The following is a 130,889-nucleotide window of genomic DNA, read 5'->3' on the forward strand; positions in this document are numbered from 1 at the left end:
CTTAAAGAGTGCAGTGCAACTCAGCAGAGCTTTAACCATCTTCATGTTGAAGATGGTACACTGTGTGATTTTACTGATGGGCATGCCATTAGATCGAACGCCATGTTTGTGTCAAACCCAGACTCATTCAAGGTGATGCTTTTTCAAGATGCCTTTGAGGTGGCTAATCCTCTGGGATCAAGCAAAAGCACAAAGTTTTAGCTGTGTACTTCACTCTTGGAAATTTCTATCCACACAACCGATCAACTGTTGATCAAATACAGCTGGCACTACTCTGTATAGAGAAAGACTGTAAATATTTTGGAGTGGACAGAATTTTCAGTAAGCTTGTGTCAGACTTGTGTGAGCTGGAGGTAAAGGGCATATCTGTTGAGGGAAAGATATATACTGGCACTGTTGCATGCATAATGGGAGATAACCTGGGCTCCCACATGATTGGTGGTTTCACAGAAAATTTTAGCTCTGCTGAGTATTTCTGTAGATACTGTTTAATGACAAGAAATGAATTTCACTCTAACCCTCTTACAGTTGTCACTCAGAGAGATCCTGGTAATTACAATGAGTCTGTGCAGTTTTTGGAGAGACACCCTGAAGTTACCATGCATCAGGGCATTAAACACAGCAGTGTTTTCAACAAATTGTCTAACTTCCACGTGTGTCACCCTGGATTACCACCCTGCCTAGCACATGATTTGGTTGAGGGAGTTGTAGATTATGACCTAGCGATGTGCTTGAACTACTTAATTAAAACGAAAATGTGGTTCACTAAATGACAGACTCAGATCATTTCCGGGTGAAAGCAGCAACAAGCCAAATGCTCTACCCATCAAAGGAGCAAAGCTTGGAGGCCATGCAGCCCAAAACTGGTGGCTATTGAGGTTCTTGCCTCTTCTGGTGCATGACCGAATTTCAGATGCTGAAAATGCTGTTTGGCAACTGGTTCTACTATTGAGGGAGATTGTTGAATTTGTCTGTGCACCTAGACTTTCAGAGCCTCAGATTGCTTACATGAAAGTGCTGATCGAAGAATATGTAGAAATGAGGCAACAGTTATTTCCACATGTAAATCTCAGACCTAAACACCACTATCTGCTTCACTATGCTGACTTGACTTTACAGTTTGGTCCACTTATACATACTTGGACCATGCGTTTTAAAAGCAAACATAGCTATTTCAAAAGGTGCATCAGGTCAAGTCAAAACTTCAAAAATGTGACTAAGTCCCTTGCACACAGACATCAGTTGTTCCAAGCATATCAGAGTAGCGGCAATTTGTTTAGCCCACAGGTTCAAGTTTCAGACTCCACTTGCTTTTATCCAGAGCTCTATGACAGTAGCATAAGAGAAACAGTTGCAGACTTTGGACTTGCGTCAATTAACACAGTTGTCACAGATAAAGTCCAAGTTAGAGGCACTTTGTACACAAATGGTATGCATGTCTTACTGAAATACACCAAAAGACAGCTACAGTTAGGGCAAATAGCTAGCATTTTCATCAAAGGTGAAACAACTGTCCTACTGTTGCTGCGTGGAAAAACTGCCAGCTGGCTGCCTGAGCTTGGATTGTACGAAAGCGATAAAAACAGTTCCGATAAGCTCATCTGTAAAAATCTTGACAATCTCAGTGATTACGCTTCACTTTCTTTTTACCACAGAGGTGCAAGGCTACTTCTCCCGCTTAAACATATGCCACTATGGAGCTTGTGAAATATATGGTTAAGAAAGCTATACCATCACTCAGCAATGATCTGATGGATTCACTTATGGCTAGACTTGAGTTGGTTGGAGTAAACTGTGTAGATGACCTTAGCTTTGTCAAGATCGAGGACGTTGATGGAATTCTGCCACCGATTCAGTGTAGAAGACTAATTCAAGCTTTCAATTCAGGTAAGTTTTTAGATTTCTAACCCTAATCTAGTATGGTCAACAAATGTTATAGATTTTTTTATTTATTGAAGTTTTATAAGTGTAAAAATAGATATTCAAATTGATTGTATTCGCATGTACCATATACTGTATTGTTATAGCTTAAAGGGATACTTCACTTTGAAATTAATTTTTGGTATGTTTTAGCTTACCTCAAGGATGTTTTACCTTTCACAATGAAGAAATAAATATTGAAATCATCTTCCATTGCGATTTCCTGTATGTCTAAAGATGTTTAGATCTTCTTTTTGTAAACAGTGAGTGACGTACATGCGCGAGAGATCACTTCTGGCGCAGACCGAAGCGCCCGTGCTGTCAGATCAGTTGGACGTGGCTGTGATTACAAGAGTTAAAACTAGTGCTGTAGCGGCGCGTCGATGACGTCGTCATATTTTTGCGTCAACGCTTCTTTATTTATTTATTTTTTGCATGTTCCCGGCGGTACAGCTTGCCACACACACGTGGGTGACCGAAACATTGCAGAATAGAGGACGAAGACAACTAGAAGTGAATGTGCTATCCATTAAATGAATCACACACAGTAAACAAACCCTTAAGAAAAAAAAAACTCGCAAACTGGGTGCCGGTGTGGTGAGACGTACAAGCTCGGGCAGATTCGGCTTTAAGTCGTTCATCCCGGACGCGGCTCCGACGCGCGCGCTGTTACAAAAAAAGGCGTACACACAGCCAGCCACAGTCTTCCTGGTCTTGCGCACCCAACGCGTCATTTTTGCCGCACTCACATTCGCGCTCGTGCGGACGTGTCGAGTATAAACAAGACTTTTACTCCGTGTCAGCACGCGCTCTGATCAGTAGGTGCACAAACCTCTCCCGATTCATCTCCAGCAGTAGCAGCCTCCGATCGCACCACTAACTCCGCCTCCGTTTCCCTCCTCAGCTGACAATAATATTTAAACACTCTCTATGATAAAAAATGTTTTAAAAAAAATATTTTAATAACACGGTTTTGGCGGTTGTAGAGTTATAATGATGGTGTTCAAATACATAACATTAGACTAACGTTAGCCAGCTTATAGTATCTTGATTCAGTATGCTAGTATTTATTTGAGATACATTGTTTTTTTATTAATTAAGCAGCAGAAAAATATCCTTTATGTAGCAAGTGGCTCAATTTTAGTGACTACGCCACCCCAGGTTAACGGGGAAAATAACCTCGATATAGCACACAAATACGTTCCACCTAGAAAAGGCAAGAGGCATGGGCTTCCGTACAAAAATTGTTTTATTGACGTTAAAAGTTGATCAACAGTGCTTTAAAAACAGGAGTTCACAGGTCATGATTGGCTTAAATACGGTCAAAAAAATAATAAGCAAAAAAAACAAAATTCACAATAAACCTCACACGGCTTATAATAAGCTCACCAAATTCTCAATACACTTTTACAAAATTAATAACACACTTGACTTAACGTCGGAGACTGAGGCTTCAGCACAGGAGCAGGCTAGTGTGCCAGCAGCAGGTCCACCATAAGAAACACAGCAACCACTCTTACACCCACCCAATTCACTGCAAATAGCCAACGATAGTGACACGGCAATAATGAAACTGCAATAACATTCTCAGTGAACAAAACCTGCTGTAAAACAGACAACCAGCCCGCTCCAGGAGGGCCTCAGCTCCTAAAGGAAAAGAGAAAAAGAAAATACATAAGAAACTGAAAGTAATAAACAAAAAAAACAATATTCAAAGTCAATTTATTGACTTTAAAATAGCAAGAACAAAAGAAGAACAAAAAAAAACAAAAAAAAAAAAGATGATGGATGTTAGAATGTTGCCCCGCTGTGGCACGTCTCGTTCGTCGCACAGCCTCAGCACTATCCCTAGACTGGTCTGAGGAAAGAAAGATGGATGTGCCAGGAAGACCCAAATCCACGTCATGCACCAAATTGTTTACAGGAGGCAAGGACTCTACAGAGGGCCCCATGCCTTCCACAGAAGGTGGCACTGGTGCTACTGGAATCATGCAAGGTGCCGGCAGGTCTGACACGGCCGGCAAAGCCTCTTCTACAGCCACCCACAGATCTAAACTGTCGGCGTCCCCTAGTGAGGACGACGGGCTAACTGGGGGGCTAGCAGGGCACTCAACAATTGGGGGGTCTTGCTGTATTCGAGGCTTCATCAGGGAACGATGAACACGCTTAACTTTTCCCAAATCACCAGCGGGTGCAACAGTATACACAGACCCTCCATCTTTTGGTGCCCGCAGTACTTGATGCAACACCGAGCTCCACAGGTCCTGGATTTTATGACGACCTCTCACGCTATGATCACGGAGATAAACCAGTGTACCCTCCCTCAGTGGTGCATCACGAACATGTTGATCGTGCCGTTTCTTACGGTACTCAGCAGCCGCCTTTAAGCGTTCCCTAGCACCCTCAAATGCCACTTGCATCCTTGCTCGATGCTCTACGATCCACTCATGGACCCCGCCCTCCCCAGGTTCCTGAACCCTACCCAAAAGAAAATCAACAGGCAGTCTAGGTTCCTGGCCAAACATCAGGAGATACGGAGACTCACCGGTGGACTGATGGGGGGTGGTATTATAGCAGAACAAGATCTGCGGAAGGCAAGACGCCCAATCCCTTTTCCTAGAAGCTGGCAGAGTGCGAAGGAGGTTATGAAGGGTTCGGTTGAACCGTTCGCACTGGCCATTGCCAGCTGGGTGATAAGGCGTAGTACGGGATTTTTCAATCCCATAAAACCCACAGAGTTGTCTCATAAGGGCCGATTCAAAATTCCGACCCTGGTCGGAATGGATGCGACCTGGGACCCCGAACCGGAAAAACCACTCTGTGACCAAAACTTGTACAACGGTCTCGGCCCGCTGATCTCTGGTCGGAACGGCAAGGGTGTATTTACTGAACACGTCTGTTAACACTAAAACATTCTCATGTCCAGAAGAAGAAGGCTCAAGCATGGTAAAATCAATAGCCAAGATCTCATTTGGCTTAGAGGCTAGGACATGGCCCATAAAACCCCGGCCAAGTGGTTGGGTGTCCTTGGCCAGCTGACATCGCTCGCATTCCCGACACCACTGCGCCACTTCCGCCGACATCCCTGGCCAATAACACCGCTGCCGTATTAATTCTGTAGTGCGTTCAACACCCTGGTGTCCATGGTGCTGGTGCAATTGGGTCAATACATCCCGTTTTAACGCTACTGGTAAAACCAACTGTAGCACCTCCTCACCACCATCAGGGCGTGACACACGGCGGTACAATACCCCATTTTTCTTTACGAGACGATCCCCTTGCCGAAGCAAAGTTAACACAGACTTGGAAAGATTTTGGCGCTCTGCAGAGCTGGGAAAAGACCCCTGTTCCCAAAACGCCAAAACTCTCTGAATATCAGGATCCGCCTCCTGTAAGGGGCTCAGGTCTTCGATTGAGAAACTGGGCAAAGCGGTGATCACTGCCTGATTGACCTGTACTACTGGTTCTGCCTCAGCTGCCTGCCTTACCATTGCTGGAATAACGGTCCCTGGTAAGAAATTATCACGTGTCTCCTGCGAAAACTGGTGCTGTCTAGAAAGAGCATCCGCATTCCGGTTACTTCGCCCAGAGCGATACCGGACCTCAAAGTCGAAGGAAGCCAACTGGGCAGCCCAACGTTGTTCGGTGGCTCCCAATTTAGCAGATGTCAGGTGGCTAAGGGGGTTGTTATCCGTGTAAACAATGCACTTCTGTCCCAGTAAGTACTCCCTAAATTTCTCTGTCATGGCCCACTTGAGCGCCACGAACTCCAATTTCATGGAACTATAGTTGGTCATGTTGCGCTCAGTGGGCCTAAGACTGCGGCTGGCATATGCTATAGGGCGCACCTTATCTCCGTGTTCCTGCGAGAGGACCGCGCCAAGCCCGCTTTGGCTAGCATCCACCTCGAGAATAAAGGGCCGGGAGAAGTCTGCATAAGCTAGCACTGGGGCGGTAGTAAGCCTATTCTTCAATTCCTCGAAGCTCCCCTGACACTGCTCCGTCCAATCCCCTTCTGTAAACCCACGAAGAGCCCGCTTCCTAGATCCCGAACTAGAACACGCCGCCACCAGCTTATGCAGGGGGCCAGCCAATTTGGCAAACCCCTCTACAAAGCGGCGATAATAGCTAGCGAAACCAAGAAAAGAACGCAGCTCCCCCACATTAGATGGACGTCGCCAATCGGCTACAACCTCAATCTTTGCAGGATCGGTTGAAACCCCTTCGGCCGATATGACGTGACCCAAATACTTTACTTCTCTCTGGAAAAACGCGCACTTGCTTAACTTGACCTTGAGTCCTTCACGTTCTAACCGACTCAGGACAACCTCTAAACGCTCCAGATGTTGAGCTACCGAGGTAGAAAATACCACCACATCATCCAGATATAAAAGCAAAGATTGACACTGCTGATCCCCGAATAGCCGCTCCATCAACCTCTGAAAGGTGCCTGGGGCATTGCACAGGCCAAAGGGCATACGGTTCCACTCAAAGAGTCCAAAAGGTGTACAGAAAGCCGTCTTAAACCGATCTTTCTCAGTGACTGGAACCTGATTATACCCACTGGCCAAGTCAAGTCTCGAAAACCAACAGGCACCACTCAGGGAATCCAAGGACTCATCAATTCGGGGCAGAGGAAACTCGTCTTTTCTAGTTCTGGAATTAAGCTGACGGTAGTCAACGCACATGCGTAGACTACCGTCTTTCTTCTTAACCAGCACGATCGGTGAAGCAAATGGACTACAGCTCTCTCTAATGATCTCAGCCTCAAGTAACTGGTTTATATGGGCTTTTACTACCTCATACTCTGATGGAGGTATCCGACGGAAGCGCTGACGAATAGGGGTCTCATCTACTAAAGGGATATCATGGCAGATTAAGTTTGTACAACCCAAATCTCCCTCCCCGGTGGAAAACACCGACTGGAACTTGTAGAGCAACGCCCTTACCTGACACCGCTCGACCTCTGATAAACTTGACAGATCCAATTCCTCAACCTGCTCGAGCACAGTAGATGCCACTTCTGCATTCTGAGCGCCCACAACAGCCACAATTGACTGAACTTCAGTAACACCTGCGGGCAAACTCACCACATAAACACCACTCAAGGTGCCAATCATGGAACGAGGATAAAGCATCACATCAGTCACGCCAACATTTACTACAGGTATATAGGCAGTCCCCTGGCTTACCTGAACTACCGCCGGGGAGGCTAGCAACCCAGCAGGCAAACCGGACCCCGGAGGCTCAAAAAGGACAGCTCCATGAGAGTATTCCTCGGAGCAAGTTGCCGGAACAAACTTAACCGTGCCTCCTGGAATACGACAAGGCCTACGGCCTCGAACTCGAACCATACCAATGCGATTCAGGCTATTTGTAGTGTTAACATCACTACAATATTGTAGTGCCTGAAATACGAAATGCGGGGCTTTTGACACGTCTGGCAACTCGAAGAGGGCAGGGCCATGCTGTCCAAAAAGCCCCTGGTAGCATCGCTTCAGAACGTTCATTCCGAGAACGCCCGGAACCTGATCACACAAGCCACCAGGAGGATCTCGGACAACAAGCACCCCGCAATTTGAAACGACTTGGCCACAGAGCTCAATATCTAGCTCAATATAACCAAGATAAGGAATTGACAAACCATTAGCGGCACGAAGCTGTAACCATTGACATGACCGAAGTTGTTCCTGACCCAATGGCTCAAAATGCTGCCGGAAACAGCTCTCTGTAATGGTGGAGACCATGGAGCCGGTATCCACCAAACAGGGCAACAGCACTCCACCTATAGATACAACAAGATGAGGACAGGAGGACATTAAACGAGACGTATGAACTAAACCATTTGTCAACGCGGAGCCATTAGACTCCCCAACCGAGCTGTGGCTCTGCAGCACGGTGGGCACTAGTTTTCCGATTGTGCAGAATTGGAAGGCTGCTTACCCCCAGCGAATGGTAACATGGAATGCGGGGCCCGTTGGGGAGCTCGCTCCCCGTCGCACTCTCGGGCAAAATGGCCTGGCTTTTGACACCTTCTACAAATTACAGGTCCATTACGAGGAACTCGATTACGCACGTCTGGACCTTGCAATCGGGCGAAACTTTGTGTTAGCTGATTTAATTGCTCTTGCTGTACTTTCAGCATTTCTCTTAACTCACCCAATTCGGACATTTGAAACGAATTATGGGTCCCCACCAGTGTATCCCCACGCACACCATACTGAATCCCATGTGCCAACGGGACAGATAAACTTCGGGCCCTTGCACCGCCTGGCATCCCTTCCCGCTCCCATCGAAGGGCCTCGCTCCGCACATCTAACAAAGTGGAATTAGGTTGTCGGCGCACCAGCTGTTTAAGCTCTCGTCTCAAAGTACTATCATTAACGTGTTCAACAAATTGGTCACGTAGCACTGTTTCAGCGTTTACCAGAGCATGCGGAGACTGTCGCTTTACCTTCTCCAGGAGGCTCATCAAGGCGAGTGAAAACTCCAAAAGCGTTTCCCCCTCCTGCTGCCTCCTAGAGAAGAAAGCTTCTTGCAGGGAAATATACGACAACGAACATCCATACAACTCACGCAGTGCTTTAATAATTTTCTCCGGATCCCCACGTTCCTCGTCCGAACGATATCGTATCTCCTCTCGCGCCTCCCCCTCCAAGTGATCGAACAGAAAGAAGGCCTGATCTGCAGGGGATAAATAACGGGTTCTCATGCATGCCTTGGCTTCCTCAACCCATTCATTAATACTCACTCCAGACCTTCCACTAAATTTTGGGCACCACCTATCTCGGGGCACAAATACAAACCTATCAGTTGCTGGAGTATTGGTACCAGTCACTGATGAAGGTATAGAGGAAGAGCCTGTGACAGAAGTGCTGGGTACAGGAATGCTAGCCCCCTGGAGAACAGACACTCCCTCCTGTCGCAATCTCTCGTTATCAGCTCGAAGTTGAGCCACAAGCTCTTTAAGTTCCTGTAATTCTCCCTCCATTATAAAAAAAAATATATATATATATATAGATAGATAGATATATATACACTATACTCAACCTCAAGGAACGTCACTGAAGGTTTCCAGAGCACACGCTGCTGCTTTATTCCTACAAAAAGAAAGAGAGAGAAAAAAGACCAAAAAAACAAAACAAAAACAAAACAAAACATACATACAATACAAACTACTATACGGTCCCACGCCTCTGCCAAAAATCCTGTGGACCCTGCCGACTGCGCCACATGTAGCAAGTGGCTCAATTTTAGTGACTACGCCACCCCAAGTTAACGGGGAAAATAACCTCGATATAGCACACAAATACGTTCCACCTAGAAAAGGCAAGAGGCATGGGCTTCCGTACAAAAATTGTTTTATTGACGTTAAAAGTTGATCAACAGTGCTTTAAAAACAGGAGTTCACAGGTCATGATTGGCTTAAATACGGTCAAAAAAATAATAAGCAAAAAAAACAAAATTCACAATAAACCTCACACGGCTTATAATAAGCTCACCAAATTCTCAATACACTTTTACAAAATTAATAACACACTTGACTTAACGTCGGAGACTGAGGCTTCAGCACAGGAGCAGGCTAGTGTGCCAGCAGCAGGTCCACCATAAGAAACACAGCAACCACTCTTACACCCACCCAATTCACTGCAAATAGCCAACGATAGTGACACGGCAATAATGAAACTGCAATAACATTCTCAGTGAACAAAACCTGCTGTAAAACAGACAACCAGCCCGCTCCAGGAGGGCCTCAGCTCCTAAAGGAAAAGAGAAAAAGAAAATACATAAGAAACTGAAAGTAATAAACAAAAAAAACAATATTCAAAGTCAATTTATTGACTTTAAAATAGCAAGAACAAAAGAAGAACAAAAAAAAAACACTTACACACACCCCAAAAAGACAAACAATATATGGATACTATTAACGAATTAAAGACAGACAATTCAAATAAAATAAAAAAAACAATTGAAACAATTTCAAATGACCGCTGCAGGAACACACCCAGCAGTTATTCCAGACAGACAGTCACTCAAACTTACATAACTTGAAAACTGATCAACAAAAGAAAACAATACTAAAGAAAATGCCAACTAATAGCAAAAAAAGCAAATAATCCTCAGGCCCGCATACACGCTTGACTTAAACGTATCGATGTGGAGAAAGCAGCAGCGTGGCTTCAAAGAGAGAGAGAGCGTGACGGAGAGGGAGAGCGCACCGTTTAATGCGACTGCTCACTTAATTAGCCCACTTTAGAGTCCACGAAAACCTTCAAAACAGTAAACAAGGAGGATTATAACTAATGAAGTGATCGACCAGTTACCCACCCGATAATGCCACAAAATACTAACCCAGTTTACCTACCAGAGAGTACGATCCAGTTACACGTCAACATATACCAGAGAATCATTTAACAGGCTCGTTGACTGAAACAGCTGGTGCTCTGATCAATTACATTGCGATGCCACAACGATGGAAGCGCTGAAGGCACATCATACTGGAACAAATTGCCACAATCCAAATCAGGGAGAGAAAAAAAAACTTCCCCCTACGCCCCGGGATGGTACCAAGCCTACCTGGGAGTAAGCAGCAACCCACACGCACAAACCCTCAGCAACGCAGCAGGACACTCAGTCGGTGTTTACAACGGAAGGGGCGGGCTTTCAACCATGACGCACACCAAGATGCCTGAATGAAAGGTTTATATACCCCAAATGGGCAATTACTAATTGGCCACCTACCAAATTGTACTGACGTCACACGACTTCACTACAATCATATTAGTCGTTCAGTCATTAGATTAGTCGACTAATCGATAAAATAATCGCCCAACTAATCGTTTAGTTAATAATGGTTTACCCCCGCCCTAGGTAAAACGATATAAATACTGTTTGTTTTCTCACACAAACCGCTCGTTTCGTGTCTTAGGCCATCAATGTGTACTTGCCACTGTCGCCTTGCTTTTGACTTGCTTAGTTGGGGTTATTTAATATTTAACAATATTATTGATCTGTGTTGTACTACTTTCATGTTATCACTGTGAAGCTGCTTTGATACAATCTGAATTGTGAAAAGCGCTATATAAATAAATGTGACTTGACTTGTATTTACGAGTCATTAAAGGAACACTCCGACTTTTTGGGACTTTAGCCTATTCACCTTACCCCCCAGAGTTAGATAAGTCCATACATACCTTTTTCATCTCCGTGCGTGCTATAAGTCTGTTTGACGCACCCACCGCTAGCCTAGCTTAGCACAAAGACTGGATGTGAATGGTTGCAGCTTTCATACTAATCCAAATGAGTGACAAAATAACGCAAACGTTTTCCTATTTACATGTTGTGGTTTGTATAGTCACAGAGTGTGCAAATATCAAGGCCATATGAGACACAGACATCTTTTGACCGTATAAATACTATATTTTCTGAAGGGGAAGCACTGCTACTTGGGCAGAGTGATAACCATCACCTGAGACGCACCGTGACGAGGAGCAGAGAGTTCGCTTCGCTCAGCGTTGGAATAAAGAGTCAGCAATTACTAACGTTAGATAGAAAAGCAAAGTTTATCATGGGTGTTTGCTTTATTGTATGAGCTGTGACAATAAACAGGGGAGACCAGGTAATACAGTACCATGTTTCATTGATTTCCAACCAAAAACGCACCCAGATTTATAAATATCACATGAATAAATAATTATTATTACAGGAATCAATATATTTTAAATGCAATTTATTAGCTGAACCAAATGTATTCAACAGTAAATACATTTGCCTATATAATATACAGTATATTGCATTACTATAGGATAGAATAAGGGGAAAGTAATAGCACAAATTGTTTTTGCACAATGAACTCACAGCCTATCGTACCCTTTTGCACGCTCAAGTTCGTTATTTCCATGGTTATTTCAAATTTAGGCTACTAGGCGCGCCGCGCGCAGGGTGCAAGTTCAACGCGGTAAACGCGCTCGTTTTTTTTTTCCAAGCGCGTCCGCACCGCATCAAGATAAAAACATATTCATACCCTAATCATATAATAGTGTCACTGACGTTACATTAGATCTGGCTAAAGGCACTGTTACAGTAGGTCATCTAAAAACATAACGGAACACTTACCTCAGCCGCAGGTGATCCACTTGTCCTGTGTGCTATCGATGGGATGGCCGTATCCTTCAGCACATTATGGTCCGTGTGGCAAATTCCATTTTTTCAAAATAGTCGTCCTCATTGAAATGTACCGAGCAAACATAATGTCCCTTGATAATCTATTTAGGATAAATATCCAGAGTAAGTAAGCCATTTCTTCTTCCAGTCAGCGTTTTTAGTTGGAATTCTGTGAAACATGGTATTACCTCCCCTGTTTACAGTCGCAGCTATTTACAATAGAGCGAAAACCCATGACTCTAAACTACGCTTTTACTATTTATAAATTGCTGACTCTATTACCCAAACACCGAGCGAACTCTCCGCTCCTCACCACGGCGTGTCTCCGGTGATGCGGTTATTACGCCGTCAAAGTAGCAGTGCTTCGCCTTCAGAGAATAGTTCCCAGGTTTTATACGGTTAAAAGATGTCTGTGTCTCATTTGACTTTGTTATTTGTACATTATGTGACTATACAAATCACAACATGTAAATAGGAAAACGTTTGCGTTATTTTGCCACTCATTTGGATCAGTATGAAAGCTGCAACCAGTCACATCGAGTCTTTGTGCTAAGCTAGGCTAGCGGTGGGTGCCTCAAACAGACTTATAGCACGCACGGAGATGAAAAAGGTATGTATGGACTTATCTAACTCTGGGGGGTAAGGTGAATAGGCTAAAGTCCCAAAAAGTCGGAGTGTTCCTTTAAATCATGTTTAATCTGGACTTCTCTGTGCATGCTCTTTGAGGTGGTGACCATAGACTTCCATTATATTATTGACAGACAACAACGGTTTGACCTAAAAATATCACAATTGAAAATACTGTGGAGGTAAGCTAAAACATATCAAAAATTAATTTCAAAGTGAACTATCCCTTTAAATCATGTCCATTGCTCATGTTGTTAATTTTTGGTTATGTTATGCGTAGGGTCACAAGCTGTGCTTGGCTCCAATTCTACAAATCCTCGTCAGGATTTCCATGTGCCCCCAACACCATCTCTGAAACAAAGTTCTATGGAGTGTTCCACAACCCATGAGGTATATGTTGTACCGTGGCACAAAATGCCTTCAAACCTCATGCTTGTCCTAAGTGAAAAGAAAAGGCCAAAGCCTAGTGAGAGAAGAGAGCTAGTTCGCATCGTCATGGATGATGTACTCAGTAAAGTAAATGGAAGGCCTGGAAGAGCAAAGCTGCGGGATATTGCAAAGCAGATTGTAGACAAATATCCCTGCTCTTTCCAAGACAGAGAGCTCAATGGAACAAAAGTAATTGGCACAGGATTTGATGCTCTCTTTATACAGCTTGAAAATAGAGTTGAAAATGTTCGGAGACCCTTAACCATCAGCTCAAAGAGGCCAGCAGAGGATGGAGATGCGGTGAGGAGAAAATCTACACATTCAGATCGTTATGGATGTGTGGAGTGGCAGCCTGCTATTGAAGCTACAGATGAACTCAAATCTAAACAAGATGATTTGAAAAGTGCCTTCATATCCCATGATCTTCAGGAGTCCTGCATTAGAAAAATGATGGGTGAAACGTATTGCATCCAGCGTGCAACCATCAACAAAGGAAGCACTGTAAAAACTTTAATGGAAGAGTGGCCTTTCCTTTTTGAAGCCGTTCACCTGTTTGATCACACATGTACACTTGTTGGCTTTCCGGTGCAAACAAAGCTGCCTGAAGAATTAGCGAAAAAAGGAAATACCATCAAAGACTTCCTTAACTCAAAAGGGATGAAGATTGAACTTTCTGATGATCCAGTACAGCTGATCTCTGGTATTGCCAATTTTTTTAAGGAAACACCTGATCACCTTTACTGCCAAAACGAGGTGGGTTTTCACTTATTTATTTATGATTGTGTGGGAATCTATGTTTATCTCCCCCCTCTAGTCATTTCTTTACAATTTTTGGCTGAACTATTCCTTCATATCTTCCCCACAGGACAGAATTGCTGCTGGACGAAGCATCCCAAGCACCCCCTGTATTATCATTGGTTTGTATTCTTTTTGTAATTTATTTAACACTTTAAAAAAGTTGAGTCTTTCATTCGATTATTAGGAACAACAGAATGTAGGAACAAACTATGTGGCTTTTTAAATTGGTTTTAAAACGCCTATTATGCACATACATGCTCTTATTTAATTGTCTTTTGTTGTTTAAAGCAAGTCACCTCTGAGCAGAAAAATCGGATTTGTGCCAGATTTGCATGCTGTTTACTTTGAACATAGACTGAAACTACAAGACCACTTAAAACCAATATGGTGTTTTGTTTTGTCCTTTTTTTAAAATATTTGTCTGTTTAAGGTGATGGTCGATTGCTGTGGATCAGGAAATCGTTAATGATCACATCACCTCCCCTGTTGTGGCCCTGAGTTACGCTTTCTCTTTGTTTTATGTTTTGAACATCAAATACCCAAAAGAGATGTCACTCTCCCTGGAATTCATCCAAAGGTAAAGCCACACATTAAATGTTGGGAGTATATAGCATGATGTTGTGTTGCTGTTCTTAAAGGGGCTTTTTAAAATTTCAGAAAATTATTGAATCTTGCTTTTTCCAGGATTAAATGCAGTATATGTTAAGAATTGCAATGATCATTTAATCAGTGCCTGACATTACAGGGATAATTCACAAAAACAAAAAAAAATTATTTACTTGCCCTTGTGTTGTCACAAGCCTTTACGAGTTTCTTTCTTCTTTTGATTAAAAACAAATATATTTCTATTACCCAACAGTTGACGGTAACCATTGACTTCCATGTAGGAAAGAGATACTATGGAAGTCAATGGCACATCAACTGTTGGGTAATCAAAATATATCCTTTTGTATTTAGAAATCATACAGGTTTGGAACAACTTGAGGGTGAGTAAATTATTATTTGTGGATGAATGTTCTCTTTAAGTCTTAAAATGTGTCAATTGTTGGTTTACTTGTCAGAGGGAATAAAAAGGAATCTAATTTATTCTGAAGCCATTAACTCATTATAAAAATTTCACTTGCCCCATCAAAAAAATACACTCGTCTTAGACAAGCGTTAGTGTCAAACAAGTACTCAAAGAAAGAGTCTATTAAACCCTGTCTGCATGTTTCTCTATTTCAGTTTTATTAACTTCATTACTTGATTAACAAAAAAATGTGTATTCATTTCTTAAAGAGTTTTCCTGGGAATAAATCCTGAACGAGGGTCAAAGGCTGAGATGAAGGGCACAAAAAAGCAACACATTCCTCCAAGACTGTTGAAATTCCTGTGTGGCTTGAACAACTTTGAAAATCGATGGAACATTTGAGTTTTCTTTTTTCAAAGCTCACAATGAAATTTGGACTGAACAGTAGTTTTGCTCAAATTGGCACATGGAAAAAGGTAATAACTCGAACGCAAACACATGAAGCCCAGCGTCCCACTTCATGCTCTTCTCTTAAGAACAAATGGGACAGACAATAGTCTTGTTATAGACAAATCTAGAAAATGTTATTAATGATATTGAGGGCAACGTTGGTGCTCTGGTAGTTTTTTCTAAATCTCTAAAATTCACTTTTTTATGTTATCTTTGTTGCTACATCATTATTATACAGCTAGATTGTTTTAATTTTTTTTCTCTTAAAAAAATGTTTACATTATAAGCACTTTGTAATATTGCTTTGTACATTGTTATGTGAATTGCAGACATTTAAAAACTGCAGCTGTTTTTGTATTACTGGTTTGGTGTATTTTATATTCATTTGTTTATAAATGGTTTGACTTTCTATTAGTTCTTGATTTCTTCATGAATTTTTTAACTTTTTAACAGTGCAAACACTATTATACACATACATGCTCTTATTTAATTGTCTTTTGTTGTTTAAAGCAAAAAAAAAATCAAGTACTTTATCGCACACTAAATGATTTGTCTTGCAAATAACAAATGAGGTAAGTTATTGTTATGTTTACGTCTTTTGTTATAGACGACATGCAGACATTATAAATTTAACATCACTGCTATTATATTAATGCCTGTTACCTTAGTCATTCTTTACCAGTTCAATTAATTCATTCATTCATTCAATTAGTATCGTGTGTAGGAAGGAAATATGTGACTTAAAATTGTTAAAAATGTTATCAGCCTTACAGATCAAATCCCACAGTCTGTGTGCATAACGAACACATTGGCTTTGCGTTGTCAGACAAATAAGTAATACTCGTTGGTTTGTTTCACAGTGTTTCTTTTGTGGTCTTATCTATTGGTAGGGCTTTGCAGCTGTACTTCTGCATGCCAAGCACCAGCCTGCATGCTGCTTGTGGGTTTGTATTTTTAATTTCTTATTTCTTATTTTCTTATTATTAATCATTATGAGTGTTCAATATTGGCAAACATCTTTCTATCTCGGCTATCTGTCTGTCTATCTATATCTTTTTGTGATGTTTTGAGATGTTTTTTTTGTTTTTTTTTTCACAAATAATTTGTGCCGCTTCATAAATTTGAGGTTAAACCACTGGGGTTGCATGGATTACATTTCTTTTTTGGGTGAACCCTTTTCCCTTTAAGGAATATTGTTCTTTTAAAGTGAAATCTCAACACTAACATTTCACTATACTATTGACTATAAGTCTAAAGCAATTTTTAATGATAAAACAGCTGCCATGTCTTCATATTCCATTTTTTTTTTCTGTATTTGTATTGAATTTCATTTGAAAATGTTTTGAATCTCGACTTTATATTTCTGTGCAATCCTGCTCATGTCTACCAATATTGTGCAAGTACCTGCTCATGTTTTCTTTTAATTCTGTCCCTTGTTTGTTTGTCTAAAAACGTATTCCACAATACAAGCACTTTTTATGGTGTTTTGCACATTGTTTAATTGATGTTAAATATATATATTTCTTTATCCACCCATTGAATGCATTTAAGAATGTTTACATGAAAATGTTTACAAAAATAAAGCATGTTCAATTTATAAATATTGTTCTTGAATTATTTGTTACCAAAAGATATGCCATAAATTTAAATTTATGTGTAAGGATTATCTGAATAATACAGAAAATGTACTGTTAAAATACAGAATTTTCAGTTTTAGAGTTGAAGGAACTTTCCATAGTTTAACAGAAAATGTACTGTTAATATACAGAATTTTCCGTTTAGGATTTGAAGGAACTTTCCATAGTTTAACAGAAAATGTACTGTTAATATACAGAATTTTCAGTTTTAGAATTGAAGAAATTTTCCATAGTTTAACAGAAAATGTACTGTTAATATACAGAATTTTCCGTTTTAGAGTTGAAGGAACTGTCCGTTATTTAACAGAAAATGTACTGGTAATTTTCTGCCAGTACATTATCTGTTTTTTTACAGAATTTTTTGTTTACAGTGTATGGTATATCACATACACAGAAACGTGTTCAAAAACACGTATACATAGTGAAATCAATTCACCAAGTTAATAACATTAAAGATTTGTTTTAAAGGAGTGTCTTTCATTTTACCTACTAAACTTAAAAAAGGTTAACACACAAAAAAGGGTTTTATATAAAGATAAACCTCATATTTCAGCATTTAAATCATCTCTATAAAAAGAATGAGTCAATAAAGATACATTCCTGACATTTATAATGCACAGTAGCTTATCTTTTATTATTAATAGTAAAATTCGTACCGATTTTCCCATGGCTGTCGTTGCTATAGAACCATGCACTCATTACACTGCGCTCTACACAACGACAAAGGAGTTTTAGTAGCTAATGTATTTCCACCACAGAAAAACGCTTGCTGTAGCTCTGCTAAAAGATTTATTTACGGAGAAGAGAAAAAACACCCAAGTGTTTGGGTGCACTCCCATACTGAAAAGTTTATGAGCGCGCTTCCCGTGAGCGCATCAGTGGCGTATCCAGGACATTTTTTGGGGGGTGGCCAAGATGGGACACAAAGCTAGAGTGGGGTGGCCATGGCATAGCGAAGTTAAATGCGTATATGTACGCAGCCGACCATGGATCAAATCCCGGTCCTTTGCTGCATGTCACATCCTCTCTCTCTCCCATGATTTCCTTTCTCATAACTGTCAAATAAAAGTGTCTATCCTGTTAAAAACAGACGTAACCACCAATCACAGACAGTTCTCAAGTATCTCTGGTTATTTTAACATGTCTATTTTTAATCAGTAATTATGGTCAGGATAGGGTAAATATTTTCTAAGAACTATTTTCTTGTAGTGGATTTAAGTCCTTGTCACTTCACAAGTTAGATTAGATTAGCAAAATTAAACTGCTTTTAACTAATCCTATACAATAACATGTATCAGTCGTCAGCTCATCATCTGTGTCACCTGTATTGTTACCTGAGTTTGCTTTACTAATTGAGGCACCATCTTGTGGTTACATGATGTAACCCTTATTACTAGACAGTAGAAATAATGTACATAGGTTTAATAGTCTAAAATAGCACAGAGGTTATTATGGATACGATGTGGACCAGAATCAGCAGACGCTAGATTTTTAAGAGCCTGAGACTTGAACATCAAATAAAAGAATACCACACCAGAATGACAGTTTAGATAACCTGTATTAAACTCACAGGGTAGTACATACATACAAAAAACACATTTATGAAAAATAACAAACTAAAATAATAAAGTGCGCACATAAACAAAACAAAACCCTCTTTTTCAGTACTTTTGAGCTCAGTTTATCCTCGGTTCACCTTGCCTTTGTAGACAAGAATGCAGTTTCAACGTTGGGGCCCTTTATTTTTAGGTTGAGTTAGTGCTTGTCCTACCACAAAGAAGATGAAGAGGATGATCCGGACAGTTCATCTAAAGCGTTTTGATTCGTTGTCAAACACGGTTGGCTCGCCACCCAGCCACCTGGACTGGGAATCAATGAGTCTCTCGAAGAACGTTCGGAACGTCTGGATCTGTATCTCTCCAGGACCTCTGCACGATGTTTCCCACTTTTTACCAAACCCTGACCATTTTAACGGAATCCATTGCCTTTAGCTCCGTGACAACAGTGGATACAGGCACAGCTTTCGTTTACACTCAAGCAGATAACGCAGCCTTCTATGCTCAAGTGCAAGCGCCAAAAGAACGTGCAGTGACGCGAAACTAGAGGTGTAACTGTAACAGAGCCTAGCGGGCAGCTGATTGGTCAGCTCACTATCTCACAGAGCTCACCCATTGGCTCACTTACATGTCCATCAAAGAGAAGAAATAAAAGTTAACCCTTTTGTGACTGGGTCAGACGGCTAAATAGTGTTTCTCATTATTAAACCTGGCTACACTCTCCCCCCTTGAACTCATGTACGTCCCTGTACATGGCAATGGTTGAACTGTTTGTATTTCAGGGTACAGGACAGAAGGATACGCGTCGTCTTCACCATCACTTAAAATGTCAGCCACAGCTGTAGTTAACCCCTGAAAAAATGATTTAACAACTGTGACAAAGGGGTTTCCGAGCTCAGTATAGTCAAGTCTCTTTGACGGCTGACGGTTTCTTTCTGATCTCCTGACTGTTTTATCCTTTGTTTCCTCATCTGGTTCTTTACTTCCACTACGACTCATCTCCTTACCACTCTCTAAGATGTCAGAGGACACTTGAAGCTGCTCGGTTTGGATGTCATCATCAAGTAAGTTTTGTTCCTCCACAGGGTTTTTACTGCCAGGTGAGTTATTTTCGGTCATAACAGTTTCCTCAACTTGTTCATCAAGCATGACTCTTTTGGTAAGCAGGTCCTCAGCGTCGTTGTGGTGACAGTTAGGATCATTAAGTGTGAGGGGACTATCTGAGGCACCATTGGACATATCAGGTGGTTCGTTAATTTCAGCAGTGCAATCCACATTTTGAGCATTTACAGGACTCTCAACAGGACAATTTCTTGCAGGTTCAGTATGCTGTTTATCCTGCACAGTAGACATAGTTGGATCAGGCTGCACTAGACTGTCATGGATTGTGGGAAACTGAGCATTTGGGGGTTCTCTGAAACAGTAAACAGGAATGATTTCATCTTCATCATCTGAGAGTTGATTCTCATCCACAGTAGGATTTGCCCGGGTTGCTGGCCTGCGCCTTGCGGGCTGCTGGTCAGGCGCCTTGTTGACCTCTGTAGGCAAGTAACCACATGGAAGGAGTAAGTCCCTATGCAGTGTTCTCAAAGGACCATCCTGATTTTCAGGTTTGACTGTATAGACGGGCAGGGTACCTGCTCTCCTCACCACCACATGGACAGTTGACTCCCACTTGTCTGAAATCTTATGTTTCCCTCGAATGCGAACGTTTCTGACCAATACTCGGTCTCCAGCTTCCAAGTCCGAAACAGTCACATGCCGGTCATACCTCATTTTGTTCTTGTGTGCTATCTTTGCAGCATTTTCAATTGCTATCTTGTAGCTGTCTTCAAGTCTTGACTTCAGGTTTTGCACATACTCTACGTGTGATGTTTTCTGACCCCCTTGCACTGGCAATCCAAACGCCAAATCAACCGGCAGACGAGGCTGACGTCCAAACATCAGTTCATATGGTGTAAATCCTGTCACCTCATTCCTGGTGCAGTTATAGGCGTGGACCAGGGGTTTTACAAAATCACGCCAACGAGATTTCTCTGGGCTTTCAAGAGTACCTAGCATGCCTAGTAAGGTGCGATTAAATCGCTCAACGGGGTTGCCCCTAGGGTGGTATGGGGTTGTTCTTACTTTGTGTATGCCAGCCACTCGACAGAGTTCCTTTATTGTGCGGGACTCGAAATCACGTCCCTGATCACTGTGTAACTTTTCTGGCATTCCATAGTGAACCATAAAGTTCTCCCACAGACACTTTGCCACTGTGCGGGCCTTTTGGTTAGGTGTTGGTATGGCAACCGCAAACTTAGTAAAGTGATCTGTAATCACTAGTATGTCTTTGGTCCCACTCTTGTCAGGTTCAAGGGAGAGGAAGTCCATACAGAGGAGCTCAAGGGGTCTGGTGGTGTTAATGTTTACCAAAGGTGCAGCTCTCTCAGGCAACGCCTTCCTCCGTACACACCTACCACATGTTTTGACTTTTCTCTCGACATCCAGAGCCATCTTTGGCCAAAAGAATCTGGTCCTTACAAGATCCAGTGTACGGTCAACCCCCATATGACCCATGTGATTGTGTAGGCTGGTCAAAACTGTGTCACGCAGTTCAGCAGGGAGCACGAACTGATAAAAGGTCTGAGAGCCCACTTGGCGCCTCCGGTACAAGATGTTGTTACGGAGTTCAAGGCGATTTAACTCCCTCAACAACAGTGGAAGTTCAGTGAGTTCATGTCGCAAGGTTGGGGGTGGTTTTTCTCCCTGCTCGATCTGGGAAATTACATGCTTTATACTTTGATCAGCTCTTTGTCTACCCGCAAGCTCTGCCACAGTTAGGTGGGGGACAACCGGCAACCCACCAAGGTGATCTTCTTCTCCATAACTGTCAGGCACAGCAGTAGCTGAGATAGCCAGAGATTCAACTAAAGCAACTCCACCTGAAGAATCTTTGCCATCATAACTGACAATGTAAATGAGCTGTCTCTCACAGATTGCTTGCACAACAGCTTGATCTACTGCATCTATATTTTCTGGATCAGAGAGGTGACTCTGAGTAAACTGTCTTATGCGCTCTCTTTCTTTTTGAGATTTACAATCATCAGCCAGTTCCCCATGAGGCCTGCGCGACAGTCCATCTGCATCGCCATTTTGCTTTCCTGGACGATAGAGAAGTTTGAATGAGAACGTGGACAGTGCTGCCAGCCACCTATAGCTTGTCGCATCAAGTTTTGCTGATGTCAGTATGTATGTCAGCGGATTGCTGTCAGTAACAACGGTGAAGTGGTGGCCGTAGAGATAATCACTGAACTTTACTGTCACTGACCACTTGAGTGCTAAGAATTCCAACTTGTGTGCTGGATAGCGACTCTCACTCCTTGACAATCCTCTGCTTGCATATCCTATGGCTCGACACTGACCCTCCTGTTCCTGATACAAAACAGCACCGAGTCCAGTGGTGCTTGCATCGGTGTGGAGTACATAGGGCTTCTGAGGATCAGCAAAACCTAACACAGGGGCGGAGGTAAGGCTCTCAATAACCAGGTCAAATGCCTGCTGGCAAGCGGGTGTCCAGCGACTCCCAAAGACCTCCTTTGGATTTCGGTACTAACCTGCTTTCTCATCTGACTTTAATTTCTTGTGAGAAGGTGGGTAACCAGAGGTTAGATTGTGGAGGGGCTTAACGATGTTAGAGTAGCCCTTAACAAACCTCCTGTAGTACCCAGCAAATCCAAGAAAAGATCTCAGCTCTCGCAGGTTTTTTGGGACTGGCCAAGTCTTAAGAGCAGCAATCTTCTCCGGGTCAGTCTCGACTCCATTCCTGGAAACGACATGACCAAGATAATGGACTGACGTCTGGAAGAAGACACACTTTTCAGGTGATAATTTCAACCCAAACTCTCTAAGGCGTGTGAGCACCTTCATCAGCCTTGCTTCATGCTCCTCTAGAGTCTTTGAGAACACAATCAAATCATCAATAAAGACTAGAACATCCTTTAAATGCATGTCCCCCATGCACTTTTCCATGAGTCGTTGGAATGTACTCGGTGCATTAGTCACTCCCTGAGGCATTCGGTTAAATTCCCAGAACCCAAGTGGACACACGAATGCAGTCTTGGGTTTGTCTGCTTCCTCCACTTCGATCTGGTAATAACCAGACTTTAAATCAAGGACAGAGAACCACTGGGAACCACTGAGCGCTGAGAATGTGTCTTCCAGCTTTGGGAGCGAGTATGCATCTTTTATGGTCTGAAGATTCAGACGCCTGTAGTCTATGCAAAACCGGACTTGGCCATTCTTTTTCCTGACCACCACTATCGGTGACGAAAACGGTGACTCTGACTCTCTGATGACTCCTGCATCAAGAAGCTCCTGAATGTGCTTGCGAACAGCTTCAATGTCTTGTGGGTGTATCGGTCTTGCACGCTGTTTAAAAGGAGTTTCATCTGAAAGTTTTATGTTGTGTGCCACTTTATCTGTTCTGCCAAAATCAAAGTCATGTTGTGCAAACACGTCGGGCATGTTGTTGAGCTGCTGAGTGATGCGTTCTCTCCACTTAGATGGAATTGGGGACTCACCGAAATTGAAGTTTAGGTCCTGCCTGTTGTTTGACTGTGCCTCTGGTGACTTTGAGAGGGGTTCTGATTGTTTTACTACACTGTGCTCCTGTAACAAGATGCTCTGGTAAGCACTTATCTCTGCAATCGCACATTTAACAGGAATGACTATATCATGGTCAGACTCATTGCTGATGACCACTGGTAGCTTATAGGGCCGCTGCTGAGGAATGTCGACTAAGCTAGTCGTTACCAGCAAGCCACCCGGCAAGGAGGGTAAAGATGGCTGCTCAATGACTACAAACTTCTCATTCTGCAAGCAATAGGCTACAGCAACTCCCTCAACTACTACAGTTTCACCAGCTGGAATGATTTTAGAACTTCTGCCTTGCAATGTTACTACACTGGGTTGATTGTTGTTGATCTGTTTTTGTCTGAGCTCAAGACATTTAAGAACTGCTTTATAGCCATGTGGAATTGGTTGATGGCGGGTCAATCCGGCTTCAAAGTACATGTCATACAGTACATCCAGTGTATTGGTGCCTATAAGAACAAGAGACTGTGAAGTAGCTTGAATGTCAGGAACAACCAAAGCGAGGGTGTTTACATCCATTGACGCTCCAATGAACTCTTTTGGAAAGGTTATAGTCATTTCTATGTAACCCAAGTAGGGTACGGACTGTCCATTCGCTCCTTCCACCTCCAAGAGATTATATAGTGGCTTAATCTCCTGCTCTGGAAAGTGCTGTTCATAAAATGACCGGGGAACTGTTGTTACTTGGGAACCTGTATCTAGTAAGCAGCTAACTTCTTCACCTTCTATGTTGACTTTAGCAGTACTCTTTGTACCGACCAACCCCTTAGGGAGTCTAAAAGGGTGATTCTTACTTGAATGCTTTAGATTAGCACAAACTTCAGCCTCGTCTTTACTGTTTACGTATGAGGGACGTTGTTGACTCTCTTCAGTCCCTGTTTGTCCCGCAACAGGAACTGCTAGTCGTTTAAAGGTAAGTTGAGACTGTTTTGTGCGTCCCACATGCGCTGCTTCTCCTCTAACTGTTTCTTCTTTTCAGCTACTAAAGCAGGGTTTGCCCTGTCTGTGCAAACTGGGGCAATGTGCCCATCCTCCCCACAGTTAAAGCAGTACCAAGGCCTAGGTCTGTAAGTCTGCTTTTTCTTGGCTTGTTTTAGCATGTCTGTGTTAGCACTGTCTGGTTTTTGTACTTTGCTTTGACTTTTCCCCGTTGCTCCCCTGTTATCAGCGCCCTTTGTCTTTTTCTGTGCCATCAAATAGGTTAATTGGCTTTGTAAGCTGGCTACTTGCCTCCCCAGATCCTTGATAACACTGAGACTGACCTCTGACTTCTCTTTTGGCTCTGCACAGGCCCATGCACTTTGGAGTTGAAGCTGGCCACGTTGCCTGGTGGTGCCCATGTGTTTCTTCATGCGACTAGCTTTTGCTAACTGCCTGTCTTCTTCTGTTCTCAGTAACAGCAAGAGGTCAGCAAATGAAGGGGGGTTGCTTTTCTTCTGCTCAAGTTGCAGGCAGGAAAGTAAAGAATTGTCCCAGCATCCTCTACAAAATTGTTTGAGTAGGTGTTTATCTACATCGGCTGGTGCAGCCCCACCCCTTCTCACAGCTAGGTTCAATGCTAACTGCAATCGCTGGAGATATGTGGATGGTTTCTCACCCGGGTCTTGAAGGGTGTTCATAAACTGGGCAAAACGTTCTTCCCCATCCTCAACAGTACCAAAGGCTGAGTCCAAAAGCTGCAGATAAGCGATGGGGGGTGAACTAGGCCGCAACCCTTTGACCACATCTGCGGCAGGTGAAAGTAGACATTCAAGAATTTTTCGTGAAATCTGAAGATGGGACATGGTGGGATCGTTCAAAAGCAGTTCGATGTGTGAGCGCCAAGTGTCGTAATCAGCTTCATTACTCGGTCTGGGAATCTTTCCAGAAAAGGAACGAAGCCTCATTGGAGATTGCAAGTGTGGGCTAACATCTTCCCTCCGTACAATATGCTCAACCACCACCTTCTGTATTTCTGCTGGGTTTATGTCACTCACTGAAAGGGACGAAGCTTTGCCTCCATTAGTGAACAGGACTGAATCAGTGGTACTTGGGCAATTGCCTCCCCGTGGGGCATCCATAAGTGAGACGAGGGGTGGTCGACCTTCAGGGGTAGGAGGTTGGAGTGTTGCAACAGGGGTTTCAACATGTGAAGGGGAGACTTCTCTACCTATGGGTTTCATAGCTGCAATATCTTCACCAATCTGGGACATCATCTCATTTAACACCTCCCCATAGTCTTTGCCACTTAGCCTGGCTAAGCCCTTTAACTCAGCTAGATATGTTTTTGTAACATTACCGCCAATCTGCGTAGTGTACACACTGCTTAATGCTCTTACAACATATCTAGCACATGGATCACCTTCGACTGTGTGCGTATATGGGAAAAGTGGCTCTAAGTGTACTAAAGCTGAACCACTCGAAAACTCAATGATCAGGTTTTGGTAAAATTCGGAATTAGAATCATCAACGAGAAGGGCTTTTTCAACGGAACCGTACTTCTTAAGGAAGTCAACAACTTGCTCATCCTGATCTGCTACCTGGGTTACCCCACTAACGATCACTGCATTAGGAATTTTTACACCTGACTTCTGTATGAAATCCATTTTGCATATTCTTTCAATATTGATATTCAATGTCTCTGGCTCCTGGCTGGCTCGCCAATAATGTAACCCTTATTACTAGACAGTAGAAATAATGTACATAGGTTTAATAGTCTAAAATAGCACAGAGGTTATTATGGATACGATGTGGACCAGAATCAGCAGACGCTAGATTTTTAAGAGCCTGAGACTTGAACATCAAATAAAAGAATACCACACCAGAATGACAGTTTAGATAACCTGTATTAAACTCACAGGGTAGTACATACATACAAAAAACACATTTATGAAAAATAACAAACTAAAATAATAAAGTGCGCACATAAACAAAACAAAACCCTCTTTTTCAGTACTTTTGAGCTCAGTTTATCCTCGGTTCACCTTGCCTTTGTAGACAAGAATGCAGTTTCAACGTTGGGGCCCTTTATTTTTAGGTTGAGTTAGTGCTTGTCCTACCACAAAGAAGATGAAGAGGATGATCCGGACAGTTCATCTAAAGCGATTTGATTCGTTGTCAAACACGGTTGGCTCGCCACCCAGCCACCTGGACTGGGAATCAATGAGTCTCTCGAAGAACGTTCGGAACGTCTGGATCTGTATCTCTCCAGGACCTCTGCACGATGTTTCCCACTTTTTACCAAACCCTGACCATTTTAACGGAATCCATTGCCTTTAGCTCCGTGACAACAGTGGATACAGGCACAGCTTTCGTTTACACTCAAGCAGATAACGCAGCCTTCTATGCTCAAGTGCAAGCGCCAAAAGAACGTGCAGTGATGCGAAACTAGAGGTGTAACTGTAACAGAGCCTAGCGGGCAGCTGATTGGTCAGCTCACTATCTCACAGAGCTCACCCATTGGCTCACTTACATGTCCATCAAAGAGAAGAAATAAAAGTTAACCCTTTTGTGACTGGGTCAGACGGCTAAATAGTGTTTCTCATTATTAAACCTGGCTACAATTAAAACACAGAAATCCAACAGGACAAACCAACATGCTTAAAGATAGGACCTTATTCAAAAGTGTATCTGTAAAAGCAAAATAAAAAACTAAGTTTGTGAGGAAAAAAACTAAATATTTGTTGTTCTTTACATGTTTAGTTTATGTTATTATTTAGCTTAGATATAATTTGTTAGAGATACTGGAATTTGAATTTCTTAGTTTGTTCTTTGCCAGGAGTGTTTTTATTTTACCACAAGAGGGGACTTAAATAAGTAAAGCAAACACAGGTAACACAGAGAATGGCCTGACTGAATAATTTCATTAGGATGCCTTTTGATGTATGAAAATGTACAAAAAGTGTTTTTCAACCCAGACAGTATTCATGTCCAAGGCCTTGATGAAAGTATAAATTGAAACGTTGGCTTCGATTCAGCATACATTAATACGTTTTTAAAATCAAACAGTTAAGACTCAAAATCATAAATAGTCAAGATGCTTCTTCATAATTTAACTTATCACATTTGTGCCATTTTAATGCAATTTACTCTACCTATTTAAACTTCTAAAAATATATGTGGACTGTGAAGATGAGCTAATTGATACAAACAAAAAGTCCTTTTTAAACTCCCCTTAAACCACAGAGCAAATAAATAAGTCACAGCTTGTTTTTTGTGTTTTAACTTAAATCTACTGTCACACTATATTTAACACACTGGTTGGCGAAAAATATAACATTAGCTATAATTGAACACACACATCTGCAAAAACCACCATCTGTCTTCCAGAAAATAGCGTTTTATATTTCATGGCGATGTATGAGTGGAAATAAGGTGTGGCCCCTTTAAGAGCTGCACCCTCTTTACCGTCTGCACTCTCTCAGGATGCTAATCTACCTAGTACAGTGTAGTTCGACTTTTTCAGTTTTCCTACACATTCACAGGGAACTACGATATAACTAAACATTAAATTACCATACCTCTCAATCTACAGATTCCCGCGTTTTTATCGTTGTATTTGTTGCTGTTGTAAGACTGTCCACCTGTTTCACGGAGCAGCAGCCAGCGCGCGCATCTCATTAGTAACCTGACCTGCATGGCCAAACGTCCGCTGAGCAGAAATCAGCTCTCAGAGCCTCAGTATGACTATTACTGTGTTATTAAAAAAGGTAAAACTGGACCTAAATCGGTTGATCAGTTGTCACCATTGATTGACAGCATTTCTCTTGTTTCTTGTGTTGACGAACTTGACCAACTACCTATCAGATCTGGGGTGGCCACAGGGGTGGCCAATGAGCTTTCAGGGGTGGCCCTGGCCACCCCAGGCCACCCCCTAGAATCGCCAGTGGAGCGCATAATGAGCGCGCTTCCCATGCGCCTATTTGAAACATAGAGGATTTGAAATAACGACCTCGAGCGCGCAAAAGACGCGATACGTGAACTAATCAGGAGATCCCCTTGACATCGCTTCTGCGCACGGCACCTTCTCAGCAAGCAGGGCGCCATTGCCAATAATTGAATCGAAATAAAAAATAGAAAACCTTCGCGGCACAGAGTATTTTTTTAACTGCTCGTGCCGCCCCCCACCTGACATGAAGAAATGCCGCCCCGGGCGACTGCCCGGTTCGTCCGTGCCTAGAACCGCTACTGGTTCCAGGAGTTTCAAGACGACAACGCGTCATCTCTTAGACCTCTGTGCCCTACCAGATGGACCTTGAAAACGGCCTCGTTACAATCCATTGCATCCAACTACAGTGTGCTGCTGGAATTTCTGGAGGACCTGTCTGAAAAAGAAAAGGGAGAGGCAGGAGGGAAAGCAAACGGTCTTCTAACGCACCTGCTAAAATTTAGCACCTTTTTCTCCTTGAAACTCATGCTGAAATTCTTCTCTCGCATGGAAACAGTCAATGTTGCACTTCAAAACAGCCAGCTGCACCTACAGAAAGCTAGGCAGTTGATTGACACACTGAGAGAAGACATAAAGTGTCTTCGTGGAGGATTTCAAGAATTTTGGAAAAACACTACAGACGAAGCGCTTGTCCTTGATTTGGATAGCCCAAATGTGCCCAGACAAAGAAGAATCCCCCGGCGATTAGACAGTGGAGGTGCGGCACACAGTTTTCAAACACCAGAGAAAATGTACCGACAACAGTACTTCGAGGTCATGGATACAGCATCAGCATCTCTGAACTGTAGATTTAATCCGTCTGTATTCAAACACATGCAAGATGTTGAAGATTTTGTAACCGGGAAGACCGACTGTAAAGACATTATTCAGTTCTATGGGGATGATATAGATGGAAGCAGGCTGACATTGCATAGAGACATGTGTTTAGACTTCGCAAAACAGAAAGGTGTACATCTTGCAACTTTTCAAGATGTAAATGACTTCATGAAAGGAGAAGGAGGCGAGCACTTGAGATCGTTACTACCAGAAGTCATAAAGCTTTTGAAACTGACTCTGACTGTCCCTGTAACATCTTGCTGCTCAGAGAGGTCATTTTCTGGGATGCGCCGACCGAAAACGTATCTACGGTCAACAATGGGGCAAGCCCGACTAAATCACATTGTTAAAATGAACTCTCACAAAGAAGTGGCTCGACAGCAGGACCTGGGGCCTCATGCATAAAACTTTGCGTAGATTTCATCCTTAAAGTGTGCGTACGCACATAAGGCAGAATTTGCGTACGCACAAAAGTTTTCAGATTTATAAAACCGTTCGTACGCCAGAACCTGCGCAGAATTCACTTTATAAAACCCAGTCAGCGGGAGATTATGCGCACGTGCGTCTCCTCCCCGAAATAACCATATATGGAGATTACAACGCCTAGTTTTACTATGCATATCCTCATCTGCATATCATTTGCATATGATTATTCATCCACGTGATACCAAGTTTAACGGTACAAGACGTTAGGAAAATATGAAATGCGGATGTGCCGTCACATTATTACTAGTCTCGCGTAGCCAGACCTTCAGACTGACGGCTGAAGGTCTGGAATTCATAGCAGCTTTCTTTGGCCAAGGCCCGCCCATAAGGCCATTTGACCGACATGTCAAACAACCAATTACAGTTCGTTTCATTCAGCGTCACGTTTCGGGGCGTGTAAATGTCCCCACAACAACAGACCGGCGTGCAACAAGTCAGTCAGCAGTCAGCAGCAGTTACCGGAGGCGCTCGTTAACAACGCTCCGCGTTGATCTTCAATAATAGATAGGAGGGGACATACAACTACGTTTAGCTGATCTTGATTAATGCTCATTGTAACTCACATAGGTCACTCATATAAACACAACAGTTTTTTTTCCGCAATCACAAATCTGCGCTTTTTTCCCGGCGGACCGAAAATAAACGCGACACTGACGCCCCCCGGAAATCCGATAAAATTCAACCAATCAGATGACGACTTCGACATTCCTGAAGTGTTTCCAGTTAAGTGTACCATATGCATCAGACGTTTAGCCAACGTTCCGTGGGCGTGACGTCTGAGGCTGAGACTACATTATTACAAACATTTTTTTTAGTAGCCTATATCCTTGCCTTGTTTTTGAATGAATAAATCAAATAGTGTTAAATACATTTCAGAGAAAGTTTTTCTCAATCTTTTCCACTGGCCAAATAGTATTTTTAATTGATTTATATTTTAATGGATAATGGAAGAGATTTTAAGGAAAGAGATAGACATGGTTGTGCATTATTTGCACGAAACAGTTTTCTCAGAAAATCTCTAGTTAAAACATTAAAACACAGAATGCCAGAAGAAAAGTGTTCAAAAGCAATGCATCCACAACAAATAGGTCTATTTCTATTTATTGAATATATATATATAGTAACTTCTCAGTAATGATTTCATGTAGTTTAAGAGTTTAACTCCATTAATGAGAATGGCATATTTAATCTAAATGTTCATATCAAAAGTAAAACATAGTTTAAACCATTTTCTTATTTATTTAAACTGTTATTGTGAATATGGACTGTATTTATGATTTGGACTCATAATGAAGATTTACGGTTTTACTCCATCTGCCGTTAGATTAGCCTATATGTGCGTCAGTTTCACCAAACGCCCCAACGCGCGTGCAGGCGCGGTCATTTAAGAAGGGATGGATGTTTGCTTCAAGTGATGATAGGTTTGTGAAATTATATTTGTATTATCTTTCTGTAGATGTATAATTTTCTTTAGATTCTCTGTCTAATAGTAAGCAAAAAGACATTTGACTCCAGCTCACCATCGGTGTCGCCAAAACCCATACTCTTCTAAAAGAGTGCGTACGCACGGTCAAGAGCATCCTTACGGTGCGCACTTATTTACGCCAAGTTTATTTTTTATAAATCCCGATGTGCGCGTGGAAAAATGCGTATGCATATTTCTATGCCCATTTTGTGCGTACGCAACGTTTATACATGAGGCCCCTGGACATCATCGCTGATAATTTCATCAAGCGCACTGCTGTACGCAGAGACACGTTCCTCCTGAAGAATTAACCGGTGAGTAAACAAATCAAATTTTTAATATGTGTGTGACTTGTGTGTGACATTGATTCATAATTTCCCACGAAGCTGATCGCGGTTAGTTAAACTTTTCATCTCCAATTCTGTCTGTAGCCTATTTGTGAAAAGTGGCGCTGTCCTGAGTTGAAAGATATCGCCTTACGACTTTATTATCAAGTAAATAGTGTGTGTTCGTGTCGGCTGCTGTCCATTTCCCAAGGTTCTGAAATGCAAGCATTTTTGTTTTTTTAAAGGGCGTGCGCCCATGAGCACCCACGGAGGAAAACATAAATCGGCGCCTATGCTGCCAAGTTATAAATCCGGAGCTTCGTCCTGCGGGAGATGGTTTGGTGCCGCCAGAGTGGTTTCCAGAGAGACTGCAGGGCTGACGCAGCCAGGGCTCTTCTGTGGGTAATCTCTGGTTTTAGGTCCCCGCTGTTTGTCACTAGGGATCCCAGATATACAAAATAGCTGACAGGTTTTACAATATCATTGCCAAACCGCAGGGGGGTTGGATGCGGTCCGTCACCGATATACATGTACTTGGTTTTTGTCCAGCTCACCTGGAGGCCAAGCTTCTCAGCCTCCTCACTGTATATGCCCAGAGTATCTCTTAGCTGGCTGAGGGACGTGCTGAGCAGGATGGTATCGTAAGCGTACTCCAGGTCAGTCAGATGGTAGCTGCCGAGGGCCACTCCGGGGGCCCGTTCACAAACCCTGGACATCAGATGGTCGATGATGCAGTTTAAAGGTCAGGGCCAGCCACACAGCCCTGTCGAACGCCGCTAGAGATGGAAAACCAGTCTGAGTCTCTGCCATTGATGCGGACACAGCTCTGTGTCCTGCGGGAGATGGTTTGGTGCCGCGGCCTGTGGATAAAACCTTTTACTACTGTCTTTTCAAATTTATTCTCATATCAACTGAGGATGCACTAATAAACAATAAAATATGTGAAAATGTAGCATGTGTGTTAATTACCATTAAGAAGTCTTTCATACAACCTCTTTATTGTAAGAAAAGCATCCTGAGTATCTTCTGCATCCATATTCCATGGACAAAGGCACTCAGCAGAAAAAACATTTGAGGTTCTCCTGGCAAGGAGAAGGATTGGGAACCTCTCTAAAAGGTCCCACTTGTGGAGCTGGAATGAAATTGAGACAATCATAAACCTGAGAATATTATAAATAACTACAAATTTGCGCATGCACACACACACACACACACACACACACACACACACACACAGAGAGAGTAAACTAATTTACTGAGAGTTCAGAGACAGATAACACATTTATATTTGGGCTGTCAAATCGAACAAAGTGTGCGTGTGTGTGTGTGTGTGTGTGCGCACAATATTATATAAATACAAACTTTAATTTTAGATTTTAGATTTGACAGCTGTAGTTTATATTTAATCTGATTCAAATATAAAAATGTTCCTTTTCAAGTTTTGGCTTCTTGTCTATGCATTTGAAATTATTTTGAATGGGTTTTTAGTTATTGTGATACTATAGTACTTTTTATTCTATTCCAGGGGTGTTCAATCCTGCTTCTGCAGGGCCACTTTTAACTCCAACCCACTTGAACACACCTGAACCCGAAGTTGGAGCTAAACAATGCAAGACACTGATCCTCTGGGACTGAGTTTGGACATCCCTGGTCTATACAAATTATTTGTTTACTATGCTTTCTAATGTTATGCACAAACTTCTAATTTAATGTTCTTTATTGCACTGAAAAAAGAATTGCTGAATTGCTGTATATAAAATGCATGTGTAACTTACTATTTTAGGACTAACATCTGAAAGATAAACCTACCAGTAGATTTGTTGCATCGTAAACTTTGTTTACACTGCTGTTTTTTTTTTTTTGTTTTTTTTGTTTTTTGGCGGTTCCTCCATTCTTGGGAAATCTTTTCTTTTCTTTTCTCAAGGCTTGCAACTCCAATTTTTAAATTCACTCCAATTCATTTAAAGAAATCTGCAACAGTATAATGCTTTTCAGAACCTGGTTTTGAAAATTGTTTTAAAGTTAAACTTAAAGTCAACATGAAATCAAAATTGACCCTATTTACTTTGTTAGTAGTGCATATTTTTAAACTTGTGGTTAACAATTAATCCATGCAAGTAAATGCACAGAAAAAAAATGTCTGCCGTGGTGTTCTTTAATCAAAATCCGAAAAGTTACAGTCTGGAATTGTGTTCCAAACCGAGATGAAGATGAGGGGAGCGCTAAAGTAAAACCCTGCCCTCAGTTTAATATTCCCTTTCACTGAGGCACTGTGTTGGTAAATATAATATGATCATGCTTAAGTGAAAAGTGAGAAATCAACACCGGACTCCTTTTGTTATTCACCAATTGTTGCCTGTCTTCTAGCCTTGTTTATTCTGTTCCTGGCTTTACACTATGAAGAAATCAGAGAAAAATAGCACATCGTACTATATAGTACAATGAATATATTGGTCATATTATTTTTGTTCACTTTTTATTATTATCCTGCTAATTCTGAAGAAGTGTTAAAAGTTTTTCCATATAAATATTATGGTCAATTCCTTAATATTTATTATTATACATAATTCCATTATTTTATTTAAAAAAAAATACTTTCAATTTAAATAACCATTACAACAATTTTCTTAAAAATGTTAATGTGCATTAATAATTATATCTCAGTATTTAATTATCAATTTCCACAATTGGATATTTCTGGAACTATATAATCTGAAATATTAATCGTACGTCAATTAATAATGAACTGAAACGTAATTCACATTTTAAATACTTTAAAAATAGTATTTGGGTAATCGAGTCTGATTAACGAAATATGGAAACTTATGAACGTTTTAACAAAATGTGTAGACTTTTTACACGGTCCCTTACGCACAACGTTTCAAATTTCCAAATAATTTCACACTAAATATTAACTTTAAAATGCTGATGTGACGTGCTCAAATGATTTAAACATGTTTAATGAGAAAAATCTCGTCCCTTATAACTTAGTTTGAAACGCGACGTACATTCAATAGGCCTATTGAATAGACGACATAATATTTTCCAGTAACAATAAACGATCGATTTCGAATGTTGTTAAGATAGATATCGATAAAAGCCAATATTAATGTCACGTATGATGTCTAACTTTTCCCATTACTTTCGGATGTTTCATATTGTTTTATATTTCATACGTTATTCCCAAGCAAAAACCTGTAACAAGTTCCAACTAACATTAATCACCACAAAGCAAGATGAAACAGCAGTAATGTCACGGGTGGATTACAAAAAGTGGAGAGAAGGACTCAAGTGCAAAAAGTGAAATATTTATTAACAACTGAAAACCAAAACACAAAGAAAAAACTTCAAAAAACTGAACTAAACTAGAAACACGAAAACTGGATGCGAACAAGAACAAGGCAAGGAATACGGACAACAATCGACAAAGATCCGACAAAGACAGCAAACAAGAGGAGGCTTAAATAGGGAACAAATCAAGAGGGAACAGGTGGAGAAACTCAAACACTAATCAGGTAACGAGGGGGAGGGATCAAACAATGACAGAGGCACATGGCATAACAAACATAACAAAACACCCATGTGCAACACAAGACAGAACAGACATGTGACATAACCCCCTCCCTATGGAGCGGCTACCAGACGCTCCATGAGGCTAGGGGGGGGGGGGCAGGAAGGAAACATCAGACGGAACAGGAGGGACAGACCAGGGCGGGACGGGGGGGGAAAAGACCAGGGCGGGACAGGGGGGGGAACAGACCAGGGAGGGACGGGAGGGACATATAGTCCATAGGGCGGCCAGAGCGAATCATATAGTCCATAGGACGGCCAGGGCGAATCATATAGTCCATAGGGCGGCCAGGGCGAATCATATAGTCTCACAGGCGGCCAGGGCGGCGAAGAGCCCTCGGGCGGCCAGGGCGGAGCAGATCTTTCAGGTGGCCAGGGCGGTGAAGACCCCTCGGGTGGCCAGGGCAGAGCAGACCCCTCGGGTGGCCAGGGCGGAGCAGACTTTTCAGGCGGCCAGGGCGGCGTAGACCCCTCGGGCAGCCAGGGCGGCGAAGACCCCTCGGGCGGCCAGGGCAGCGAAGACCCCTTAGACGGCCAGGACGGAGAAGACCCCTCGGGTGGCCAGGGCGGAGCAGACCCCTCGGGTGGCCAGAGCGGAGCAGATCCCTCAGGGCCAGTCACCGGCTCGGGAACAGACACTAGAACAAAAACAGTTACAAAGACAGACACAAACACAGACACACACACTGGGTCCAGAGCCGACATGAGCTCCAGCTCTGGAGCAGGCGATGGCTCTGCCTCCGGCTCGGGAACAGGCGCTGGCTCTGCCTCCGGCTCGGGAACAGGCGCCGGCTCAGGAACTGACACCAAAACAGACACGGTCACAAGAACAGACACAAACACAGACAAAAACGCTGGGTCCTGAACCAACTTGAGCTCCGGCTCAGGTTCAGGCACCGGCTCAGGGACAGGCACCGGCTCAGGGACAGGCACCGGCTCAGGGACAGGCAGCTCCAACTGTCTTAATCAGACGCTCCAGATAGTCCCAGCTCAGGGATACAGACGGGACCTGATCAATCTTTCATCGGGCAGATGGGACGTGAACAGTCTCTCGCTGGGCAGACGGGACGTGAACAATCTCTCTCTGGGCAGACGGGACGTGAACAATCTCTCGCTGGGCAGACGGGACGTGAACAGTCTCTCGCCGGGCAAACGGGACGTGAACAGTCTCTCGCCGGGCAGACGGGACGTGAACGGTCTCTCGCCGGGCAGACGGGACGTGAACGGTCTCTCGCCGGGCAGACAGGTTGTGAACAGTCTCTCGCTGGACAGACAGGGCGTGAACAGTCTCTCGCTGGGCAAACGGGACGTGAACAGTCTCTCGCTGGGCAAACGGAACGTGAACAGTCTCTCGCTGGGCAAACGGGACGTGAACAATCTCTCGCTGGGCAGACGGGACGTGAACAGTCTTTTGCTGGGCAGACGAGACGTGAACAGTCTCTCGCTGGGCAGACGGACGTGAAAAGTCTTTTGCTGGGCAGACGAGACGTGAACAGTCTCTCGCTGGGCAGACGGGACGTGAACAATCTCTCGCTCGGCAGACGGGACGTGAACAGTCTCTCGCTGGGCAGACGGGCATTTCCTCCTCCTTCTCCGTCTGTGACGGCGATAAGTAGGTCCCGAGCTGTCCCTGTAGACTGATGAAAATTGTGTTGCCCCAAAGGTGGCGACGAAATAGTCTGGGCAATCCAAATAATCGTCATCAATATAATTATCATCCCAGTTGAACTCCTCGTCCTCCATTTTGCTGAGTCCTCAGTGGTCGGATCTTTCTGTCACGGGTGGATTACAAAAAGTGGAGAGGAGGACTCAAGTGCAAAAAGTGAAATATTTATTAACAACTGAAAACCAAAACACAAAGCAAAAACCCACGAGGGGGGAAAAACATAATAAATGAAACATAAAACTGAACTAAACTAGAAACACGAAAACTGGATGCGACCAAGAACAAGGCAAGGAATACGGACAACAATCGACAAAGATCCGACAAAGACAGCAAACAAGAGGAGGCTTAAATAGGGAACAAATCAAGAGGGAACAGGTGGAGAAACTCAAAACACTAATCAGGTAACGAGGGGGAGGGATCAAACAATGACAGAGGCACATGGCCCAACATAACAAAACACCCATGTGCAACACAAGACAGAACAGACATGTGACAACTAAGCGCCTCGCATGTTATTTTGTTCTAAAATTATATTAGCTATCAAAGTTCGCTGATAAAATAGCCCAACTTACTGGTTTAGCATCAATTATCTCCCGCATCAAGTAGAAAACCAACAATGCATCGAGGCGACTCTGTGTGGCATATCTCCCGTCGCATTTAGGGGCACTATTTTAGGAAACGACGCAGTGGGTCATATTTGAGGAAAGGTGCAAATGACCATTATGGTCATATAAATTGGAGGACTTGTTGAAATAGAAATAAGCAAATCAGATTCAGAACACTGTGGGCCAAAATGGCAGTATGCGCGCAAGCGTGAAACACTAGTGTTTCTTCCACTAACTCGTGGCCTGACTAGCTAGTCAAATGGGCCGTGCGCGAGGACTGCATCGTGTGCGCTTACTGTGCAGAAACACCTGCGAGTGGATGGCATTCTGTGCGTGTATACTGTTTTTTGCCCTCGTATCCTGTGCACGAGTTTTGAGACTAAATAAACGCCGTAGGGCTGTTCACATATTGTGTCTTTTGCGCTCTGAAGTTCGCTTTTTCTAATGTAAGCGTGCTCATAATTGAAGCGATTTTTTCCAGGCGCAGCGAGATGAAAACTTTTCAGAATGCCGCAAGCGCATCGCATTTCATGTGACAAGAACCAACCACCATTGAAAGCTCAGTAAACATGAAGGATCAGGGTGTGCCCAAACACTACCGATGTTTTTCTCTTCTCCATAAATAAATCTTGTAGCAGAGCTACAGCAAGAGGTTTTTGGTGGTGAAAATCTATTAGCTTCTAAAACTTCTTTGTCGTTGTCGTGTCGTGTTATGTAGACTGCAGTGCTCCCGCTCCCTCTCCTCCTCCCTCTCATTTCCGTCAATACAACCAACGTGACTTTAACCACCTGTGCTATAACAAACTGCAGATCATTTGCAATGGCGGACTTTGTAGATGATTATGACTTGTTTGTAGCAGACCCAGAGCCATATCTGTTTGAACCCGAGTACACGGAGGAGGAATTAGCTCTTATGGACCATGAGAGGGAAGAAAGATATGAACAAGAACAGACCGGAGCCGGCGAAAGACCACGGGCAAACAGCAATTGGTGGTGCAAGTGTGACTGTTGCGAACAGATGCCGACCGAAATTGAGAGCCTGTGCTGTTCAGAATGGGACCAGGTGTTGCCATCGAAGGTGGGGGTCAATGTAGATACAGAAGACCCTGGACAAATCGCATGTGTCGCGGCAAGCGACGCGTTTGCAGCGATGATTCACCCGGCAGTCGTACAATTTTTCTTTCATCGTGACAAAGTCAATTGGAGGAAACGACAGACGCCGAGTGGACCAGATGGCCAGCTATAATCAGAGTAAGTGCTATAATCATTTAAATATGCCTATGTATCATGTTTTCATTTATAAATGTCTAAACTTAGCCTATCTTTATCTTCTCAGTCAAAATAGGTTGGTGCTACCGGATAGTGCTGGAATGGGCCCTACAGGGTGAAACTTTGGGCAGAGGCAATCGGAAACCGCTGCCATCATGTGTGGTCGGGACTATACGACAAAGATATCCTTCAGATTCCGGTGTCTAAGTTGGATTTCAAGAAATACATGAGGCAGTGGATATGTAGGCATAATGACTGTTACTGGACAATATGTTCTGGGCCCTGAGTTCAGACCTAAATGATTTTGGCTACATGTTTCACAGACATCTGTGGGACAATTGCACTGCAGCTTGTGCCAGAATTGTTGACTACCTGTTTGTATTACTTTTCTATATTCCAATCAATATGTAGATGTGCAGCACTTTTTTATTGTAATTTTTTTTTTATTTGTATTCATTTAAGTTTCCTATATTTTTTGGTAAATAAAGCTTTGAACCTACAACATCTGGAGTGATATTTTTATTGCGTTTGATAAATCAAATGACTTCTGATATAATCACTCATGCAACATCCAGGATATTTTATTTCAATTAAATCCCCAAATAAATACGATAGGCCATGTGTTCTCTAGGTAAAAGGTGTTTTGACAAATTTATTCAAACATTAGTGAAGTCACAAATTTGGAAAATAAATATATATATATATTTTAAATAGAACAACAAAAATATTAACTATAATAACTGATATTTGCCTTATACACTTGTTATGCAAGTACAAGTCCCTTCCTGAGGTTTTTCAATGGCACAGGTTCCTTTTCATGTCTGCTGTAAACAAAAGTTACAATGGCTCCGATGGACCTTTGAATCTCGAGGTGTGTGACTGTATGACCTCCTCTTTGCTGGGCTTTGTTTGCAATGTTGGCAGCTAGGCGAGGTACTTGGATACGGGATGATGGGTCTTTGAATCTGATTGTGGGGTCAAGTCTTCTTTGGATCACTCCATCCATGAGGTCTCTGAATTTTTGAGTTGTCTTCACATAAATTGGTCTAGCAGTCCACTGCTTTGATTGCTTTTGAAAGACAACATTGTGTCTTGTGTGGCCTGAAATCGAAAATATAATGAATGAACGTGTTAGAAGTATAGTACATGTATAATTTTGATATTTATAATATTATTACATATGTTAGGACTGGGGCTGTTTTTTAATGAATAATATTTATTTACTGTAATATTTGTGCCAGCTTTTATTTGAAGATCATGTTAATTTATGGATGATGCAGAGAAGTGCAGGGAAAACACTCAGTGATATTATATTAATTTCCATTCATTTTGTTCTCACCGGATGCTGTTGTTGCCTGTTCCCGCTTTGTGGAGTGATTCTCATTGTGATCCATAATGGCTAGCATAGTGCGTGCCTTCATTGAAGGGTATTGAAAATGAAGTCGCTTTGGACAGTACTTCAAAAGTGCACTGTGAAAGACCTCAAGTTGTCCTAAGAAATAAAAAAAGCAAAATGTTTTGCAATGTAAAAACAATAACATGAAAAGTTGTGTTCTTTCGAAGCACTGTGTCATGAATAGGATGCGCAGTACTATTATTCAAATGTGGTGTAACAATCCCCCCCTTATACAGACCTATTGCAAAATAGTTTTCCATAACCTATTCTCACTAAGACAGACTTGACTTTAACCATTGTAATATTTTTGTTTGTGAAAGTCTTTGATACACATACCTGTGTGTTTGAACAGTGTCATCTGTTGTAGGTCTTTTATGAGACGTGTGTCCATAATCATTGCTTGAAGGGCTTTGAAGGCAGGGGAATTCCCTTTTAGCCACCCCTTTGATCTTTGTTCTTCTGCTGACAAGTCCTGATGGAAACATCTGTATTCCGTTCCGTTTTCTTCCCAGCGATGGACCCCAGTGATGTGATGTTGGAGAGACATCCATCGTCGGAGCAGCTCCTGAAAAAACAAGAGCAGCAGAGGCACACTTTTAACCGTCTGTAATACAATACAGTTGGCTTCCGTGTTGAAGACCAAAAATTAGATGTACATTTGAGCTGCAAATAGCATTCGATATATATAATATCCCATAATATAAATTGGTGATGAACTCTTTCTGTATGCACGGCTACCTTTGCATCTCCTTTGGAGGTGCAACAGCTCCACCACATGTGGTTGCTGACACTCCTGACCCAAGGAGCAAGATCCTTGTATTCTTTTTTGTTTGATGCGGCAACCATTTTTTTTTCAAATCCTCAAAAAATATAGAAAAGAAATACAATGGGTAATCACATATATTGCATATAGACTATAGTGGCGCAACATTTCACACATATCTGTTACATTCCAGACAGCAAACTGACTACGAAATGCATCCGCCGCGGAGGTTCAGTGAACTCCGGAACGGATCAAGAAAGCGGATCCGAAACAGAGTCCACTTGCACACCAGATACGACACGGTGGCGGCTCGCAGATCCGGTCCGACATCGCTGCGGTCCCTTTACGTATCCGTACATAAATAGGTACATCCGCCCCGGCTTCGCTTTGGATCCGCGAATGAGCCACATATCCGCTCTGGGTCCGTTTTGGACCCGTTCATCGTATCCTGCCCGGGTCCGTTTTGGACCCGTTCATAAAATTCCGTCTGCAATATTTTATTTGTGCAATATGCAATATTTTGGTATGTGATATATTACATTTGGTTGGTGCATTTTAACCAAAGCCTACACAGTTTGCTTTTTAAGGCAATTCTCTCAACAATTATATTTAAAAAAAAAGGTAGAGTACAATATGTGCGACTAGACCACATATCAGAAGTAGAGGCGAAGAACTGCACATTTTGCAGCTGGCGCTCTACCTTCTCCCTGCACTCCGTGTACATTCGGGGAATCGCTGTCTGTGAAAAATGTTTTCTGCCAGTTAGCTCGTACAATATCTGGAGTCAAGGATGCAGATAAGCTTCTTAAATCCCTCATTTTCGACAACGCTAATGGGAAGAATGTCTTTTGCAATGCAATAAGCAACTGCTTTTGTTATGTCTTCGTGTCTTTTGGGTTTTTTTGTCATAAGGCACAGAGTGTGAAAATGATGATATGATACTTTGCTGAGTCGCATTGGTGCTTGTTGATTGTCGACGGCTACTAACACTTATTTGGGATTGGGACTGTAATTTCTTAGCTTCCTCATGTTCTAATGGGTGACATTGTTTTAAACGATGAAACATGTTTGAGGTATTGCCTGTGTTTGATGGCACTAGTCGTCCGGACAGTTTGCAGTGCACGTCGCTCTGTTTTTTGTCGGATTGCAAATATCCAAAATATTTCCAAACCACTTATGTTGAGTGACCTTTCTTGTCTACGATGTCTGTGTCCTCCGAGTTGGTCGTGGGCATTGTATTTTCTCCACTATCCCTCATTTTTCTTGTTTCACTCAACTTCAAGCATGTCAGCCACTGTGTCTGTCAATAACACTGCGTGCTGCACTCGGAAGCCCGGTCTGCAAAACGCATGCGCAGCATTACCCATAGTGCATAAGCATTATATCGAGCATTTATCGAACTGTTATCATTTTATCGAGGAAAATTATATTGCGATAATTATCGTTATCGTTTTATTGCCCAGCCCTACGTAAGTTAAAGGGACACTCCACCCATTTGCATTAAGCTTTCCATTGTTAGAAACTCAGTTATAATATTGAATGGTCATGCAACACTCTCATTTCCCCCTGAGACGAAAGAAATCTGCTATTTACCTTTTTTCACTTCCTCCTACAATGACGCAAAAATCGTCATTTTACGTCATTGTAGGAGGAAGTGTAAGAGGGGGGGATTTCTATAAAGACTACAAGCTCTAGATCCCACCCTTTCAAACCTGCCCATAGGGGGGTGGACCTAATGCGCTAAAAGACCTATCACAGATCAATGCGTTTGTTTTCACCGGCAAAAACATTTTGAAAATATGGATGAATGCAGGATGGATGCATTATGGAGGATTGGAATTACACTTAGTGTCAGCCATCTTTTTTGGAAGCAAAGCTAGCAGGCTCTTGTTCTGTGGAGAAAGCTGGGTAGTAACTTTAGGGGTTACCGTCCTCTTTTTCCCGGACATGTCCGGCCGTTGATGTCCAGGATTCAGCTTTTGCTTTCTGCAGTCACCATGCTTTGTTTACACGTACAGCTTTTGTTTCAATCTAACTGAATTCATTCTTATTGGTGAATCTGAATATAGTATTTACTTGAACGCTAAAAAAAGTGATCGGTTGATGTGCGTTTTAACATTGCTAAGAAAATTCCCGCTCCTACGAGAACGGTAACTTACGTGTCCTTACTTATAACTTATAACCAGTGGGAGAATATACTTCACAGCCTACTTCATAGGCTATTCATGTAAATGTGAAGTAGCCTACTTATCCCCCTCACAGGACATTAACACTACGCATTGTTTTAAATGAAACTAAAACAGGCAATCCTATAGTTTAAATGTATCAACCTTGCAACCACTCAGATGCCATTCAAAAATAAACAACATCCAACATCCAAACAATACTTTTACGTTTAAATGTGAATTTGCCATCCACCACCGAACTCTTGGCCGCCCTTTAAAAATAAATAAAAATGCTGTCGTCACCAGCGCAATGACTTATGGGGTAGGATAGGCCGCGTGGGATCGGGTAGGATCCATTTACATCTCTCTTTCTAGGCGAAATGAAGGGTGCATTTGGCTTTGAAAACCTGATTCGCTTTTGAATCAGGGTAGCCTTCGTTGCGCCACGATGACGCAACCAGCCTTCGAATACGGCCTTCGGAGGATGCATAACTGAATTGGGACAGCCTTCATCGCGCTGAGGTGACGCAATCGGCCTTCAAATGCGACCTTCGGAGGGTGCAGCCTTTGAATTGGGACAGCCTTCATCGCGCGGCTGTGGCACAATCGCCTTCAAATGCGGCCTTCCAAGGATGCAGCCTTCACATTGGGACACAGCTAATTAGCACAGAATGTTCCCCTAACGTTCCCAAATGGTCCAGTGAGGTTATTTTTTTGGGGAACCAAACAAGAACGTTATAGGAACGTTCCATGTAGGTTATTTTTAGGTTCCATTTTTATAACGTAAGGAGAACGTTTCGGGAAGGTTCCCCTAACCTTAAGGGAAAGTTCTAGGAACGTTCTGGGAACCAAAAACTAACGTACCCAGAACCTAAATTTGTTTGCTGGGAATAGCCTACACTGTTGTTTACCTACTGTGCTCTGTTAACGGTAGGCGTGGTCTCCTAGGGCAGCGAACCAAGTGCATTCTGGGAGTTGTTGTCTTTCATCCACATAAGCCAAAAACACATTTTCTGGCTTTTCTCAGTCTAGAAAGCACCAAATTCAAAAATAATTTCACATTTCTTCTACATAAATGACCCATTTTAAGTACACATTCAATTTTCCAGAGGTAGAATGACCCTTTAAAGCCTTCATACATGTTCAATATGTGCATAATATCGACTTAACCCAGCCTTTATATCCATGGTTTGGCCATTAACGTCACACCCCAATAACAAAACGGATGTAAATTAATTTCAGTTAATTAACTCCTTTACGTTTCAAAAGATAAACATTTAAAACGTAAATTAACTCAGAAATTACCGTTAAGTTACCTCGGAGAATAACAATAATGTTAGTGGCTAGTCGGTCATCAGCCCTTTAAGTTTGAACAGCAGTTACGAAAGTAATACTCATAAGTCTTAATACTCTGTCGTAAAAAGGCTATAATACATTTATTTTTATTAATTCACCACTATTTTGATAATTCGTCTGAATTTTTGAAGACATAAGACAGTTACCTGATGATTTCCCACGTGCAGATAAAATCAATCATGTGCTGAAAACTGGTAACGGTCACCTATTTTTGTACATTTGAAATTTCATAAAATTTCCCCATTGTATAAACGCTTAATTAAGTAAAACATCACTAAAGAATACCAACAATAATAAAATGATTAAATTAATAAAGTCAACTAGGGTTAGTTTTAATTGGGAAAAAATAATGAATTTAAATACATCCATTTTTTTTATAATAAATACACATACTTGTGCATAAAAATAAGTTTATTTAAATACATTATAATAAATGAAGTTTATTAAAAAGAAGTTAATTTAAATACATGCATTACTATAACAAATACAATTCATTAAAATATGTTTATTTAAATTAGTAATAATAGTTAATTAAAAATAAGTTAATTTAAAACATTATAATAAATACAATTCATTAAAAATAAGTTCACTTAAATACATGCATAATAATAAATACAACTAAAAATAAGTTATTTTAATGCATACATTATAATAATAAATACAATCATTAAAATAATACAATTTCAATAAAAACATAATAAATAACATTTATTTTAAAAAAATCATTCCACCAGGCGTCCAGGCGTTTGTAGAAAAACAAACAGAACGAGGAGTTCCGGCAAGATGGCGGATTGAACGGTTGGAGAAAATCAGTGCACCTGGGGAAGTTCCTTAATTTGAGTTTTCTACCTTACTTACCCTGCTAAACAGCTGGAACTGACTACCTGACCATGCCGAACGAACAAAAAAACAAAAAAGACGATGAAAAAAATCCCCGAACTACGCGATATTCAGACCATGATTACGACATGGAAATTGCGCCCAACAGTGAAGGAAAAAGAGGCCATGACGAGGTAAACAACTCCCCGCCATTAACTCCATCCAAAGGAGCACATGTGAAAAAAATAGCCAAGCAAAATCCTACCGCGATGGAGGTTTTAGAAGCAATTCAAGCACTTCACTCCAGGTTTGATAGTCAAGACCAAAAGATGGCGGAGCTTGACGTTAAACTGACTCAGAACACTGCGATGATTGCTAATCTTACGAAGTCAATCGAATTCAACGCTGAAGGGGTCAAAGAATGTAAGGAGAAGATTTCTACTTTGGAAAACCAAGTGTCTGTTTTAAGGAAAGAAGTTGACGAAATCACAGAAAGATCAAAGGAGCAAGACAGATACAGACGACGCTGGAATTTGAGAATAAAGGGAATCAAAGAGAAGGTAACGGTGGATGAAAACATCAGGCAAGAGGTGATACGTCTTCTGGGGGAAATCGCACCAGAATGGTCCCAGAAAATGGAGGAATACGTGGACACTGTACACCGCCTGGGGAGGAAGGAGGATAACAAGATACGCCAGGTGATTGTGCAGTTCACAAAGCGTCAACACAGAGATGCCATCTGGAGAATGACTAAAAAGTCGCAGGTCTGTGAGGCTGCAGGGATCCGGTTCGCCGAGGATTTGACGAAGGACGACATGCTGGAAAGGGGAAAACTCTGGCCGCAAATTTTGCAAGCAAGAAAAGCGGGTGAGAAGGCATATTACAGGGGACCTTTTGGCTACATAAACGGTCGTCGCATATATGCCAAAGAATAAAAAAAAGAAGAAAAAAAGCCATAGGCATGGGAAGACTTTTGAAAATGATTTAAAGGCAGGGTAAGGGTAACGTTACACCCCTATTTGTTTGAATGTTAGAGGATTACCCATTAGATATATTTCTAAAGAACTAAAAAGAGATCTTTATTAATATAGTTAGGCGATTTTGTTTCTATTGTTACTGTTTTACTGTTACAGCAGTTTTCTTTTTTTTTCTTTCTCTCTCCTTTGTTTAATTTATTTTTTCTATGTTAAAGACGAGTTTATTGTTCACTTCTTTGAATACAAGAGGCCTTAGAGATTCAGTGAAGAGAAAAGCAGTATTTTTATTTTGTAAGGGACAAAATGCCCACTGCACTTTCTTACAAGAGACTCACTCCTGTGACGCTGATGCCACCTTTTGGTCAAACCAATGGGGTGAAAAGATTATATTCAGTCATGGTTCCAATCGATCTGGTGGTGTAGCCATCTGCTTCAATAAATGTCCAGGAAAAGTAGTCACTTTTAAATCGGATGGATTGGGTCACTGGCTTGCAGTTGTGTTAAATATAGAAGGGATTTTTGTTATTTTAGTGAACATTTATGGCTTTAATACTAGTAACCAGAACAAAATGCTGTTATCAGAAGTTACGGATGTAGTCACTGAATATAAGGAAATATACCATACCGAACTTATTTTGATTGGTGGAGATTTAAATTTGACACCTGATGAATGGCAGGATAGATATCCTTCTAAATACAATACAAATCACTGGAATACTATTCTATGTGATTTCCTAAATTCAAACAATTTAATAGACATTTGGAGGGATAGGAACCCAGAGGTCATTCAGTTCTCATGGATCAAACCAAATGGTAGTAGTAAATCTAGAATAGATTTATGGTTAGCAACACCTGAAATTTCTAGCAATGTCTCAAATGTGTCAATTAATAGTGCACCTTTAACTGATCACTGTATAATAAATCTTGTACTAAATCCAGATAATAGGCCCAAAAATAAAAAAGATTATTGGAAATTTAATGCAGACCTTCTAAAAGATGAGGAATATAATACAATTATTAGAAATTTGATAGAGAAAATTAAAAATGATATACATGTTGGCAGTTATAGTAGTAGATGGGAGTACTTTAAGTTTAAGGCAAGGGAGTTTTCGATACAATACAGTAAATCCAAACATAGCAAACAAAAGCAATATGAGATCCAATTGGTACAGGACATTAATAGATACTGTGATAAAACTCCTATGTCTGATGCGGATAAAAGCACTTTCATTAACCTTCAAGAAAAACTAGATTACTTGTATCTTAAAAAAGCTCAAGGTGCTTATGTAAGGTCTCGGGCTAAATGGATAGAGGAAGGAGAGAAAAACACATCTTATTTTAGTGGATTAGAGAAAAGGAGACAAGAGAGAAAGATAATCAATTCCTTAATGATTAATGATTCAGAGTGTACAGATCATAAAATAATATCTGAGGAAATTTATAAATTTTACTCCAAACTTTATAGCTCTGAATTTTCAAGATACGACTCAGATATTTTCCTTGGTGGTTTGAGGCCGTATATCCCCAAAATAGAATTAACCTTTAAAGAAATTTGTGACTCTGAGATCAGAATGACAGAATTAGATGATGCAATTAAGAAAATAGCAGTAGGGAAAGCACCAGGACAAGATGGCCTGACATCCAATTTTTACAAATTCTTTTGGGTTGATCTGAAGGGTTTCTTATTGGAGGCTATAAAGGACATTTTGAATAATAGGACACTTACACCTACAATGAAACAGGGGCTAATAACTCTCATTCCCAAACAAGGCAAAGACAAAAGGTATATCAATAATCTTCGCCCTATCACTTTATTGAACACTGACTATAAGCTGTTTTCTCATGTGATTGCTGACAGATTGAGAAATGGTCTGGCTGATGTTATAAGTGACACTCAGTCTGGTTTTCTCAGAGACAGATCTATACATAACAATATAAGATTGGTATTAGATTTGTTAGACTATAAACACCTAATTAAGGATGATGGAATTATTCTTTTTTTGGACTTTTACAAGGCCTTCGACATGGTCGAACATAGATTTCTTTTAAGGACTCTGGAGTGTTTTGGGTTTGGGAATAAATTTATTGACATAATCAATATTCTATATACAGACATCAATAGCTCAGTGTCTCTGCCATTTGGAACATCTAAACGCTTTGATATAAAGAGAGGCATTCGACAAGGTTGTCCAACCTCACCTTTGTTATTTATCATTGTAGCCGAATTACTAGCTATCCATGTTAAAAATAACCTGAACATCCAACCCCTAAATGTTATGGGAAATTCATTGGTAATAAGTCAACTGGCAGATGACACCACACTTTTTTTAAAGAATGCAAGACAAATTCCAGTGGCATTAAAAGAGATTTCTTTGTTCTCTAAAGCATCTGGTTTAAAGTTGAATATGGAAAAATGTGAAATTATAACTATTCAAGACCATGACATGATTAATATGTACAATATTCCAGTTAAAAATGAAGTCAGATATTTGGGTATTATAATTTCAAAAGATAAAAAGGTTAGAGAAACATCCAACATACAAAATATCATTCAGAAAAATAGAACTATTCTTAACAGTTGGCTTCAAAGAGACTTATCTGTTTTTGGACGCATTTTACTTACTAAAATGCAAAGCTTGTCAAGGCTTACCTACCCAGCCTACTCACTGGATATACCTGACAAATTAATTAAGAAGATCAATCAAGATAATTTCAATTTTATATGGAAAAATAAATATCATTATATAAATAAAAGTGATACAGTGAAATCTGCCAAAGAAGGGGGGTTAAATGCCATTGACTTTGACCCAATGAATGGTACCATCAAATTAAAATGGTTACAAAATTTTATTATAAAAGGTGATAATTTTTGGTTTGATTTCCCCTTCAAAATCTTCAAAATGTTTGGTGGTATACATTTCTTGTTAAGATGTGACTTCAACATTTCCAAACTACCAATTAAGCTTTCAACTTTCCATCAACAGGTTCTCCAATACTGGAAACTCATATACAAACATAACTTTACTCCTCACACGGTCCCAATATGGAATAACAGGTGTATATTGATTAAGAGAAGATCTTTTTTCTACGGTGAATGGATGGAAAAGGGTGTCTGGTCGATTGTTCATTTATTGGATAATTATGGTAACTTCTTAACATATGATGTCTTCATCAAGAAATACAATCTGATGTGCTCTGAGAGGCAATTTAAAACTGTAATTCAGGCAATCCCACAAGCTCTGATCACTTTAGTAAAAGGCATGCTAACATATTCTGTGGTTATTCCTAGGGAGCCCACCTTAACCATAGATGCATATAATTTCTTAGATAAAAATAAATGTAATAATAAATTTTTTAGAAATGTTCTCACTTCGATCTGCTTCCCTTCACCATTCAAAAGAAAACATATCTTCGAGAAATTGACCAGCAATTGTTTAGTGAAGATAAGAACCAGTTACCTTTCTTTTCCTATTTCACCGAAGGTAAAAGAGGTTCACTTCAAAGTGATGAATGAGATTTATCCATGTAACAACTTCTTGCATCAAAGATTTAATATGGATGTGAATGTTTGTACTTTCTGTAATTCTGATATTGAAACCGCTGAACATCTTTTCTTCTCTTGTAATGTAACCCAGACCTTCTGGGATGCTTTCCAGTACTGGATCACGTATGATACACAAAATATTCCAAATTTAACATATGAATACATTAAATTTGGACTTCAAATTGAGAACAGAAAAACTGAGTTTGGAGTGAATAATCTGATTTTAATGGCCAAATATTTCATACATAAATGTCGATTTCTTAAAACATCCCCTGTTTTTAATGCCTTTCTAAATGATATAATTCTGTATAAACAATCCCTGAAATACTGTAAAACAAAAAAAGCCCTAATTTTTAATGAATACTTATGCAAACTTAGTTCCTAGTGTCTACTGCTGAGTCTCTTGTTTTTTTTTTTTTTTTTGTTTTTTTTTTTTTTTTATTATTTTATTTTATTTTATTTTTTTTCTTTTACAATGTTGTACTCCATGTTCAATTCATGTTGTAAGATTATCTGAAGACGGTTGTGATGTGCCTTGTTGTATGTTTGATATAAGATTCAATAAAAAAAAAAAAAAAAAAAAAAAAAAAACAAACAGAACAAAATTAGAGTTTTGTTCAGGTCCTTTCTGAGTTCAAGCAGCGCTGAAAAGGGGCGGGGCTTCATAAGGCCTATTATTGCATGCACACAAGAAAAGAAGACCATTGGCCAAAAGTCATCATGTGCCTTGGTGATATTTCTGATTGGACTTCTGCCAAGAATAAAACACCCTTGCGCCCCTTGTCCTTGATCATTCATCAAAACCTATTTTCTGAGGTAAGTCACTTTGTATTTTTCTTCAAATGTTGCTTCAGTTGTTACTTCACAACTATAAACGTAATTCGATAAAAAGGAAAGTGATAGGGCCTATGATGGTGACAAGACAGGTTGACAATAGAGGATTAATAAACTAAAAGGATTTGTTGTGAGAGGAGTATTTCTGACAGCAAAATATATTATCTGAAATAGTTTTATTAAACTTAATTTAAATTGCATGAATGATTTAAAAACGTAATGAAGACATGGCAATACACTATTGTGACAAGATTCGTTCTGAGAGAGTATTTCTGACAGGAAAATTTAGTTTCTTAAGTAATTTAATTTAATATAGTTTATTGTAATTGCTATGTCTTCATTACGTTTTAGAAATCATGTAATTTTGAATTGTGACTGGATTTGTTGTGAGTGGAGTATTTCTGACAAGAAAATTGAAGGACTATTTTTAAACATAATTCAAATTACATGAATGATTTTTTTAAACGAAATTAATTCAATTAAATTACTTCAGAAACTAAATTTTCCTGTCAGAAATACTCCTCTTACAACAAATCCTGTCACAATATAGTTCATTGTATTGTAATCATTGTAATTACATTAATGACTTTTTAAACTGAATACATTACAATACAATGAACTAAATTGTGACAGGATTTGTTGTGAGAGGAGTATTTCTGACTGGAAAATTTAGTTTCTGAAGTAATTTAACTTAATTCAAATTACATTAATGTTTTTTAAAACGTAATGAAGACATGACAATAACTATATTGTCATGACAATAACTGAATGGTGCTTCTTTTGGATGTAGTTGTATTATCTGCATGATGAATTGCCATTGGTCTTCTGTCTAAAGATGATTATACATGGGGCAACTTTTTGTTGTGGGCACTTTCACATTGAGATTTGAAATTTGTGTTCCGTCTAAATGGGAAAGTGCCCAAGCAACATTGCTCTAAAAGTTGTCCAGTGAATCATCACCTTTACTCTTTCAATCATTGTGTATTTTCTCTTACCCTCCAGAATGTCATCAGCAAGTTCACCATACAGCAGGCCTGCACCCACCCGGATCACCTGTGTCGACAATCGCACAAACCGCCGTGCTAAGATCTATGAGGTGTCCAACGGCAAAATAAAAATAGCCTCCTTTAAAACCACAACAATAAGTGCCCTCAGTGATGGTGTGAGGGCATTTATTGCTCCCGTGGATGGTGACAGACCATTGTTTGAAACCGGGAAGGCCTATATAATTAAAAATTACACCCTGTCCCAGAAATTTGGACGGGAGTGCATTTTCCTAAACCCCAACTCAAGGAAATTTCAAACGGCCTCCTTTGAGTTGCCGGAGGAGGCAGAAAGATCAGCCAGATACCTCCTCAATCCACCAACTATGCTGATGTCCGGGGAAGAGCACGACCTGTTCACAAGGGGAGGATTCATCTCCTTGAAGGGACAAATTGAAAAAGTGAGAAAATTAACGTAACAACATTTTACTCAATAATTTAATTCAACTTTTTAAAAGACCCCCCCCCCCTCCATTTTAATTCTATAACCACTATTTTTTTGCTCATTTTTATTAATATATCAATATTTAAACAATCTCCTCCATTATTTTTATTGCATTTTTATTCATAAATAAGTGAAAAGTGACTACAGTTTTAATACTTAGGTTGAATTAAGGTAACATTTTGTTTAAAGACGCATTTTAATCAGATTCACAGCCAATGTTATATAAATTATGTCTAAGCTCTAGTAATTGTATTCAATTGCATTGCATTAACAACAATCTTCCCCTTGTGATCCTGCAGATGCAGGTCCCCAGGATGACCCGAGTGGGTGTTGGAGAGGTGCCCATCAGAGACCTGTCTCTGCGGTGTGGGCAGAAGCTGCTGGACGTGTCCCTCTGGCGTGACGAGGCCCTGGTCGAGCTCAGCCTGGGGGATCACGTTGAGATTTCCTTCCTCAGGGCAACTCTCAGACCTGCGGCGAAACTGAACACATCCAGCTATTCAGCTGTGGAGGTACACAAAAGAATGCCTAATTATTCTCTAATTGATCTTTCTGCATCTTCCTACACTCCTGAGTGTGTACCAAGTGAATATACATTCTTTTACAGGGTACCCGCGGATCTCAAATTAAGGCCTTGAAAGCCTTGAATTTTGTATACAAAGTCTTGGATTTCGTTACAAAGGTGTTATTTTTTATTTATTTTTTTTGCCTTTCCTAGGATTAAGTTCATACCGTAACAAAATTTACTGTTACTAATGTAGGCTAATTCAAAATGTATGCAGCGTTGAGTGCCCCTCGCGCTCCACGTTATACGCACAACCGGCGCTGCGGCATAGAATGTCTCTGAATAGGTTCACGCCCACTTTTGGGGGAAAACAAACTAGACTCCCCATAGACTTCAATACAAAATAACAGCAAAAAACAACGTCTGTACACAGCCGATAGGCGTAAATAACTTAAGAAATCACTTATATAAAACATGTCAAGTAATTGGCTTTATGCCCAGCTGCACTACTTCCTGAACTTCAGCCAGCTCCTTATTTCCTGTCTGCCATTATTGGCCAAATTGATTAATTCAGGTGTGTCTGATCATTGTTGCCATGACTACTGAGGTCAGGCACACCTGAATTAATCAATTTGGCCAATAATGGCAGATAGGAAACAAGGAGCTGGCTGAAGTTCAGGAAGTAGTGCAGCTGGGCATAAAGCCCATTATATGTCCACCCTGCCAGCCATAGAGCGTGAAAGATACATACACAAACTTAATTTGGCCAATTTAAAAACACGTCCCTTTATTCTCCCAGCGTCAAATTGGTGTAACAACCCCACCCAGTGGCCAGAGTTGTCTTACCCGGACATTTATTTATACCTCATCGAGTCACCAGGTAAGCCCCTGAATGATTTTATTTCGTTTTTTAAAGTAAAAAACCTTAATGTATATATTATGAATTTATGATGATGATGGCAGGTAGCATGGGCTAGTTGATTACGGGCATAAAAAAAAATGTATCTTTCACGCTCTATGGCAGGCAGGGTGGACATATAATTACGTGACATGTTTTATATAAGTGATTTCTTAAGTTATTTACGCCTGTCGGCTGTGTACGGACGTTGGTTTTTGCCGTTATTTTGTATTGAAGTCTATGGGGAGTCTAGTTTGTTTCCCCTAAAAGGGGGCGGGGACAAAATTGACAGTTAAGTTCCCGGATGTACCGGTTGTGCGTATGGCAGAAAAAGCGATCGCGTGTGCACCTGTTACTATGGTTACTAGTAGGGCTGGGTATTGAGACAAATTTCATAATTCGATTCGATTTCGATTCACAAGCTTGCAATTCGATTCGATTCCGATTCGATTCAATATCGATTATTTTGGATATCAGTTACAATAAATGGCAATTTTTCTCAAGGGAATCAAATCTCTTAAATGCTGTAAACTATGGTCTATATATATAGTCTAGTTGTAGCCTACTAGGCTTCATTAGCCTAATATGCTAGTTTTATAGCTATACAAACACTTAAATTACACTTTTATTTATTTTTATAATAAGAAGATTATATGAAATATAAACATTTAAATGGTGGCTGTCATAAAAACTTGCCAGACTTATTCAAATATGCATTAAATATTGAAGAACACTAACGAGTGTGGACTAACGAGTTTATGTGGGTTTTCTGAGGTAAATATGACGATACATGACATTGATTACAAGCTGTTTAACTGACGTCTTTCCACGTAGCTGGTATTTTTAACCCGGAAGAGAGATCAGCGCTGCTGCTTCACTGGAGCTGCGCCAGAGCGATCTCACGCCACAGCGCCAAAACGGCAAAACGCTATTTATGTTTTTGAATTTCTAAAAAAGATGGACGTAATTTGAAAATTGAGACTTTGTTTCATATCAATAGTAACAAAGGACAAAGATTACCCAGATAGCAAACTGACATTGAATCAACGTGGAAATATGACATCGAAACAACGTTGATCTGACATTGTTTTGCTCATCGAATTAACGTTGAACCAACGTCAGATGCGTCATTCTTTCAAAACTAACGGAAAATCAACTTGAAATCAACGCGTTGTTTCAACGTTATGAAAGCAAACCAATTTTCGATTTCATTTAGCTTTGAAGAATGCCGCGTCTGACGTTGGTTCAACGTTAATTCGATGAGCAAATCAACGTTGTTTCAATGTCATGAGAGACGTCGTTTCCACGTTGATTCAATGTCAGTTTGCTGTCTGGGTATTGCGATTTGTTGGATGCGCGCAGCCGCGATACATGTCTCATTCATTCAAACGAAACAGGATGACTAATCGATTCTTGAGATTTAAGAATCGATATCGGTTTGTAAAAATGAGAATCGATTAATATCGAGAAATCGATATTTATTACCCAGCCCTAGTTACTAGGCAAGCGAGGTACAGAACAAGATAGTATCTAGCCTAGTTTAATCCGCTATGGCCACAAATGACAGAATTTAAACCCCAAATAAGCGCTTTTCTGTTAAAAGAACATATTTTCTACCCGGTCTTTTCAATATCTGTCAACCATGCGCGCGCTCTCTCTACACTGCGGTAGAAACGCGGATTATCTGAAAACACATAAGCTGGAGTTCAGTGATCTTTAAGATTTTCTACTTAAATTAAAGTGTCATTCAGTCGGTCTGTGTTCTGTAATGAGCCGCTTGCGCTGTTTGTGCGACTAAATCTGCGATTAAAATGCAGATTGATATCCAGCAACGTTCATACGAGCAAGAATCCAATGTTTCCCGAATATCCACACGATTTCAAATGTGACATGGATTTTATACAACAGTAAAAAAGAAAAGATAAATGGTAACATTAAGTGATTTACTTTATTTAAAATGTGCGCGCTACAGTGCTGTTGTGTATGTATTAAATATGACCGATAATTTAAGTAAAATGTTTTATTTAATTCAAGTAGCCTCTTTTTCTAGGGTTTGAAATGTATACAGATTTGACATTTTTCCCTCGTACTTCTGTCGGAATGGGTACGAAGTTGGCATTGAATTTCATTTGAAATGATATTAAAAAAGTGTTAAAAAGCCTTGAATTTAAGTTGGAGGACCCTGGGGGTACCTTGTTTTAACATCTTATACTTTCATTGGTAATGATTTATATTGGTAACTGTAACCCGTCTTGTCTTTCTCCGTTGTGTTCTGGGTTGTTCTAAAGTAGACTCAGAGGCACGGCCAGTCACAATGCAGTTTATTATCTGCGGTCATAAACAATATGGCAATGAGTGTTGTGTGACATCAGGTTAGCATCTCAGTCAAATCCAGCATTGCTCTGACTGAGGTCAAACTTGTACGGGTCAAGTCCCTGGTCTAATGACGTCACACGCACACACTGCACTAACCCGACGCGCAGGCAGAATGAACCCAAAACGAAACTCTCAGTAATACAAAAAGAAATATTTTTTGGTGTAATTCATAAGTATACAAATAACCCTGCTTCATAACACTTTAGAATTAGGCACTATTAGTTAATATTAATAAATCGACTAAGTTACCAAAAGTTGAGAAACACATTTTTTACAGTACTTGTCAATCTGTGTTACACATAATGTTAGTTAATAAAATACAACATTTCCAAAAACTTTCACTTGTATAACGTTTTGGTAAATGTTGAAATTAACATTCAGGGATGCAAACAGCATGCTTTTCGGCGCCTCCCGCTTTTTTCATGTCCGTTTGGGTGACTTGTGTGAATCGTGCAGATCCGAAGAGATTTTTTTAGGGGTGGGGTTGGGGTCTTATTATTTTTTTCACCAACAGTAATTCTGGATTGCCTACCAAACAAGTAAATAGGACATAAGCAAATCAGAACATTGCACGCCAAAACAGCAGTATGCGTGCATGCGTGTACCACTAGTGTTTCTTCCACTAGCTTGTGGCCTGATTGGAGGTAGCTCGTCAAGGATGGCATCGTGCATGCTCACTGTGCAGAAACGCGCCTGCACGTGGATGCCATTCTGTCCATACTGTTTTTTGCCCTCGTATCCTGTCTGCGAGTTTTGAGACTAAATAAACGGCGTAGAGCCGTTCACATATTGTGTCTTTTGCGCTCTCAAGTTCGCTATTTCAAATGTAGGCACATGGGAAGCACGCCTACGGAAGTATTTCAGCGTGGAAGTATTTTTCTCTTCTCCGTGAATAAATCTTGTAGCAGCTACAGGAAGCGTTTTTCGGTAGTGAGAATCTATTAGCTACTAAAACGTATTTGTCGTTGTGGAGAGCGCAGTGTGCATGGATGCTTAGCAACGACAGACGCCACAGGAAAATCGGACCGGATTTTACTATTAATAATATAAGATAAGCTTTTAGACTCATTCTTTTTATAAAAATGATTTAAAGGTTGAAATATGGGAGGTTTATCTTTTTATAACACCTTTTTTTGTGAAAAAATGATTTAAAGGCTGAAACATATTTACTATGTGCCTTGGGGTGGGCCGGGAATGGAAGGGGTTGGTGGCAATGTAAGTATCTGGATTTTCCGCGAGCGAGGGCTTCGATTACCTCTTTTTTTTTTTTGCATCCCTGAACATTAATGAAGATAAATAAATGCTTCAGAAGCATTTTTCTTGTTAGATCATGTGGTCAAGTAACTTTACTATTAACATGTTTCCCTTTAATAGTATGTAATGCAAGCACTCGTGTCTATTGATATATAATGCCTTGGCTTTGCTGAGATTTCTGTTGATGTTATTAAATTTCAGAAGACTGCAGCTGAGCCAGTGTAGGTGGAGATCTCCATCATCAGGGTGGAGGAGGGAGACGGAGGAGCCACAGTTTTTGAATCACTTTAACTTTTTTTTTTTTAGTTCAACTTAATTTTTTATTGTTCATGAATTGTTCATTTTACAGTAAAATAAAATGTGTTTCAATACGTTTTGCACATTTTGCTTTAATTGTTTCTACTATGCATTCCATCCATGTAAATAAAATAATAATTAGCCTAAGTCTGATGCATTTTATCACCTCCCTACCATAAACATAAAACGTAAATGCTTAAAGGGTTAGTTCACCCAAAAATGAAAATTAAGTCATTAATTACTCACCCCCATGCTGTTCCAACCCCGTAAGACCTTCGTTCATCTTCGGAACACAAATAAAGATATTTTTGATTGAATCTGAGAGCTGGATCAGTCCTATATAGACTGCCTAAGGGACTGGCTCTTGACGGCCCAGAAAAGGTTTAAATATTCCATGTGCCTAAGCGGCTCAATTATAAGTTTATCAAGCGACGAGAATACTTTTTGTGCGAAAAAAACATAAATAACGACTTTATTCCACTATTCCATTACTTCCTTATGGGCGCATGCGCGAGAACTGAGACGAGGACGTTCTCATTCGTCTACTTCTTGTTACCGGCTGCTCACCGCTTAGGAGTTTTACCGCCACCAACCGTATAAAATGATGATCCATATATAAGGCGCTCCGGATTATAAGGAACACTGTCGTTTTTTGAGAAGATTAAAGGCTTTTAAGTGCACCTTATAGTGCGGAAAATACGCAAATTGAAAAGCGTATGTACAGCGCGCATCTTCCTCTGCTTGTAAACAGAAAGTTTTGCGCTTCCAGCTATATCAGCACATCATCTTATACGGTAGGGGGCGGTAAAACTCCTAAGCGGTGAGCAGCCGGTAACAAGAAGTAGACTAATGAGAACGTCCTCGTCTCACTTCTCGCGCATGCGCCCATAAGGAGGTAATGGAATAGTGGAATAAAGTCGTTATTTATGTTTTTTTCGCACAAAAAGTAGTCTCGTCGCTTGATAAACTTATAATTGAGCCGCTGTAGGCACATGGAATATTTAAACCTTTTCTTTAATGACTTTATGGGCCGTCAAGAGCCAGTCCCTTAGGCAGTCTATGTAGGACTGATCCAGCTCTCAGATTCAATCAAAAATATCTTTATTTGTGTTCCGAAGATGAACGAAGGTCTTACGGGGTTGTTACATCATGGGGGTGAGTAATTAATGACTTAATTTTCATTTTTGGGTGAACTAACCCTTTAATGTTGCTGTTTTTAAAGCTACCACGTATGTTAAAAATACTTAGCATTAACATCAGTGCAACATTAAGCATTTATGTTTATGGTAGGGAGGTGATAAAATGCATCAGACTTAGGCTAATGATTATTGAATTCTTCATTCCTTATACGACCTTCTAGAAGAAAATGTTACTCTTAAAGGGATACTCACTTTTTTTGGAAATAGGCTCATTTTTCAACTCCCCCAGAGTTAAACAGTTGAGTTTTACCATTTTCGAATGCATTCAGACGATTTTCTGATATTTAGTAGGAATATACTATGGAAGTCAATGGGACCAGAAACAATGTATTTTGTCCAGTGTGAAGGAAAGATCATTTTGAGGAAATTAATGTTGTAGCTTCTGGGCCCGTATCCCTAAAGAATTTTTGTGCAAAAAGTGGCTCCTAGCGGCCAAATTCTACGAAAATTCTCAGAGTCATGACATTTTCTTAGAATTTCCCCTAAAAGTGACACGAAAATCCCAGTTAATATAAAAGCTATTCCTCAAGATTCCTAGCGCTCCTAAGGCGAGATTTGCTAAGAGCAGGGAAGAGGACTTTTAGTGGCTTAGGAGTTCCCCTAAGCAGTTGCACAAAATTTCTTTTTTCCTTTTTTTCTCCATTTTCTGTGTTTGTAGGATATTTGTTAACAAGCCTTCATAAATAGACCAGCTAGCAATCACAGACATTGATAAAAGCTGAGCCGTGTTACCCTCGTTAAGACCACACTGAGTTGTAATGTTGCAATTTCTACTTCATTAAGGACAGCCCCTTGAGATAGGCCATCTTGTTTTCAATGGGGTCCATATGAGAGTGAAAGTACAAAATATGCCAGCTAGGATATTAATGTGAGCAAATAAGACATGAATCATTATTTGAACAGGGTGTAATGAGCTTAAGTTTTCACAAATTTTAGATTCTAATGTTAGGCTATATAACCCCTACAGCTTACTATTCATTTTCCAGATATTTTCTTGAATGTGAAATATTATTTACAATTACAGTCTGCATAAGATTAGAGTGTATAATTATGTTTATTGATTTGAGGGTACAGCCTTTGCTCATTATCACCAAAAGTTCATTTTCATCAAACTTGTAGGAATCAATCACGGCAATCAACCACCCCAGATAGCAAACTGACATTGAATCAACGTGGAAACATGACATCAAAACAACTTTGATCTGACATTGTTTTGCTCATCGAATTAACGTTGAACCAACGTCAGACGGGTCATTCTTTCAAAACTAACGGAAAATAAACTTGAAATCAACGCGTTGTTTCAACGTTATGAAAGCAAACCAATTTTCGATTTCATTTAGCTTTGAAGAATGCCGCGTCTGACGTTGGTTCAATATTAAGTCGATGAGCAAAATCAACGTTGTTTCAATGTCATGAGAGACGTCGTTTCCACGTTGATTCAATGTCAGTTTGCTGTCTGGGACACCTCCTCAGGATTTTCCAGCATAGGATTTTCCATCCATTCCTTGCTCAGAGTTCACTGAAAATGTTCTGGAATCCCTTCTAAGCTAAAACTCCTGGCAAGGAATTTTTAGGTTAAGTTAGGAGCTCTCTGAGAGGATTCTCAGAATCTTTAGGGATACGGGCCCTGGTGTGTTTTATCTGTAGATATATGTGTTGTTTGTAGCAAAAACGTTTAGTTCACGAGTTATTGAACGCGGAAGTCCGCGAATATAAAACCAACTTTACCTAAGTGGGCCACAGCCATATATAGAGTTTAGTTCCAACCCTGCTTCAACACACACACACACACACACGCCTGCAGTTTTCAAAATAAGCCTGAATGACTTGATTAGCTGATCAAGTTTGTTTAATTAGGCTTGAAGCTAAACTCTGCATACAACAACAAAAAACTTCACTATTTTTAATTCTTTTAATAAAAATAGTGTATGTATGTACACATTCCTTCTCTATATAAGTATAATATAAATATACAATTAACTGTTATAATGAATTAATGTTGTTATCTAATGAATTACTCTCCCAGAGTTAAACAGTACAACTCCCCCAGAGTTAAACAATTGAGTTTTATCGTTTTCGAATCCATTCAGACGATTTTCTGATATTTAGAAGAATATCAGTAACCAGACAGATCTCAATGAGCAGGCTGCTAAGAAGGGACCATCTGCAAAGTGCAAACCTGAAGGAAAACTAGTTTTGAGGAGATTAAAACAATTAAAACAATGTTATTTGTGTTGTAACAATATTCAATTCACGAGATATTAAATGCAGAACCCCGAAAATATTCCAAGCGAATATAAACAAACACTGTACCCAAGTTGCAGACTTGATCATATTGGACCTTCAGGACTACATATTACGTGGACAGCACCATGAACATAGTCAGGTTTAAAAAAAAACAACCAGGGTGAAAATAGTTTTGATATTTGCTGAGTATTCACCTAGATCACGACTGCTTTAGTGTACTTTTGTGTAGGCTATGGCTATTGTACAGTACGCAAAAAATGTTTTAAAACGTGAGCCAAAGAGATTTTTTCATGTTCCTAAGGTTGTAGTATGTTCCTACTGACCAGACTGAATTTTGACAGTACCTCCCTTACTGTATGTACTGAAGGGTTGGGGTCAGAATCCCCTGTCTCTTCAATTTAATTATATATATATATATATATATATATATATATATATATATATATATAGACGATCTTTTATCTTTGAATTTTAAATCTGTATCTATAAAATACACATTGGCTTGCGAAAACCTCAACATGTCGTGAACACTTCCCCTATGAAAAAGTGCGGGGGACAAATTTACATTTTATAAAATGTGGGGGGGACACGTCCCCCGCGTAATCTATGCCCTTGGGGACAAGGGTCTGGGCCTGTCGTCCTGGTACACAGAGCTGGCAAGGTCTCCCTAGGTGGTCAGCTGCGTGCTGACTGACACCACAGACCCGTCCAGGACATTCTCTGAAGAGGAGAACACCACAAAAATGTATCAACAGCATTGCTCGATACATATTGAGAAATTTCACATGGCACAAACACAAGTCCTAGCAGCTCCACAGCATACTACAAAGTCATTTCATGTTCATTTCAGCATAATACTAAACCTGCAGCAGCCAACAACTTGGTATCGCTGACGTCGGGACGGTTGACGGAGCCCGGTCTTTCTTCGATTGCGCTTTCTGCAGAAAATAAAATACAACCATAGAATACTCTTAACATCAGTTACTCAGGTCTAAAAGGTAACTGAGTTTATCTTACCTTCAACCTCCTGTCATAGTGCCATGTGACAGGAGGGAACTCACTGGCGTACTGGAGCAGTCGCTCCTTCTGCAACTTCTGCAGCTCATTCTGCTCTCCCTGCTGGCAGTACTGGAACAGCAACCACATCAGCCAGCCGACATCATTTTCTAGAAGCCACCTGAAGGTCTGACCGGTGTACTTCCCGAACACGATGACCAGCTGACCTTTCCACACCCCCGGACCTCTTGGCAGCCGCCTCTGCTGTCTTAGGATCCAGCCATGTAGGGTCAACAACGGTGCTGGGGTCTCTGCCACAGACTTTGCTGCCTCTGTACACTGCAGCCTGGCCTCTTCTTGTCGGTACAAAACGATGTTGGGGTACTGGTGTTGCTGTTGATGGCTGACCAGCAATGATTTGGTGGTCAAGCTCTTCCTGCAGACATCACAGTGAAAGGTCTCCCTGATGACAGTATGGATCTTCAGATGCCTCGTCAGGTTTGATTTTTTAGTGAAATTTTTTATTGCACACTCTGCACCGATATCTAGGTGTCTAGATGGCTTCTCCATGTTTCATCTGGTACAGTAAAACATGAAGAAATGAGTAAAACTAAAAGCAGATGAAGGCTTAAATACAAAATACAAATGTATATATACATATTCATAATTACCCTGCAGCCCTCATAAAAGTTGTAACCAAAGACAGCCCATTCATTTATCACTTTGTTTTTAGCATGCAAATCGCGGTTGACATGTTTACACTTCAAAAGCATATTTATTTACACATCGAATTTCAACTCCACACTGTTGTAACACCATCTCTATGGTCTTAAGAAGTGAGCTAGAGTGTCTGATCACGTTTTTTAAGTATTTCCAGTGATCGTCAGGTCATTACAGGCGATTGGTAGTTCATTCATTCATTCATTTTCAATGCATTTAGCATGCTAATTGCGGTTGATATTCTAACGCATCTTACTCATATTTAAGCTTTACATTTCGAGTCCACACAGTAGTAGTACATTCTTCATGGTCTCAACATATAAAATCAATAGTCTGGTCGCATTTTAAACAAAAATGTATCAAGTTTCATTCAATACTCAATAGCAAATAATTACACCAAACATAATTTATCCGAGAGTAAAAATTAACAGTCCAATCGGTCATCAATAACTCTTACCACAAAAAATTATAGAGATGGCCACCAGTGGTTTTGTAAAATAGTCCGCACAGTTATTTGATGGTTTCCGATCCTCGCTCAATGATTGGTCTGTTGAGTGCTGAGGTCTGCTCAGCATTGCTCAATCATTGGCTGATCGCTGCTCAGCTCTGCTCAACCATTGGGCTGCTGATGATCGCTTAGGTACTTGGAGGGGAATTTGCTTGGGTGCACCAGGTGCTGTAAGCTTTATTGTTTTAACAGAATGTTTTAAAATCACAAGATCAGTAAGACAGGGTTGTCCACTTTCAGCTGTTTCACTGTTGGCCTGAAACGAGACTTCAATACGATTTCCACGACGCATGCGCGAGAACTGAACTGAAGTAGTTGAAGGAGATCCCAATTCTCGTGGAAATCGTATTGAAGTCTCGTTTCAGGCCAACATGGAAGAAAAGGAATAGTCGAATAAAGTCGTTATTTTTTTTATTTTTTTTTTCGCTTGATAAACTTATAGTTGAGCCATTGTAGTCACATGGAATATTTAAACATTTTCTTCATTGACTTTCTGGGCCGACAAGAGTCATTCCCTTAGGAGCCTATGTGGTAGTTATACGGCTCTCAAATTTAATAAAAAATATCTTCCTTTGTGTTCCGAAGATGAACGAAGGTCTCACGGGGTTGGTACAGCATGGGGGTGAGTAATTAATGACTTAATGACTTTTTTCATTTTTGGGTGAACTAACCCTTTAAGGTATAAAGTGTTTTTTAATGAGGCAATTTTAAATAAAATGGGAATTGAGCAAAATGGTCTGTGTAAAGTGTGCCAGGAAAAGAAAGAGCCCACATGGCAATTTTTCTCTGGCCCAGCTCCGGCCCACACCACCAGTTTTTGCTTGGCCCACATACCGCAATGAATGATGGCCCTAGTGTGGACCAGGTCTGGATTCCAGACAAGGGCCACACATGGGCCATAACTGGACCAAGTCTCAGCCAAGTTAATTACCCATAACTGGCCCAGAATTGGGCCAGATCGAAATGTGACATTGGAACCAAAACATAACCACAATATCAACACCAGTATTTAAGCAAAAAAGGCCAGAACTGAGCCACACCGGAGACTGAAACAAAGGTGAACTAAACCTCGCAGCTACAATATGGGCCACGATAGATCCATATCTCAGCCACCTGTATGACCAAAGCTGGCCCTATTCTGGTTTGGACCAGAGGAGTTCAGGTCAGCCTCAATACCACCATAACCAAGCCAGTTACAAACCCCACCCAGAAAAATAGTCACAACAAGACAGTATTCTGAACAAATATTTAATTGTGTTAAACATTAAAGCATTGGCATCTGACATTTTTCATTTGTACAAACAACTTCAGCAAAAAATAAATAAAAACTAAAATAAAGCAAGTGCTGTTTTTTTGGTTCATGACGTGTCACTTTAAATGTTACTTGGTCCATGTTTCTCGTCATCAAGTTTCATTGCTTTGCCAGCAAAAAATAAATAAAAACAAAAATAAAGCAAGTGCTGTTTTTTTGGTTCATGACGTGTCACTTTAAATGTTACTTGGTCCATGTTTTTCGTCATCAAGTTTCATTGCTTTGCCAGCAAAAATAAAAAAATAAAAACAAAAATAAAGCAAGTGCTGTTTTTTTGGTTCATGACGTGTCACTTTAAATGTTACTTGGTCCATGTTTCTCGTCATCAAGTTTCATTGCTTTGCCTAATGCTTGAACGTCCATGTTTCTGGTCACAGACAAGATTCACTAAACATATAACACTAGAACATGTTTCTAGTCATCAACAAGTTTCACTTCACATAACACTTGAACGTCCACCTTTATGGCTAGGAAAGTAGTTCTCTTTAAATGACTCTGAAACAGTCATGATTCTGCCACTTAACAATTGAACACTGGACAGAGCTTTTGAACATCCATGCCTAAAGCCTGTTAAACAGTCATATTGTCCTTCTGTACTTTTCTCTTCATCCTTTCTTTTCGTCCATCATCTCTGTCTGGGGCCAGATACAGCCATCTTTTAACGGTGGAATCAATGTCTTTCTCTGTGGCATCAGATGTTAGACGGTTACGTCTCACTGCCACTGAAAAACACAAGCACATGGTGTATAATCAACTTATGCATCATCATGTAATGTGGACAATTTAAAAAAATGCAATATTACAACAAAACCTGAAGCCAAAATTCAAATGTTTACTGTCTACTACATTTTTACTTTTACGTCCTTTAAATTCAGTGTGTTTTTGTTATGCAACCTTGAGCTTGTACTGAAGATATACATAAAATGTTCTCTCCCTCCTTTCACTTTCTTAATCTCTAATATAGTACATTCATGCTCAACCATGCTGGTTCCAGATTTTTTTTCCATTCATGCTTTAAGCATTTAAGTAAAGAGAGATAAAAACCTTTGTGAGGTCAATCTCCACACTGCGTTGGATACTGAACTCCGAAAAGAGTATTCACACTAGACCAGGAGCTCCTCATAAGAGACTACTTATTGCAGGCAGCTGATTTATATTATGGATTGAGCCCGAAGGAGGTAGCCTAGATATGTATTAAGCTAGAGTAGGCTATAAAATATACATTTGTTGTGTATTAAATTAATTAACAATTTATATAATTTAGGCCCGAAAGTTTGCCTGTGATTTGGCAAATACCTACAGTTGCAGGTTCCCCGAAACCTGGGCAGAGAACAGAATGGCTGGAGCCGACTGGTTCACAACATTTTTAAAGAGGCACCCCACTCTCTCCATAAGAAGCCCCCAGGCTACAAACCTCTCACAGGCAACAAGTTTTAATGTGATAAACATGAATACGTTTTTTGACAACTTGGCTGGACAAACACAGAGTTTCTGCACAGGACATCTGAAACATGGATGAAACAGATGTGGTAGAAATGATCTATATCCCCCTTAGAAGCCCCTTCCAGAGGCTCACAGTCATACAAAATAAAAACACAAAATAACATAATTTCTTTTATATACATACAGGAATCACCACAGTGCAAAATCCTGAATAAATTGTGGCCAGAAAGGGAGTCAAGCAAGTGGGCGCAGTTACCTCTGCCGAACGGGGGACACTCTTTACACTTGCCTGTGCAGTAAATGCCCTGGGGAATTCCATCCCACCAATGTTCCAAATCCATCCTTCCTTTACCAGCAATGGCCTTCCTGGTATGTCAGTATAGCAAATGGGTCAGGGTGGATGCAAGGAGAGGTCTTTTTGGTTTTCCTCAAGCACTTCCAGACTCATACCAAGTCGTCACTGGAGTCAAGCGTGCTGCTAATCCTGGAGAACCAAACCTCTCACCTTTCTGTGGATAGGATTGATTTTTGCAGGAGCCATGGCATTGTCCTCCTCTCATTCCCCACACTGTTCCCATAAGCTGCAGCCCTTGGATTGCAGTGTACATGGGCCACTGAAGAGGCTCGTATAAAGCTGCTCTGACAGCTGGATGAAAGCTCATCCAGGAGCCACAATGACCATTTATGATCTGCCAGGCATTGTGAAGATTGCCCTTCCCCGTGCCGCATCACCGACAAATATTCAGGCAGGGTTTTCATGCACTGGAATTTGGCCTTTTATCAGGAATATTTTCAGTGACAGTGACTTTGCACCATCCCTAGTCACAGACCGCCCACTGCCAGCAGTGACACCAGAGGTTCCATCTTCCTCTACAACTCCCTCACCCAATGTGGCGACGGTGGCATCCTCCATGCCACTTAGAGCATCATCCCCTGTCACACCATGTATGGTGTCCAATCCTGAGCCTGAGCCATCATCCTCTGCTATGGACAAAACTTTTTCACCAGTGTCCATCCGTCCACACCCAAAAGCTGGCCCAAGAAAGCAGACGACAAAGGGCAGGAAAAGAAGGGAAACCGCTTTCGGTAAAAAAAAATTCAGAAAAAAAAAAAAATCTAAACCAAAGAAGCAGAAAATTCAGGAGTCATCTGATGATGAAAATGATTTGTGCATTGTGTGCTTGGAAAGCTTCTCAAGGCCAGGGGAGGTCTGGCTCCAGTGCTGGTCCTGTAAAGCCTGGGCACACAAGGACTGCACAGATGGAAGGGATTTCTACACTTTCCACAACTGTAATGCTGGGCTTACACCAAAGGATTTTCACAGTTCCAGACTAAAGACAGTAGTCTTTAGGAATCTAACTGGAGTCTCGGCACGCTCCCGTCGCCTCGATCGTTAAATGTGAGGTGATAATCTGCAGTCGGCGACCCGATTTATGCCAGTCTTTCTAAAGTCTTTCATATCAAACATGTTTGATATTATCGCAAGTCCTAGAGTAGTCCTACTGACGTAAAACAATCAACAATAAAAGCCATCATCAGTCACAACAAAGAATCATGGCAACGGAAACGCAACGAACCGTGCCAAGCAGGCAAAAGTGGACAGTGGAAAAAGAGGAACGGCTTGTCGAGCTGTTGGCAGAGCAGCCGTGTCTTTTAGACGTAAACTGTCATTCATACCACGACAGAGTGGAAAAGGAAAAGTTAGTGGTCCGACATTGCCGAAGCCATCGACATGCCTTATGCTAACTTTACCACTCTATTGAATGGCATAACGTGCTAATGTTTGATATTGACATTGCTGTACAACAGCACGAATGAAAGACTGAATGAGAAAGACAGGAAATCTAGCTTTGCACAAACGGGGAAAATGTAACTAATGCTAGTGAATTTATGTTCCAGTTGCAGAAGTTAAAACACGCAGCATGTCTCTGAGGACATAGTTTTGCCAGCTGCTGAGACCTCTTCCCAGTGGTAGTGGAGACAAGGCCCTCACTTATAAACAGAACTGGATATTGCGAAATTTGGATTTTTTAAAACCATTTGTCAACCCCCGCAATGCTGAGACTACCCTTGCTGTGAGTATTGTCCATTCTCTGTATTCTATAGTGGATATTTTCTTGTATTATGTACCCTCGACTATTCACTGTGAAACACTTGTTCATAATTTCAACACAGCATTTAAAATTAAACCCTTTCAAGATATTTAGTTCTAGTTTAGGTATTTCAAGGTATTTAGTTCTAGTTTAGATATTTAGTTCAAACTATTGTTCTCATTATATAACGATATAGATTCATAACCCCCATATACAGTCATGTGAGAAAGTTAGGTCATCCCATTAAATAGTCAACTCTTTATCAAGAAATTGTAGTTGTAGACAGCCTGCAGTCCAGATCTTTCACCCATAGAAAACATTTGGCGCATCATAAAGAGGAAGATGCAACAAAGAAGACCTAAGACAGTTGAGCAGCTAGAAGCCTTTATTAGACAAGAATGGGACAACATTCCTATTCCTAAACTTGAGCAACTTGTCTCCTCAGTCCCCAGACGTTTGCAGACTGTTATTAAAAGAAGAGGGGATGCCACACAGTGGTAAAAATGGCCTTGTCCCAACTTTTTTGAGATGTGCTGTGCCATGAAATTTAAAATCAACTTATTTTTCCCTTAAAATTATGCATTTTCTCAGTTTAAACAGTTGATATGTCATCTATGTTGTATTCTAAATATAATATTGAAATTTGAAACTTCCACATCATTGCATTCTGTTTTTATTCACAATTTGTACAGTGTCCCAACTTTTATGGAATTGGGTTTGTATTTTGGATAATACAACATAATGTGAAACATGATGATATCCTGTCCAACAGATTGACGACAATGACACAGACACACAGGGGACAGTGGCTGATGACGAAGTGTCCTCTCCTGGGGAAAATTCTTTGGAGATTGCGCCAAGGCCATCTACACCAGGATCATCAAGGTCCTCAAGCCCACCATCATAGGCGCCCAGAGGCCGCCGACCATTAAACAAAAAGGCAAGACGTCCCAATGACAGTGACATTGAGCTTGAGAAGCTTGAAGTCCTGAAAGAAATGTCCAACACTGTGAAGTTTGGTTTAAACCCGGAAAGCAAGATAGAATAGAAGATGAGTCTGGGTTTGGACGACAAGTTGCAGTCGAGCTCTGTCACATCAAAGACCCAATTTTGAAAACAAGAGCCAAAAAGAGAATTATGACAAAACTGCATGAATATCAAGAAGCAGATCAGGATTTGACAGGCAGGGCACAACAGTGGGCAAAATCTAATGATCAGTTTAACATTTAGTCACAGCAAAAACCACCACAATACATACCCAGAGAGCTACAACATAATCAAATACAGCCTCACATTCAGCCTCGGACCCCACACCCAGCAACATCTCACGCATATACTCTTCCCCACGGGCAACCAAGTTACGTGCAACACCTTGAAGACAGTGTGGATAATTAAAATAGTTTGAGAGTCACATTGTTGGTATTGTTAACATTTAACATTGGGCCAGTAGGTCTATCATTTTGAAATTTGTTAGTTCCGTGAATTACAGTGGACTGAAACATGTTTAAATGTTGCTGCTGTTCAAGCACTTTCATATTGAAACGCATTGAGTTTGCTTGTTTGGTTTTTTTTTTTTGTTGTTGTTTTTTACTTTTTGCACTTTTTCTCAGCTCTTGTAGCTGATTTAGCTGATTGCAGGTTTATATGCTTTTGTAAAAAATATGAGGATGTCATATTGTTTTGATTTTAAGAGGTGTTGCCTGTTAGCCAAAGCACTGCAAATTGAAACGCATTGAGTTTCCACTTCTTTTTTTTTTCAATTTTTTTATTTATTTGCACTTTACCTCAGCTCTTGTGGCCGAATTAGCTAGTATTTACAGCTAATTAATGTGCTGTTGTTAAGAAGAAAACCCCCCAAAAATATGAGGATGTGATTGTTAAGAATTTAAGGGGTGTTGCCTGTTAGCCCATTTTTGTCTACAATGTGTAAGTGTTTTTTCTACTTGGAATAAAAGAAGAATACACACTGTTTTGAATGTATTTCTTTATTTATTCAATTGATTTAAGCAGTATAGTGCAGCAGAACAGTTTTCACCAGAAAAACAGAAATGTTCCTTGTTTAAATGTAAATGCAGACTTGAACGGGATTTACTTATATATATATATAATAAAGAAACCCCGCCATCTTGTTCCTACATGGCAAGATCTGGAGGTTTTAGATGCCACAAATAAAGCGATCAAACCCCTTCAGGACTTTACTGAAGTGTTGTTCGGAGAATCTTATGTAAGCGTTTCATACATTAAACCTGTGCTGCATCTTTTCAAAACAAGTCTCCTTCAGCAAGAAGAGAAAGATGTAGATCTCAACGCTACAATAAAAAGAAACATTAAGTGCTACCTTGAACAGAAATACAGTGACCCTGAGGATGATGAGCTCCTGGACATGGCTTCTCTAATGGATCCACGGTTGCGTACCACCTACATTACACCGGACAAGTTGGACATTATTAAGAAAAGAGCTGTCACTGAGCTTTCTGCCCTCTGCTCAGAGGAAGAAGGTCCTACTGTACAAATGTGCCAAGAAGAGAGCTAGCCCACCTAAGAAGAAAACTTTAGCTGCCTTCTTCAAGAAAGCAGCACTGCTGCATCACTGTCCCACCAGTCAGTAAAGGAGAAAATCGAAGCAGAGCTCACCTCCTACTTATTGGGTCCTGAGGTGGATCCTGACACTAACCCACTTGAGTGATGGAAGCAGCATTAGCCCAACTTCACAAGACTCAGTCGTCTGGCAAAAAAAATACCTGGCTATTCCAGCAACTAGTGCCCCATCGGAGAGGGTCTTTAGTGTGGGAGGGGGTATTGTCACCTGTAACCGAGCTTGCCTCAAGCCTGCTGTAGTTGATAGGCTAATTTTCCTCGCAAAGAATGTTTAAAATGCAATTAAAATGCATTTTATGTTGTTTATAATGCGTGTTTAAAATGCATTTTTTTTATGGTGAGTGGTGTTACTGTTCAACTGTACTGTACATGTTCAGTTCCATTAAGAGTTACCTCATGATTTTTTGTTGTTTTATTAGCTCAATCCAAATACACTACAAATAATTTGGATGTTGCACAATGTTTATTGCACAGTGACAGTGCAATTTTGTTTATGTTGATGCACTAATTAAATATAATAAATATGTATTTTCAAAATATATTTACAGTTTGCAATTATTTTGTTTTAAATGGAGGGGGGGGGGGGGATCGAAAATCGTAAATTGAGTGTTTTATAAAAAAAAATAAAAAAATCGCAGATTTTTTGGATCGCCCAGCATATATATATATATATTTTTTTTAAATATATATATTTAAATATGCAACACGCACGTTTAAACAACAAATAATAAAATCTGAACCAGCGCTGTTGGAGATAATATACGCGTTTCAGTGGCCTTATACATTGATTCACGGCTTTTTAAAATGTCACAAAGTGTTTTGACGTGGTTTTGAATAAAATATTGAAGTTTATAATTGAGTATTTTGACACACCACGCCCAGTGCGTAGGCCTATTCTAAAATCGAGTTTTATTCTGGCATTAATTAGTGTTCGACAAACGCGGCGGTGCTCACTTTAATTTATTTTTCTCATAACAGCTAAAATAAAATCATCTTTTAAAATTGTAAAAGGTGTATTTTATTCACGTAAAGTAGGCTTACACTTACTAATCACCAGAGCAAAATATACCTTTACAGTTTAGTAGTAATGATTTTATGAATTACTTCAACGCGAAAATAGAAAGCATCCGAAACAAAATTATAAATGTACAATCCGCTATGGTGTCTTATGATTCAGCTTCAATTATGGACCCTCTAGAACAACTAAACCGCTTTACAACGATAGGACAGGAGGAGCTAAATAAACTTATCATTGCATCTAAACCAACAACTTGTTTATTAGATCCAATACCCACTAAACTACTGAAAGAACTATTACCTGTAGTGGAAGAGCCTCTCCTCAATATTATTAACTCGTCTTTATCTTTAGGTCATGTCCCAAAAATATACAAGCTGGCTGTAATAAAACCGCTCATTAAGAAACCGCAATTAGATCCAAATAACTTGGCAAATTACAGACCCATTTCAAATCTTCCATTTATGTCCAAAATACTTGAAAAAGTAGTGTCTGCTCAATTGTGCTCTTTCCTGCAAGAAAATGATATCTATGAAAAATTCCAGTCAGGATTCAGACCGCATCATAGTACAGAAACTGCGCTAGTTAAAATTACAAATGATTTACTTTTAGCTTCTGACCAAGGCTGTATCTCAATACTAGTCCTACTTGATCTTAGCGCTGCGTTCGACACTATAGATCATAAAATACTCTTGGATCGACTACAAAACTTCACCGGTGTTCAGGGACAGGCATTAAGCTGGTTTAGATCGTACTTATCGGACCGTTCTCATTTTGTCTGTTTAAATGGGAAAAAATCAAAGATAACGTCAGTAGACTATGGAGTACCGCAAGGATCAGTTTTAGGCCCTCTGCTATTCTCAATATATATGCTGCCACTTGGTAATATTATAAGAAAACATGGAATTAATTTCCACTGTTACGCTGACGACACTCAATTATATATTTCATCACGACCAGATGAAAACACTAACTCATCTAAAATGACAGAGTGTCTCAAAGATATAAAATGCTGGATGACGCGTAATTTCCTGCTATTAAATTCAGATAAAACGGAGGTATTACTTATTGGTCCAAAAAACTACTCACAAAACCTCTCACAATACAACTTTAATATAGACGGATGTCCTGTTACTTTATCCACAACAGTAAAAGACCTGGGTGTTATACTAGACCGCAACTTGTCGTTCGAAAATCATATTTCATATGTTACAAGAACAGCCTTTTTCCACCTTATAAACATTGCTAAGCTACGTAACATGCTATCTATTTCTGATGCAGAAAAATTAGTTCACGCATTCATGACCTCGAGACTAGATTACTGTAATGCTTTATTAGCTGGTTGTCCTGCATCCTCAATAAACAAGCTACAGTTAGTACAAAATGCAGCTGCTAGAGTTCTTACTAGGTCAAGAAAATATGATCATATAACACCGATTTTATCATCTCTAGACTGGTTACCTATTAAGTTCCGCATCAACTACAAAATACTACTACTGACCTATAAAGCCCTAAATGGTTTAGCACCTATGTACTTAACGGACCTTCTTTCGCCCTACAATCCACCGCGTTCCTTAAGATCACTAAATTCAAGGCTTCTGGTCATTCCTAGGATATCGAAGTCCAGTAAAGGAGGGAGGGCGTTCTCGCATTTAGCTCCAAAACTCTGGAATGGCCTTCCCGATACGGTCCGAGCCTCTGACTCGCTGACACAGTTCAAAACTAGATTAAAGACGCATCTCTTTAGTCAAGCATTCACATAATGCTTACCTTCTAGTCCTCTGTTATGCCATACGGAACCGTTTGCCACTGAAACTGCTTAACGCACCAGTGGGGCTCGACAGCCTCTTAGACAAACGGGTCGGCGCGTATGGTTGGGTTGCGGAGAGTTCGGGTTACGGAGAGTTTGTGAGTTATAACGGAAATTATTATGAACATCAGCTATGCTAATTATTTCCCATCTGCCTTTCTGCTGTTATCTCGGGACGCTTGTCCCGAGAAAAATGGCGTTCGTCAGGTCCAGTTTTGTGTCCAGCCTCTCACGGGGATTTCGGATGCCCCAACGCCTGTGATGAGACGACTCAACGCCTGTGATGAGACGACTCAACGCCTGCGATATGTTATGGCGCCGTTTGATTCATAAACAATATTTATATTTAATATTTATATTTAAACAATATGAATGTAAGCCAGAGGAGAACTGGCCCCCGACTGAGCCTGGGTTCTCCCAAGGTTTTTTCTCCATCCAATCTGATGGAGTTTGGTTCCTTGCCACTGTCGCCTTGCTTTTGGCTTGCTTTGAGCTTGCTCAGTTGGGGTTATTTATTTAGTGTTTAGCAATGTTGTTGATCTGTGTTGTGCTACTTACATGTTATCACTGTGAAGCTGCTTTGATACAATCTGTATTGTGAAAAGCGCTATATAAATAAATGTGACTTGACTTGACTTGACTCACAATAGGTTAACGACAAAACGTTTCCTCGCTCATATGAGCGAACACTCAGTGGAGAAAGTTAGGGCATTTCCATGAGTTGAAACATGGCCGAGTGGTAGAACATACAGTTCGACAATACAGTGTTATGGGTTCGAAGCCCGATCAAACATGGACTATTGTAGTTAAATTTTATATTTAGGTATTAATGCAGAAAGATTTGTCTAGTTCTAAAACTCTACAACACCATTTAGTTTTTGTTTATATTTATAAAAAAATTACCATGCATTTCCATTTTACACTAACAAAGAAACAAATAGTATTCAACAGAATGACTTCTTTACATTTAGAGCCGCTTTCCGACCAAGTAGTTACAGGAACTTAGTTATAGGAACTGTCCACTTCTAAACAGTTCTAAGAACTACTCTCCCCTCAAACTCGGTTTTGCTGCTTGTGTTCGCACTGGCCAAGTGGCCATAGGAACTGGTAGGAGGGGTAATGCAAGCACGGCGACTAGGGTGACCACCTGCTAATAAGCCCAAGGGGGGACAAGGGGTATGTTTCTGAGGGACAATGTGGGACACTGCTTGGCGCGGCGGTGCCCCCACCCCACGGGCAGACTCTGATAGTGGTTTACCCATATCTAGAATTGTTACTATTGCCTTACTGTTTGTACATGAATAATTGTTAAAAAAAGCACATACCTTAGCACATGCATTAATAATGCCCTATTCCCTAAACGTGTAATTGCTGATATATTCTCATGAATAGGCCAACCAATGTGCATTTGTTTTCTAAATAAAGATGAATATTTTGAACATTCAATGAATTGACAGCACTTCCACTTACGATTTACTTTAGCTATTTAATTTTATTTATTTTTTATTACAATTAATTCACTTTAAATCAATAAAAGTATAAAATTATAGGATTAACAGGAATTATAGTTGCTCAACACCACAGGAACAGTTTAAAAAAAGTCGAAAAAAAGTCTAAACTCACAACTCCAGAGGTTCACGGAATGAGAAGCTGCGCTGTCATGACAACAATGAAAAAGTTGACATCAACCTAGTCAGCAGGTCACGTGGGAGTGGCAACCAGTCTTGATGAAGTTCACTTTCTACATGAACTAGTTCAAAGTTCAGTTCACACATTTTAAAATGAACTAGTTAAGTTCAAGTTTGCACAGAAATGTAAGATTTTTCCCATCTTCACCGACCTCGTTATAAAATCCGTTTAAATTATCATATGACGCCTTTGTCGACGGCGGCCGCGGTGCGGCACTGGTTGCTTGTGTTGCCAGATTGGGTGTTTTTTCACTACATATTGAGCCCTGTTTACGGTGAGTTTTAGCAGGGTGTTCGCCTGGAAGGCTCTATAGAAATCTGGCACCCCATTGAATGAAGTTAAACTGAGAGAGCGTGAGTTCAGAGACACCAGAATGAACGAGTTCACACGTTCATCAAGACAGGCAGTTAAACAATACGTTCAGTTCACCCAAAATATGAACAAGTTCATGAACGTGAACGTGTTCAGGCACAACGTTTGGCTGCCTGCGTCTCGAGGATAAAGAGTGACCGACTTTTTTTGAGCAAGCATTGATTATGCGTGACGCGGTCTCAATTTGCGGGACGCATGAATTGGGCTTCAAACGCTGTGCGCGCACGCGCTACGCGGGACGGGTGGTCACCCTAACGGCGACGGTCTTTATCACTAGACGTAGCGCGGCCACATACAACAACAACAAACCAGCATGGAGGAGGCTATTGCCGGGAGCTTAATTAACGGAGAACAAACGGTGGCGTTTAAAGATTATACTTGGGTTCTGTAATTTACAGAGAAACACAGAAGACGAAGGCTCCAGCGTAATATGATATTAAGTAATATGATGGAAGAAGATAAAAGAGCAGAGCATAGGAGGCAAACAAAACGACGGGTAAATTTAGCTAGCATTAGCAATTAGCTGGTTAAATGCGTTATGTTTGTCTTAATCCTCGTTGTAATGTTTTGCAAAAACACACAGCGTATGGCTGACAGTGCGCTACAAGTTCCGTGTTGACAGACAGTGGGCATGACTTATAAGTTGAACCAATCAACGTAGACCTAGGGAAAGGGAACTAAAAAAAGTCCTCGCTCTAGACTAGGCACTGAAAGAGTTATAGGAACTACGGTCTGAGGAACTAAAAAATCCCCAATTTAGTCCGGTCGGAACACGAGAAAAGAAGGGTTATAGGAACGTTAGGTTCTAGGAACTGCAAAAGTCCCTCCGGTCGGAAAGCGGCTTATAATAATACCAATCGTAATTTTAAAAGTAGTTCTTTAAAAAAAAATTAATTATATATATATATAATTAATTTTATTTTTTTTTAAAGAACTACTTTTAAAATTACTTTCCCTACTTCTTTCCCTAAAACTACTTTCCCATTCCATATATATATATATATATATATATATACACGTATATATATATTCTTAAATTGGGTTTTATTCTGGCATGTTGAATTATTCATATAACAAAAAAAAAGTTTTTATAATTGTCCGGACCTCTGGAAGAAAATACCTTATAGAAATCAGACCTCTTGGAACTTTAATTGAATACATAGCGTTGGTAGTCTATAGCATACTGAATGTACAGCCCCACAAATTTATTAGGGTCTACTGAAAAGAATGTATGGAATCGCAATTTCGCAAAGTAGTCTAATATTAAGAATTCAATTCATACAACTTTAGGCTATTAATCCCACAAGGGCAATTCGTTTTAGAGCAGAATGTAAGCGCTGTGTGTGTGTGTGTGTGTGTATGTGTGTGCGTGTGTGTGTGTGTGTGTGTGTGTGTGTGTGTGTGACAATGTAATGGTACAAAAACCTCAATCTCAATCAATAAAAGTGTTGTTTTTTGTGAGGATCGATCCTTAAGAATAGATACAACATCAGTATCGATATTTCAGGATTGACAGCAGCTTTCTGTGATTAATTAATTAGCCAATTAATATCAATTTCCATTGACGTTATTGACCACAGTAACGTTAACGGCACCATCGATTAAAAAGCTCCACAGTCTTCATATACACACTAATATAACGTTAGGCTACAACAACGTAGATATCTTAAATGACAGCACCATAATAAAAAATATCCCAGATAGCAAACTGACATTGAATCAACGTGGAAATATGACATCGAAACAACGTTGATCTGACATTATTTTGCTCATCGAATTAACGTTGAACCAACGTCAGACGCGTCATTCTTTCAAAACTAACAGAAAATCAACTTGAAATCAACGTTGTTTCAACGTTATGAAAGCAAACCAATTTTCGATTTTCATTTAGCTTTGAAGAATGCCGCTGACGTTGGTTCAACGTTAATTCGATGAGCAAAATCAACGCTGTTTCGATGTCATGAGAGACGTCATTTCCACGTTGATTCAATGTCAGTTTGCTGTCTGGGATGGCTTTGACCGACCTGAACGACGTGGGAATTTTGGAGAGTGTACTACTATTTTGCTTCTATTGGGTCCGTGGAGAGTTGTTGGCATTGAGGAAATTATTGCCCCCTGCTGGTACTCAACCTTCATTCATGCGTGTCATGTTCACATCTTGAGGTGGCAAAGCGTGACCCTGACACACATCCCCTAGTGGACCAGCGTATGTATTACATGCTTTAGCATAATACCGGGTTGAATGAGGTGGATAAAACAGCATCAAATTGCCCTTTTCGGAAAGTTTAACGAAGTGCAGTGGAAAAATATGCTTCTATATGGAACAAGGCACACCTGTCTAAGTGCAGAAGTTGTGCAAGAAATTGCGAACATGAGAGTTACTGTTCCATGCGTTACTAGATGAAACTCAGAGTATGATGCCATTTCCAAACTGACTGGCCTTAGAGAGGATCAGCTGACTGACATCTGTGGAAAGCTTGGAGTTACCAAACTGCACCCACATAAGGTGACTTTTCTGAGAGAGTATGTGAAAGTGTTACAACCCCTTTCCCATTCCATTGATCTACTATAGGGCGAGAAAATATGCTACCTTAGATTTCTTATTCCAACAATCCTAAGCCTCAAATCAAAACTTTCTGACAAACTGCCACATGTGTCTTAAACAGCTAAAATCATCAGTTCTCGAACCACTTGACATTCCCTTGGCGCCATGCTTAGTAGCCATGAAGCAAAAATGGCAACAACCACAATGCCGAAATTTCGCTTGTGTAAAGCAGAATGTCTGATGACTACATGGAGCAAGTCCTCCTCCTTCGTTACAAAAGAAGATTTTGCCCAAACTGAATGAACAGTTTGAATGCACATTCTGTCTTCCACTATGTATGTCAAATGCTGCCAAAAGACTAACTGCAATATTTAACAGGATTAAACTGTAATTTTGAATCCTATATACTTGTTTGATGTTGTGTAAAAAATTCTAGTTTTATATTTGTAAAGACAATTTTAAACATAAATGTAACTTACTGTTGTTTTCTTAGATTATATCTTGTGTATTATATTTGTTTGAGAGAAAAAAATTCTCTATTTTCTTGATGAAGAAACATTTTCCATTGTCTAAAAATTATTTATTAAATTTGCTTGAAAAAATGTCAATGTTCCTTGTACATGTCAATTTAAAAATAAAACAAATAATCTGTAATACCATACTGTAGACACTAGATGTCTGTATAGTCCTTTACATAAATATTTATTCAGGGCTGTGAAATTCTTAATAAATAAAAGTTGTTGTTTTAAAAAATAATATCTGTTCTTGAAGTAATCCAAAAGTAATCAGTTACATTACTTTCATATTGTGGTACTTGGATTATGTTACTGAATACTTTTTTTATGAAGTAATGTGTAACTGTAATGGAATACATTTTTAAAGTAACCCTCCCAAGCCTGTGAGTAAGTCACGATACAGCACTAGCCTCAAGTACCTTATGGCTTTATAAAACGGTTACCACACAACACAAATATTAAAGCCACAAACTATCAATGTAACTTTCATGAAGTAAAATCACCTAAAGCCTTCATTCCACTGGAGAAAATAGTCCCTGGCCGTGAACAGCAAAAGAAGTTGCATTATTGGGCCATTCGACAAAGTCTTTATGAGTGACTCAAGTCAGTAGAGAAGACTTTTATATTGAAAGGACTGAACTTGTTGTGATTGTGAACACTGAGAAGCAGGATGCAACTGCCAGGGTAAATGGGAAACCCCAATAAGATCAGGGTTGCCAACTTTGGGACCTTGGGTGGAGTGAGACTGTGCAATTTCAGTGCGCGCGCAACATATTTTGGTAACCCTAATTTTAAAAATGTCAGTCCTTGTTAACTTAGTATAAACCCTGATTTATGCAACAACAACAACAACAAAAATAGAATAGAACAGTTTTAAAAAAAAAATGTACAATTCATTTAATAATTGCACTATTAAAAAATAAAGAAAGAGGTGATTAAATAACAAATAACAAACATGTAAAACAACAACATCTAAACAACAAGAAATCTCAAAACAAAAAGGACACATAATAGTTACTCCACCTGAAAACCTTGATTTAATGACTCGTAAATGAAAGTACATACTGATGGCCTAAGACATGAAACGAGCGTTTTGTGTGAGAAAACGAACAGTATTTATATCGTTTTTACCTTGTGTAACCACAGCCATGTTCAACTGATCTGACGGCAAGGGCTTCGGTCTGCGCATGTGCCGGAAGTGATCGCTTGCGCGTGTATGTCACTCATTGTTAAACATTGGAGATTGTAGCAAAGCCTCCATTAGAAGTTTTAGAAATTCTCTTCTTGGTCCACAGCCTCCTTTTATTTTATTTTATTTTATTTAGGTTTAATAGTTTTCTTATTTTGATTGGTTCACAGCTCTGTATTAAATGTAGTGAAAGGGTGCGTTACCTGCTCATTTATATGCATATGATGTGTTTATTTCCCCTTAAAGTCAACAGATGTTATGCAGATTGTTCAAATTTCAAAATTGTCAATGATTTTGAACAAAATGCACACCACTCTCTTAGAAGCATAGTAATTACATTTATCTTGTTTGTTTTAGAAAAATCACTGAATGTCCAGTGACACCGAAATATATTTTGTACGATCTTGCAACAAAAATTAACCATCAGAAGAAATGCAAGTTTAATCGATACTCAGTCCTGGATGGAGCCATTAGAGGGTATTACAGTTTTTCTCAATTGCTAAAACACTAAAATCCATTGGCTGAACAAAGTTCTCAATTGCCTGAACTCATTTAGCTAATTGTGGAGTCTGTTGTCAATACCGTAAACTATTACCGTACAAGTTGCAGATCTCACTTAGACTTTTCAGCAAAACTCTGGACACATTCTCATTCTCAAAAACATTTTGCACTCTAATGCACGTCATCCATACTGGTAAACACAAGTGGCAACAATCAAATACAAATAGAGAACACATGTCTCCTCCTAGGAAGAGGAGAAGGAGGAGGAAGAGGAAATGAGATGAAATTTGAGCAACAGTCATGGACCATGTTCCTGTCCATGGACTGACAATGAGGGAACCAGGACTTAGAGTGCAACCCAATTTGAGCCGATTTTCTGTGTCCACCACCATAGTAAAGACAGAGAAGAGAACAGGTACAGTATAATACTGTATTTTTGTAATAGCAAATTTACTGTACTACACTAGATGCAACTGTTTCAGTAGACATTTGCAAACTACATTACTGTATGTATAGTACTGCATGCATTTTTTTTGTATCTACTTTTTTGGAAGTCTACCACATGCAGGTGGAAGTACAGCTATATTCACTCCTGCGCAAGAGGCCGTTATAGTTGGCATGGTCCTTCAAGATAATTTCATACAAATCAGAGAAATCCAGAAACGAGTGATACAAGACAACACACACTTCCAGGGAATCGACAGTGTGAGCATTTCCACAATTGACCATGTCCTCCATCGTAACAGGATGCGAATGAAACAAGTATGAGTACCTTTTGAGCGCAACTCACCAAGGGTGAAAGAACTGCGAGCTCAGTATGTGCAAGTAAGTGGACATTCAGAAACATTTACTGTAATCCAGATTGTCTACAGTACTAACACATACTATGTGAATGACATTACTCTTCAGGATATACAATGTATGTGAATTAGAAGTGCATACAGTAGGCCTAATTGTACTCCACAGTATCTCACTGTCTCTGTACGACTTACACAATTCTAAATACAGTGTATTGTATTTCTACAGACAATATTTGACTTGGAATCCTTGGACAGACCCCATGAGTTCATCTTTGTCAATGAAGCTGGCTTCAATCTAACAAAGAGGAGAAGGAGAGGCCGAAACATGATTGGACAGCGGGCCATTGTTTTAAGTCCCTGGTCAATGAGGTGGCAATGTCACAATATGTACTGCAATTAGCAACCATGGAGTTCAACATCACCATGTTACACTCTGGCCATATAACACCCAGCACCTTCTAAGATTTATGGCCAATCTAAGAGATATTTTATTTCAGCTGCAGGTTGAAGAGCAGCAGGGTCAAGAGCTATATGAGAATCCCATTCCCACATGTGTGATAGTGTGGGACAATGTCAGTTTCCACCGAGCTGCTCAGGTAAGGGAATGGTTTATGTAACATCAATGGGCAGTTTATGAACTTGTACCTCCCTCCATACTTGCGTTTTCTGAATCCGATTGAGGAGTTTTTCTCCTCTTGGAGATGGAAAGTTTATGATAGACAACCCTACACCAGAGTAAATCTGCTGTAAACCATGGATTTAGCCTGTGGTGATATTGGTGAGGAATCATGTCAGGGCTGGATAAGACACACCCTTATTGCCTCAGGAGGGACAATATTGCTTGTGATGTCGACGAATTGCTCTGGCCTGACCCAGGCCAAAGACAAGAACCACATTGATCACATGTTTACTCCTTTCATTTGTGTCCATTTGAGTATTGTATACTGTAGTACAGAGCACTGCTGTAGACTGTACAATGAAAAAATATGAAATTTGTTTTGAGATTAAAAATGTAGTTCTCCCTGAGAACTATATGTTTTGAACAATGTGTTTTCAATTTTTTGGTGTATTGTTTACTGACTGCTTGATAGTACATAGCATTTTGATCACTTTGTTTATGATTTGAGAGCAGTGTTTAATTTTGAACACAGGTAAAATTCTTTTGAGAGCAGTGTTTGATTTTGAACACAGGTAAAACTGTTTTGAGGCTAAAGTTTCATTTTGCAAGAGGAGTCAGAGGTTTTGTAAATAGTGCTTAAAGATGAGTTTTTGTGTTTAATGTTTACAGAAAATGGAGCAAGGTTTCAGAAATTGTTTTAGCAATTGAGAAAAACTGTAAAATGTCACATGATTTCTGTCAGGTTTTCTGATGATATGGGTACCTGAGGAGGCTGTGGACCAAGAAGAGAATTTCTAAGACTTCTAATGGAGGCTTTGCTACAATCTCCAATGTTTTAGGGAGAAAAATAAAAAATGATGAATAAAATTAACTTGGCCTTTGACAGTACTGGTATGCATTGATTGTAATCTCATTAGATTAAAAAGACATTTTTTACATTTTTACTCATACATTAATCTCATTACATTTATATCACTGGTACATGTCCAGTATTTGTATGCATGCAATGTCACATATGCATAATTTTTCATTTTCTCTAGCCATGAGAGAGGACCGGTATTTCATTGCAGGTAGGGCCATAGCAGTAAGTCTTAAACGGGGCGGTCCTCCTGCAGGCTTTCTGTCTCCAACCCTCTTTTCTTCTCTGGTTGATGGCCCAGAATTAGCTAAGCCAGTTTTGGAAGATATTGCGGATAGTGACCATTTAATGGCATTTGACAGTTTTCCAGCAAGTCTATCAATTAAAACTCATGTAATATCTGATACTGAAATTGTTATGAACTGCTCCGAGACGTGGAGATGAAGATCCAAACGCAGCTTTATTTGAGGGAAATCCAGAGGCGTAATCCAGTGTACGGGCAAGGGTCATACACAGATAGGCAGTCCAAAACAGAGAAACAAACAAAACAGGCAGGGACCAGAGGCAAGAGAGAAATCCATGGAAAAGGGCACGATATCAAAAACCAGGAGACAAGAAAACCATGAGAACGCTCAGAAATGCAGTGTAACATGTACAAGACTTCACAGGGAATGATGAGGTGAACCAGGCTTATATGGGTGAACTAAACAATATAATGAGACAGGTGAATGTGATAATCAGGGATGATGAGTCCGGGCAGTGAATTATGGGAAATGTAGTTGTGAGTGAACAATGATAGTCTGATGTGGAGTGCCCTCAGGTGGCTCTCAAGGGCACTCCAGCTGACAACCGTTACATAAGCAAGTAAGTTTCCTTAGTTTCACTTAAATGTGTTCTCCGTAACAATTTAAACAAAACTTCCAACTTGATAACAAATTTCATGTTTAATTTCATGTGAATTGTTCAATATATAGCAAAGTATCATTTTACCAATTAATTTCCATTGCACGTGCCTAAAAATAACAAGCCATTCACATTGATGTGTTACAGTTATTGTTCACTAGTTCTATAATTTTGCCTTCAACACTACAATGAGTGTTAAGATATTTAAAAATGAACATTAACATGTTCTTTCTAGTAGGATTTGGTTTTAGTGCTGAAAGATCACAAAAGGACCAAACATTTAAAAAATAAAAAAACAATACTTAAAATTAAAATCTGTTAATCAGTGGTCCCTAAATATTTTAGAAAAATAAGCTTGACATTAATTTCACTGACTTGAAAGCTCAGATTGGATATATATAAAAAGGGTGTACAAATTAAAAATAAATTAAATATATGTGTCACGGGTGCGGGTGCAGGCAGAAGAACAGGCGGAGTTCCGAATCTCGATAAAGAGACATTTATTTCCAAAAATACAGGCAGGAAGACAGGGTACACAGCGTAACATTCAACATCGACCGACCAACACAGGCTGACAGAGGGAGAACTAAAACAAGCAAGAATCAAACTAAACGAGGTGCAAACAGGTGAGAATGATGAAGACAGGACGAGGAACAGGTGGCTGATTGGGGGTGAGTCCGGGAGAGGAACAAAAGGATCCGGGGAAGTGTGGTGCAGATGACGGGACAAAACAGGTGAAGACGACTGACTGTGACATTACTCCCCCCTCCCGGAAGGCGTGGCCTCACGCCATAACATCAATGGGGAGGGGGGGTGGGCACCCTGGAGGCTGTGGAGGGCGTGGTCAGGAGGAGGAAGCCCCCCAGGGCGGAGCAGGATGAGGGCGAGGCCAGGGCGGAGCAGGCTGAGGGCGTGGCCAGGGCGGAGCAGACTGAGGGCGTGGCCAGGGCGGAGCAGGCTGAGGGTGAGACCAGGGCGGAGCAGGCTGAGGGCGAGACCAGGGCGGAGCAGAAGGAGGGACTGACAGGGGCGGAGCAGATGGGAGAGGAGACCAGGGTGTAGCTGAGGGACAGACGACATATGGTGCTGAGGAGGGACCGAGGGACCATGGTGACACCGTAGGCTCTGGTGACTGAAGTGCCGACAGGGGTACAGAGGGACACGGTGAGGCCAGAGGGAGTGAGGGCTGACGGGTGACTGGAGGGAGTGAGGAGTCCGACAGAACCGGAGGGGTGACAAAACGGGGCGGAGCCAAAGTAAGGAAGTCCATAGGTGAGGGGAGGATGACGAGGGAGTGAAGGGAATCCGGAGGACCGAGGGAGCCTGGCCGAGCTGGTGGACTGAGGGGCCATGGAGGAGCTGAGGGAGGTAGGAGCCACGGGGGAGCTGATGGGACAGAGGGCCGAGGAAGTGTCCAGATGGAGGAGGTGTGAGGCGAAGACCGGGGATACACAGACCAGGCTGGTTTCGGGGAGCTGAAGGGCAGGAGAGCAGAGGGAGGACAGATGAGAGGAGGCGGGAGAGGGAGGCTGGGTGGGATCCCGGTCTCTGGTTGGACGGTCTCTGGCCGGACGGTCTGGACGGTCTCTGGCCGGACGGTCTGGACGGTCTCTGGCTGGACGGTCTCTGGCCGGACGGTCTGGACGGTCTCTGGCGCTGGCTGGACGGTCTCTGGCGCAGGCTGGACGGTCTCTGGCGCTGGCTGGACGGTCTCTGGCGCTGGCTGGACGGTCTCTGGCGCTGGCTGGACGGTCCCTGGCGCTGGCTGGACGGTCCCTGGCGCTGGCTGGACGATCCCTGGCGCTGGCTGGACGGTCCCTGGTGCTGGCTGGACGGTCTCTGGCGCTGGCTGGACGGTCTCTGGCGCTGGCTGGACGGTCTCTGGCGCTGGCTGGAACACTGGGCCCCCCCCCCAACAATATTTGGGTAGAGTCCCCAGATGAAGGGCAGATGGGGAGTGGACGGTCTCAGGCTGGGTGAGGCTGGGCGGAACCAGCAGAGAAGAGCATTCTGGCTCAAAAGGACTGACGGTGAGCGCGGGCTCGGCAGGGCTGACGGTGAGCGCGGGCTCGACCGGGCTGACGGTGAACGCAGGTTTCCGGGGAACGAGACGTAACCGCGGTCGCAGGACAGGGTAGAGGATCCCCCGGAACATCACGGCGTCCATGTTGCTTTTGGGTCGGTCAATCTGTCACGGGGTATGGTGCAGGAGTGCAGGAGTGTAGGCAGAAGGAACGGGAGGAGTCCAGAGGAGTACGAAGATGCGGGTTTTTAATCAAAAATACAGGCAGGGAGACAGGGAAACAGGAGCAAATACCGGGTAACATTAAACATCGACCGACCAACACAGGCTGACAGAGGGAGAACTAAATACAAGCAAGAATCAAACTAAACGAGGTGCAAACAGGTGAGAATGATGAAGACAGGACGAGGAACAGGTGGCTGATTGGGGGTGAGTCCGGGAGAGGAACAAAAGGATCCGGGGAAGTGTGGTGCAGATGACGGGACAAAACAGGTGAAGACGACTGACTGTGACAATATGCTACTCTCCTAGAATGAGCTCTGAAAAGAGAGAGATACACAGGAAATATGTGCATGCTTGGATAACCACAACACAGGCATTGTCCAGATCGCCATCTCACCTGGAGACTAATCCAGCCGTTGAAGTACAATCACTCGATCTTCCACTTGAAGAACAACCAGAATGCACTGACGGAGTAGTAATGTCAGTTGATATGGAGCAGAATTTTGGGGAATATCCATCAGACACTGAACACCATTTGCACTCTGAAAATGCAAGAGAACAGGCAATAGCAACAACATGGGAGGTAACCCAGAAAGCAAACTGACTCCGGAACGGATCTGCGGCAGATTGACGGATTCACCTTCAAATAAGTGATAATTTTAAAGGGCACCTATTATGGAAAATTCACTTTTCCATGGTGTTTGAACATAAATGTGTGTTGGCAGTGTGTGAGCAAAACCACCCTAGAATGATAAAAATCCACCCAGTATTTTTTTACAATCTCAATAAATCATATGCACTGCCTCAGAATGAGCTGTTCTGAGATTCAGCTCTTTGTGACGTAGAACGGGAGAAAGGGGGTTGATTGACAGTGTGGCTGTGGCCTAGACCCCGCCCTCTGGGATGTGTACACATCATCCTCCATTGCCTGTTATGTCTCTTGGAAACATAAGTGTTCTGTCGTGGACTCGTGGGTTAATCCTGTTGTTGTAGCTTAAAAGTTAATCCTCAACTGTGGATCGTCATCTACTGTTTGCGATCCACCGTCACATCTAGTAACAGTAAGTGTGTTTTATGATTTTTTTTTTTTCAATTGTCTTTTTATTGATTTTAACATTTTATTAACATAAAAGAGAGAAATAATAACAATAGTAATAACAATAATAAGAAAGAAAAATAAATAAATAAACAAAAAAAATATATATATATAAGTAAAAAAATAAAGTAAATAATAATAACATACAGCAAATTAGATCAAATCAGTCCATGGTCACGGTTCATCCTTTGTGAATGTTCTGTAAACATGCCAAACCCTGTCATGACATGGTGGTGTCAGAGGTCCATAAGCGGTTGCCATATCCTTCGAAAGGCATCCCCCTTATTTTTTAAGATGTATGTGCGTTGTTCCAGTCTTAAAGTTTCATTGAGGATTTGTTTAAACAGGTTGAGCGATGGGGGTCTTTGTTGATTCCAATTGAGCAAGATGCATTTCTTTGCGATATATGACACTATAGTAATCCTCTTCCTGCATGTGGTGTTCAGTGTCTTGTCCAATTCTGTACCTAAAAGGTAACGTGTTGGTGTAATGTCCAGCGGGGTTTCCACAATCTTGACAGTTAGATCATGTACCCCCTTCCAGAACTGTTTTAATTTCTTGCATTCCCAAAAAACATGCATAATTGACCCTTTACATGTTTTACAGCGATGACACCTGGCGGATGAGTTAGGAAACATTTTGCTTAAGCGAAGCGGAGTAAGGTACATCCTGTGCATGAATTTATAATTTTGTTACAGGACAATGAGGAAAAAACATTCTGACATACTGTTTCCCATTGATCTTCGTCAAAAGCACGCCCCAAATCCTTTTGCCATACATTCCTAAGTGGAGTCAGGGAAGAGCTATAACGGTCCACCAGAGCACTATAGATTACAGAGATTGTTCCTTTTAATGATGTTGAATTTACCAAAACCTCCTCAAGATCTGTTAACCCTGAAGATAGGCGTTTTTCCCCTTTCAGGGTGTTTATTAAATGGCGAATTTGTAAGTATTTATAAAAGTCCTGTTTCGGAATTCCATACTCTGACATTAGAACAGCAAAGGACTTGAGTGTATCCCCATCAAACAATTGTTGGAATTGCTGTACGCCATTTCCTCTCCACTTTGCGAACAAGGAGCCGCCAATAGACGGTGGCAGATCTGGGTTTAAGGATATGGGGGAAAGCCTGGATATTTTACCCAAATTCCCACAGAACTTATTTATATCTTGCCATGCCCGAAGAGTGTTGTAATTACATATGCATTTGTCTGGGCTGCCCAATAGTACATCTGTAAATCTGGTAATGCTAGTCCCCCTTTCTTTCTAGGTTTTGTCAAAGTTTAAAAAGCTATTCTTGGTAAGGAATTTTTCCAGATGAAAGAGGTTAACATTTTGTTTATAGATTTAAAGAATGTTTTATCCAAATAACAGGGTAGTGACTGAAATAAATAACTTAAACTGGGCAGAACATTCATTTTAATTACATTAATTCGTCCAAGAAATGAGATAGGGAGCATTTTCCAATGTTCTAATTCCTCCTTAATCTTTTTAAGCAATGGAATGTAATTTATGGAGTAAAGATCTTTGAGTTTTAAAGCCACATTCACCCCAAGATATTTAAAACTATTTTGGGCCCATGTAAACGGTGAGATTGCCCTGAGGTTATTAGAGACTGACGAGTTCATTAATAGTGCATTGGATTTTGTCAAATTGATTTTATAGCCTGATATTGTTCCAAATTTAGTAATAAGGTCTAATACCGCTGGGATTGATTGCTCGGGGCTAGTTAAGTATAGGATTATATCGTCAGCATAAAGTGAAATTTTGTTCTGTGTTTTCCCAATATTGATACCAGTTATCTCTTTATTAGCTCTTATTGCTTCTGCGAGTGGTTCTATTGCCAAATTAAATAGAAATGGAGATAGAGGGCATCCCTGCCGGCAGCCTCTAGACAAATTAAAATTTTCAGTAAGGTTACCATTTATACATATTTGGGCTTGTGGGTTGCTATACATAGTTCTGATCCACCCAATGCATTTTTTACCAAGATTAAATTTCTCCAGAACGGCAAACAAATATGACCACTCGACCCTGTCAAACGCTTTTTCTGCGTCAAGCGAAAGTAGTAAGGCGGTTCTGTTGTGTAGGGCCGAGTGGTCGATTATATTTAATAGCCTCCGGATATTGTCAGATGCATAACGTGCCTTCACAAAACCGGACTGATCGGGATTAATAATCTGAGGCAACAAGTCTTCCAGTCTGCGTGCAATTAATTTAGATAGTATCTTTAAGTCAACTGGAAGTAATGAAATTGGGCGAAAAGATGCGCATTCGTCTGCATCCTTGTCCTTCTTGTGTATTAAAGATATTATTGCAGTCTTCATAGTGTCAGGGAGAACACCCTTTTCAAAAAAATCAGTAACCATGGGCATGAAAAGTGGCTTGATTTGCACCCAGAAAGCCTTATAGAATTCCACAGAATATCCATCTAAACCTGGAGTTTTTCCAGAGGGCATTGATTTTATTGCTTGTAACACCTCCTCTGGGGTAAATGGAGCGCTCAACTGCTCCTTCTCATCCTCTGAGATAGAGGGTAGGGATATTTTTTCCAAAAAGCTGTGGATATCTGTTGCGGAGGGATTTTCTGATGCGTAGAGCTGTGTATAAAAATCGAGAAATGAGGATTTAATTGATTGTGTATCGTATTTCAACTGACCTGACGCATTACGTTTACACTTTATTGTACTTTCTGCACGTTCTTTTTTGAGTTGATAGGCTAGAAGTTTACTCGGCTTGTTGCCATATTCATGATATTGCTGTTTGGTAAAGAATAGAAGTTTTTTGATATGTTCTGTTTGAATTTGATTAAGATTAGTTCTGACTGTATTTAGATTTCTTAAGTTTTCCTCTGTAGGAGAGCGTTTATGGCATTGTTCCAAGTTGAATAACTCTTTCTTAAGTTGTTCTGTTTGTTTAATAATAGATTTTCTTTTTGCAGATGTGTAAGAGATCAACTGGCCCCTAATGACTGCTTTAGCTGCATCCCACATCACTGCCGGAGTAACAGGGGAAGACGCATTATCCTGTCTGTACTGCTCTAACCATTTTCTAATATTATTACAAGCAACCATATCTGTGAGGAGGGAGGCATTAAATCTCCATTGTTTGATTTGAATTGCCTGCTGGGGGAGGGCTAAACGCAGGTGAACTGGTGAGTGGTCTGATATAAGAATGGGCCCTATATCGCATGAAACTATAGATGACAAATGATTCTGCGGTAAAAAAAATAGATCTAGTCGAGAATAGGGATGTCCCGATCCGATCCACGGCATCGGTATCGCGCCGATACCGGCCCAGAACGCTAGATCGGAGATCGGAGGGGAGAAAAAAATATGAGCGATATCCAGTTTAGCGGCGCAGCCTGTCACGTGATGAGAGTAGTAGCCAATTATAGTCGCATGAGTATGAGAGTTAGCTACGGTATTTTACAGAATGGCCATGTCAGCGGTGTGGAATTATTTCAACCTTAAAGAGGAAAAAAGTCCAACGGCTGAATGCAAAATGTATGTTTTGTGTGTTTAGCAATTTCAACTCACAAAAAGGCCACATAAATAGTGCTGTAACGTTACGAGCGCACACCAGAGAACCTAGATAGCAGGTAATGCTATGTTGAACACACACACACACAAACACACACACGGAAAAAGCTGACACCTCAACTGAGGCATGTGTTTGTTTTAGTACACCTAAAACAAACACATGTCTCAGTATATACAGTCAAATATGTTGGGCAATATAATAAAACTTACTTTTCGTGACGTGAGTGCCGTCTCCATCCAAAATTGCCCTCTGCTAACCACACAATGGATGAAACATCGATTGCTCTCTTGCTCACAAATGTCCTCCCACTCACCACGGTCACGGAGAATACACTGTTCAATCACTTCTTCGAGTAATAAGTGTGTCTTTCTAATTATCTTTGTCATTTCACATCTGTTATCCTCCTTTCACTCACCAACGCGTTCAATGTTGTGTTTACGCACACGCATTTCAGTCTTTTCAGAAATTCATTGGCTATCAGAAAATAGCGTCATTTCATTCTCTATTGCAACTGGATAGATAAACTGTCACTCAAAGAGAGGTAGGTACCGATCGTCACCAGGCACGCTCGTTGGCTGTTGGAGTTTAGAAGACACCCCTAACATTCGCCGATTGGCTAAAATGACCTGTCAATCAATAGTTCATGGGTCAGCGGCCATTTTGACATTCTTTTTTCTCCAATGTTAACGTTTCTACTGAAGTTAGACGGATCAATAGTGTTAGTGCGTCGAAGTTGTGATAGCGCTGTCGGCTAACGCGAAATGCTACTATTTACATTCCATGGATGTTTATTCATATATACAATTGTTTTGGACTAAAAACTTCTTCAAATTGGATTGTATGGACGCTTTACAGTGAAACCAAACCATTTTTGTTGGAATGTGGACTAACAGATGGCTAATTGGTGAGTTTCTTCCAGTTTGTGTTGGTTTGTTTTGGCTGTTGGTGGTCTGACAAAGAGACAGATTGTGCCCGCTGTGTTGATTGTATCTTAAAATGGTTTACGTCGTTCGAATCACGAGTTTCTCAGTTTTCCAAAGATATGTATTATGTTTACTTTTGTGTTTGTTTTGTTTTGTCTTTCACAAAGTTAAACCTATAAACCACCCTGTGGGCCGTATACGGCACGTCGGACCACGAACAGGTTAAAAAAAAATATCGGACTAATATCGGTATCGGCAAAAGCCAAAGGTGCGGCATCGGTATCGGTATTGGAAGTGAAAAAGTGGTATCGGGACATCCCTAGTCGAGAATATGATTTGTGTCTAGCCGAGTAGAAAGTGTAGTCTTTCTTTGTGGGATTAAGTTCTCTCCAAATATCGACCAGGCCAATGTCAGCCGAGGCTAACCTCAGAGTCTTAGAAGCGTTGGGGTTTGACAGTGTGGCTGAAGATTTGTCTAAGTTACTATCCATATGACAATTAAAATCTCTGGCAACTATTCCAAAGCCTGTATTATATTGATTAAATAGGGTGATCATATCCATCATGAATTTAGGGTTATCCTCGTTCGGTGCGTACACATTCAGCAATGTCAATTCTTGTCCATATAACATCCCCCTAATTAATATTTGTCTGCCATCGTGATCGCTATGTTGTTCCTTAAGTATGAAAGGTAATTTTTTATGAATAAGTATTGCCGTTCCCCTTTTATTGCTTGTGAAGCTAGAGAAATAAACTTGCCCGACCCAATCTCTCCTGAGTTTTTTACGCTCCCCATTGGACAAATGAGTTTCCTGAAGGAAAGCTATGTCTACTTTATCCTTTTTTAAGAATGTAAGAACTCTCTTCCGTTTAATTGGGTGGCCAAGGCCTCTGACATTGAACGTTGTTACTTTAAGTGTACTAGACATACAGAGCTTTGCGTGCTACATAGGGTTTGCGTGACCATGATGGAGTAAAAGGAAGAAGAGAAACGATATAGGACTAACATACTAAAAATAAAAAAATAAAAATATAACATAGGTAGAGCATGGGGGCCCCTCTCTACCCACCCCTTCCCCACCTCCCCACCTCCCCAGAACTCTAGCCTAGTCCCCAAACGACAAGGCAACCCCTCTGAAACAAGTAACACCCTCAAGTTGACCGGCAAGTAACAGTTATCCGTCAACAACACACACCACGGCAGTGGCTCAGTGGTTCATGTGGGTTGTCTACGAATCGAAAGGTTGGTGGTTCAATCCTCGGTTCCACCTGACCAAGTGTCGAGGTGTCCATGAGCAAGACACCTAACCCCAGCTGCTCCCGACGAGCTGGCTGGCGCCTTGCATGGCTGACACCGCCGTCGGTGTGTGAATGAGTGTATGAATGGGTGAATGTGAGGCAAATGTAAAGCGCTTTGGTGGCCATTAGGTCTATGAAGGCGCTATATAAATGCAGTCCATTTACCATTTACCATTTTGTTTAGAACAAGGCGGTATATCTGTGCAGGAAAGCAGACTGGGAGAGAGTGAAAAAATGAATAAATAATAATAATTAAAAAATTATAATAAATAAATAAGGGAAAAGAAAAAACAAGTAAAATTTAACTAATATATGAGTAAATAAAATAAAAGATACGCAGAGTCTTATTCTCAAATATATAAATCATAAAAAATAAATCAATAATAATAATCATAATTGAGGGTTCCAGCCAATAGCATTATTTAAAACAAAGTGTAACTTAAAACAGATTTGGATTCATACCACGATCTCTCTTAAATTTAACATATTAGAAAGGTGTCATATCCAAAATAAAATGACAGTTATATACAGACTCTGAGTGGTCACAAAAAATTAAAAATAAATAAATAAAATAAAATAGAGATAGAATAAAAGTTTTGCAGTGCTGTTGCACAAAAAAAAAAATGTGTCTGCCGTAAAATGTTCACATTTCCCCCTATTGTAGAGCCATCTGACTTAAGTGGCCGCCGTCAGGCCCAGTGATGAGACTGTTTCCTGCACATAAAGTGAAGCACTCACCCCTCTCCAAGTATGGAAAATGATTCAATTCAAACCTGGTCCCGTATAGGCTACTTGGCTGAGATTTTATGGTAGAATTCTTCAGCCTCTTGTGGGGAGGAAAACATCTGGATCTTCCCATTGTGTAGCACTCTCAGCTTACACGGTTGGAGGTGAAATCCTCGGAAGGTTCCCATGTCAACAAACAGCTTTTTTACAGCGTTGAACTCCCGTCTTCGTCGGATCGTCTCCGCTGAAAAATCCTGGGCGAATGCGAGTTTGGATCCGTCGTGTGTAATGTCCCGTTGTCTCGTGGAGCGTAGGACGAATTCTTTATCTTGATAGTTGAGAAAGCGAAGAAGGACATAGTCTGTGGCGACTATGCGGGATTCGGCTTCCTCAAGTCGTTGTTCTTTGGCTGTTACATCTCGTCTAATTTCACCTAAATTGTTCTCCATAACCGAGATAGAGTTCGTCAGCTCTCCCAGTTGGTTGTTTATACCGTCCAGTTTCGAGCTGAACTCAGAGCGGAGTGACTTAAGCTCGGTTAGCACGTCAGCCACGCTGGCCATGCTATCAACGTTAGCTTCGACACTCTCGACCGAAGATGATGGTTTCGCGTTTCGTGAGCTTGTCTTTCGAGCGTTCACAAAGATATCACACTCCTTTGTTGCTGGGGGTTTAGGCATTATTTATATTATGTAGTTGACCAGGTTTGCAAAAGTCTGGGGTTATTTCTTGTGTGAAGTTTTAGGGAGCCGTCGAACTATGCTGCCATCTTGTTCGGGCTCTCTAGCGCCCCCTGTGTTTTATGATTTTGGAGCAAATAGTCTTTTCAGTCAATGTCAGCCAATTCAACAACAAATGCGTCTAAAGTTGTTGTCGTTGTAGGATGTCTGTGTAGGCTATATAATTTAAACACATGCACATGCCCATCATTTCAAAGGGAACGCGATTACAACGCTAAAGTAGCCTACATAAATGTATCAAATAACCATACCGAGACGTACTGGTCCATTCTCATTTGTGTTTATTCTGCCGGAGTCTCTTCGTGCTATTTATATATTCCGATTCAAACGTACGCTGAATGACATTCAAAACAGCGCGTCTCTCACTCTCCTTAGCCCTTCTGCTTACCGACTGCCATAGGTATCAAGTTACGCCCTCATCCAAAGGCAGGGCGGGGATATGCAGCTCATTTGCATTTAAAGCTGTATACCTCCGAAACAGGTCATTTTTAAGCAGGCCCCAAAATGACATTTTCAAATGGTTATAATAAAATTAACTGTGGGGTATTTTGAGCTGAAACTTCACAAATACATTCTAGGGACACCAGAGACCAATATTACATCTAGTAAAAAGGGGCATAATAGGTGCCCTTTAATGGTACTGCTCCAAATAACTAATTCCAAGATAGGTGGTTATACATGGCAGAATAAAAGACAAAAGTCTAAACACAACATTACATGCTCACTTTGTGACTTTGTCATCATCAGCAACAAGCTGATCTTACTTTTTTTCTTGGCTTTCTCTGTAACATCAATAGTGTTATACAAACACACAGTTACAACAGCCAAAGAAAAGTTAAAGTAAGAAGAATTGGGACCAAGAGCTTAACTAAAGCAAACACTGATCACCACAATGGTGACTTAAAATGAAACATATCAACATCTAAACCTCATCTAAACAATGTAAGGAAATTACATTGATATAAACATGAGTTTTAAACACAATGACCACATTTGAACTAGTTTTTAAATTTGTACGAAGGTTCGATGAACGTCTATATCGGACGTGCAACACGTCAAAAAAACACGTCATAAAAACTTTATTTTTGGCTCCTCAGTGGAAGTCTTTTCAACATCCGACTTTTGTGACAAAGACTTTGAAAAGACATCTTTTGAACATCATGTTGTTTAGTGGGCAGTCTATCTAATGTTGGTTCACCAATAGATTTGAAATATTTTTGTAGTTTTGGCCAGATTACTAGAACATGTTTACATTAAAACATGTATGTGCCCAGTCCTTTACGCAGTCATGCTAGATCCTGTTACCATTTTCCCCACAGCTCTGACATGTGGTGCAAGTCGACCAACAGATCTTGGCTTTTTGGAAGAAAAAGTAAGGGACCTGGGTCATCTGATGAATGACGGGATTACCTTCATGTGTAGAAAAATAAAAGTCAATCTGAGGTGCTTTGTGTGTGATGCTCCAGCTCGTGCATTAGTGAAAAATATCAAACTGTATTCCGGGTATTTTGGCTGTGACCGATGTGACCAAAAAGGTGTGTGGTTAAACAGAGTCACATACCAAGAGACTGCTGACCTCATCCTCCGGACAGATGAAGCATTCAGAAATCAAACGCAATTTCAGCATCACCATGGGAACACACCTGTGTCTCACCAGACATAGTGAGGTGCTTTCCCATTGATTACATGCACCAGGCTTGTCTTGGTGTAATGAAAAGGCTCCTGCTCATATGGACAAGAGGAGACAGAGCTGTAAGGGTTCGGCCAGCCAAAATAAAGAGATTAGTGCAAGACTGCTGTCTCTTCGAAACTGCATACCCTCTGCATTTGTACAAAAGCCTAGGGGTCTTGAGGAGTTGGACAGATGTAAAGCAACCGAGTTTCATCAGTTCTTTTTATACACAGGGAAGATTGTGTTAAAGGGAATACTGCCAGATGACGTGTACTTACACTTCCTTTCTTTCAATGTGGCCATGGCAATCCTAGTACGTCCAAGTCTTTTGCAGGAACATTCCAAATATGCCAATGACCTGCTGCAATACTTTGTGGGAAAAGGTAGGACACTCTATGGACAGGAGTTCCTCGTGTACAACACCCATGCCATGCTGCACATTGCAAGTAATCCAGAAAACTTTGGTTGTCTGGAAAATTGCAGTGGCTTCATGTTTGAAAACTACCTGCAGTCACTGAAGAAGATGGTGCGTTCTGGCAGACACCCACTGATTCATGTTTCTAAGAGACTGGAAGAGATGAGCAAACAGAAACAAATTCCAAACAATACAAATGAACAGAAAATCTCTACAAAGGCCAGAGATTGTGCATACATCCTCAGTGGGGGCCAATGCTGTGAGATTCTTCAAGAGCCAGACAAGGAAAAAAAGTGCTTTGCCGTGTGTACAGTAAACCGTACTCTCTGTTCCACAGCCCATGCACGTCATTTTTGATTGGTGCCTACACGTACAACCAAAAAAACAACACTATCAAATGGATTCCAACATCAGAACTTACAAAACATGCGATAAAGATGAATGCAGAAGTTATAATCAAAGGTAGTAGGTTGTCATATGATGTGATATGAGGCAATTGGTAAATATAATCAGCTTCTTTTCCATTTATAATGATTTTTCTTGCTTCTTGCAGAATGTATGCAATAGTTGAATTTTTGGAGGAGGGGACTTGTGATTTGGTACTACAGACCTGGCTTTTTGAAGAAGATGAGGTATTAAATCTCACTTGTATCAACAACATACATTAACAAATATCTTTACAGTCACAATGAAAAACAAAATGGACAATTCTTTCTTTTTATGGAACATAACAGTAAACATAATCTTTAAAGGGTGGGTTGATTGCTTTTTTTCTTTGCATGTGTTTATGGGGTGCAATATAACATGTATTCGTGGTTTTTCTTTTTTTAAAAGTCTTATTTTTCATAAACTTCACCTTTATTGTAAGCCGCGCTCTCCTCTGTCCCCTGAACGAGCGGTTGACTTCCTGATTCTATGAAACCACTCCCTCAGAAACAGGCTATGGGCTCAGATTGGTTTGTTTGGGCCGGTGTGTTGTGATTGGCTAAACTGTCGCTCACGTTGTCCTTAAGGTTAACGCCCATTACCTTTACGGGCGAAACGTGCATGCCAAAGGTGGATACACGTAAATAATGATGTCGAGACTGCAGTATCAGTGAGGCAGAATCAGACCGAGAAAGCCGCGATGAATCGAGTCAAGCAGAACCTCACCACAGACGGCTCTTACTAAACGTTTCTGAATGATAATTTGCTACATTTTTTAACCATATACACGATTGTTTTACACAATAGCATCTGACTGGCAATGATAGCAACTGACTGGCTTCTAATGTTAAACACAAACAGCGTTGGCATTGGCAAGTTTACGTTCTTGATCATATCGAAAATAACGTCATAAAGCACATGAAAAATTAATTTACAACATTAGTACTTATACAAAATTCAGGTCCATAATGTTTGTACGCGTTTGTCGTAGACACAAAATATTCCCAGACAGCAAACTGACATTGAATCAACATGGAAACGACGTCTCTCATGACATTGAAACAACGTTGAGTTTGCTCATCGAATTAACGTTGAACCAACGTCAGACGCGGCATTCTTCAAAGCTAAATGAAAATCGAAAATTGGTTTGCTTTCATAACGTTGAAACGCGTTGATTTCATGTTGATTTTCCGTTAGTTTTGAAAGAATGACGCGTCTGACGTTGGTTCAACGTTAATTCGATGAGCAAAACAATGTCAGATCAACGTTGTTTCGATGTCATATTTCCACGTTGATTCAATGTCAGTTTGCTATCTGGGTTAGCATAACTAGTAGCCTATAGTGCAGGGCTATTCAATTAGCTTCATTCGAGGGCCGCATTATTAAATCGAAAAGTTGAGCTGGGCCGGTGGGTTTAGCTTATTTATTGACACATAACAGTATCAATAGGTAAGCTAAAGTAAACAAAAAAAGGTTTTGCATTTACTAGGAAATGTGGTACCAACAGTATGCAGACCATAATAAATAAACTTTTTAAATAAAACTTTTTTACAGCTATATACAATTATATTGAATTATACAATATCATTGCTAGTGGTAAGAATTATTTTATTAATAGTTATTATAGGCTTAAATTAAATTATCCTGACAGTGAGACTTGTGGCTCACTACCACTGTATAAAAATACCTAAACAGGTAAACAATTATATACACAATGAATTATATATTCCTCTACCCCCTAATATATCTAATGAAAAATAAATGACTATAACATAGTATTCAATATAAATATTCCACATTTCTGCCCAAACCATGGTAAATTATTACATTCATGGTAAATGTTTGTAAGGGTGGTGATTATGGCATTTATAGTAGGGCTGTTCTAACTTTGTTCATGTTTCTGCTATTTACGTCATCTTTAGGTTTGGGAATGTTTCATCCGATTTAAAACTAGTTAAAATCCTTGAGTGATTTGTGGTTTATAACAGAGAGGAGTGTCCGATTGAAACGCTTCTCAATGGATGTCGCAATGCTGTTTAATGATAGTGTCCGGGACCGGGAGTAAACGCAACTCCTTTAAGCTTGTGTTCCGTTATCCACTGGACCGTGCTGCCTAGTTCAAAGTAAACTAGTGAAATAACTGAAACCAGCGCTATTTTGTTCTCTGTTTGTTCTTACTGACCGAGAAACAGCTTCAGATGATTCAGATGATTCGTTTCCGACTGTTATGCACGCGCATTTGGCCAATTCATGAAAAGGAAATAGGAATCGAACCAACGAATGATTAATATCGCTGGTTCAGTCGACAGAAATACGGGACACACATAATAACTGGTGAAATATTCTGACTGAAAACGTTTCTCTGGTCAGTCGGAGTGCTCATGGTACACACAGTGCATATAGTCATCCAGCTGCACGCTGCGACCACGTGCATATCAAACCAAATTTAGCCGCACCACCAGAAAATAGGAGGGGGAGGTTGGAGTGCTCTCAGGCCGCATGGAGATGATTGGCGGGCCGCCAATTGAATAGCCCTGCTATAGTGGCTATAAAGCCAGCGCTGGCAGTTGAAAAAAATAAATAAAACACAAGGCTATGTCTGGAATTATACATGCAAATACATTTAAAATTATTAAGTCTTAGCCTACTTACAGGTTGTGGCCCAACAACTGCTGCCTCTGGTTTTAAAGTTGGATCTGCTTCATGTTTTAGTAGCAGTTTCTTGTTGAATCCGGTGTTGTATTCGTGGAGATTCTGGAAGCTGTCTTCCGTAAAATGCGCAGCACAGAGAGCTAAATTACGATCGTCATTTTCAGGAATATAATCAAACATAAATTGTATCCATTGTTGACGAAGTAGCGTCCGTGGGAAGCTCGAACACAGAAGACCTGGTAGCTGGGTGAACACAGAAGACCTGGCAGCTGAGTGAACACTATTTATTTCGAGTTTACAAACAGTGTTGTGCAAGTTACTTCCAAACTGTAATACATTAGGTATTACTTGTTACTGTTATTTAAAAGTAATTCATTACCTTACAATATTACTGTCTCAGAATTGTAATGCGTTACATTACTCATGTATTACTTTTGAGTTACTTTCACCAAAATAACTAAGTAGAACTTAACTTTTGGGCTGTAACGATATGCAATAAGAAACCGAAATCGCAATTGGCCACACGACTCAGATCCACGAACCTACAGAATCGCGACACACCTCTTCCAACTCCAGCGTTATTCTCCTTACCGTCCAGATCCAATGCTGCCTTATCTTTAAATCAGGCTATTAGTATTATTTGAAGTTAACATTATAAAATACGTAGACCTACACCACAAAACTAGTTGAGGATAAATTATTTAAAATTGGGGAAGTCCAGTATTATGGACATGACATTTGCAGTCAAAACTTGAAATAAAAATTCTCAGAAAATACATGTATTGAAAATAGGCTACTTCCATAAAGGACTCCAGACATTAGATAAATATCAGTCTATGTTTTATTTTTAATAGGGAAAAGACACACATTCATGCGTGACAAAAAAAAAATAGGAGGCAAAATATATTTTTTGTAATTCTGTTAATTACACTGCGCAAATCGGATGAGGAAGGGTTGGCTCTCCAGTCTCCATAGAACTTAAAATATTCATTTTATTTTAGTTTTAGTGTTCGCATTTCTGAGGAAAAAACAATGTTACAGACGCGACCGCTCTGAACTTGCACTAAAAGACTGCTTTAAAACTTTCACATAGTCTGTTGCCTTTAAGAAGTAAAAGCAGACAACACTGTAATACAAGCCTCACTGAACATGTAACGAGTAAAATATTACTGAAAATTGATTAGTAATGCCTTACACTACTGCGTTACAGCAAAAAGTAATATGTTACTGTAATGTATTACTTTTGTAATGCGTTACTCCCAACACTGTTTACAAATAAACAATTAAAGAAATTCTAAAAATAATTTTTATTCTTTTTCTTTTTAAAGATACTTCTTCAGTACCTCACCCTAAAAAGAAAAGCCGGGTGAACAGTACAACAACCTGTACGACTTTCTTAGTTTTAATTCTTTTACTTTACCACTTGGGCACATTTTCATATTAAAAAAAGTGTTTGGGGGTTTCCAGAATACCAAAATATCATTAGTTGATTGATACCAATACCAGTACATTTCATTGTTTTTCTTTTGTTCCTATTTTTTAGTAATTAACTTCTAATTTACAGTGGAACCTCAGCTGCCATTTCCCCCAGCATTTAAAGCAACCAAACAAACCACAACGCCATCAAGACCTGATGGGTATCACATTCTTGATGCATCATTAAGACCAGCGCCTCCTAGAGACATCCAGAACAAGAATGGTAAATGCAAAACATAATTTGAAACTTAGTTTTTACCTTTATTTGAATGAATCAATATCGATTCTCCCAGATCACCCCCTGAGCCTACTCACTCAGAGAATCATCAGCATAGGGAGTGAGATGAAGGCGATGAGGAGCTCAACAGCAGCCCTGTATGAACTCTATGCTCGTTCCCTGGGTGATGGGACTAGTCAGCGAGTGGAGGAGATGAGTCTTGATGTGTGTGGCACTATGGAGGAACTCCTCTCTCTCGATGAAAAAATGAAAGAGGAGACATTTCGGAATAGAGTGGTATGTTAATAGTGAACTCTCCGTGAAATGCAAATAAAGTGTTAGAATTAAGTTAAATAACTGTCACATGTCGGTACTGTCTTGTATTGCACATGGGTGTTGTTATGTTGTGCCATGTGCTTCTGTGATTGGTTGGCGTTCCCTGTATTTCTTGACCCAGTGTTTGTTTCATGTTCATTTTATTCTGTTTTCCCCCTCGTGAGTTTTTTTTTTGTTTTTTTTGTTTATTTCATTGTAAATAAACCTTCCTTGTTTTGCACTTGAGTTCTTCTTTTCGTAAGCGTGAACATGACAATAACAAAAGTTATTACCATTTTGAAAATGTATTCCATCTTGTAGATACACCATTTAAGTCTTATTTGAGGTCCAAACCCTGGGGAAAACACCCGGCGGGTGATGTGGGCACTGGCCTTCTACAGTGTCTGGAAGGAGTCTCAAGCAGAAGAAGGGAAGAGACCACTGCAAAACCTGAACATTATGAAGGTCATTTAAAAAACGGAGATGACATGTTCAGTTAACTTAGTAAAAGTAGAAATGTGGGTCAGTTAGGCTTAAGGCCCGTACACACCGGGACGAATATCAGCGCGCATTATTCGTCAGCGTTTTTCAACGCGTTTTTTGTGTTCACACCCAAGCGTTTTTCACTGACGATGAGCCGAGTGAACATGCAAATTCATTCCCTGACATTAGATGGCATTTATTGTAAAACAGAAACAATAATAGAATACTATACTAGGGTGATCATATTCATGTCTCAACATGTTTTATTATGACAGATTAAAAAATAATGAATGAAATAATGATAGAAATAATGTCTTCTGTATTAGAAAAATAAATATATAAATAATAAATAACTAAAAGAAATGCCTCAAAATGTAACAAAAAATAGCTCTCACAAACTTACAAAAACTAACTTGCCAAATTTATTTATATCTTTAGTTTTCATCCTCTTTATCCTGTTTTTCTTCCTCATCCACCTTGTTTGCCCATCTATATTTTGCTGTATAACTGATCTTTCCCAGCAGTTTTTTTTTTTGAAAACCAGGACATTTCCATCACTTAAACAGCCAGGACAGGACGTGAAAACAGGATGTGTAACGCAAAGTTGAGATGTTGCCCAGAGATAAGAAGATGGCACTAGTTGTCGGATGAACTGATGCATGAGAGACGAGAGTTGTCGTATTTCCCCGCGTTTAATAAAACCACTCAAACGTTACACTCGTCCTCATACATTGGGATTGAGCGAGAGGAAAAACACAAACAAACATCCAACTCTAGAACTCTAGGTCACAATAGAAAAGGGAAAACAGGACTGTTGGTCCTGTTTTCATATTAAAATGAAAGATATGATCCATGGTTACATAGAATCTGACATAGAATGCAGCTGGAGTTTTTCTTATCGTTCAACAACTGCCGAACAACCGTCAGTTCTTCTTCATTTGGTTTAATGGCGGGTTGCGAGCCAACAAACATATAGGCTTACTGTGATGGAGTGTGAAGAGAAATGAAAGCGCAAGCGTAAGTTCTACCAGAGAGACTCACTGCCACGTCTTTAATTTATAATTCCACGCTACCAATTACAGCTTGACATCGAATATAAAAGACTGATCTTACCGTTCCATGTTGTTGCCCGCAGGTGTCGTAGCAAAGTTTTCCTTTTACGCACATCCTTCACGCAGCTCACAATGTCTCAAAAACCGATCGTAGACTTTGACTTCTCCGATTCTGATGACAATCATATCCCACCTTCTCCTCAGTCAGTGCGTCGGAGCAGCCGCATCCAAACTAGGGAATCTCCGTGGTCCCAACTGCCCTCTGAGAGAATTGTCAGTATCCTTGAGGAGAGCGGGTTCCCAGTCAGTAATGACCTTTCAAGGAACGATCTCATTCTCCTGGCTTCAAACACCTTGGGTACTTCTGCTGCCTCAACTGAGGCCGATCCTCCAGCCATTCCGGTTTCAACCCCCCAACCCAAACCAGCAGGCAGGAAGCGCTCCGCCAAGTCCTCGTCACCAGTTCAAGCCAAGAGGCCAAAAACCTCTGCACCCATAACTCTGCCAAATCCTGGAACAGACGGATTCAACATGCAGCTTGTCAAAGCTATCCAAGGTCTCACTGATACAGTCAAGGGATTTGAAAGTAGGCTAGGAGTATTTGAGTCCGCCTTTGCCTCGAAAACAACCGGATTATCTATGCAAACTTCATCTCCTGACTTATGCTCTGTCTTTTCTAACCTTCCTGGAGTGGCTGATCAGTTTACGGGTCCCTCCACGTCCGGTGCTTCGGTTTTCGTTCCATCTTCAGACCAAGCGCCATTTCTGAACGCTGCCACGTCAGTATCAACACCGGTTCTCAACCCCTCAACGGCTGCACAAGCTTTGAACGCTGCCACGTCAGCATCTATGCCGGTCTTTAACCTCTCGACGGCTACACAAGCCCAAAATTTCGGTAGGCGCTTCGTTCCTCCTGCAGCAGTTACAGTGTCTTCTAAGATGAGGTCGGATATAATCGCAGGCAAAGATATTAATTTAGCTGCTCTAATGCTTCCTTCGCCAGCAGTTGATCGGCAAATGGTCGACTGCGGTGAAGTGGCAGTGTTCCTGAAAACCTCCGATCCCAGACTGCAACGCAATTTTTCGTTCAGCGAATTTGTAATAGCGTTCGGGATATTCAGAGACATTTTATGCCAAGCTTTTCCCGACCGCAGGGAAGAGCTCGATCTATACCTGTCTATGTTGGCAGATTTCAACCAGAGATACGGAGGCACGCTCTTCTACGAATACCATAAATCATTTTCAGCAAAATCCGCTTCTTTCACAACTCTGTTCAATACTAGACTGGACTGGTCTGTCACTGACTCTGAGCTGTTGGTTCGTCATTTTGGTGGTCAACGAGCTTTGGCTTGCGTCGTGTGCAGCTCGCACGGTCACTAAGCTGGTTTCTGCCCCAAGGGACTCGCAACACGGGAGTCGACCGCTGTCCATGGTGCTGATCCTTCAAACGCCCCACTTGATGTAAAAGGCAGACCTATAATCGCTTTTAATGGCACTCCTCTATGTAATAACTTTAACAAATCTGTTTGCAACTATGCTAAGTGTAAGTTTTCGCATATTTGGAGCTTTTGCAGAGACCCGCACCAAAAATCTTCAGACCAGCGTCCAGAGGGAAAGCGCCGCCACAGAAAAAATTCTAAATGGGCACCCATCTACTCCTATCAACATAGCTACACTCTCTAGCTATCTTTCTTCCCACCCTGATTCTTCTTTCGTCGACTATTTAATTACTGGGCTTTCTCAAGGTTTTCGGGTTGGAGTTTGTTCCCCCCTCTCTACCTCGTATGTAGCAAAAAAATCTACAGTCTGCCCTAGCTGAACCTGACACAGTCTCAAGTCTTCTAAACAAGGAGTTAAATAAAGGTTACATAATTGGCCCTTTTCGTTCATCTCCTTTTTCCTTATATCGAATTAATTCCATAGGAGTAGCTACACGCAAATATTCAGGGAAAAAGCGTCTGATATTTGATATGTCTTCTCCCCATTCTAATAGACTAGCAAGCGTCAACGAATGCATTCCTTCAGAGCCTTTTTCACTGTACTACGCTTCAGTAGACGATGCCATACAGCTAATTAAATTAGCTGGTTACGGTGCAGACATTACTGACGCCTTCAAAATCATGCCTATTCACCCTTCCGACTGGCACCTTTTCGGCGTTAAATGGGAATCAATGCTCTACTTTGCAGTTGGACTCACTTTCGGTTGTGTAGAAGTAGTCCGAATATTTTCAATTGCTTATCTGAGGCTCTGTGTTGGATCCTGTTGAATGTTTGCAAGTTCCCGTTCGTTCTACATTTACTCAATGATTTTCTACTAATAGATCTTCCCTCACCTCAAAGCACGGTACTGGACTCGCTTAGATCACTATTCAAAGAATTGGGCGTTCCCCTCTCAATCGAGAAAACCATAGGTTCTACTTCCCTCGAATTTTTAGGTATCGTTCTCGATTCAGTTCAGATGCGAGCCTCTCTCCCTAATGACAAACTTCTCAGGATTAGGTCGGTCCTAGAATCTTTTCTAGTAGCCCACATGGTTTCAAAACGTGACATGCTCTCTCTACTCGGGCATCTTAACTTCGCCATGAGAATAATCCCCCAAGTCGCTCCTTCATTTCTCGCCTGCTTACGTTGGCTCATTCAGTTGACAGTCTGCACGACTCGATCCTCTTAGACGACGGGTGCCGTTCAGACCTTAGGTTCTGGTCACACCTGCTCAATAAATGGAACGGTATCTCTTTTTTCTACAATGATGTTTCCGAATCATCCGGCTCACTCAAGCTATTTACCGATGCAGCGCCTTCTATTGGTTTTGGGGGTTTCTTCCAAGGACAATGGTTTGCAGAGAAATGGCCAGACGCATTTCTCTCCCTAATTGCGAATTCGTCCTCAGTCGCTCTTTACGAATTATACCCCATCGTCGTAGCTTGCGTTCTTTGGGGCACCGCTTGGTCTCATAAACGTATCAATATGTATTGCGACAATCAAGCTACAGTTGATATCATAAATAAAGGACGGTCGAAATGCCCGATAATCATGTCTCTACTTCGACGATTAATTTGGCAGTAAGTTACACACAATTTCATTCTTAAAGCAATGCATATTCCAGGTCATTCTAACGGCATTGCTGATGCTCTCTCTCGCTCTCGTTTTCAGGCTTTCAGACGTCTATGCCCGGCAGCAAACCAGTATCCAACACCATGCCCGAACCTAGCCGAGCTAATCCTCAATTAAGCTCTCAGTTTAATTCCTTACTGGATTCAGCCAAGTTTTACATGACTCAAGGAGTCTCACCTTCTACACTTAAATCTTACAATTCTGCTTGGTCCCGGTTTATCATTTTTTGTTTTTCGTTTAGAATTCCCCTACTGCCTATTTTAATATCGACAGTCTGTGCATTTTTAGTTCATTGCTCGGATTCTCGTTCTCTGAAATTTGCTACAATACGTAAATTGCTGGCCGGCATTCAATTTCACGCACGACTTTATAACCCCAACTTCCCGAGCTTTTTCTCTATGCCTACAATTCGGCTTTTACTCAATGGCATAGAGAAGTCTGCCCAAAAGACTCCAGACAAACGTCTCCCTATTACACTAAGCCTTCTGCACAAACTCGTATCTTCATTACGTAATGGACTGTTTTGTCAGTATGTTAACATCCTTTTAGAAGCAGTGTTTTCAACCGCATTCTACGGGTTTATGCGATTAGGGGAATTCACTTCTGATTCCAAACATTTTAATTCTGCTCGTGGCTTGGCTTTATCCGATTTACATCTTTCCCCCACTTTCTTCAATTTATTTATCAAGTTTTCGAAAACAGATTCGTCTGGATCAGGCGTTAATATTACTATATCTAAAATCAATAATTCCTATTGTCCTTATACTTCTATGGTCAGATATCTTAAAGCACGACCATGCACTTCAAAAAACTTTTCTTTATTTATTTTACCGAATGGTCTCCCAATGACTAAGCACTGGTTCAGATCTCATCTAGCTTCAGTCTTGACGCTTCGCGGTCTGTCTCCACATCATTACACTGGGCATTCCTTTCGCATCAGAGCCGACTCCACTATCCAAATGCTCGGCAGATGGTCGTCTTCAGCATTCAAGACCTACATCAGATCTGACATCCATGTTCTGCTAAATGCTCAACAAGCCCTCTCAAATCACGTTCAAGGTAAATTCTTCGCTAGCTACTGGTGGTGGTGGTTGATTCGTATCATACGTTTGATTTTCGCTGCTTACACAGTTAATCTCGGTTTTCCGGCTTTAATTCTTTCTTCACAATTAACTTAGCCCTTAGCTGAGTATTTTAGATTAGCTTTTTTGGGAAATACTTTAATAATGCTTAAGGTTAATCGTATCCCTACTTGCTTATGTCTATCGTTATTTTCTTTTCAGAAAGCGCAATACGGTTAGCCTATCGCTGCTCCCGAAACTCTACGATCACTAGCTTTTAAGGCTATCTCGGCCTTTTCATTAATGCATATTACATTCAATCTCGATCCAGACGCTTGAACTAAGTCTATCGAGGCATCAGCCTATTGAGTCATCAGCCTATCGAGGCATTATTGAGGCATTAGCCAATCGTGGCTTTAGTCAATCGTGGCTTATTACATAAACGCGTATTACATTTAATCTTGGTTCTGACGCATGAACAAAGCCTTACAAGGCACCAGCCTATCGAGGCATTAGCTAATCGTGGCTATTTCATAAACGTATTTAATCTCTGTTCTGACGCATAAACTAGCATATCGGGGCTTCAGCCTTTCGAGGCATCAGCCATTGAGGCATTAGCCAATCGTGGCTTTAGCCAATTGTGGCTTATTACATAAAAGCATAATACATTTAATCTCGGTTCTGACGCATGAACAAAGCCTAACGAGGCACCAGCCTATCGAGGCATTATAATCGTGGCTATTTCATAAACGTATTTAATCTCCGTTCCGACGCATAAACTAAGCCTATCGAGGCATCAGCCTATTGAGGCATTAGCCTATCGTGGCTTATTCCATAAAACGCATATTAACTTTAATCGCGGGTCTGACATGAAATAAGCCCATCGAGGTATTAGCCTAGCGAAGCATCAGCCTAACAAGGCATCAGCCTATCGAGGCATAATCAAGGCTTCATCGAACAGCTTTTATGATTACTTTTAAGCCAACTATAGACGAATCCGACGAGCGTTCTGTGTAGGCTGCCATCTTGTGGCGACGCCATTACTGAGCTGTTACACAGGCATATAGACATATGCACCGGTATGTAAACAAACCTCGGTGATAACGCGAACGCACCCTCGATGACAGCTACAGCCAGGCAGAATGACTTGTTGGTTTGATCTGTGACTGCAGTGGCCTCTAGTCACAGATGAAGGTACAAACGATCTTACAGATTAACGTTATTTATGAAAATAGCTTGGCAAGCTAGCTAGGCTAACGTTTGCTAACGAGGAAACTATAAAAAGATCTGTCCATTTGGCAACAATAAATAAATAAATGAATGAAATCAAATAAACAAATTCATGTTTTTCATTTGTGTCCATTATTTATCTCATTTTTACATTGCAACAGGCAAGGGTAAGGTAACGTTACAGCTAGAAAGTATACATAATATCGACCAATTAGTGTTTTTAAACCATGGAAAGAGGTCAATATAACAGCAGGAAAACAATTATGTCACATAACGTTACATTTAGCTCAGGAAAGCCATTTAATGACCATAGCATGTTAATTGAATAGAAAAAATAGCAAGAGAGGAGATTTTGCTGATCACTATATCACATATTTATTATATTTTTTTTACATATGTCAATAAATAATTGTTATTATACGCGAATGTCCACGTCTTGTACTCGCCCAGGAAATCTGTAAACCGTACGGCACCAGACAGGGGCAGTCGACCCGGGGTATTCACAATGTTTTCTCTTCAAAATCGAAATTTTACTGCCACCATTGAAACAATTTATAACGGAAACTGTTTACCCACTCGACATTATACAAGGGATAACGTTGTAACGTTAGTGACAGTCGTTAATCGCGGGCTGTTTATTCCAGTGGACGCAAGTTGCAACTAAAACAATAGGAGGCAATGGCGCAACGCTACCCAGCAACAGCTCAGTAATGGCGCCCCGCTTACTTCCGGTAGTTTCGCCGGATTCGTCTATAATGGCCAATCGCGGCTTTTACATCAATTCACACCAAAGGTGCCCTGCATATTTTTATTCCTATCTATTATCTCGGCCTATCGTGGCTAAGCAAGTCATGGACGGATGTATATGCTATTCAATTTAGTTTTTACAAAATAGTACCTGTCTTTATAAGATAAGCAATAGAAAGTTGCCCTATTGTCTTCCATTTATTAATTCTTCTGCATGCCTTTCAGAATCCTCATAGGTATGCACGGAATTCATCACAATTCCTTTCTTTTAGGGGGTAGGCTCCGCCCCTGCCTCTAACATCAGGCAGGAACTATACAAGCTAAACCTTCAGACCCAGACGGAGGACGGGGCCTACGCCAAAAAACTCGACGGAGCTTGACGAGCATCTATTTCATTTTATTTTGTCTGTAAATTCCTTTCACAAAATAAATTCAATTTATTCGAGAATTCTTCTGAGTCTTTATGGTAGAACTGGTTTTCTCACGTAAAATGATTTTTTAATCCACTAATCCTAATAAACTCACTATTGCATTTATTTGTTTCCTGCTGTCACTAGTGATGTGACATTTGAAGCGAGGCGTCGGAGCTTGTGAGCAAAAAGGGGCGTGCCAGATGAAGCCGCGATTCGAGGCTTGTGTTGTTAACGTGAAAATCACGTGACTGATGACAAACGAGGCCTCGGTTTGTGTGAAAACGTCATCGGTTCGGTCTGAGTGTCGTTTGTTCGAATCTCGCGCCACCTTGTGGGTGTTGTCAGGAGTAATTGAATCAGTTGAAGTAGCGCCAGGGAGTCAGAGTTAGAGAGATGTTTCATCGTCGTTATTGTGCAATATATGTGTTAGGGCTTTATATTATTACATTATTAGGTTAGATTAGTTATAGTTTATTGTTAGTATTAATTATAGCTATATTATAGTATTGTTATATTAATTAGATAAGATTATTTTGATTGCTTTGGATTTGGACTGTTTTTTGATTTAGATTGCCCTTTTGGAATTGTTTGCTTTTTGTGACCTAATCCTTTTTTTCTTGTAATGGAGCCAGCAAGAAAGAGCTTATTATTATTTTACTGTCTTGATATAGCTAATAATCCTCACTATATGGCTGTATAATATTTAATGTCTAAGCCTGAACACACTTGAAAAAATTCTGTTCCTCAATAAAAATTATTTCTAATCCTTCCTTTGGTCCTCTACGTCCCCAGTCCCATAAGCACAACACAGCACAAAAATAGTAACAGTTCAGTACACAAAATCACCAGAAACAATTCTTAACCTTTACCACACCACACTTTTCTGTTGCACTTTACTTTTACACTCCCTCCACCATAAGCACTGCACTCAACATTGTAACTTTTATTGTTCATACTGTCACTATCCAAATAATTTATGAATAATTAATTAACTCTCTCTCTCTGTGTGTGTGTGTGTGTGTGAGAGAGAGAGAGAGAGAGAGAGAGAGAGAGAGAGATGTCTCTGTAGAAGTAAGTTCAGACAGAATATACATATTTTATTTTATTCCCAGGCAATGGACAAATGTCTGCTCAGGTATTTGTATTATTGCAAATGAAAGGTTACAGACATTAACAGTGAGAAGAAAAAATAAAATAAAACACAACAGGGGGGGGGGGGGGTGTATACGGACATCATAAGTCTGCTCAGGTCATCGCTTCAGAATTAAATAATTTGTTTGCTATTTCTTTGCACAGTAGCTAGGTGTCACTAGTGAGCAATACTGAATGAAGCTTCGAGTAATGAACCTTTGAGTGAAGCAATGGGCTGCGAGGTCTCAGTGGTTCAGGAAGCCTCATTTTGCCATCACTAGCTGTCACGGTGCGGGTGCAGGCAGAAGAACAGGCTGAGTTCCGAATCTCGATAAAGAGACATTTAATTCAAAAACAGGCATGAAGACGGGGTACACAGCGTAACATAGAACAACATTGACCGACAAACACCGACTGACAGAGGGAGAACTAAATACAAGCAAGAATCAAACTAAACGAGGTGCAAACAGGTGAGAATGATGAAGACAGGACGAGGAACAGGTGGCTGATTGGGGGGTGAGTCCGGGAGAGGAACAAAAGGATCCGGGGAAGTGTGGTGCAGATGACGGGACAAACAGGTGAAGACGACAGACTGTGACACCTGCATTTGAGCCATAGAAAATACAATTACTATAGATGTATAGTATATTTAGTTATCTTACATTATTAATGTAATGAAACCATCATATTTTAAAGAAAGAATATTGACCAACTGAATCTAACATTTAATTTTAACAAATGTAAAAATCAATGAAAAAATTATGTGCAATTAATTGTATGACACTGAAATATACTTTTCATTTTGCAGCAGCAGGAACAGAGAAAAGGTGTGCAGCATGAAGACGATGATAAAACACTCCTCCTTTTTGAAGACGAATAAGACTTTTTTGATCCATTAGAAATTTTCATTAGTTTTCATTATTTTCCCTTAAAGTAAAATCAGATTATTAAAATGAATGTATATGCCAAATTTTCATTTCTCAATAACTTTGTAAAATAACTTGTCTGTCCCTGTTACTAATCTGTAACTGATAGTGTGGAAGATTGCAAGCCCTTAGTGGCGTAGTCGCTGACTTCAAATAACTGGTTGAATGTGACAAGCAGAAATAAAAACTTTTTCGTTTGCATTTGGTGCAGTAGGGACTGGAGTCAGCTTCAAGTTTGGTTTGGCCAGAACATTCGGAGAATGTGGCGAGGGTCTCCAAAACAGGTCCCAGGAGCGTCAACACCTTACTGACTGCATTTGACCATGAGCTCCACCTCCATCTCTCCAGCTCCAGTGTTTTTTGCCCTGGCCGCATCTGTTTCTGAATTTCCAGAAATTTGCCATGTCTGTGCGCCCCAGTCATAAAGTTATGCAAGCTGTTTATAATATCGAAAAACGTTGAAATGCCATGAGATACTTTAGCTGCTGTGCACAGGACAAGGTTAAGTCTATGTGAGTTACAATGCACATATAAAGCGTGGGGAAACGTCTCCTTCAGTATCACATGTACCCCTCCTCTGTTCCCCGACATGACTGATGCGCCGTCAAACCCAAATCCGACACACAGACCCGGGTCTAGCTGCAATGGCTCCAGCACTTCCAAAATCTTAGCCGATATTGCCTGTGCAGTCATGTTGTCAGTTTCCACAAATCCCACAGCCCGTTCTTTCAATGTGCCGTTGTGCAGGTATCTGATGCATACTGCCACTAGCTCTCTTTTTGACAAGTCTTTGCACTCACCTGCTAAAATCGCATATGTGTCCGTCTCATAATGCAAACCAGCCTTTATTTTTTGACAAGGAGTGATGCTGCAGTTTCCAATATCTCATTTTGTATTGCGTGGTGCAGTAGTTTACCATTCTTGGGTAATTCATCCAGTCGCCTTTTTATTTCTGGGTCATATTTGGAAACCAGGTCAAGTAGTTCCAAAAAGTTACCCTTGTTTAACGCATCTGGGTTTTCCCATTGCCCACGCAATGGGATTTCTTGTTTTGCACAGAACAGGACGAGATCTATTACCATCATGATCATCTCTTGAGATGCTGTATTCCACGGGAATTTTGAGTACCACCTGTAAGAAAAACTCCTCTTTTCACTGATATGCGTGTGGCTGGAAATGTACGGAGTTTGGGCTGACTTGCAGGCTCATCTATTGATGACAGGTCTAGCGGAGGTTGTGACAGGTCGGCAATTCGACAACTCCCACAACTTGGGGAACGGCATTTGTGCTAGGCTGCTGAACTCTGTCTCCTCCTATAACACATAAAACGCTATCATACCTCTGCCTGCTGCCAATATTATTTTTCCCTCTAGAAAATGTTGTACACTCACCCAGACACTGACGTTAACGTTAGCCCAGGGGTTTTCAAAGTGTGGGGACTGGGAAGGCAGAGCATGCCATGGGAGGCGTGGAGAGTGGTAAAAATGATAGCCTAAAGTATGGACAGATTGAATTCTTCTTTACCTCAGAACATTCAGATGCCAAATGGGCCCTTGTTCATGAATTCAAAGATGCTGGTTTTTCTTTGCTGCATGATAGTGTAACAAATGGTACATGCAGTCATGTTGTCCCCCTATTGGAAACCTCTGTTAATACAGTCGTTTCCTTGGATCATATATTGGGTAAAGTTGTTTTCTTTGACTTGACATCTATGCCTGGCATTGTTTTTGCAGCTAATTTCCCCAACACACTTGAAAAGTTTTAACCCCTTAATGTTGGGTTTATACTGGATGCAACAGTGGGTCATGGTCAGGGTGTGTGGTGGCAAGATGAATTGTCTCTATTGTATTATCAGGGTGCTTGAATGAATTGAATTAAAACAGCATGTGCTTTATTATGTGTTACACACTCCTTTACTGCTCTATACAATAAAGCTTCGCTGTGAATTCTGTCAGCACGATGTCAACATTTAGAAAGTTCACGAAGGTGTCTTTTGAGCATATGGCTTATGTTTTGATGGGTTATATTTTGGAACTCAAAATTGTAATTAATGAATTGTATGGCTTGTGTCAGAAATCAATACATTTTGTACGTTGAACATTAGTAAACCATCTCAAATTATTTGCCTGAATTGACTTCTTTTCTTAAATTTTGCGCTGAGATAAACTGAGATATGATTGAGCTATAATATTAAATAATGTCTCATATTGAGACTAATTTGAGAGCTTGCACTACTCTATTTTTTCTTTTTGCTGAAAGAGACAACGTTAAGAGAATCCGAGAACTCAAATAGTGAGCAGTACGAGACATATTTCTCACTGAGATATAACTGAGATCAAATTGAGACATATTTGATAGCGGCACAGTATGTCTCATTTTTCTCTTAGTTGAGATCTGGAAAAGAGACAACTGTGAGAGAATTTAGAGAACTTGCACTGTGCTCAATGTGAGACTTAATTCTCAGGAGAGACATTTGAGAAGAATGAGAAAACCACTTTGGTCTCAATTAGTGCTCATTTATGTCTAGGAGATGTAAATGTGACATAAAGGAGATCTCATCTTCAATTTTGCTTTGCTATGGGCAGTGTTGGGCAAGTTACTTTTAAAAAGTAATTAGTTACAGTTACTAGTTACTTCTTCCAAAAAGTAACTAAATTAGTAACTCAGTTACAAATTTTAAAAAGTAATTAGTTACTTAAGAAAGTAACTATTGCGTTACTTTCAAGTAAAATTAAATTTTAAATGCTCAAATGTGACCCCACCTCTACCCCTATTTAACGGAACTTAAAACACATGTGCATGTTCAATGGGCTATTTGCACAGCTTCACTACTTCCTGAACTTCAGCCAGCTCCTTGTTTCCTGTCTGTCATTATTGGCCAAATTGATTAATTCAGGTGTGCTTGTCCTCAGTAGTCAAGGCAACAATAATCAGACACACCTGAATTAATCAAGTTTGGCCAATAATGGAAGACAGGAAACAAGGAGCTGGCTGAAGTTCAGGAAGTAGTGCAGCTGTGCATAAAGCCTATTATTTATGAAAAATCTGAATTTTATAATGAAATGGACACTTAATACAATACATTAACAGAAACATGAAACATTGTACACACACCTAAAAAAATGTTGCTGTGGGACGAAGTGAGACTAGCCTCCAATCAAATGCCATGTATGTAGATATTATGTTTATAGTGGATCAATGCAAATAACACAATTGATGTTTTGGAACTTTTGATATTTATTGCCCCTCAACAGGCCACAACTGGGCAAAATTAAATTAAGTTTGTTAAGCTGTTGAGTTATTTGTTCTCATTAATTATATTATTTTATGTTTCTTACTATTATTTTGTTTTTACTTTATGCTATTTACTGTTACTAAAAATGTGCAAGAGTTCATTGTGCGCATGTGTGAACAAATGGGGACTTTTATTTTGACTCAACTTGTGTTTCTTCCTTGAGATGAATGTCATGCTGCTGCTCCCTCGCTCACTGATGTTATGCCAGCGCATTGAGATGAAAACTAACAAATAACAATTTAGAGAAGGCTACTTTTGGATTATTTGGGCTCGTCGGCATACCTGTCTCTCGTTGACTGACTGGCTTGTGTTATTCCTTGTGTACGTTATTCCTGTCCGACTATGCGTTATGATAGGTCGTTCGCAATTCATGAGCGTTAAGGCCAATTTATACTTCTGCGTAGGGTGCGCGCAGTAGGTACGGCGTAGCATACGCACAGACGCGTCCCATACCGCGTACCCTTCCGCGTTGCCTGACGCGCACCTCTTCAAAAATGTAACTACACGTCGCGACGACGCGGACCGCAAGATCGGTGATTGGTCGGCTTGGTAGCGTCGTATTTCCTCATACCCATTTCCGCACGTACCTTCTCACGCATTTCCACACGTACCATCTCCTCCGACGTCTTCTCTCATTTCTGCCTTTCAGTTTTAGTAATTTCACTAAAATGAACTGTTTTTTCACCCCAATAAGCTCCAACTCCAACATGATCCACTCTCTTTCAGTCGCTATTGCTTGTAGTAACCTAGCCGCGAGGAATCTAAACACAGTGGAACATTAAAACCCTCCGCCGCCTCCTAGCGTTTCGGAGCAGTACTGCAGAGCAACCAATACCTGAACGCAGAAGTATAAATGCTCACAACGGCGTCGCCTACGTGCGAAGCCAACGCCGTACACTACGGCGTACCCTCGACGCAGAAGTATAAATTGGCCTTTAGCCGATAGTGATGATGGGTCGTTCGCGGAGGAGCGTAAGTGATAATGGATCGACTCGTTCGCGAATGAGCTTTTGATGGGTCGTTCGCGATTCGCGAATGAGCCGACTCTTTTATTTGATCGTCGGGAGCTGGCTCGCATATCTGAAGAGCCGACTCTATTTTTACAAATTTAGCCTATAGAAATTAAATAATTATATAATAAAAAGTGAAATATTATAGTCAGTCATTTAAAGAGCCGTTTGTGAGCCAAAAGAGCCGGCTCTTTTCAGAGCTGAGTCAAAAGAACCGAATGCTCATCACTACTATGCGTGCTTTAGAACACCCCCCCAACTCTACCTCTGATTGGCTTACAGTGACAGTTTACTCTACCTCAGCCAATCGTCAGCATTTATGCGCTTGTATCGTGCTCCATGGAAGAACAGTAAAAAAAAGTGTGCCTCTCGCTCAGAGATCTAGTTGGTCTGATGAAAAAAAAAAACAGCTTCATCAGTTGTTATAGTAACGGGACGCATTTTTGGCAGTAACGGTAACGGCGTTGTTAAGATGAGAAGAGTAATCAATTAGGAAAAAGTAATGCCGTTAGTAACGGCGTTATTTTATAACGCCGTTATTCCCATCACTGGCTATGGGTACTCTGCTTTTGCATGGATTCTCCACAAGATAGATGTAAACATCGCCAAAGTGGAGTTCTGGCAGGGACCTGGCGGTTTTTAGTGACTAAAATACAGCGGCAGGTGCAGTACATGGATCGCAAGTGCCCAAAGGTTGCAGTTTGAGTTTATATCTTCGTTATTCTTCTGTTGAGAGGTGATTCAAAAATTCATGGCTTAAAACAAAACGAAAATTGACCGGCTTGTGCTGCGTCTCTATGGAAAAATAATTGTAAGCCGCCATGTTGGCCCATTGTTTTGCCCTTCAGCCCACCGCACAGGTCACGTGACTGAAAACTATGAATAGTGTCGGTTTTATCAATACAATTTATCTTTCACAAAATACATTTTTGTCAACATTGGAACACAACGGAACATTATAAAAGTCTTTATTCTAGAAAGCTCTTTTTTTTTTGTAATAGTGAACATTACCTGTTATATTATTGTTATTATATAAATAGTATACTCTAACAAAATGCTTTCAGAGCTTCTTGAAGTGGAATAGGGTTGAGATAAAAATTATTGCTCCACCTGTCTGTTGTTTGGTTTTGGTTTCATTTCTTAAGAGTAGCCTATTTATCACAGTCTCTTTTCTGCTAGTGCTCAGTCGCTTTTATCGATACAAGCTGAAGTTGCAAGCATGTCTTTTTTCACAGGCGCCTTTTCTTCCAACAAGGGAACACAGGGAAACACATTTGGGGAATCAAGTAAGTGTCACTAAGTTAAGTTACTTTTAGAAGTTCATTTGAGTGTAATGCTGTTACATGCTAATTTCTTTTTCTTTTCTTTTTTTTAAGTTTGTAATAACACTGGAACAATTGCAACTTTTGTTGGAGGAGGTAAGAAGTAGCCCCAATATAGCAGACCTTTTGTGAACAGAAAGGACCGTGTAAGAAAAGGCTGTGTAGTCTGACCACGAACGATAGACTAACACCCCTTTCACACATACATGGTTATTTTGAAAAACAAAGACATTTCTCTGCGTTTATGCCCTTTGTTTACATACAAAGAATTTACCTCTAAAACGGTGGCCACTTCACTGGAGGCGACCAATAGCCTTTATTCACCCTGTGTTGAGGGGTGGAAGCTCATCAAAGTGACTACGAAGCTGGTAAATGAACCTTAAAATGTTGCCTGGTACATCTAATCAACACTTTTACCTGTAACAACATTCTTGACTTCAAGGCCCTGGAATGATGTTTTGCCATGGAGAAGTGTCCAATTCTTTTTGCAGGCCAAGTCATTCTGAATAAGCATCTTCATGACCCTCCACACAGTGTCCTTGAAGTTCACGCCCCCAGCAAGGCCCAGTGTCAGCACCTGGAAAAAACAAGTTTTGAAAATATGAATGTTCATTGTGGAGAAAAAAATGCAAAGAAAAAAAGTTCAGAAAAAAATCTGGTCCAAATACTAATGATAAAAGTAATTATTACCAAGTATTTTCTCTTCTCTGGCTTTGCCTTAATGTCGCGGTCCAGTGCCAAAAGAGCCTCAGCATCCCTCAATGGTAGAAAACTTACATCCATGTGGTGTCCATGTGGTGTTGGTGTAGAAGAGAGATCCTGAACAACCCGCTGCAGATATTTTTGCATATCACACATCATCTCCTGCTTGGCAATGATCTCTCGTGCTGATCTAATGCTGAAACCAGAACATTAACTGTTCAATCCTTGCCAACTAGAACATTGAAATGTATTGTAAATGGGAATGGAGCATAAGGTCTCACCAGAGTGCAGGTCCATCTCAGAAGCAGCATGAGGGGCAAGATGGAATGGCTCAGGATTTCCATGGTGGCGAGACGGCTGAGAGGGAAGATGGTAGGACGACTCAGGACTTCCATGGTGGCGTGACGGCTGAGAGGGAAGATGGTTGGATGACTCAGGAGTTCCATGGAGGCGAGACGGCTGAGAGGGAAGATGGTAAGACGACTCAGGACTTCCGTGGTGGCGTGACGGCTGAGAGGGAAGATGGTAGGACGACTCAGGACTTCCATAGTGGCGTTACCGTTCAGCGTCCTGTTTCATCTGTTTCACCTGTTTGCACCTCATTATGTCTGATTCATCTGTGTATTTAGTTCCCTCAGTTTTACTCTGTCTTTGTCGGTCGTTGTCTATTGATGTTTGGTGTTAGCCCTTGTGGCGCCTTTGTTCCTTTCTGCCTGCCTGTTTATATATATATATTAAAAACCCTTGTTCTTCCCGATACTCCGGTCTCCTCGTTCCTCTGCCAGAGCCACACCGTGACAGAAAAAACCCTTGTTCTTCCCGATACTCCGGTCTCCTCGTTCCTCTGCCAGAGCCACACCGTGACAGAACGACCGACCGCAAAAGAAAAGGAGATGGACCTCGTTGCTGCAGTCAATCTGCTCTGCTTAGAGCAGGGGAACCGCTCACTCGAGGACCACTTGGCGGATTTCCTCTCCCTCGTCCCAGCCACATCTTTCCCGGACGACAGCCTCTGCAGCTTCCTATATGCTGGCCTCAACACCGCCACCAGAGAGCTGTTGTCCGGGGAGGGTCCTCTGTGGAACTTCGCTGCCTATGTGGAGTGGGTGCTGGTGTCATGTGGATCTTCTTTCACCGTTGACGACGGCACCAGCCCCACTCCAACGCCCGAGATCTCCTCATCGCTGGTTCCGCCCAGCTCCGTCCAGCCCGAGCTTTCCTCATCGCTGGTTCCGCCCAGCCCCATCCAGCCAGAGACCGTCCAGACCATCCAGCCTGCGCCAGAGACCGTCCAGCCCGCGCCAGAGACCGTCCAGCCCGCGCCAGAGACCGTCCAGCCCGCGCCAGAGACCGTCCAGCCAGCGCCAGAAACCGTCCAGCGCCAGAGACCGTCCAGCCAGCGCCAGAGACCGTCCAGCCAGCGCCCGAGACCGTCCAGCCAGCGCCCGAGACCGTCCAGCCAGAGCCCGAGACCGTCCAGCCAGAGCCCGAGACCGTCCAGCCAGAGCCCGAGACCGTCCAGCCAGAGCCCGAGACCGTCCAGCCAGAGCCCGAGACCAGGATCCCACCCAGCCTCCCTCTCCCACCTCCTCCCGTCACGCAGCCGTCAGCCCTTTCGTCTGCCAGCTCCCCTGACCCAGCCTGGTCGTGGGATCCCCGGTTTTCGCCTCCCGCCTTCTCCTCCTGGACACTTCCTCGGCCCCTTGTCCCATCTGCTCCCCCGTGGCTCTAACCTCCCTCAGCTCCTCCATGGCCCCTCAGTCCACCACCTCGGCCAGGCTCCTTCGACCCTCCGGATTCCCTTCGCTCCCTCGTCATCCTCCCTTCACCTTTGGACTTCCTTCCCTTGGCTCCGCCCCGTCATGTCACCCCCCCGGTTCTGTCGGACTCCTCACTCCCTCCAGTCACCCGTCAGTCCTCACTCCCTCTGGCCTCACCGTGTCCCTCTGTGCCCCTGTCATCACTTTGGTCACCTGAGCCTGCGGGGTCACCATGTTCCCTCAGTCCCTCATCAGCACCACACGTCGTCAGTCCCTCAGCTTCACCTTGGTCTCCTCTCCCATCTGCTCCGCCCCTGTCAGTCGGCCCCCTGGTGTCGTCAGCCCCTTTTCCATCGGCTCCACCAGGGGTCCTCCCTCCATCGGCTCCGCCCTGGTCTCACCCTCAGCCTGCTCCGCCCTGGTCTCGCCCTCAGCCTGCTCCGCCCTGGACACGCCCTCAGCCTGCTCCGCCCTGGCCACGCCCTCAGCCTGCTCCGCCCTGGTCTCGCCCTCAGCCTGCTACGCCCTGGTCTTGCCCTCAGCCTGCTCCACCCTGGCCACGCCCTCAGCCTGCTCCGCCCTGGCCACGCCCTCAGCCTGCTCCACCCTGGCCACGCCCCGCCCAGCCCTCAGATCGTCCCCCCTCCTTCCCCTGTTCTGCGGCGTAAGGTCACGCCTCCCGGGAGGGGGGAGTTCTGTCACAGTCTGCGTCTGCACCATCCTGTCTGCGTCTCCTGCACTACACTTCCCATGATCCTCTCGTCTGCACACCTGAACTCACTCCCTCATCAGCCTCCCGTTCAGCGTCCTGTTTCATCTGTTTCACCTGTTTGCACCTCATTATGTCTGATTCATCTGTGTATTTAGTTCCCTCAGTTTTACTCTGTCTTTGTCGGTCGTTGTCTATTGATGTTTGGTGTTAGCCCGTGTGGCGCCTTTGTTCCTGTCTGCCTGCCTGTTTATATATATATTAAAAACCCTTGTTCTTCCCGATACTCCGGTCTCCTCGTTCCTCTGCCAGAGCCACACCGTGACAGAAAAAACCCTTGTTCTTCCCGATACTCCGGTCTCCTCGTTCCTCTGCCAGAGCCACACCGTGACAATCATCTTCAGAGACCTCATCCTCACTCACCATGTCAGGGTCTAGAACTTCAAAGTCACTTCTTACCATCTCATTGTGCTCTATGCCACCTGTGCAAAGACTTCTTTGTATCTCTAAAATTCTGTCATTTGTCCTTTTAATGGCTCGCTTGCGCATTGTTGTGAATTAATCAGAATAGAAATGTGAATTTGTTATCTTTAATAATAACGGAAACAGTTTGACATTAATGGGGGTGTTCAGCTTTAAGAGAATTCTACCAATAATGCATCAGTGTATGTGAGGAAAAAAAGAGAAAGAGATTGTTTTCATGTGCGAGCGCTGTATCTAATGATTCAAGTTCAGAAACTTCAGTAAACAGTTCAGTTTATTCAATTCAAGTCGTCAGTGGTCATTATTGCTGGTCAAGGAAGAAAATACACGACATTCTTTGGTGCCGAAAACCCGGGATAACTTGCAAGCAACATCCGAAATGGCGGAGCGACTTGAAAGACTACACAGAAAACGGAGAGCTGTGCGCGGTTCCACGACGAGACTTTTGCAAGACATTGAAACGGAGGTTAGCAAGGAAGATCCAGTCGTTGACAGATTATGTGAACTGTTAGCCATGTTATCTGCAAAAGAGGAAACGCTGCTGGAGTTAGATCACGAAATAGAGGAGCATACAGATGTGGAGGATCTTGAAAATGAAGTTGTCGACGCTGAGGAGTATGGCCAGCGAGTCATCAGCGCGAAAGCCCGCGTGCGGCGCGTGATGCAGAGAGTTCGGGAAAACACTGATAGCAGGCCGCGTGATGCAGTACCAGCGCAGCGCGGACAAACAGTTAAGTTACCCAAGTTAATCATCAACAAGTTCAGCGGTGACATTAGCTTGTGGCAGGACTTTTGGAATCAGTTTGAAACGGCCATTCACAGAAATGACGCGCTAAGCAAAACAGAGAAGTTTAATTACTTAAAGACATATGTAGCCGGCGCTGCTTCAAAGGCTATAGCGGGACTGATGTTGACAGACAGCAATTACGATCACGCGATCGATCTGCTTCAGAACCGGTTCGGAAGAAAAGATCTGCTCATTAATGCGCACATGACCAAGTTGTTGAATCTCTGCCCAGTGAAGAAATCCTACGACGTGAGTGCTTTGAGACAACTTTATGATGAATGTGAAGTACAGATTCGTAGCTTAGAATCGCTGGGTATTGCATCAGAAGCATATGGCAGCTTGTTATGCCCTGTTCTGCTACAAATGATTCCGGAAGACATTGCACTTCAGTACAGTCGACAAAGAGGATCCAGTGATGAATGGAAAGTCTCAGAAGTTATGGAATTTCTGCAGAACGAGATTTTGAGCAGAGAAAGAACAATGCAACTGATTAAGTCAGGTAATTCCAAAGACAGCCAGTGCTATCACAAACCATTTAAAAGACCAGAGACATTAATTGAAATGAAGCAGAAAAAACATAACATGCCATCAGCTGCAGTGCTGCAAACCTCTAGTCAAAAAATACCAAACTGTCTTTTCTGTGATAGCGCAGCGCACAAAACAGAACTGTGTACAGTAACTGAAATTGCTGCACGAAAAGCAAAATTGATGAAACTGGGACGATGCTTTGTTTGTCTTGGACAGAAGCATATAGCAAGATTCTGCAAAGCCAAAGTGTCCTGTACTGTGTGTGGTGGCAGGCATCATAGCACTGTGTGTGAGAAAGGAGAAACAACCACTTCAGACATCGACGATAAAGATGATGTAGTTTCTTCATTTGCTTCCCATTCTGTTAAAATGCAGTCCGATAAGCAGAACACGGTGCTCCTTCAGACTGTAAGAGCGTGGGCAGAAGGACCTGGTGGACGTAAAAGCATTCGCTGCTTACTGGACGGTGGCAGCCAGAGAAGTTTCATCAGCGAGAACACAGTGAGAGCTTTAAAATTACCTGTGATGAAGCAAGAAACGTTCACTCTTCATACCTTCGGATCCACAGCACCAGCAACATCCAGGCGCAACACAGTAAAGGTAACTCTGCAAAGCATCTGGAACAAAGATCAGAAAGTGGAAATGGAAGCTCTCGAAACTCCACAAGTGTGCACTGCTGTGATGAAGATTCCAGGTGAGCACATCCAAGCAGAAATGAAACGAAAAGGCTTGCAGCTGGCAGACTATCAAGACCCAGGCACTTGTGATACAGAGTTGTCTCTCCTGATTGGTGCAGATTATTATTGGCATGTGGTGTCAGGCCAAGTGGAAAGAATCACAGATGCACTGGTGGCCGTTGAGAGTATTTTTGGATGGTCAGTGCAGGGACCAGTCACAATGTCCAGTGTTTCCGACGCAGCATGCATGCACATCCATATCGATGAAGACACACTGGTTTCAGAACGCTTGAAGACCTTCTGGGAGACCGAATCCCTTGGCATTACCATGCAGCAGTCCAACAGCCCTGAAGAAGAGGATGCTCTTCGCATGTTTGAAAAAACTACTCAGTATAAGAACGGGCGATATGAAGTTGAGCTGCCATGGCGACCTGACAAACCAGAGCTCCCAGATAACTACAGAATCGCAAAGAAAAGATTTGAAGGACTGAAAAGGAGGTTGCGGTCAGATGTGGTAATGTATCACAGATATAATGAAGTGGTGAATGATTACCTTCAGCAGGGCATTGTCGAAGATGTTGTGGAGAATGGATCATCTTCAAACGCTGTAAAGTATTACATGCCTCATCATGCTGTTCTTCGAGAGGACAAGGTAACCACAAAGCTCAGAGTAGTATTTGATGCTTCATCACATGAAGTTGGGGTTCCATCATTAAATGACTGTCTACTTACTGGTCCTAACCTGAATCCAGATCTGCTTGGCATACTGATCAAATTCAGACTGAATGAGATTGCTTTTACTGCAGACATTGAAAAGGCTTTCTTGCAGATTTCTCTTGCTGAGACGGATAGAGATGCAGTGAGATTCCTATGGTTCACTGCACTGCCTCATGAAGACGCAGGTGAAAGGCTACGTGTACTGCGGATGACAAGAGTGGTGTTTGGAGTGTCCCCGAGCCCATTCCTCCTAGCGGCTACAGTAAGAAGGCATCTGAAGGAATATGAACACCAATTTCCTGAAGTAGTAAGGATCATCAGAGAATCACTTTATGTTGACGACTTAATCTCGAGTGCAAGTGATGTTGAGAATGCTTTCCACATAACTACTGGTGCAAAAGAGATTATGTCTGCAGCTGGAATGAATCTTTGCAAATGGACAACCAACTGTGCTGCATTGAAGGAAAAATGGAAGGAGACAATGAGTGAACCTGCTGAGGAGACAGAAACGCATGGATCAGTGCTGAAGGTACTAGGCTTGGTATGGAGAACTCAAACAGATGAATTTGTTTTTGACCTGACTGCACTGTTGGACGCTGTAGCGAAGAGAGAGAATACTAAAAGAAGTGTTCTAAAGCTATCTGCTCGCATATTCGACCCAATAGGGTTTCTGACTCCATTTACTGTGCGAGTAAAATGTCTTTTCCAAGAGCTGTGGATACGAGGACTTGGCTGGGATGAGGAGCTGCCCTCGGATCTTGCACAAGAATGGCAAGGATGGTGTGCAGAGCTACCACAGATCCATCACATACACATTCCTCGTTGGTATGGATCAAAATGCATGCATAGACACAACGCACATCAACTCCATGTGTTCTGTGACGCAAGCGAGAAAGCTTATAGCACTGTTGCTTACCTGCTTCGAGTAGCTGATGATGGAACAAAAACAACATGCCTCGTTGCTTCAAAGTCCAGGGTAGCCCCATTGAAGAAGATCTCACTGCCCCGTCTTGAGCTGATGGGAGCAGTAATTGGAGCGAGACTCGGAAACAGTCTGTTAAAGCCTCTGAATATGGAGCTTCATCAAGTTCATATGTGGACGGATTCGATGATTGTGCTGCAGTGGATTCGCAGTCCAGCTCACAAATGGAAACAGTTTGTGGCAAACAGAGTGTCAGAAATTCAGCTTTTAACCAATCCTGAAATGTGGTCTCACTGTAGGAGCAAGTTCAATCCTGCAGACCTTCCCACCAGAGGTCTGACTGTAGCTAACCTGAAGGAAAGTGAGATTTGGTGGAACGGACCTTCATTTCTGACTACACTGAATCCGTTGGAAGAAAGTGAAGAAGAGACAAGTGACGAAATTGTGGTTAGTGAGTTAACACAAGATCAGCAGATTGTGGTGCAACTCAGCAGCGGTGAAAAACGAGAAAAGGAACCTGTTGTGGACTTAATGAAGTACAGTAAGCTAAAGCGAGTTCTGCGAGTTACTGCTTGGATTAAGCGGTTTGTGCATAATGCCAGTTCAAGCTCCAAGATGCGTGGTGAGTTGACTGCAGATGAAATGTTTGAAGCTGAAAAGTATTGGATAAAGTTGACACAAGAAAGAAGCTTCAGTCCTGAAATCAGTTCGCTGAAAGCTGGAAAGACACTGAACGCAGACTCAAAAATCAGAGATTTAAGACCTTTTCTGGACGAGGACGAATTGCTCTGTGTTGGAGGTAGTGTTAATTTTACCAGCCATTTTTAAATTTAGTTTCAGTTTTAGTCCAGTTTCAGCATCGCTTATTAGTTTTTATCACATTTAGTCGACATCATCCCATTTTTATTTAGTCTAGTTTTAGTCGACTATAAGTCGAGCATTTTAGTCTTTATTTTAGTCCAAGAAAACATAATTTTATTCGTTTAGTTTTAGTCAAAAAAAAAAAACTGTCAACATTTTAGTCTAGTTTTAGTCAGGACATCATTTTAACCTTTTACTTTTTTGTCAGCAGATAATATTTAACATTTCCTAAAATTATTTCACATTTCAACATTTTCTCTCATCTTTTTGATAAAAAAAAACACAATTTTAAGGAACACATGCAGACATGGAAGATGTTCTGACAATATTTGCATATTTATTTTGAACATTGTTAAGGTTCAAAGACACAAACACAAATGCTTGCATTAAAACAAATAAAATACACCTGACAAAGGAAACAAATAAATAAAATAAAGTGTATTATGAACTTAACACAAGTGCTGGCTGTTTAAAGCTAGTTCACATAGAATAATAAAATAAATAGATTTGAGGTCAATGTTGTGAAAAAAAAAAACCTCCAACTGATACAACAAAAGTGCTTTCCTGCCAGCTAGTTCACATGGTATATAAAGGTACAGTATTTAAGGTGAAACAAGGCATAGATTGCTAGAACGTATGAAATCTTGTATGAAATAACTAATCTTTTTAAAACGTCTGTCTGCTTTAATCAAATTTAACTGAAACCCTAGTTGCCCGGCCAGTATAACATATCTAAGTTAGCATAAATTTAACTTCACATACAATTCTATCAACAAGTGGCTACGGTCGCTACGTGCTAAGAAGCTAACGCAACATAGCCAGCCTGGATACTAAATGCTATGAAAGTTAGCCATCATTAGTTAGTTTATCATTGTAACAAAATGTGTCCATATATCACGTCTCTTCTTTCTCCCGAGCCCCGTGCAAAGCATGTTTTACTTTTAACCTGTCGCCGCCGCCTCACCGTGAATCCAGCTCCCGTCTGCTCAATGTGTTGTGTCGGCTACTCTGACTGTGCCCGCCCGCTCCAGGTTTGAACGTGGGTGTGTGTGGCGGAAGAGCTGACGCGGAGGAGGCGGAGAAGGAGACAGGATTTGACAAAACCATATCATATAATAATATGTAATTTTCGTCTCGTCTTTGTTCGTGAACTAAAATGTCCATAGATTTTAGCCCAGTCTTTATTTACCGAACTGCATTTTCGTCTCGTCTTTATTAGTCTACGAAAATTATTTCTGATTTAGTCCCAGTTATTGTTTATTAGTGGGGATTTTAGTCTCGTCTCGTCTAGTTTTCGTTCGGTGAAAAATGTGCGTTGACGAAAATATTTTCGTTTAGTTTTCGTTAACGAAATTAACACTAGTTGGAGGCAGACTCCAACAGTCAGACTTCAGCTACAGAGAGAAACATCCATGGATTTTGCCCAACAAAGACAGATATTGTGAGTTGCTGGTCCAGTACAACCATGAATTCATCATGCATTCTGGTTTAAGAGACACACTAGTGCAAACAAGAAGTAGATACTGGATTTTGAGAGCCAGACAAATCGTTAAAGGTGTTTTGTCAAAATGTACTGTGTGTAAGAGATTCAAAGTCAAGCCCGCACAGCAGGACACGGCTCCATTGCCAAGGGACAGAGTATCTGAGAAACCACCATTTGAAGTGACTGGCATAGACTTTGCAGGACCGCTGTATGTGAAGGGTGATCGTGCATTATGCAAGGCTTATGTTGCTCTGTTTACATGTGCTGTCACGAGAGCGGTGCATTTAGAACTGGTTTCAAGTCAGTCGACAGAGAGTTTCTTGTTAGCACTCAAGCGATTTATTTCCAGAAGAGGGTTGTGTAAAGTCATCTATTCGGACAACGCCAAAACCTTTAAAAGAGCAAACCAAGACCTTAGTGAGCTGTGGAAAGCCATCAAAGATCCACAAATCCTGGAATACTTCTCAGGAAAAGGAATAACTTGGCGTTTCATTGTAGAACGAGCTGCCTGGTGGGGTGGATTTTGGGAAAGACTTGTAAGGTCTGTGAAAATGAGCATGAGGAAGGTGCTAGGAAAGGCATCGCTCACATTTGAAGAAATGTCTACGCTTCTTGCAGAAGTAGAAGCCATACTGAATTCCAGACCTCTCACTTTTGTTCACAATGAGCTTGATGAGCCGCAGCCACTAACGCCAGCACATTTCTTAGTTGGTGAACGACTCACTTCACTACCTCCAAAACCATTTCCAGCCGACTATGATCATCCCACTGTGAGTAAGGGTGATATGACAAGAAGGTGGAGATACAGAAACCGACTCATGACCAACCTGTGGAATCGTTGGAGGAGGGATTATCTACTGGATCTGAAATCTGCACATTCCTGCAACACGCAGAAACCTACTCAGTTGAAAATGGGTGACGTTGTGCTCATAGGAGATGTCAATATGCCGAGACAAACCTGGAAATTGGGAAAGATTGAAGAGCTGTTTCCAGGCAGAGATGGCAAAGTTAGATCCTGTGCTTTGCGTACATCCACAGGGACTGTGTTGAAGAGACCCGTTCAATTGCTTTATGCATTAGAGATTTAAGTTGATGAACATTTGTTCATGGGGGGGAGGATGTTGTGAATTAATCAGAATAGAAATGTGAATTTGTTATCTTTAATAATAACGGAAACAGTTTGACATTAATGGGGGTGTTCAGCTTTAAGAGAATTCTACCAATAATGCATCAGTGTATGTGAGGAAAAAAAGAGAAAGAGATTGTTTTCATGTGCGAGCGCTGTATCTAATGATTCAAGTTCAGAAACTTCAGTAAACAGTTCAGTTTATTCAATTCAAGTCGTCAGTGGTCATTATTGCTGGTCAAGGAAGAAAATACACGACACGCATGTTATTCCAATGGGACCGCTCCATTGTGAACTGGGGAAAACCAAACACAGACACTTGTTAATGCTACAGATTTATTCAGAGAAAAAAGAGAGGAGAAAGCTCTTTGTACTGTATGCACGACTTGAACAGTGTTAGTCCCAAGTCTAGGCTGTACTGTAGGGTAAACCTTAGTCACATAAAAAAACAACTCCACCACTCATTTGATTTGTATTAAAATTTGAAACCAAATCTTTCAAATTTAAAAAAAAAAAACAATGCTGATCAAGACATACAATGTTACACTAGTCAAATAAAACAGCTCCATTTAAAACTTCTTAGAAAAGGTAATGAAAGATATTTCATGTTGAAGCCTGCAGCTTGATCATTTTTATTGTGTGTAAAAATCTGTCAGGCTCAATTGTGGAATGAGGTAGAAACCATCCAATGAACATGGGAAAGGACATTTTCTGTTGGTGAGGCTAACAAAAAAAATCTACTTAGCAGATTAAAGACGTTTACATAGCCTAGGCACAAAAATGCAACATTGAACAAGAGTTAAAAACATTGTTTTAAAAACATAAAAACAAACAACTTACCTTGCTTTTACTTGGCTCTTGATAGTCACCGGTGAAATCTCTGTCAGGAAATGTACAGGAACATTTGGTTTGGTCAGAGAAACGGGCTCTGTTTGGTGAACAACCTAGCAGCTAGCTAAAGTACGTTAAGTGCTGACGCTAAGGTCTGGTACAACTATTCAAAAACATATTATAAATGTTTACCTCAAAATGCAGTAGGAATGAAAACAGTATTCCGAAACAGAGAAACAAGCGTGTCAAACTATCATACATTAACTAGTTAACGTTACCCTTTTTTCAGAGAAAAAGGTAAGTGTAAAGTAAGAGTTAAGTGTAAACAAAAACAATATTAAGTACGACTCATATGATAATATGAATAATATTACCTATATAGAGAGCCTAAGTCCCTCCCCATCCGGTCGACCACCATGGGACCTTATTTCGGAAAAATATTGTATGGTGGTCAATGGTGAGAGACAACAAATATTTTGATCTGGTTTGAATTGTGCCAAGAATTACACATGATGTTTGTCAATTTAAAAGATACATTTTAAAGAAAGAAAGTCGCCATTTGATGTGAAACCGTTGAGGTATAAGACTGTGAAAATACGTAAAAGACTACAAACCCCAAAGGTGCACATTTTCTCTCAATGAATGAAGCTAACTTTACTGAGGCTATTGTCCGTCATTGTTTCTATAGTCTTACGTAATAATCGTAATGTTACGCCGTCATGCCTGAGTGTTTTGTACCAGACTGATCACACACAAGCAGCGGATCTTGCTCGTTGATTCGCTTCCCGGGAGATGTAGTTCATTGAGCGATTTTCACATAAAACTAAAAGTTACTCTTCTGTTTTATGACAAACTGCGACGTTTTTGACTTTCAGAATTATCTTTTAAATTGACAAACATCATATGAGTAATTCAGGGCACAGTTCAGACGGAATAAAAAGATAAGTTGTCTCTCGCCATTGACTACCATACATTTTTTTTTTTCCGAAATAAGGTCCCATGAGCCGGAAGCGGAGGGGCGGGACTTAGGCTCTCTATTTAATTCCCATAAAAAGCTCCATTTGACAATACAAGGCTTTATAAAACAGCATAAACATCCGTCTCCACTCACCTTAATGCGGGAAGATCATCAGTTCTGCTCGCATGAGGTCCATCTCAAAGCCAACCAGCAGCGAGCTTTGATTGTACAACCAATCAAATCATAGCCTGGCTGCGCCCTCCTACTCACTTCCGCTCAATTTCATTTTCCTTCAGTACTACGTCTGGGACTGCTGTATATCCTTAGGTTTCCAGAAATCAATTTTTTGTAGGACCAATCAGCGAATAGAGGGAGTGGCTGAAAACGATGACGTTGATGTAGCGCGTCAGTTTGAGTTCAGTAATGGCAGCAGAGAAAGACGTGAGAAAAGCTATTCGGTCCGTTGTTGGAAAAGCAACTGCCGAATATATAGAATTTAAAGCCGGATTGTTGTCGTCTCACCTCTTGTTGAACAACGGAGGACCACGTGAAGGAGGCAGAAAGGTTGGAAGTTTGTGCTGGGCAGCTCGGTGTGCACGATGACTGTGACATTTTGGACGGTCGCTTTAGCCTGGTGTTCAGAAGCCCAGAGTCCTGGCTGCTAAACTATTGTTGAAGATCCGCTCAGGAGTCATGTCAGTAGCTCATATTCCTAACAGTAAATTTACTGATTCTTGTGATGATGAATAGAACATTTTGAGCCCTTTTGTGTACTTGTGCAGGAGGTTGGTGTGTCAGTTTTACATGTTGTAAATCATATAAATTGGTTGTAATTGTCATAAATAAAAATGTGAAAACCCATACTTTGAAGACCATAATTTGAGTTTCCGTTTTAGATGTCAATGGTTAATTTGTTTTAATAAAAAAAAAAAAAACTAAATGCCATATAAAAATGTACAAACACAAACCATAATTTGAAGACCATAATTAAGGTAATAAAGAAACAATAAGACATAATATGAAAAATTGTTGTTTATTACACATCTGCAGATAGAGACAGATAATTCACTGTACAGCATTTGTGGCAGATCAGAAACGACCGCAGCGGCATTTTTGGAATGATTAGACACAGCTTCGACCGTTGAATGAATACATCACTGTCTTTCCTGTCAAATATACATTTCGAATTAATAATTGTTCCTAGATTAACAAAACCTGCAGCTCTCGTTGACTGAAATCCTATTGTAAACATAATCCTCTGATCATTCGGACTTGTTTCCAGCCATTTCGGCGCATGACATACGTCACGACCACACGGCGATTGGCTATGGCATATTCTGAGTGACTCTGGGCAGATCCAAAAGTTTTGAACTTTAACAGTGAACCCACCTACAAGGAAGTAAACGTTTCTCAATGGAGAGAGCCCAGACAATATTTACAAATGAAATGTACTAGAGTCTGGTTGAACCAGGCTAATCAAATCACACCTTAGTGGTGGATTGGTCATGAACGATTCGTTCATTGTGAACCCGGTTAAGTGGCCATTATGGAGGCACTCGGATGTAAACAACAGCATGGATTGCACTGTTATGTACTACTGAAATTGTACTACTGTATTGTTACACTAAAAAAAAAAAACAGAGAAAAAACAAATATAATCGGATTTGGACTGACAGTAGCCACAGTTAATACGTCAACATTTTAGCCATAGTCAAAGCTTCATTTACACATGTGGCTGATGAGCTGATGCTGTGCCTCTCTCAACCACAAACGCCTTCTTTCATCAGTTTTTTTGCACTCTTCTCTTTAACTGTTGGCAGTCTATAGAACTCGAAAGGTCTTTTCCAGATGCGACCGA

The 130,889-nt window shown here is 41.0% G+C and overlaps 3 protein-coding genes and 1 pseudogene across 3 annotated transcripts; 1 reads left to right on the forward strand and 3 right to left on the reverse strand.

Annotated features, from left to right (window-relative positions):
* Positions 1-3,389: 3,389 nt before the first annotated feature.
* On the reverse strand, positions 3,390-23,783 carry LOC148977480 (uncharacterized). The gene is given in 5 exon segments (XM_089135228.1): positions 3,390-3,454; positions 3,689-7,705; positions 7,797-7,955; positions 8,080-8,604; positions 19,268-23,783. Coding segments are annotated over 5 exon segments (9,282 nt in total).
* Positions 23,784-61,077: 37,294 nt separating this feature from the next.
* On the reverse strand, positions 61,078-62,090 carry LOC148977481 (uncharacterized; annotated as a pseudogene).
* A 2,489-nt stretch (positions 62,091-64,579) lies between these two features.
* Positions 64,580-119,183, reverse strand: LOC148977482 (uncharacterized). Its single transcript, XM_089135229.1, has 7 exons — positions 119,127-119,183; positions 118,138-118,282; positions 117,932-118,033; positions 117,471-117,746; positions 117,178-117,374; positions 116,905-117,064; positions 64,580-64,731 (listed from the first exon to the last, which is right to left on the reverse strand). Exons 1-7 carry the CDS (start codon positions 119,181-119,183, stop codon positions 64,580-64,582), a joined length of 1,089 nt encoding a protein of 362 aa, XP_088991355.1.
* Positions 104,381-106,751, forward strand: LOC148977483 (uncharacterized). The gene has a single exon (XM_089134713.1). It carries the CDS (start codon positions 105,406-105,408, stop codon positions 106,528-106,530), a length of 1,125 nt encoding a protein of 374 aa, XP_088990839.1. The 5' UTR covers positions 104,381-105,405; the 3' UTR covers positions 106,531-106,751.
* Positions 119,184-130,889: the final 11,706 nt, after the last annotated feature.

This window comes from Pimephales promelas, chromosome 9 (genome assembly GCF_988280905.1).
Source record: "Pimephales promelas chromosome 9, fPimPro1.hap1.1, whole genome shotgun sequence".
Classification (NCBI taxonomy): Eukaryota; Metazoa; Chordata; class Actinopteri; order Cypriniformes; family Leuciscidae; genus Pimephales; species Pimephales promelas.

Bases quoted from the DNA above. Each gene is read 5' to 3' on its own strand.
- LOC148977483 (XM_089134713.1), top strand. From the start codon at position 105,406: ATGCCCGGCAGCAAACCAGTATCCAACACCATGCCCGAACCTAGCCGA.
- LOC148977482 (XM_089135229.1), bottom strand. From the start codon at position 119,183: ATGGTGACCCCGCAGGCTCAGGTGACCAAAGTGATGACAGGGGCACAG. The intron at 118,283-119,126 runs GTGAGGCCAGAG...CACTCCACATAG, and splicing joins CAGGGGCACAGAGGGACACG to GCAGCGAAGTTCCACAGAGG. The intron at 117,375-117,470 runs GTGAGACCTTAT...GCATTAGATCAG, and splicing joins TGAGATGGACCTGCACTCTG to CACGAGAGATCATTGCCAAG.